The sequence below is a fragment of the Sorghum bicolor genome, chromosome 10 (assembly GCF_000003195.3).
Source record: "Sorghum bicolor cultivar BTx623 chromosome 10, Sorghum_bicolor_NCBIv3, whole genome shotgun sequence".
NCBI lineage: Eukaryota > Viridiplantae > Streptophyta > Magnoliopsida > Poales > Poaceae > Sorghum > Sorghum bicolor.
In genome coordinates, this window is record NC_012879.2 from 59274977 (window position 1) to 59412597 (window position 137621).

At 42.9% G+C, this 137621-nt stretch overlaps 15 protein-coding genes, 1 long non-coding RNA gene, 1 other non-coding gene and 1 pseudogene across 31 annotated transcripts; 10 read left to right on the forward strand and 8 right to left on the reverse strand.

Annotated features, from left to right (window-relative positions):
- LOC8065580 (protein APEM9) lies at positions 205–2877 on the forward strand. Its single transcript, XM_002437502.2, has 7 exons — positions 205–362; positions 435–513; positions 925–1089; positions 1331–1408; positions 1502–1781; positions 2129–2499; positions 2603–2877. Exons 2-7 carry the CDS (start codon positions 458–460, stop codon positions 2733–2735), a joined length of 1083 nt encoding a protein of 360 aa, XP_002437547.1. The 5' UTR covers positions 205–362; positions 435–457; the 3' UTR covers positions 2736–2877.
- On the forward strand, positions 4258–4329 carry TRNAH-GUG. The gene has a single exon. It is a non-coding gene; the product is annotated as a tRNA-His (tRNA).
- LOC110431036 lies at positions 4439–5270 on the forward strand. The gene is made up of 2 exons (XR_002448532.1): positions 4439–4787; positions 4898–5270. It is a non-coding gene; the product is annotated as an uncharacterized LOC110431036 (long non-coding RNA).
- On the reverse strand, positions 5687–15812 carry LOC8063842 (achilleol B synthase). Its single transcript, XM_021449558.1, is given in 19 exon segments — positions 5687–6326; positions 6625–6708; positions 6820–6894; positions 7875–8052; positions 8151–8294; positions 8386–8432; positions 8515–8571; positions 8727–8825; positions 8926–9045; positions 9121–9243; positions 9899–9982; positions 9984–10013; positions 10257–10445; positions 11099–11265; positions 12322–12406; positions 12805–12999; positions 13109–13198; positions 13298–13483; positions 15615–15812. Coding segments are annotated over 19 exon segments (2283 nt in total). The 3' UTR covers positions 5687–6194.
- Positions 17396–19502, reverse strand: LOC8065581 (probable serine/threonine-protein kinase PBL17). Its single transcript, XM_021449734.1, has 5 exons — positions 19083–19502; positions 18648–18964; positions 18270–18539; positions 18023–18146; positions 17396–17907 (listed from the first exon to the last, which is right to left on the reverse strand). The coding sequence occupies exons 1-5, from the start codon at positions 19186–19188 to the stop codon at positions 17576–17578; spliced, it is 1149 nt and encodes a 382-aa protein (XP_021305409.1). The 5' UTR covers positions 19189–19502; the 3' UTR covers positions 17396–17575.
- On the reverse strand, positions 19750–24721 carry LOC8065582 (squamosa promoter-binding-like protein 12). Of its 10 annotated transcripts, none has more exons than XM_021449730.1 (5): positions 24177–24721; positions 22264–22903; positions 21672–21808; positions 20709–20978; positions 19750–20308 (listed from the first exon to the last, which is right to left on the reverse strand). In XM_021449730.1, exons 2-5 carry the CDS (start codon positions 22878–22880, stop codon positions 20010–20012), a joined length of 1323 nt encoding a protein of 440 aa, XP_021305405.1. In that variant the 5' UTR covers positions 22881–22903; positions 24177–24721; the 3' UTR covers positions 19750–20009. The 10 variants fall into 10 exon arrangements, with proteins under 10 accessions (XP_021305405.1, XP_021305400.1, XP_021305407.1 ...); XM_021449725.1 differs by having other exon boundaries at positions 22264–22970; positions 24177–24719; XM_021449732.1 differs by lacking the exon at positions 24177–24721 and adding an exon at positions 23892–24140.
- LOC8065583 lies at positions 24204–27662 on the forward strand (annotated as a pseudogene).
- Positions 33449–37516, forward strand: LOC8064297 (protein PHOSPHATE STARVATION RESPONSE 3). The gene is made up of 8 exons (XM_002437504.2): positions 33449–33653; positions 34785–35469; positions 35602–35815; positions 35913–35989; positions 36082–36121; positions 36209–36278; positions 36369–36438; positions 36987–37516. Exons 2-8 carry the CDS (start codon positions 34795–34797, stop codon positions 37332–37334), a joined length of 1494 nt encoding a protein of 497 aa, XP_002437549.2. The 5' UTR covers positions 33449–33653; positions 34785–34794; the 3' UTR covers positions 37335–37516.
- Positions 39211–48373, forward strand: LOC8064948. 2 transcript variants are annotated; one of them, XM_021450133.1, is made up of 3 exons: positions 39211–39530; positions 44865–46611; positions 47855–48373. In XM_021450133.1, exons 2-3 carry the CDS (start codon positions 45132–45134, stop codon positions 48130–48132), a joined length of 1758 nt encoding a protein of 585 aa, XP_021305808.1. In that variant the 5' UTR covers positions 39211–39530; positions 44865–45131; the 3' UTR covers positions 48133–48373. The 2 variants fall into 2 exon arrangements, with proteins under 2 accessions (XP_021305808.1, XP_021305807.1); XM_021450132.1 differs by having other exon boundaries at positions 44883–46611.
- LOC110431314 lies at positions 49034–51412 on the reverse strand. Its single transcript, XM_021450310.1, has 3 exons — positions 51216–51412; positions 50985–51135; positions 49034–49376 (listed from the first exon to the last, which is right to left on the reverse strand). The coding sequence occupies exons 1-3, from the start codon at positions 51313–51315 to the stop codon at positions 49349–49351; spliced, it is 279 nt and encodes a 92-aa protein (XP_021305985.1). The 5' UTR covers positions 51316–51412; the 3' UTR covers positions 49034–49348.
- LOC8065584 lies at positions 55089–61705 on the forward strand. The gene is made up of 3 exons (XM_002437506.2): positions 55089–55261; positions 57679–59417; positions 61145–61705. The coding sequence occupies exons 2-3, from the start codon at positions 57938–57940 to the stop codon at positions 61429–61431; spliced, it is 1767 nt and encodes a 588-aa protein (XP_002437551.1). The 5' UTR covers positions 55089–55261; positions 57679–57937; the 3' UTR covers positions 61432–61705.
- Positions 64005–67608, forward strand: LOC8064950. Of its 2 annotated transcripts, XM_002437507.2 has the most exons (10): positions 64029–64318; positions 64418–64531; positions 64628–64816; positions 65167–65660; positions 65946–66045; positions 66142–66201; positions 66377–66469; positions 66566–66685; positions 66835–67201; positions 67307–67608. In XM_002437507.2, exons 1-9 carry the CDS (start codon positions 64223–64225, stop codon positions 67153–67155), a joined length of 1587 nt encoding a protein of 528 aa, XP_002437552.1. In that variant the 5' UTR covers positions 64029–64222; the 3' UTR covers positions 67156–67201; positions 67307–67608. The 2 variants fall into 2 exon arrangements, 1 of the variants encoding a protein (XP_002437552.1); XR_002448658.1 differs by lacking the exons at positions 66835–67201; positions 67307–67608 and having other exon boundaries at positions 64005–64318; positions 66142–66287; positions 66566–66587.
- Positions 67708–68742, reverse strand: LOC8064951. The gene is made up of 4 exons (XM_002438928.2): positions 68451–68742; positions 68248–68380; positions 68079–68123; positions 67708–67987 (listed from the first exon to the last, which is right to left on the reverse strand). Exons 1-4 carry the CDS (start codon positions 68557–68559, stop codon positions 67930–67932), a joined length of 345 nt encoding a protein of 114 aa, XP_002438973.2. The 5' UTR covers positions 68560–68742; the 3' UTR covers positions 67708–67929.
- On the forward strand, positions 68915–73401 carry LOC8065585 (zinc finger CCCH domain-containing protein 46). 2 transcript variants are annotated; one of them, XM_021450122.1, is made up of 12 exons: positions 68915–69199; positions 69387–69443; positions 69525–69648; positions 69772–69854; positions 69947–70045; positions 70136–70229; positions 70663–70886; positions 71018–71130; positions 71610–71817; positions 72188–72251; positions 72834–72978; positions 73066–73401. In XM_021450122.1, exons 1-11 carry the CDS (start codon positions 69156–69158, stop codon positions 72879–72881), a joined length of 1158 nt encoding a protein of 385 aa, XP_021305797.1. In that variant the 5' UTR covers positions 68915–69155; the 3' UTR covers positions 72882–72978; positions 73066–73401. The 2 variants fall into 2 exon arrangements, with proteins under 2 accessions (XP_021305797.1, XP_002437553.1); XM_002437508.2 differs by having other exon boundaries at positions 69387–69648.
- LOC8064952 (leucine-rich repeat extensin-like protein 4) lies at positions 77481–80065 on the forward strand. The gene has a single exon (XM_002437509.2). It carries the CDS (start codon positions 77567–77569, stop codon positions 79727–79729), a length of 2163 nt encoding a protein of 720 aa, XP_002437554.1. The 5' UTR covers positions 77481–77566; the 3' UTR covers positions 79730–80065.
- On the reverse strand, positions 81288–85412 carry LOC110431267 (delta-aminolevulinic acid dehydratase, chloroplastic). Its single transcript, XM_021450187.1, has 13 exons — positions 85254–85412; positions 84737–85034; positions 84542–84653; positions 84387–84460; positions 84170–84238; positions 84010–84093; positions 83859–83928; positions 83234–83289; positions 83031–83152; positions 82852–82923; positions 82681–82762; positions 82521–82598; positions 81288–81691 (listed from the first exon to the last, which is right to left on the reverse strand). The coding sequence occupies exons 2-13, from the start codon at positions 85025–85027 to the stop codon at positions 81521–81523; spliced, it is 1281 nt and encodes a 426-aa protein (XP_021305862.1). The 5' UTR covers positions 85028–85034; positions 85254–85412; the 3' UTR covers positions 81288–81520.
- Positions 93101–97371, reverse strand: LOC8064953. The gene is made up of 13 exons (XM_021450419.1): positions 96587–97371; positions 95629–95841; positions 95311–95515; positions 95063–95138; positions 94810–94945; positions 94613–94717; positions 94433–94510; positions 94261–94350; positions 94121–94186; positions 93794–93850; positions 93622–93699; positions 93471–93518; positions 93101–93358 (listed from the first exon to the last, which is right to left on the reverse strand). The coding sequence occupies exons 1-13, from the start codon at positions 97274–97276 to the stop codon at positions 93287–93289; spliced, it is 1914 nt and encodes a 637-aa protein (XP_021306094.1). The 5' UTR covers positions 97277–97371; the 3' UTR covers positions 93101–93286.
- Positions 98143–107966, reverse strand: LOC8065586 (probable histone acetyltransferase HAC-like 1). Of its 3 annotated transcripts, none has more exons than XM_002438930.2 (17): positions 107664–107966; positions 107046–107275; positions 106778–106877; positions 106509–106656; positions 105881–106369; positions 103422–104782; positions 102380–102679; positions 102017–102298; positions 101580–101708; positions 101247–101447; positions 101014–101156; positions 100589–100898; positions 100352–100491; positions 99889–99967; positions 99418–99795; positions 98838–99052; positions 98143–98727 (listed from the first exon to the last, which is right to left on the reverse strand). In XM_002438930.2, exons 2-17 carry the CDS (start codon positions 107225–107227, stop codon positions 98616–98618), a joined length of 4569 nt encoding a protein of 1522 aa, XP_002438975.2. In that variant the 5' UTR covers positions 107228–107275; positions 107664–107966; the 3' UTR covers positions 98143–98615. The 3 variants fall into 3 exon arrangements, with proteins under 3 accessions (XP_002438975.2, XP_021304206.1, XP_021304205.1); XM_021448531.1 differs by having other exon boundaries at positions 100352–100437; positions 103422–104842; XM_021448530.1 differs by having other exon boundaries at positions 103422–104842; positions 107664–107965.

The following is a 137621-nucleotide window of genomic DNA, read 5'->3' on the forward strand; positions in this document are numbered from 1 at the left end:
ACGAACCAAACAGGGCCGTATTCGGCTGTTTTTTTTTTTCTCAGCTGCTGCTAAATTGCACTGTAGATACAGTATATATATATATATATTTGGTCTCAGAATGACAGTAGCAGCAGTCTGTTGACTGTTTTTTTTAAGTGCAAAAAACTGGCCCAGTAGGCCAGTATCACTGACGTGGACAAAGGCCCGGTGCGCGTGCGAAGCGAGGTACCTTCACCTCTGCTACAGCCTTTCTTCTCCCAACAATCCGTTCACCCAACTACCGCTGACTCGCGCGTGGCTTTTCCGACGACGGCGCCAGCGACGCCGCCGCCTCCCTACGCCAGGTGCCCAAGTCTTCGCCGGCGACGAGCGCCTGCCAGGTATGCGCGCGCCTTCGAGACCGAGCATCCCCAAACCCTAACTTAATCGATTTGGCCACTCTGGAACCATAGGTTCGCCCCTGATCTCTGGAACCATGGGGACCTCTGCCCAGGAATCGCCTCTCTGGAAGCACATCGACAACGCCGAGTAGTAAGATTCTCCTCTTCCCTTCTGCTCCGTGCTTTAATTAAGGTCGCTAGTTTTCTGCCCTTGCTTATTACTAGTTGAGTTGATGGGTACTGGTTGTGTAATCGAATTGTTTGTCCTGGGTAGAAATCTGTTATGAGCTTCTTGCTTCATTCAGTTTTGAACTGCAAGAGGAGGGGAAGCAGGGAAGCATATTCTCATTCTCATTGTTTGATATGGCTGTTATGATTGCCGAATTTGTAGAACCTCTTCTTTCCTGCCTGCTGAATTGCTGATGATGGATGGAGCTACAGAGTGCTTGCCATTATTTACAGTGCCTTTCATTGCATTCCCTTAATATGTTCATGTTTAATCTGAAAAGTAAGAAGTGTGGTCAGCTCTTTTCCTTACCCTGTTATCATCCTCATGTCTCAGCTATCTAGTCAGTGGATCATTTGAGCAGGCGATGTTGGCTGCTTTATCCGTCGCTGATCAAATACGCATGGCTTCTTTGGAGAGCACATGTGACGAGGACGAGCTCCTGGAGTTGTTTGAATCAGCTGGGATGGTACTTGTGCAGGCACTAAAAGAACTCAGGAGGTAAATTCTTCTCAATCCTTATTTATCTTTTTGTACCTATATACATCCTGCCAGAACCAAATTTGGTATATTGTTATGTGCTGTAATGAGACAAACTGCTGATAATGAAATTAGTGCCTAGATTTGCCAAATGGAAAGCATCACGTTCCTACATACTGATGATGTAGAGATTCCCTGTGCTGAACATTCGCAGAACTCATGCCTATGTTTTTATCCTAACACACTATGCTAAATATGCCAGAACCCCTGAGATGTTTGTTCAGCTTAAGAGGATGTTTGGTTCAGTGGCATCAGTACCTGCTAGGGTTTTCCTTACAGGGTAATTGCTACTCAGAATTCTTATATACTTAGTATTACGTGTAATTTGTCTATCATTTTTCTGTATCAATGACTGTTATATTTCTCCTCATAGAGCTACAATTCAAATGGCAGCAGGATCGGTATCTGACCTCAAACCAAACTTTGAGGAGTACCTTGCTAATTGGAGATATACAAATGATGAGGTTTTTGTTTTGGATGGAGGGCATGGCAGTGCTTCAAATGGTTTTGTTGTTACATCTGTTATGTCAACTGGGCAGTATTTTCAGGTGGCAGAATTGTATACAGTAACATTCCTCTGTATTGTCTCTCAAGATAGTGAAACTGCTATCTCATGGGCTGAAAAAGCTGATCTGACTGAGCAAAGCCGACAGGTAAATTTCTTGTAAACATTGTTTAATAATTCTACTACAGCACACCAAATCCAAATGTTCCATTATGCCAACTTAGGTCCATACCACCTTGGGATCTTATAGGTTTTCAAATAATTTTCATCATGCTAAACTAGACTCCTTTTATTTGTAAAATTAATTCTTTCTGAAAGAATTCCCACTACAATATGCTTGTTTTTCTCATTCCCAAATAATTTTCATGCTAAACAAGGACTTCTTATATTTCCAAAACCATTTGTTATTTGAATTTTCATTATTCTTTCTTTTCTCAGTAAGTTTTACTGTTGCATTCTATTTTTCATCAAGCTGTTTCTTTTTTTTTTCTGCAGGATCTACTTAAAAAGCTTCATGCAGTACGATTAGCTGCAAATAAAAAGCTGTCGGCTGTTGAAGGGGTAAAACAAACAGCAGAGAGGAACCTTTCTACTTCTACAAATGGCTCAACACCATTGCCACATGAGGATCCTCCAAAGAAGATAGCTCCTGTGTGCGACGGGCTCAAAAAGGTCCTAGTGAAGTCCGCTCAACCATCCCAGCACGTTGCAAATCAATTTGATCCGTTGTTCTGGTGGTTTCATTCGATTCGCCTGAAGTTTGGAAAAATACATATTGTTCTACCAAGCGGTAAGCTAATGTTTCTGTTCTCACTGCTGTTCTCAACCATGTACGTGCTCCGAAGGAAAACTGCTGGATTGAAGAGGTAAGAACTTCTCATCTGACTTTAATATGATCCAAGGCACCTTGTCTAGTTTCGTGCTTCAACAGTCGAAAGTGAACTTTTTGTGTATTTATCTGCTGAACAGGACTGTGTTCCAGCAAGCTTCTTCTCTGCGACGAGCATTCCTTGATGCACTTCAGCTTGCGTTCTCTGTCCAGATGAACCCTCTAGCTGCTGTCCAACAAGTGCCACAAGCCCCTCGAGGAAGCTGGTTATGATGTAATTCTTTATGCCACGATCTATGTAACAATATAACTCAACTGAAATTCGACAGATGACCAGATTCTGTGTCACAGAAAATGTAAATACACCTGTGCTTAATGCAGCATGATCATATGATCTGGGTTTTTTTTGTGTCCATACCCTCGTTTGAGGCTCAGGCCTAGATTATTGGCTGATTTCTTGGGGCTTCTTCAGTTCTGGCTGCATCGAGCGGTCTCAACCCTAAGGCCCTAACAGCTCACTTGAGGATTTTATCGACTGGATAATTTCACTTTCACCAAGAAACCTTTCAGAAATCATTTATAGAGTGATATATTAGTGCTACTACCGTAGCATAGGATGAGTTAATCCAATTGTATCTTCAGCAATGGCTCCTAGAGTTTGGAATAACATGTGAATTCACAAATGCTATCACGAGGGATTTAGTGAATCCAGGAACACTATAATTCTTTTTGCTGTGAAGTTGAACACTGATATCTCTTCTTTTTATTATTATAATTTTTTTTGGTTACTCGAAAGTGTTAAGCTGTGACATCGGGACACTTCTGTTGATTGTCCTTTGTAGGCTGAGGTTCCAATTACCAACGCATGGATAATTACTAATTATCGTAGACATTTTGCACCGAGTATTATTATTTACAGGAGTTGTGGTTTTGATTGGATAGGTCTGAAGCATCCACTTGTTCGCTTGTCTGAAAAGACATGGCTGAAAGTATTGTTCGCTGATTTCATGAAAGAAAAATACTGTTGAATAGCTACTAGATAGGCATAAGCGAACAGGATGGTGCCTGGCATTCGGCAGCATAAACTCATCACCTGGTAACGTCATTGCCTGTTATCTAGGGATAAAAATGGTACGGATATTTTCCGACCGTATTCGAGACCAAATTCGTTTAGAGGGGTTCAGATCTGTCCGTATCCGAGTCCGAATATCCAACATCCGATACCGTACCCGTATCCAAATACTTAAATCGTATATTTATGATGTCGACATCCAATCGTATCTTATTCGACATGATTGACATTATCCGTATTCGAACCCGAATCCGACCAGAAATATGAAAAAAAAATATGATATTGATGATATCCGTCCGTATCTGATCCGTTTTCATCTCTGTGTTATCTCAACAACATATTTCAGTGATCCTGAGCCTGGTATTCTGGCAGCATACTGCGGCCTTGTTTACTTCCTAGAAAATTTTGCAAAATTTTTCACATTCTCTATCACATCAAATCTTTAGACGCATGCATGGAGTATTAAATATAGACGAAAATAAAAACTAATTGCACAGTTTGGTCGAAATTGACGAGACGAATCTTTTGAACCTAGTTAGTCCATGATTGGATAATATTTATCAAATACAAACAAAAATGGTACAGTGTCTATTTCCTAAAATTTTTCGGAACTAAACAAGGCCTGCATGGATACTACTGTAGCAAGTAATAATACAAAAGGGGGCAGATAACTGTGCAAATAATATTATATTTTAGACAAGTATCTGATCACTTCACAACAAAGTGGCTGTAGTTTAGTGGTGAGAATTCTACGTTGTGGCCGTAGAGACCTGGGCTCGAATCCCAGCAGCCACACATATATTTTTTTTTTCATTTTCTTTATTTTTTGTCTTTTTCCTCTTCACAGTTATTTTTTCCTTTTTGTTTTCTTTTTCCTCTTCACAGTCTTTTTGTATTCCTTTTTCTTTTCCGCTCCCAGTCTTTCCTCAGCCGCCGCCGATGATGTCTCCGGCGCCGCAACGGAACCTGCAACGCGGCCGTGCTTCCGTCCTCTTAGACGGCGGCGGTGCCCGTGGCTGCAGCTCAATATCCGGTGTGCCCCGCCCGGCCATTTTCGTCGAGCTTCTGATTGGAATTAGGGGCCCCGATTCGGCGCGCTTGCTTTCACTAGATCCTGCTTGTTCTCCCTGTTGTTAACATCCGCTTGAAGCTCTTCGCTTTGTCTCCCGCTAGTCTCGATCTAGCCGCGTGTTAGCTCAGCTCGGCTTAGGCGATGTGTAATCGTGTTCCGAATGGAGATGATGATTGTTCAGGTATGTACTGCCACCAATGCCACCTTTGCATTATTTTCGTCAATTGGCAGGGTCTTATGGACGCCAATGCTTACTGTATGGTGACAAGTTGGAACTTGAATTAATGTCAGGTAACTATCAAACTTGTCTACAAAATCAGTCTCAAGTTCAGTTGCGAGCTTTGGCGTTTGAGGTTCTGTTAGGTTCAGGTGTACCTTCTTTCCTCTACCCTTCATGATGGATTCAAGGATGCACAATGCACATTCATTTTAATATGCTGTATCGATTACAAAACTTGCTATCACTGAACCTGAGGATCGTTATGCTTTAGTGTTTTTCGCTTGGATAATTTAGCTAGAATCCAATCCTGGCAACTTTAGTTTGGTGACTTTTTCTTCGATGCCACTGAATAGTTTGGTGAGCTGTGCTGTTTTGACCCTCGTCATGTAATGCAATAAGTCAGCGAACAGTACTTTCAGCCATTCAATAGTGTTTCTCTCACAATAAATCAGCGAACAGTACTTTCAGCCATGGTTTTTCAGCCAAGCGAACAGACATTACAGGGCCGTCCCTAGGAATTTGGGGCCCCGGTGCGAAATAAAAAATGAGGCTCTAAAACTCCAATTTTTTTAGAACTGTAACATACTTTTGCTTAATTATAGAACTATCATTGACGTTTGGCTGATATAGCAAAACACTTTGCTAGTGATAAGCACATTGGCTATTATTGAAAGAAACCATTCTATGTTAGATTTTTGGAACTCGATGGACAGGTTTCATCACTGCAAGAATCCTAAGAAACAAACCTTTAAGTTGTCTATTTTAAAAAAATATATTTTACGTAATACTATATTAGCTAACGATGAAAATCTACTCGCACTTACAGGTATATAATGCTACATAGTCTTCATATGAGAAGCTATGAGACAGCTATTCACGGTGCAAGTGAGATGAATAGCCAAGTTAATATCATGTACCTAATTAACTTCATATGACATAGATCAACTTATTAAAATAAGCTTAATAGATACAAAGATGGGGCCCCTTGCAGGGTGAGGCCCTGATCGTCGTCCACGTCGCACATGCCGACATGTGCATCAATGGCCCTGCCACATTGGTAATATTACAACTAATTATCCCTCCTAAAGTAACTCCTGCTGCATGTCACCTGGTCCTCAGCAGCAGTCATAATTTAATTTCTATTTTTTAATTATATTTCGCTGAGCAAATAGTTCTGCCTCTACTTGATGGCTAAGTTTGTGCAAACTATGGACCTTGCCAAGTTTGCATCTAAGTGATCGATTCATCAAACACATCAGTTTCCATGTCAGCATAGAGCAATTTGATTTTGTATTTTCAGGGAAAAGTTGGGAACAAGAACAATGCTTTCTTATTTCCACCTTGGGCATGCGTATTACAGTACGGTAATCATATGCACTGAGATAAGCTCTTGTTTGCGAGAAGCCGTCGGCGAAATTCTCCAAGGGCCCAAATGGGGAATAAGTTGCGATAGTTGGCATAGTTGTAGTAGAGGGAGGAGTTAAAGCACCCAACGTGTTCCTAGCATAAAAAAAAAGGTTAAAGCATGAGGCTTGGTTGCTGAAATTGCTAATTGCCATCTGTCAGTAAATATATTATATCACTTTAGATGACACTTCAAGCATCTTACTTGCTGCAAACCAATGATAGTTTGAATTTAGACTTCTCTATTAACAATGTATCAATTTTCATTATTTGTTAGAATGTTAGCAGATACTTTCTGTTTAAAGCTATTTCCTATTGTCATTTGTTAGCACCTCAATTTTGACTACAACTCTGCCAAAACATTACTATTCTGTCAGGATAACTAAAAACTCACCTGTTGGGGGAACTCGCCTGTCTCTAGCTGCATGTTGATCAATTCTCTTGCAGCATGACATAATGGTACTGGATCGCGCTCAACCTGGCCAGGACACCAAATATCAGATAATGTGATTGTCCCAAAATAAAAACACGCACACATGAAAATTGTCTCATATAAATGAGCATGCCTTCCAAGGAAAAATGAACAGACCTGGCCGGCATAAATCAAAGCTAACATTGCCCAAGCAGTGTTTACTGCATGAGGAGTACCTCCATCAACATAATCCTGTTCAAATTTTTCATGAAATGAAGTTGAACATTTATGTCAGTTGCTAGAGCATTATTGGCAGGTAGATAATTTGCTATGGAACACATCCGAGTTCCGAAACTGATTGCATGCATTCTGAAAAAACTTTCCGAATCTGAAGTGGTTTGCAACATGTACTCATTTTTTGAAGAAACAGGAAGGACTTCCCCCTACTGGTAATATATACTCCCTCCGTTCCAAATTATAAGACATTTTGGCTTTTTTTGATACATAACTTTTGCTGTGTACTTAGATATACATTGTGTACATAGTAAAAACAATATATCTAGAAAAGTTTAAAACGTCTTATAATTTGGAATGGAGGGAGTACTTATCATTGTGGTATGGTTGTAGGTGAACATTCAGCATGGACCACTAATATGAAAAAGGAATTACATGAAAGGATCTAAATCAACACAATAAGGATACTGGTAGGTTCTCCATCAAAATCATTTTAAAATTTCTATATTGCTGTAGTCTGTAGTACGCTATAATATAACTGTCAAATATTTGAAAGAAACCGGTATTTGTGAACAGTGGGAGTACTATGCTATATAATAGAGAAGCATTACTCTAGTTGGGCTAAATGTATAGGTTTGGTATGGCATGTGTCAGCAACTTCCAACAAATATGCAAGTTCATGTTGGCAAGGCAGCTAATGAAGTCTTCATTTAAGAAATCAACAACTAGATCGTAGGAAAAATCAATATTTAATAGTAGTACTAGAACTGAGCGTGGGAGGCATGGGTGCACACCCCCACCACTCAGGTTCGAATCCTCTTTGACTCCAATTTGGGAGCCATCTTCTTATTACAATGCCACCTAGTTTCTCCTATAGGTTGGTGGAGTTCTTTCAATAGCACTATATCACAAGAAATTTATAAACGAACAAGATGAACCTGATTACCTTTTTCAAAACCAAAACAAAGACATCTTGGTAGATATAATAAGAAATTTACCTCTGTTTCGCTAGATAGATAGCTTTCCCCCCATCCACCTGTAATTTGTTGCTTTGACAACAGAAATTTGCATGCTTTCCTGATGCAAGAACTAGTATCATATGTGCTTCCAGCAGCAACCAATCCTTTTATTGCAAACATGGTTCCATAAGTGAAACATATGCTCCAAGTTCCATACCTGCCAGATAAAGTAACATTATTGGTAATAGCATAATTTGAAGAGAGAGAGAAAAAAGTTTTTTCATATGTATTATAAAATGACAAAATTTCACTTACCATGAACCATCCTTTCGTTGTTTGTTCTCAATAAACATAGCACAATCCTTAATACATTTTTTGATCTCTTTGGCACGGTATGGTGGATATAGCTCTTTGAACAATGTCAAAGCTTCGAGAACTGATGATGTGCATTCAACAGATCTAACAATTGTTTACACACCATTATTAGTTCTCTATTTCATTGGGAGGTTGAGTCAGTTATAGTTTTCATGTGGGCATTGGGATCACTTACGGATAATCCACGACGATGTTTATAAAGCTCTCAGAAGGATTGAGAATCTAGGTTTCCACACAAAATTTAAAATATTTATATACTCTGGTTCAGTTGAACTGGTAAAAGTATGACTGAGGGATACTTTACCTCTATCCAAGAGACTGTTCTTTTACATTCATATGTTGAAAAGGTTCCGTCTTTGTTCTTCAATAGTCATAAAAGAAAAGGAAACATTCATTCAGCTGATAAACCTTGCATTACAGTTTCATAGTGCACCATAGATGTATAATTTTCATGAGCATGGACAAATGTTGATCAAAGTATTGTCATGTTAAATGATTTAGTTTGGAGGGCCATACCATAAAAGAAAGGATGCTGTCAATGGCATCATATAACCTTTCCTGTTTTATTGGTTGGGCAACAAGTTTGGGTGAAATCTTTGACAACAACAGTAATGCCTGAAGGAAATGACTATATGCAATTTAGAATCCACAAAAATAAAGCTTTTCATCATACATTCTATGAATACCAATCCAACTTTTATAAACTGAAGTTAACCTTGAGAGCTTCTGCTGTACAATCTGATACAGACCATCCGTTGTCTGCTGTTGAAAGTGTCCATGAACCCTTTGATTTATGACGATAATAGCTTTCGTAATTTATATGATTTTCAAGAACCTTGAAGCAAAGGAAAAGAAATGGCATTTCAATTTGTTCTGAAGAAGTTCCACTTTAACTTAATAGGAGAATTACCTGTGATTTTTTGATAAAATCGTATGCTCTTTCTAGAGTTTGACTAAATTCATTGGCAAGATCTGTTGAGCAAAAGGCTTGAACTATGAATGCTGTCTCCCAGCTCTGACAGCCATCATAAACCTATTTTTCACAGAATAACATTAGATTCTTATCCAGTTTTATGTCTGGGAAAAAATCAGTCTCCTTTAGAAGGAATCTTCTCCTTCAAAAACAACAACTTTTTTCTAGGTTAAAAAGAGAACTTTTTTCTGTATGTAAGAGGAAAAGTGGCATGCCATCACAGAAATCTAAAGCACACTAAAAGGACTGCCTATGCATTATCTCTATTTCTTGCTGCAAGGAAAATGTCTGGCTCTTTGACCATTCCTTTTTGCACATTCAGGGAAGGGTTGGATGAAAATTTTAGGAGGGAACTTCTCTAACATAGTGATATCTACCAAACATCCTAAGGCAAAACAAGTTCAATCTTCCAATGGTACCAGTCTATCAGAGGCATGTAAGCGCCTAACATGTGGAAATAATAGCTCTTTTTATTTATACTTATTATAGTCCATGAATAATAAGCTAAGCCTAAAAAAATTTAGTTTTCTTCAAATTCTATTGCAGTAAGACGTGTTTCCCTAGCCTATTCCAGTTGTGCTTCAACGGTATTATAAATATTTCATCTGGAAAGGTCCTTTGCATATAAGTTTAATGGCTAGGTACAACCATTACTGATTGGTTGGTAAAAACAAATTCAGTTCTGATAGTTCCATGGGACATAAGAAACCACTACCTGTGCCTTCATGCCATCTTCTGCAAGCCACAAGTAATCATAAATCCTTGGAAGATGCTTCTTGAATGCATCTGAATTTGGATTTTTCTACCCAGCAGCAAATCATGTCTAGTGCCTAATCACAGAAAAAAAGTTGCCAATTATTGGCAGAAAACATGGCTGAAATGCAAAGATCATAGCTGGCATTTTAACAAGAAAAAGAACATGTTTTATCATGCCATGGATTTTAGTTGCCAACAATTAGTGCCAAGATACAAAGTTTGTAAACAACGAACTGTTCCCAAAGGAAGTGAGTTAAACATTATTGCAGGATAGTTATAAATTGAAAAGGTAGAGTTGCAGCTTCCATATGCATTACCTTATCAATAGGACAAATACAAATGTATTTGGTAGTTTTCTCTTGATAGTGGATGTGCTCCATGAGGTTGTCCAAAGCTTTCTCTCGCAGCTTGTTAACTGGCCAGCAATTTAACATTGGCTCCACAAACTTGTTGAGACAACTGAAAATAATATTTTGCAACTCTGAGCGAGGATAGCGAAGGTCGTCCTGTAACAAAGCAAGAGCATATTAAACATTTAAAATCTGGATGCCTAGTAGAGGATAAGAGGAAGTATTGCCCTCTCTAAAGCTTTATGGCAAGTATTACAAAAGCTTTTCTTATTTTAGCCGGATCTTTTGATTTTACTGCAAAAGCAGCATGAAATTAGTAGTTCCGACAGTACTAAACCAATAATGTTTATGGAACTTGTGCTAATGCATTTTTTAGGTTGCAAACTCGATCTTCCATGGGGCTCACAAAAAGTCCTTCAGTTTTACATGTTATTTTGTGTGTCCAAGAATTAGATTCAACCAAAATTTGTTGTCCTACAATAGTGATTATTTTTAGGGGCAATTGCAAATGTACTAACCAATACCAAGTGCACGTGTACCTACTGCCTTCTAGAATTGTAGTTTTCAGTTGTACTATAGCCTGTACTGTTTAAAAAATCTAGCACTGCTAACAAATGGCTTATTCTCACAATCAGAGCAACTGTAATATGAATGCATACATAACTATAACTAGCAGCAGTTACCACTTACTAGTTCCAGTTAAGGGTTAAGGGAACAATCGCCCAACAGTAATCTGAGGCCCCATGCATATCTTAGCTAAGGTTATAGAGTTGAATACCTAAAATTTTAGAATTTGGACAGTAACAAACCTTGGCACAAGAATGACGAGCCTTGTTCCAGTCAATAGTGTCATATGGTATGCTATAGAGCTCCTCTCTTAATTCCAGTATAGTTTCAGTGATGGGCCCAACAAATTTCTTCCCATAAAGGTAAGCCATGGGCATATACACCAAACGGCAAAAACACCAAAATCGTCCTATGAAGGATAAAGTATGTTTGAATCAGAAAGTGTAAAAAAAGGTACAATTATCTTGCAGGGAGTTTAGATGATCATGCTAATGCATAGAAAACTAAAAAGCTTGTGAATTGATAAAAGGGTGAAAGAGGATGATTGGATGAAGTAGCTGGGACCTTATTTACTCATATTTTGAATAGCAAGTACTAGGTTTGTAATATTCCTTATGAGTGTTTTTGTCACGTGCCCAATAAAGGCTGCGACCAGCAATGGCGAGAACGGGCCGGCCAGGGTCTGTGGAGGGGGTGCCGCCGTCCCGGCTGCCACCCTAGGTGGGCCTCACGGCCTGCCCTAAGGGGGGTGCGCGCCCAACCGCCGTTTCCTTCCACGCCGTCTATGATTACCATGTCTAGTCTAATCGTTTTAGAAAGAGTTTGTTAAGTTTTAGAAAGTTGAGAGTTAATAAGATAGAAAAGAGAATCCGTGTTCGAGAAGGATCTCCTAGTTTGCTTGCTAGTCAAGTCCCATAGGGGCTATAAATACTAGGGGATATGTAATCATATGAATCAAGTAATAAACGGACGAAAGCTCTTTTCCCCTCTCTCTCTCTCTCTCTCTCTCTCTCTCTCTCTCTCTCTCTCTCTCTCCTCTCTCTCTCTCTCTCTCCTATCCCTGCGTTGTCGCCCCCTCCCTCTCCCTGCGCTGCCTCCCCTGCCCTGTGCCACCGCCGCCACCACGCCGTCGATCACCCCCCGGCCAAGCCCCTGACAGTTTTATTGTTCTTTGTAAGCCAGTGACCTCAAACATTATTGCTTCTCACATTGTTTTACTTGCTGTATTTTTATAATAACGCTGGGTTGAACTTGCACATTTAAAACTGTTTATAAAACTGTTTTTAGATTCCTTTTAGCCTATTTACAAATGAATCACAAGCTACGAAAATGGTAATGGAATTGTTACAAAAATCGCGCAAATGAATATTCAAGGTCAGAGTGAAAACCATTTTGTATTCTGAGATCCAATTTAAAATTTTTAAGCTGTTTGTCTAAAGTCCTCTTGTCTAAATGGTACAGTTACCTGGATGGATTGGAAGAAAATATGGAACCATCCACAATTCAGGAATTATTGGATTATTTCCTGACCATTCATAAGCACCAATTATCTGTGATTGAAAAGATACTATACATTAGTCTCAACATAGACGACAATTTTAACTGAATTTTAATAAAAGTACAAGCTTAGGATTATTTTCTGTGTCAATTGTCATAGTTGATTTCAAAGTTATCACAAAATTTCTCTGTTAGATATTAAAGAAGGGAAAATATCAGGAACACCACAGTATTGGTGAATAAGCACAATTACATAGGGGAGGCCTCTTGGGCTGACTTAGGCCCAATTAGAACTAGCTCCATCAAAAGGTAGACAAGTTAATGTGATTCCCACCTCTTACATGGGCCATTTAGATTAGGGCAAGAGAGGAGATTAAGTTTGTGCATATGTTCACTAATAATATTTTATATTTCTTCATTGAAGTAACATTTTCTGTCTACTTTTCCTTACAGAGAGCCATATCTTTCCCCATTGTGGTATCGCAGTTGCACTTCCGTGGGTTAAAATCCAAGCACGCCCTTTGGCCAACGCATCATTCTCGCCATTTGGCGCCTCGCCAAGAAGCCTCAATGTAGCATAGTTCAAGCATGATCCAAACATGCTACTTGGCCCCAACACTTGTGTGCCCCAACCTCCATCTTCATTCTGCAAGTATTACATTGTTCCATATAGAATCTTCTTATTATTTTTACATCGACAACCAAAATCGAAATTTTCTTGCTTTTGAATAAGAATGTATGAAAGTATTTCATGCCTGATGGTTGTAAATGTAGCGTAGTATCTCTCGTCGATGCTCTAACGATAACACGACATTAATGGACCCAGTAACATGCAGAGCAAATATCTGAAAGAGGAACAGATGTTATTAAAAGTTGGGAAAGTAGTAACTTCTAGCAACAGATGTTCCGGTGGCATGATGATCTGCGAAGTTGGAAACGCTTACAAATATTGGCATAATGAACAGAATTCCACTGTAATCACCAGGCCAATGCCCATCATGTGCTTGTAGAGCAGAATACTGATTCATAGCTCGCTTCAATGAAGTTAATAGAATCTCCTCTGTAACCTCTGCACCCTTTTCAAGCTTCACGGCAGGAATATTTTCTACAAGGTGGTTTTGTTTTGCATACTGCATGCAAAATATGATACTCTGATAAGGATTTACAATGGATGATGAAAAACGGGGAAATCGACTTATCAGCAAACAACTGTCAAACAGACCTGTAAGCTGGGCCTGGATCAAGTCTGACCTGTATGTGCAGGCCCAAGCATGGACTAGTCCTAGACCCGAGCCCAAAATAATGGTAATTAATATAATGTATATTCAGGGTTTCCTAAAAAAAAGTATATTTATTCAGGGAACTAGGAATGTATAAGTGGGTGAGGTATTGGGTGGGAATTGTACGGGTAATAATATCATGTAAATATTTATCTAGGGAACTTTTTTCTAGGGATAAAAAAACTGCAAGTTGGTTGCTTTGACATTTTCTTTTTCTACTTGATGACGTTGGGAACACATTCTGTCCAACTTAAAACTTGATCGCTGATATGTACTCTCTCCAGCCAGGAATCATAAACGTATTTAACTAGAGAAAAATTAACTCGTATATAATTTATATTTTAACACTTAATTTCCCTTATAATATATAATTGATTGCTAAAAAAACAAATAATCTAAGAGGCACTTTGAATATAAATATGTTCATTTAAATTTTATATATTAAAAAAACATACTTTTTCTCTGGACAAATACTACACTTACAATTTCTGGATGGAGGCCTTGGCAAACCTGAACACACTTTTAGTACTAGTTATCTTGTTAAGAATATTGTTCACATTATAGTGTCAAGAACCAAAAAATAGCTGCGGATAAATCGTGTTTACCATGAAATTCAAATACTTCTCTGGTACCTATAGTATAATCAATATCTTGAGTAAGCTTTGAGGCCAACTCTGTTCGCTTCTCTTATCAACCGTACTTTTTCTGTCAGCCAGCAGTGTTTTTCTCCGTAATTTCAGCCATGACTTTTCAAACCAGCGAACAGGCTGGCCCGTGGTAGATTCCTTATATGATGCTGATGGATGTACGAGTCATTTAGCGTTAGGATCTCTTTATGCCAAGTTTCTTAGTATAGACTTGATTCTCCTCTTCCCCAACAATGACTAGGGGATAGGGTGGATTTTGTTTCTCTATGTCAAGTTTGATGAAGATGAGCGCGTACGACAACTACTGCGTCAGTAATATTCTCGGCATGACGACACAGAGACTTAGGTTTCCAAATGGTGATTCTGAGATGGAGATCATGTTGTCGTCATGGAATAATTTTCTGCTATTTCTTCTTCGCTTTATAATGGTTAGATTGACCACGATAAAGGACTATTGAGAAGAAGACTAGCCCTCAAGCCAATTACTGGTATTGATTTGTGAAGATTCAAATCATTTTTTCTTATTCTTTGGTGGCAAAAGGAAGAAGGAAGACATATGAAAGAAGTTTATTTAACTCCGTCTGCAGAAGTGTTGGTTGTTGTTCATTGAACATCTATTCTCAGACCTTTTACCTAGTATTTGTCTGTGCGGTTAATTACCATGTAGGTTTGGCATTTAGATTTAGAGCTATAAAAGCGTAGATACAATGTAGGTGGAGAACAGTTCTAGGTATACATATTGTATTTTAGAGTGCTTGTAACATGATGATGTACTCAACTATAATTTAATATACTTCTTATTTCATAAAAAAATGTTATTAAAAAATAAAAACGTTATGTTCGTGGGGGCATTCAGTAAATAAATTTACACAAAGAAAAAACCAATAAATTCCGCACGTATATCCGTATATATCTCACGTCGAAAACATGCATGTCATCTCGGAAAACAATAATGTTTGTAATTTGACTATCAACATTTATGTCTTCTAATAAGTTTCCTATAAAAATATATTTTACCATTGGTTAATGATAATTATTTGATATATAAAGATGTTTGTAATTTTTTGTAAACAGATTATTATTATTTTTAGAAAAAACACAGCAAAAGCTTTGTTGTAATTTTTATTATACGACAAAAATAGGCAAATGTTCACGCAGTTTTTTTGAATGAAAACTAGTTCTAAAATCATACAATTGAGGAGAGTGGAAAGTGAGGATTATTTTCAAGATTATTAAAGTTGAAATTGTTTGACAGACTGGAAAGTGAGGATTACATTCTTTGTTTAGGATGGATGTAGTACATCTGAAACGATGAAGTGACGAGTTCTTAATACCTGCATGCGCAGGAGGAGGTCCTGGGACTCTTTCTTCTGGAAGCGGTGGCGGGTGAAGTCCTGACGCAGCCTCTCGACCTCGGCGCGCTCCTCCGGCGTGCCAGCGTCGGCGTCGAACTCCCACACCTGCCTGCCGAGGAAGCCGTTCTCCGATCACAGCCACGGCCCGCCACCTTCACTCACCTTCAGCCTCCACATGATCTCTTTTGCTGTCAGCAAACAAGAAGACACAGAAGAAGAAGAAGCAGCAGCAGCTCAAGTGCTAGCTTGCCGGCCTGCAGGTAGTAGCAGACGACCTTGCTATATGTAGGAGTAAGTGAGGGGGCCTTCTGACCTGCCGACCCTCCCCAGCGTAGTATAGTATAATATAATATAGTATGTCTGAAACAATTTAGGACACACGTACTATGGTCTTGTTTAGATGTAAAAAAATTTTGGATTTCGATACTGTAGCACTTTCGTTTGTTTATATCAAATATTGTTCCATCATAGATTAACTAGGATCAAAAGATTCGTCTCGCGATTTACAGACAAACTATATAATTAGTTTTTGTTTTTATCTATATTTAATACTTAGCGTAAGATTCGATGTGACGGCTTGAAAACTTTTTTATTTTTAGGTGAACTAAACAAGGCCATATGTAAACTCACTGGAACTGGCACAGCCAAAGTGAGTGCAGCCGAACGCTGCCGGCATGTTTAAGTCAAAGTTCTTCATCAACCTATATATCGAATTAGGAGAACAGAGTTCCAGCTTTTCCATATTTTATTCGCAAGGCCGGAGCGGCCGGCCGGCATCGGCATCGGTTCCTGCAGTGTACATGCATGCTCAGGATGGCTCCACATGTTTGGATATCAAACCTGCTAAAAATTAGCAGGCCAAACAGGAACTAATTTTAAAAAAAGTCTCGATTAATGTCTCGAATTAACTGAGATGATCAATTTTTATTAACCAAGACGGTTAATCTAAAATATATTAATTGAGTAATATGGCTAAGTCTACTCGGCCCGGTAACTAGTCACACTATGTAAACAAAACCCTAATCTCCCTTCCTCCCTCACCAGCAGTCATTCTCCCAGCACCTCAGATGCACCCCTTCGACTCTCCTTCTGGTGCCCTAACTTCGACCCCTCCCTTCTCGGTGACCTCAACGTCCTAGCAGTCCTCTCTCTCACACACACTCCCTCTCCCTCTCAGGCGGCAAACTAACCAATCAAAATTTGGTTCCTGGGCTCAGTTAACTAAAATAACCGAAGAACCGAGTAAACATAAGAAGTCCCAAGCGAGAGACATTACGGCTCAGCCCAATACCAATTGAAATTATACATGTCCCTCCTCATTGACAACCCTAGACAAGCCCCCCCCCCCCCCCCCCCCCTCCTATCTCCTCTCCCCAGCCGCCGCTCCAACTCTTCCCCTCCTCCAGCCACCTTCTCTCCCCTTCCGACCTTCCCCGCAACAGCGCCACAGCACAAGGTCAGAGCAGCACGAATGGACGAGGCGTAGATGCTTTTTTTTATTTTATGAACATGTGTTGAGATAGACTCAGTTAATTTGGTTACAATCAGAACCGAACCAAAACCAAATTTCCCGAGTTCTCACTTTTAAAAAAAAAACGACCAATCGCTGTTTTCTGGGAACCAACTTGTGTCGCAACCGTAGAACCAAGCCGAATATGCCCAGGCCTTGTCAGGAAGCTGTTTATTCTCCCCAAATGCATCATGAGGAAAGTGAGGGTATCGTCGATCAGTGGTGCTGTACAATAGCGTCCGAGAAAAGCTGCTCAATTGTTTTTTATTCTTTTCAAATTTATTAATAATTTTATACTCCATGAATATATCGATACAATCAAATGATTACACCAAAACATGTCACGCATATATACCCGTACACCTAATTAAGTCGTATGCCGTCCCTACTACCTATGGCACGATCTCGCCGGCCGGCCGACCTGCCGGTCTCACCGCGGCGGGGCGTCGTCGGCGGCGGCGAGGACGGCCTCGAGCGTGGTGACGACCCTGGCCATGGACGGCCGGACCTTGGGGTTCTGGCTGAGGCAGTCGTAGGCGAGGCGGGCCACGCGCTCCAGGCCCATCTCCGAGCCCACCTCGCCCATCCGCCGGTCCAGGATCCGCTCCAGCTTCTTGGGCCGGATCAGTATTGGCCGGGCCCAGTCCACCAGGCTGCCTTCGCGGGCCCCCGCCCTGCTCGGCTCCAGCGCGCGCCGCCCCACCAGCATCTCCAGCAGCACCACGCCGAAGCCGTACACGTCGCTCATCACCGTCAGGTGCCCTGCAAGCATTATCGCATTGCATTGTCCTGTCACTGCAGCAGCCAGCAGCGGCGGCCGCCGGCGGGCAGGCAGCGATCGACGTCGTCAGGGAAGAAGAGAAGGTACGGTACCTACCGGTGGCTATGTACTCCGGCGCCGCGTAGCCGTAGGTGCCCATGACCCTGGTGGACACGTGCGTCTCGCCGCCCATTGGTCCCTCCTTGGCGAGCCCGAAGTCCGACAGCTTGGCGTTGAATTCCTGGCAGATCGAGAGAGAGAGAGAGGTACGGCCGGTGGTGAGTCTCTGATCGATGCTTTTAATTGGTGGCCGCCGCCGGCGCCGGCCGCCGGAATTGCAGTGCAACGACGATTAACAACGAACCGCGTCGAGCAAGATGTTGGAGGTCTTGAAGTCCCGGTAGATGATGGGGCGGTCGGGCCCGTGGAGGAAGGCGAGGCCCCTGGCGACGTGCAGCGCGATGGCCAGCCGCGTCGTCCACGACAGGCTGCAGGCGCGGCGGAACAGGTGGTGCTCCAGGCTGCCCTTGGCCATGAACTCGTACACCAGCAGCCGGTGGTCGTCCTCGCAGCAGTAGCCGATGAGCTCCACCAGGTTCGGGTGGCTGTACTGCCCGAGGTAGCTCACCTCCGTCTGCAAGCATGTCGTCGTCCACGGACAGGACGTGGGTAGTAATCAAGATCATCGACATTAATTCATGGAGATGCATGGAGACATGGTCGATGGATGCCTGAGCCTGACCAGCCACTCCCTGTCGCCCTGGAGCCCCTCTGGGTTGAGCACCTTGACGGCGACCTCCGTGGGCGGGTACCCCTTGCGCACGGCGCCGTCGATGACCCCTCTGTAGACGACGCCGAAGCCGCCCTCGCCGACGATCTGCCCCGGGTTGAAGTCGCCGGTGGCCTTCCTGAGCTCGTCGTACGTGAAGAGCTTGAGGCGGCCGTACGCCGACATGGTCCGGAACTCCTCCACGTCCTTGGGTACGGCCAGCACCAGCATCCCCTCCGACCCCACCTTCCTGAGCTTCGAAGGGGCCGCCGCCGGCCTCGGGGCCTCATCTGCGTGGCGCGATCGGGAACGCAGATCATATATATATCGAGCATGGATGCAAAGCGGCGGACGGAATCGAGGCCGACTCCCTTGAGGTCAGGGACTCAGGTGCGTCTGCGTACGTACCTCGACGGCGGGACGACGACGACGACTGGCGCGGCTGGCGGATGTCGCCGCAGCTAGGGAGGATCCAGCGATGCATTTTCCGGAGGAAGGATATGTTGCTGATCATTCAGCTTGGGTTGGGTCGCTCGGTTGTTCCTCCCTGCTGGCCGGCCGGCGGCTGTGTCGATCGGGGCCGGGGGCGGCCGACGCAAGCGACGGCAGCCTCCGACCACGCGCGCGCGCACGCCCGGGAGAGAGACGGCAAGGTGTGCTCTCTCGGCCGGCCAGGTCGATGCCGATGGAGGAGGCACGGTGAGCTGCTGGGAGAGACAAATGAATAGGCAGGGACCGGAGACGAGCGGCGGAGGCAATGGTCGGAGCAGGGGGCGGCCCGAGCTTTTGGGTGGTGGCCAGCCCGCCTCGCCCCCTGCCTGCTTTGCCTTAATTTGGCGGGCAACAGCGAGCGATCCGGCACGCGCTCACGCGCCTGCTCCGTGCATGTTGGTCAGCCCCGGAACTAGTACTGATACTACTGAGCAAAAGACCATATTGATGGGCATCTGAGCAAGCTCGATGTCATCAAACATGTCCAACATTACCAACCATGAATTTCACTTCAATAAACCTGCTTCAGCAGCAGCAGAAGCAGAAGCACACAAGTGGTCCTAGTAATTAATAATTCAAATACTGGTGGGAAAACGAGCAAAAAAATTAAGATTTTGTCTCCTATTGTTCCTGCATCTTCACCTCACTCATCCCCAATGATAGAGGAACTCACATTGTGCAAACATGTCTGTGCCCGTTCTGATCAAAACAGCTAAATTAAACATTGTCCAAAGACTGTCACCGGCAAATTCAAACCAGAGCCACAGATTGCCATCAAAATGCCTAGCCAGAAGTTCCCAACCAGGTCCTCGAGATGGCATCAGATACATTTATCTTTCACTTTCACCATGTTCGGAGGTGCGCCAGTTCCTGAATCTGAGGTGCAGGTCCGTCGAGTGGGGGATGATCGTCTTGCCAGAACCTTCCCAGGGACGGGTCAAGAGGATGCCTGGCGGCGGTGTTGGAGACAGCAACGGTGGCGAGGGGCGGCAATGCACCAGCATCTGCGTGAGAAGGAGGCTGCTGGATGACGGCTGAATTTGAGCCCCAAGAACCGTCTGACAGAAGAGAGAGAGCACGCCCAGGTTCTGGGGCTCCGTTATTAGAGTTGGAAGCGGTCGCCGAAGCTTCCACACCTGAAACTATCACAGATGTAAAATGCGCATCAGTAGCACCGAATTGTATGGAATACTAAAATGTACACCACCTAGTGAAATCATCACTGGTAGAAAGTGTAACGTTAATAGTATTATGCGAATTGGAACCACAAAGAACAAGATGCTGGTCAGTGTCGTGAAAGTTGAAACTGCTAGGAATTAGAATGGTAGTGTACAGAACATATTGTGATGTCACCTAAAAAGCAGTGCTTACTGGAGAATAATAATTCAAATAATGCGAGAGATCATCTGCACAGTTTCTTAGGAATTGTAAGAGCTGATCACACTCAGATACTTCATCAACATGGTTAACTTTTTAGTGCTGTCAGGGTTCACTGTTTAACCTTCTCAAGTTCAGTAACAGATCCGTAGATTAGCAAAGTACCTTGGTTAAGAACCTTTGTGTTAGTTCCCTTGAATGGCATGAACCTATCGAAGTTATGATGATGTCCAGTGTGCGCCACAACACTAGTTGATATCTGGGGGGTTGAGAAATGCAGCTCATCCAGGCCTACTGTTTTTGTTGGCTGCACTGACAGATGTTTTGTTTCCATAAATTTGAAGCCTCCCGAGTTATCCCACGGAGATACTGCATTGCTTCTCACTTGGCCATAGAGAGGTTGACTAAAGAAAAGATTTGTCCGGTGGCTTGTATCTGCAAATGCAAATAATACCATCATTAAGACTAAAATGTTTCTATAAGAACAACAACAACAACAAAGATTCAGTTCCAAGGAAATTGGTACTTGGCTAACTAAAATGTTTCTGCACAAGGGGGGAAAAAAGACATCAAGAGAGAAACAGGAACATGCTAAGGATAATCCCACTAAGGTGCTGTTCAGTTACCATGTTCCCGGCCTGGTTTGGCCAGGAATGGTTCCCGCGCTATTCAAAATACTGAAGAAATGACGGGCCAGGAATGGTTAACCGAACGAGGCCTAAAAGTGAAGTTATACAGTCATGGTATGTGGTGACTAAAAGTGTCATGAAGTTGGATAAGTCCTTGACTAACACGGTGAATATGAATTTGTAAAGATCTGAAGTCTGAACTGATGTTTATTGGTACTGCTTGAAACAGGTATCATCAATATTTTGAGAAGCGTAAATTGACTAAAGATTTTGCATTCAATCGTCAATCTGAAAATATGGGCAGAACCGCTCAACAAGTTATAATAGCAGATTAGCCATTTGATACCTATATAAAGTGCTCTCTTTTTTTGCGGGAAGTATAAAGTGCTCTTTTAACATATAAGATTCAGAAGCAGGCTGCGTAGAAAAGTAAAGAGGTACTGAATGAGTAGCATGTAGCTCATTAGCTTAGAAGGTGTTTTTGAGAGTTCAGTACTACCATAAAACATTGACGAGAGCCGTGATGAATTGAATGAAATTGCATCTGCCTGTGGCTTCCTCCTTCGTGCATTATGATGAGTAAGACGCCTACGACAGCTTCGTTTGTTCTGATCAAACTCCGCCAAACCATGAAACCTACAAGCAGTGAAGGATTAAAGAAAAGAGGGAAATGAAGCTTCATTATGTCAATAACAGATCAAAATGTAAATTTTAGTTATAAGCTTGTCTGCAATTTCCCCTTCTCAAGATGCTGGCACTCATACACCATTGCAACTAGCGCCAGAAACAAAAGGAAATGCCAATTTTCCTTCACTATTCATTTCATGCTAGCGTTCCTGTACATCTTAATCAGCAAAGGATAAATAACCATAAATATCATGAGTCTGAGCCAGCAGAATAATTGAGCATCATATAGACTAGCACTCACTGTCCATTTCGGTCTACAACTAAAGTGGGGTGGTATTGCTTTCAGCTGGTCACATTATCAAAGCTTCCTCCCTTTAAAGATGCCAAAAATTGTAACTTGGAAAATACAAATAGAAATACTTTAGAATGAAACAGAACTCAGTGCAAATGTAAGGAAATCTCACCGGCTACACTGTTGGCAAAACCGGCGCTCTAGACCAGCAACAACCACCTTGGGAGCTTTAGAATGAGCTACACAGACTTTGTGCTTGCGGTTGTAATCTTTAGCAGAAGACAGGTCAACTTTGCAACCTTCAACCTGACAGTACCAGTTCTTTGCATTCTGCTGAGACACCTTAGTCTTCTTGACCACGGTGACTGCAGAAGTAACATCTGAAGGTGCAGAAACCTTGGCCTCCTGTCCTCCACAGACATTTTCGAAGTAAGCCCTTTTTCCAAGCTTGAGGCTGATCAGTGGCTCTCCTTGGCTGAAGGCTATCATTGACGATGGAGAATTCCCTGAGTCATCGACTCTGCCATTGGTGCCCGTGTTCTTAACATGCCTTTGAACAGCGGCAAAATTGAACTCTAAGCTGTTCCCTACTCCAGATGGTGAATCAATGGATGCTGAAATAGAGCTCTTGGATGAACCATGCCCTAGCTCTGAGCTAGAAGTAAGAGTACCACCAGATGAATTAGCAGATCCATGCCTTGTAACTGCATTCGAGACAGATGGCACTAGATGTTCCCAATCCCACACCATGGAGTTCTTCTGATTCCAGTTCATCCCGAAAGAACCCATTACCAGAACTGAAGATCTCAATCCTGCCAAGAAGAAGAATTAGAAAATCTCAACTGCTCCCCCAACCTGTGTATGTGAAAGCTGGCAGAACTGCATGGAAGAATAGAAAGAATAAATGTCAAAGACAAAGTGCGGAACTGAAACAGATACAGATGGAGTAAACTCAACTGCTTATAAACTTATAATTCGCAAAAGATAAACAAGTACAAAAAGACTCTGCCAATGAATCATGTGCAGCTCATTTAGTGAGAGAATCACGGCAAGAACAGAATGACTAGACAATAGGATAGGGGGAAAAAAAAGATCAGAGACCTCAAATCCCTTTCCCTGACGAAACAGAAAGAACACAACCAAATCCTCCGCCTATTCCTGAACCTCTTGTTGCCAATCAGCAACACCGCACAAGCCTTGAAGTCAAACTAACTCAGCGAGATGAAACCAGGAATCGTGGCATGCCAATCGTCTGGCAACTAAAGGAGCTGCGACAGCATTACCGTCGACTGAGCTCTCACCTGGCCTTTGAGGTCTCTATCATGCATGCCTCCCCTATCCTCAGCGGCTCAGCCCCATCTAGGTTGGCCCTATCCTATATCCCTATCCACCATCACAACCACCCACGTCTTAACCCTCTCTAACCTTTCGCAGCAATTACCTCAGCACTGCATTATTTGCACTGCCTTACTGTTCCCACCAACACAAGAACCAATAGGCACCGAATCCAGTTGCTTTTGGGGAGGCAACCAAGAGGATGCAAACCATAAGAAAAGGAATTTTTTATATATATACAGAAAAAAGGGGAGGGAAATGCTGGATGTGGAATCAAGCATTTAACCCCCTTTACTCGGAAGAATCTTTTATTCGATTAAAATTATACCTGGCACTGGCAGGCACAAGAAAAACCAAGAACCATGAGAGTTTTCAGCTAAAAAAGAGAAGGGACCCAAGAAAGCGAAAGCAAGAAGACAAAGATCCATCCAACACACACGCACGAGATGGCAACCTTTCTCCTACCTCTGTGTCCATGAACCCCACCTGATGCAGGAAGTCTGCCTCACCATACAGTTACAGGCTACATCAGCCAGCATGCACATCAGCACATGCCTCAACCACCCCACTGCTCCAAAAAAAAAAAGGAAGAAAGGGAAGAACTGGACAGTGAACAACCCCAAGATGGCCGATTCCCTTTTCCCAATCGGAGCAAGCATCTCACTGAGTGAGTAAGTATGGGGAAAGATCTATAAAAAGAAGGAACAATATATTCTAATTTACTACAAAGAAAGCATATTAGTTCCTAACCTGGTTGCAGGGGGGGGTGCTGGTGCTATGAATATGAAGCCATGGGGTTGCTTGCTTTTCTACCTACGCTCTCCAGATTCCACAGTGCCACTGCCAAGTGCCAACAGCTGCTCGCTCCAGCTCCACCAAATGATGTTTGGTCTAGGCTTTTTCTTTTCGTGCTCCAGGAATCCAGGGTGATCTTTGCTTTGCAGCTGGTGTTTGGTCTGATCATTGGCGTCATGGGCAGTGTATAAAGGGTAGGGCAGGATTCAGACTGGTGGTGGGTAGAGGACAAAGCCACTACAGTTCTCATCAATCAGTGTGCACAACAGCAGGATCATGTGCAGGTTGGGTGGGCTATGAAGGGGAATGGGGAAATCTGAAATCTCATGGCCTCACATCCCCCTCCCTGGTCAGATCCTCTACAGCGTCTCCACTGTTACATGTCGCCGCCTCCGATTGGGCAAAGCGAATCGAAATCAGCAGTGAGAAATCTTCTCGCGCTGGCAGGGCAGCTGGTTGGTAATGGTTGGCCTAAAAACAGGGATTTTCTTTTGGGAAAACGGGAATAGCAAGTACCGATGCTAGTTTGCCTTTTCCCTGCAGAAATCTGGCCCCCTGTATTTTTCTACTGCAAGAGGAGCGAGCAAGGACAGATCAGTGCCCCAACTGTTGCTCTCAAACATGAGTTGGCACATGGAAAAGGATAAACAATACCCTGTTGAATACTCCCTATCAAAGTCGTCTAAGACAACGGTCTGCGAAACTTAACTTTGACTTTTTATTTTTATAAAAATATTTATCAAAAAATAATATATTTTTATTTTTATAAAAATATTTTTTAAACAAAATTTATTCATATGGTTTTAATATTTTTAAATTCAACAACCTAAAAATTATTTATGATTTATATTTCTAATGATTGATTTAAACTTTATCCAAAACGACTTCTTTTATGAGTATATAGGAAGTAGCTAAAATCACGGCTTTAGCGAAAAAAATGCAGGGCATTGTGTCATAGGGCTCGTGAGCAAGCACTCTTCTCCTCTACCAAAAGACTTCAGTCTTGTTTAGATGTAAAAACTTTTAGAATTTTAACACAATAGCATTTTTGTTTGTGTTTGTGAAACAGTGTCTAATAATAAACTAACTAGACTCAAAAGATTCATCTCACGATTTTACAGGCAAACTGTATAATTAGTTATTTTTTTAATTTATATTTAATACTCCATGCATGTGCCGCAAAATTCGATGTGACAAGAAATCTTGTAAATTTTTTGAATTTTGAAGTGATCTAAACAGGCCCTTCATTGTCTATGATAAATTTTTTGGTGTAAACGACTCTTTCAACATATATTTAAAGTTTTTGAAATAATTTAAAGTGATGCACATTCACCATCATCGTCGGCTAGTTGGGCAACGATTCGGCTTGTTCGTCCCCTCCTCCTCCCCTCTCTTCACTCTTCTCCCCCAGCCCCAAAACCATTCGACTTTCTACATAGTCGATATAGGCCATATCATTGGTCGTTAGAGACTAGATCCAGCCACACCTCTACTTGATCTTCTTCTCTTTCCGCAGAATTTGCTTCTTTCTTGGGCACTTGGGCATGCTCTTCAGTTGTTTGTGCCATCCCTTAGCCCACCCTTTGTGTTGCTTGTTTCGGTCACTGAAGCCACAGACCTCTCCATGTTGCAACCACCAACTGCCCATCCCTTGCCAGTGGTGGGTGGGTGTAAGTGCTCTTCGTCTGCCGTTGCAAGCCAAATCTGACCATGCATTTACCTAATCTGTCATCCTCCCGGAGGTATTGCTCCTTAGTTGCTAGGGCATGCTCTTCTCGCCCCTTAAGCGGTTTTAGGTGGTTGTTTTGCTATAGCGACGGTAGTTTTGTCCTTTTTTATTTTCGCTGAATCTTTAGAAAATCATAGTAAATCGCTGAAAAATCATAAAATAAAAATTCCAATGTAGTTGAACTCCACATGAGTAGATCTATACAGTGAATATATAATATGGTATGCTTTAGTACAATTTTTTTGTTGTAGCTTTAGATCTATGCTTTTCTGTAATTAATTGGAATAATTCATTGATCTAAAGCTACAACGAGAAAATTATACTAAAGGTTATCATATTATATATTCACCGTGTATATCTACTCATATGAAGTCCAACAAAATTAGATTTTCTATTTTATGATTTTTTTTGTGATTTACTATGATGTTTCAAAGATTCAGCGGAAATAAAAAAACACAAAACTACCGTCCCTATAGAAAAAATAACCACCTAAAACTGCTTGTGGGGGTTAGTTGACCGGTTTTAGAAAGTTCAAGTGGTAGAAAATCCGGTTTTATAGTTTTGAGGATAAAATAGTCTACCCTATATAGTCAAGAGGGTTATATAGACTTCTCCAAGAAAAAATAGAAAGTGTACGGAGTAGGAGTAGGGAGAGTATTTTGTGATTCTGCTAAGCTATATAATAGTTTGTCTTCTATTTTGTTTACAAAATTTCTTTATTATGATATGTTTTCATTCTCTTTCATAATGACTATGTTTTGATTTGGCAAGGTTTGTTAAAAAGAAAGTCTCAGTTTGAGAAGAAACTCTATGATTAGAATAATCTATGTGTACATGCGTCATTTGAGTTCTCTTAAGTTTTCTTAAAATTTGTAGAACACATTAAATAGCTCATATGCTACAATGACTATAGTTGTTGAAGCAATATCTTTGTTGTTCTGACAGGCGTTCCCAGTCACAGTCCGCAACAAGAAGAGAGTAGACTATACTTCCTCCATCTCAAATTATAAGTCAGTCTAAGAATCTTAAAAAAATCATTCTAAGAATATTGAAGAGTTAAAGCATTTTAACTTTGACCAAAATTATATGATAAGGTAATAACATTTATAATACTAACTAAATATTATTAGGTTCTTTATTAATTGTATTTTTATTGTATATCTATTTGATGACATAAATCTTTGTAATTATTTCTCTAATTTTGGTCAAATTTGAGATGCTTTGACTCTCCAAGATTTTTGGAATGGCTTATAATCTGAGATGGAGGGAGTACTTATGAACTGAGCTTAAAAATTTCAAGGTAGTTTTGTTTTGTTAAATTTCCAAGGACAACACCCTTCATGGAGATTACCTTCCTGTATTAAGATACCACTTGCGGTGGTGTTCTTCAAGTGAATGATTAATTAAGGAAGAAAACAAGAAGGTCAAAGGTCATCTAGAGATTCCTGAATTTTCATTTGGCGAGCTTGAAGACTTGGAGGTGACAATATCATCTTGCATGACCCTACTCTAGGCGTCAATTGAATCTATCGATCGCACATTATAACAGATGGTTCTCTTGGTATTTTCTTACATGTTTTTTTTTTGTTTTGTTTCAGGTAAACGTAACATTAAGCGATGGCAAGGATCTCTCCTCGGACGACAAAGCTCAGATCTGCAAGGATATGAAGTCCTTCCTTTCGCCCATCCAGGAGAAGGTGCGCGAGTTCTAAAAAAAACAGTGATGTTATTGGTTATTGCACATTGCCATTAATTGTAGAAGGAGTTCATGTTATTGGTTAGCTGCATTCTGACGTTATTACTGATACCAAAGATCAGCAACGAGTGTTTTTCGCGTTGTGGGATGTGAACTAAACGTGGCGGACGCATGTGAAGAGACCCTGTAATTCTGTGTGTGGTTTTGTTTGTGCACAGAACAGAAGTGTATGTGTGGAAAACTGGAAATGCTATATTCGGTTCGTGTTCAGTTAATTACTACTGGATTGAGCAGAGCCCATGGACCCAGTAAGGTTTTTGGGCCTGGCCCATTATACTGATAGAAGTACTACTATAGCTCATGATTAGGACTATCTATGCCTGTGAACTGGGTCATGAATTTATGATAGATCCATATGCCCATTCACTAGTCGACAGAGAAGATGGCCTTTCATTACCATGATGATGATTAGCAGATGCACATACTGACAGAAAGGAGGTTTATATATAGATAAAACAATACAAATAATAATAATAACAGTAGAAACATGCTTTGGGACAGGGTGCGTGGTGTGGTTACACTGACAGTGAGCCATGCCACCGAGCATCACCATCCGTGGCTGGCCACTGTTGGAGATCCAAGGACAGTGGGAGCGGCAAAATGCAGCATCATCTGATGAGATTAGGGCCTTGTTTAGTTTCCAATTTTTTTAAAAAATTTTCCGTCACATTGAATCTTTGGACACATGCATATAGCATTAAATATAGATAAAAATAATAAATTACACAATTTATCTGTAATCTACGAGACGAATCTTTTAAATCTAGGTAATCTATAGTTAGACAACAATTACCAAATACAAACGAAATTGTTACAGTATTTAAACCAAAAAAAAATTGCGAACTAAACAAGACCTAATACAAAGTGTTACATTGTATACAAAACAGGGAAAGCAACCTAATCCATTCCAATTCCAATCAGTACTAGGCGTAGGCGTAGGAAAAAGGAATAGGCAAGCGCCATCGTCGTCAGCAGCAACTCCGACAGGCTGGCTACTGTATTGTATCGTATCGTATGCATCGCTGTCCCGTGTCACGGTCAGCCGGGGGGCGCGCGGAGTTGAGTGGCGGAACGGATGGCTCGCGGCGGCCGGCGCGTCGCCGTCACGCCTCTCGTGGCCGATACTGATGCCCCGTCTGCTGCTGCAAGTTGCCGGCTCGCCCCGAAATTGATTCTGTTGCACTTGTACAATTAAGGTCCTGAAATCTATATTGTATAATACCACAAGTGTATATTTGTGGATTTGTGCTGCCTGGTGCTCGACGTTTGCAGGTGAACAACGATTATATTGCATCTGCGCATCATAACGGTCCTGCTCGCTGCAGCTATTTTAGGCTGCAAGAAAGCAACTAAAGGCTAACATAGATGACAAACACATAGAGTTTGAAGGATAAATACTCAAAACTCAGGCGTGGATATATATATATATATTAATATATCTTGGGCCATCCTCTGTCGACCGAAGATGCATCAGACGTACGGTAATATGCCCATGAATGGTTTTTTTTTGCAAAACTTATGAAGTTATGATCATGCTCATCTCTAAGCGAAATGAAGACCGCGAGGGTGGCGCGAGCGAGCACACCCCCCAGGGGGGCAAGGGCAAGGCAACACTTCGCGGATGCCAAGAGCTTGGCAGGCTCTGTGGCCTGTGCTCGGCGCCGGGCGGGAGGGACCCCGCGCGTGTGCGTGCGGCTGCAAGGCATCGCGTCTGGTTGGCCGTTGGTGTCCGCAGCCCGACCCGCCGCGCGCGCCATGCATGGTTGTCTGGCTGCTGGTGCTCGTGCCAGCGGCATTGCCTTTCGGGGGAAAGCGACCCGTCCCGAGGGCGAGCAGCGTGTGGCCAAGGCCTCCAGAGTCAGGAGGCACACACGACCGTGTCGCGCTACTCCATGATTGATTAGGTTGTTGGGATGCCACTGGATATACCAAGAGATACTCTAGCTACCATAGCCATAGGAGGAGACCTGATCTGATGCAACAACAACTCAGCACACTTGCCACTAGGAGTATACAGTATAATACTCGTACACTGTGTCTTAGGCTTCTGAATTTTTTTTTGTTTTTGACACTGTAGCATTTTCGTTTCTATTTAACAAATATTGTCCAATCATAGATTACTAGATTCAAAAGATTCATCTCGTGATTTTGGTTTTTGGGGTGAACTGAACAAGGCCTTACTGTCTGATCTCAGGATCAGGGTGTGCTAGCTAGTGTTCACTCGCCTGTCACGTGATCCTGCGCGCTGTCCAGTGTCCACGCACACGACTTCACGCAATGTTATTTGCCACGACGTACGCTCCGATTCCAAGCCAGCGGAACGGAGGAGGGCCTCCCGCTTTGCAGGGCCAGATTTGGACGGTCTCCCGGCCGGTATGTACACGACGGTCGACGGCGATGGAGATGGAGGTGGCGGCGGCGGCGGCGGGGACTCGCCCTGCCTCAGCGGCCGCCCGTAGTCATCACAGAGACGAGTGACCTCGACGTGCTCCCGCGATATGCCGCCGCATATTCCATTCTCCTGCTAGCTCCCGCCGTCCCGTCCTTGTCCTTGTGACGGTGAGGCCGATTCCGACGGTGACGGCGCGGTAATTAAAAAAAAAACCCTGACGTCGAAAGGAGATGGCGGCCGGCGATAAGGACGCGGCTCTGCATACTACATACCATACGAGATACGATGCATTTGCATTGCGATCTCAGGCGGTCTGGCCTGGCTTAATTGGCATCCAGGTAACGAACGGACGAGCAAGTTTCGCCAAATCTAGCCTCGTTATCATTTACCACGGGGGATCCGATCCACTCACTCACCATTTATTTCTTGACCAGTAAACAAAGGGCAACAATGTCATTTGTGTTCCACTGAACTGGGTTTGTCCTTTCTTGGATCTGCGTCAGCCAATCCTAGGCCGAGTTAGGGAATCCACCACTGGAATCAAGGAAGGACGGGCAGGCCCCTGCGCGTCGTTTTCTTTCTTTCTGTTGACCTGCAATGAGCAAGTGGATCGGTCGATGGTGATGAGGCCGGGATATAATCCAATAGTAGTTTAGCTCCTACTGCTACTTCGCTAAAGTTTATTCGTTAAATCTGTCAGTTATTCAGCAATTTTTTTTCTCACAATAAATTAACGAATAGTACTTTTAGTCATGACTTTTCAAAGACTCAAGGTAAAAGTTTGATTTCGACACTTTTGCAATAAAATTTAGACTTCATATATAATTCTTAGGTCGAATCTCCAAGCTTTTCTAAACCAATTTCATGAAAGCCCACCTAAGACTAAGAGGGGTGTCCAAACACATAAAGTTTCTTTTCCACCGGGCACCAGATGAACAATTTCGACAATCAGACTATTCGTTGCAAACATACAAAAGAGGCAATGAGCAACCGGACATGAGTTGAGCAAAGAGAAACCACTGGCACACGCGAGAGACTATATCGGGGTGTTGATATAGTTTAAAAAAATCCAAACTTTACTAATTAAACTTTGTTTTATATATATATCTAACTTATCTAACTTTAACTAAGAGGGTGTTTGGTTTGAGTGGTGAAGCTTAACAGATACTGTAGCAGTTTCGTCTTATTTGACAATTAGTATCCAATTATGAACTAATTAAGTTTAAAAGATTCGTCTCTCAAATTCTCTCCAGCTGTGTTTTTAGTTTCGTAAATAGTCTATATTTAGTACTCCATGCATGTGTTCAAACATTTGATGTGACGGGCGGTAAAGTTTAACATGGCAAACCGAACACCCTAAGGTTGTAGAAAAATACACTAACTGACACTCAATTTCATTTAATTACCCAATAATTTCGTCTTGTTACCGCATTTTTATTATTTGAACTTGTATAAAGTTAACAGATTTTTTATCACAAAACTTTATCAAAATTAGAGAAATTTGATTTGAGACAAAGCTACATGGACCCACATATAACTTGAAATAAATCAAGCGCATTGTGCGATTTAGAAATATAACAATAATTTGTGATATGTTCCAAAGAGTTTGACTGTTTCTTTACTACAGCATCCTAAAAATATTGGCCTTGATGGATTCATAGTTTATGTATGCATTTCCTTTGGCTTCTTCTTCTTGCACTCACATCACATTTGGGATTTGTGTGTCATCCTAGACCTACACAAACACAAACCAGTACCCCTAGCCAGTAGTATTAGTCAATAGTCATGAACCCACTAACCCCTCTTATCCATTCTTGCGTCCAATGGTTGCACTAATCGCCAATTATTGAATCGTCCACCATGCAGTATTCCACAAGGCACTTTTCGTCTGATCGGCTCATGGCAGTTTCTGAGTGCGTGCGCCTGTCAACGTGAGCTTTTGCTAATGACGATTCTTCCAAGGTATTATCGCTCGTATGAATTAAAAAAAACTGATGATTCTTTGGTGCCCATGCTTGTCCTCTCGGTTGCATCAGAGGCTGCGTAGATTCCATATATCTCCCTTTTGTTTACTATCTTCCAATGCTTATGTCAGGCACACTACTACCAGGATTAGTTCAATAATGTCATGTCTTTTGAAAAGGGCAATGCATTGGCATTACCTAATCTCTGAAGATGTTTGCATCCACTGGGACTGAGGGACGACGATGTATGTTTATTATTGCCAGTTATGCTGTTCAAATATACCTCAAAAAGAAACTAAATCATTTCAATTTTTGCACCGACTGCAACAAATTTATTTGTCATACCGCCAGTTTCAATACTAATATGTTTACCTAATTCTCGTTCAGGTTTAACTACTTAGGCTATTTGAATCCACGAACCTGAGTATTAGCTAAATTTAGTTGGCTAGGGATCCAAACGGTATAAGTAAAAGACCAGCTAAAGTTTAGCAGATATTTTAACCCAGCTAAAGCTAGCTAGAGTTTAGCCGAGTCTATTAGCTAGAGCATCCACACACCCTAGCTAAAGTTTAGTTAGGAGAAATCTTAGCTAGCTTTTTGTAAATTTAACTAACTAAACTTTAGTTGGGTGGATCTAAACATGCCTTATATTAAAAGTTAAGGCCTAATAGCTCCGACTCTTAACTCCGCGCTCCGATAAGTCATGACAAAAAGTACCGTTGACTAATTTGTTGTAAGAGAAAAACTTAACACTGCTGAATGACTGATATATTCGGTTGATAAGCTCAAGCGAACATGCTCAGAATCGATGAAACATGGTTTCACCATCTCCACGTTGATTTAGAAGAGTTGAAAGAAAAACAGCTTTTCTGAAATGTAGCGTTACCGTACTCGGATCAGAAGCTTTGAGTTCATGGCAAATACACCCAACTTTGTGGTTGCCACTCCTGTATTGTCGCACATGGTTTGCGATAGAACAAATATTATTAGCAGCAAGTTGGCACACATCGTTTCAAGATGGCAACATAATCATTACAGAAAAACACAGAGCATGCATGACTGGTGACAGCATTGACACTAAACCGAAAATGGGCTGGTTACAACCCCAGAAAATTTACTGCAAATGGTTGGTCGGATCTGACGTCTCTTGTGCACCTTCAATCTCAGGGTTTATATATAAGGAAAAAGAAATTCGGCTGATGGAGAGATGAGAACAGATGTGGACAAATCTTGAGAGGTAACCAAATCAGAAAAACAAACCAAAAAAAGGGAGGCTGCTCATTATTAACCCCCTTGAACTCGAAGAAGACCAAAAGCAAAGCAGCCAGCCAACCAACCATACCAGGATGGCACACACCAAGAAGGAGAGCACCGAACCAATGATTTGCAAGAAGAGAGATAGAAACCTATAGCCCTCCCAGAGAGAGAGAGAGAGAGAGAGAGAGAGAGAGAGAGAGAGAGAGAGGGAGGGAGATTTGGTCTTGGATAGGAGTGGAGAGAGTGGAGGCGACGGGTGGAGTGAGAGAGGATTGGCACTTGCAGCCTCCAGATTCTGAATCTCCTGCGATCCGTCTCGTCGTTGGAGTTTCAGGTGAGTCGTCGAGGTTACAAAGATCCTCCTCCTATCTGCAGTCACGCCGTTGTCTCCCCTATGCGTCCTTGGCTTCGGTTAACCACGATTTCTCGCCAGATTTTGCGATTCTTTGTGTTCGGGACTTCTGGTCTCACCAATCTCGAGAGGCAAAGGAGCCTCATTCTTGATTTGCCATTATTTTCTCCCATTTATTCTGGTTGGTAGCACTAGCGCTATGCATAGCAAGCATGCGTTGCGGCGAAGTTTATGCCCTTGCATTCCGTCCACCGATTGGAATTAGCAATTGCAGTGAAGTTTGAACCTTTGAACTCGTACGATTGTCTTCCTTTTGTTTTCGAGCTGTTTCCGAGATTTGACCTTGAGTCCTGTTCTGTTCAACAACTGCATGCCAAGTTTTCTCCCACAGTCCCACTTGACTTCTGAAGTTGTGAGTGCAGCACCTGAGCAGAGTATGGGCGTGTACAACATGCCTCACTGACGGGCAGCACAGCATGTACTCACCTGATAAAATGGATAGTTTTCTGGAATGCTTGTGGAATTTCGAATCCTAGCCTTTTGAAGACCACCTTACTTTATTTCCCCTTTTTTCGTTTTTTTTTGCGAAAAAAAATAAACACATTCGGTTACTTGGTTAGTAGTAAGTGAGAATTTGATTGCTGCGAAAACATCAGGAAACTCATGTATAGTACTAGGAGGTTTCTTCCTCCAGAGAGTAGTTTTCTGGGTTTTTAGAGCTGTTCTCTTTTTTTTCTCTCTCATTGAGCTACCGTGTGGAAACTTTACTGTATTTTTCCTGGCCATGTGACTGTTTGCTCAATTATGCCAAAATAAATCACCTGTTTGGTTTCCTAGGTGTTTTCATCTAAATACTGTACGAATGATCATCTGTTAGTCAAACAGAGGTCAGAACTACTGCTTATCTGAACAATAAGTTACTAAAACATGGAATTAGATCTATATGGGCTAAGCAAGCTTCTTCTTGTATGTATATTTATGTGGCATTTGTATTCACATTCCAAACAATAGGATTTCGTGTGTACTTTTCTAGTTTTATGTAACAAGCAGGCCTAATGAACTTTGCAGCATTACAGTGTTCTAATAACCATCAACATCGATTGTCATGTGCAGGCTGGTGATTATGGAGTCAGTAAACCATTTGCAAGCGATGAACTCTCAGAGTCTTCTTGCGATGGAGCAAATCGCTGCTTCCGACAAAACAGCACATGTCTCTGCACTTTCAGTTCATAAGCTGTTCGATGCTAAATTGGATCACCACAGCTTGATGGATGGCACCTCGGCATCCACGAGTCAGTCATCAAACATCAAGACCGAGTTGATCCGATCATCAAGCTTGTCAAGGAGCCTATCAGTTAACCTTCAGAAAAGAAGCCCTGAATCTGATCCTGAAAGCCCACAGTCTCACGTCTCACATCCTAAATTTTCAGAACCCATGTTCTCAAATTCTTCGACATTCTGCACAAGCTTGTTTTCGTCATCTTCGACAAAAACAGAACCATGCCATCAAATGGGCACTTTGCCTTTCCTGCCTCACCCCCCTAAGTGTGAGCAACAAGTTTCAGCTGGGCAGTCATCAAGCTCCTCTCTGCTGTTAAGTGGTGATACTGGCAATGGTTTAGATGAAGCTGAACAGTCAGATGATCTGAAAGACTTCCTCGATCTTTCTGGAGATGCTTCTGATGGCAGCTTCCAAGAAAACAATGCCTTGGCTTATGATGAACAGATGGAATTTCAGTTCCTGTCTGAGCAGCTAGGAATTGCCATCACTGACAATGAAAAGAGTCCTCATTTAGATGTAAGTTAACCGAGCCCCTACAGAAACACTGCTCCACTATAATTTGACGGTTTGGTCTTTGCAGCCCACCAGATCCTCTGTTCCATTTAATAGATTTTTTATGGTGATATTCCTCTGACACAATGTTTTTAGGACATATATGGCACACCACCACAGCTGTCATCACTTCCAATATCATCTTGCTCCACTCAGAGTATACAGGATCTAGGATCACCAGTTAAAGTCCAGCTTAGCTCATCTCAGTCATCTTCTAGCTCTGCAACAACTAACAAGTCAAGGTTGAGGTGGACACTTGAGCTTCATGAGCGTTTTCTGGAGGCTGTAAAAAAGCTTGAAGGACCTGAAAGTAAGTTGACCATTTTGCTTTATCTCTCACATGTTTTCAGGTTGTCTATATTTGACAGACCATTCTTAATAAATAGTTTGCTTTCATATCTTTACAGAAGCAACTCCTAAGGGTGTGCTGAAACTAATGAAGGTAGAAGGTCTAACCATTTATCATGTGAAGAGCCATCTGCAGGTTCAAGTGTACAATTGTTTCCAGTGAAAATTAATTCTCCCTTCTATGTTATCATTATAACTTACATTTTCTCTCCTATACTCTTCATATAGAAGTATCGGCTTGCGAAATATCTTCCTGGGCCTAAAGAAGGTAAGCTTAAATTACCTACTTACTGTCCTTTATAATAGCAGCTTTTTTTCTGAAAAGAACGAAAATCCAAATGCTTACTCTGTGTAGATAAGAAGGCTTCTTCGGAGGATAAAAAGGCACAAACAGGAAAGAGCGGCAGTGATTCAAGCAAAAACAAGTGAGTCCTCTGATCACTTAAGTAGGGAAACATGCACATAAGCATCACGATCTTAGAGTTTTACATCCCTTTCCTTAACATGTTTCTTAGGAATTTACAAGTGGCAGAAGCTCTAAGGATGCAAATCGAGGTTCAGAAACAGCTTCATGAACAATTAGAGGTGGGTATCAGAACATCCAGAGTGCGGCTATGTCATCACATCTCACAAGTTCTCACATGCTTGATAAATAAATTTATCCAAAATCATTCAAGGAATTAGTATGGAGTTTGATTTCAGTTCTATATGTCCACTTAATTGGGTTCTGTTCATCAGTCATCGCTATCCTTTCACTGGCCAACTTATATACAATCAATGAATACCTAAAAGAATTAATTGTATACTACTATAAATTTTGACCATAATAATTAAAATGTAATAATCAAAACCGAATATATTGCAGGCACCATGTACTAGCATGCCAATTTTTAGCACTGTGTAGCAACCTTTAGCTTTCAAATTCTTGCTAGAATTTAGCACATCCTTTAGGCCTTTGACATAGGCTTGTTTAGATCCACTGTTGCTAATTCTTAGTTGCTAACTATTAGCAATGTGGATCTAAACAGGGCCACCCCTTATCATGTCATATCTGAAATAGTCAGGGAACATGTAGTAACAGACACTCGATGATCAGATATTTTCAGTACTGATGATTTGAATTTCACCACCAGGTGCAAAGGCAGTTGCAGCTACGGATAGAGGAACATGCAAGATACTTGCAGAAAATACTGGAAGAGCAGAAGGCCGGCAGTTTGTCACTAAAAGCTCCAACCAAGGCACAAGCGACAGAGTCACCTGAATCGACATTAGATGAGGTAAGCACCACTCCGCAGCCATCCAGGAACAGAAATCCAGTTGTAGACACAGAATGCAAGTCGCCTGTAGACACAGAATGCAAGTCGCCGGCAAGGCCATCCAAGAACAGAATCCCAGTTGTAGACACAGAATGCAAATCGCCGGCAAGGATCAAGAGAACAAAAGTTCAGGTTGATCTCGAGAACGAGACCCTGTGTTCATAGCTGTGCGGAACGTTTGCACTCGCGTTTTACTTCAGGGGCTATTTGCTACCTGTTTGTAACTTGAACAACCATAGCATGTCTAGTTTTCTGTTGATACCTTGCATGAACTGGACTTCAGATCTTAGCCATTGTATTATATTGTTCGACTTTGGAATGGAATGGAAATTAGGGATTATGTTTGATTTTTTTTCCCCAATAGGACACTTAGGTTTGGATTGCTATGGATTTTTTTTTCTTAAATACATAGCTTTCTCGGTGCTACTTTACCTCAGTCTTAGAGTATTCACGAACATGGCTAACATTTTGTACCCCGTTGTTGAAGTTGAAGAATGTATGGTTACCCTCTTGCCAGGAACATGGCTTGCTCAACCATCGAACCTTTCTTCTCCATCTCTAGGGCTTTAGCCGTACCACTCGCACATGTTATCCTACGCTGAGGTGAATGCCATGATCTACAGATCCACAAACAGGGTACACTGAGCCACAGAAGTTGGTAAGGCATTGGCGGAGGTGGGGTTTGCGAAGAGAAAAGAGGTTGCATTAGAGTGGGGAATAACATGGAGACAAGAAAGCTTCTAAAGGGGCTTTGTTCGTTTGATCCCAAATAAACGGAATTTGATGTAGGGGATTAAATTTTCTAGAAGTCAAAATCATCCTCAACCCCTTTCTCCCCCGTCTAATTTCTATGATTTGGATCGAACGAATAATACCTAATAAGGAAAATAGGTTGGTGGAGCTCAGTCATATGGAATTACTATGGGGTGGATGAGGCTAGGATGTGCCATGTGTCCCGATGTTGGCTAGGTAGAGCTATGTCCAGATGTTATGGAGTAGATGGTGTTGTACAACACCGTATACTTGATTGTGCATCCGCTTGACCAGAACAATGAGCCAAAATGTTTGGTTAGCCTCTCCTAAAGTCTTGTCAGCTAAATCTAGTTCAATTTAGTCGCTTTTCATCCAAACACTATGGTTAAATAGACTTTATCCAACCAATTACCAAATTATCCCTAGAAGGGACTAAAAGGAACTAAATTAAAAAGGACTAAAAGGCATCTTTTAGTTTTTTTAGTCACCCAAACTAAACACTCAGTAATTAAAGTTCACTCCACCACCTAGTGACTATTTAGATGAATAAATAGTTCCCATCCAATAACTTTTCGCTTCATCATATTAAATATCTAGACACATGCTAGTGGTCCTAGACAGCTATGGAGGCACCTTGACTAGAATACCAGTAACAAATCAACATAAACATCGGTATAAGCTAAAATTCAGCCCCGCTTTAGCTTGAGAATTTTTGATATTTATCCCGTTATTCGTGTATCTCTCAACATTTGTACCTTAATTCACATGTCATTTGAAATATAATTATGTTGCTGCGAATTGCTGAGATTTAGTCTCTGTTTGATTGTCCTATATAGCCGTATTTTTCCCTAGCCAACGTTATTTTTCTCTCACGATAAATCAACGAATAATACTTTTAGCCACGACTTTTCAGTCAGCAGAATAGACACTTAGGCTTTTTTTTAGGATTTCTCCCTTTTATTAAATCTAGCAACCTCTTATTAGGCTTGTTTAGTTTCAAAAATTTCTTAGTTTTGGGTACTGTAACATTTTCGTTTTTATTTGACAAATATTGTCCAATCATGGACTAACTAGGCTCAAAAGCATCTCGCGATTTATAGGCAAATTATACAATTAGTTTTTATTTTCGTCTATATTTAATGCTTCATGCATATGCCGCAAGATTCGATGTGACAGAGAATTTTGAAAAGTTTTTTGATTTTTTTTTAACAAGGCCTTACTGTTTAGGACATGCAAAAAGACTGGACTGCCCCTCTCTAATTTCACAAGTCTCGGACTCCCGCCGCCTCGCGACGCGACTTCACGCAGTCGGACGCCCGCGACCGCGGCTCCCCTTCCCCGCCGCCGACCCGAGCATCGCCGTGGGCCTCAGCCGCCCACAGCCGGCAAGGTCCCCCGCCGGCCGGCCTGCTGCTCCTCCTCCACCCTCCCCAAGCCCTCGGCTCCTCCAGACTCACCCCCAGCTGGGCCGACCAACCCAGCACGCAGAGGCGCTAGGGTTTGGGGCCCTGTGTCGACCACCAGAGGGTCGCCCCCTTCGCCTTCCACAGGCCAGCGGGTGAAGGGGCCGCGATCGCTTTGCTCCAGCGGCTCCATGGCTTCTCCAGGGTAAGAGCCCCAATCCTAAACCTTTCTACTGCATGTTTAGGTTCCTAGTGATTTGGGGCACAATCTGTGTAAAAATTTTCTCTTGAGGAGTATGGGAAGTTATGGGAAGGAGAATGGACCATTTTTTTTATGCAAACTCGCTGAGACTCTTATTCAGACACACTCGGTTCAGCACAATCGCGAACCACAATTTTAGATACAAAACTAGGGAGGGGATCAAACCAAACATGGGATTGATCCGGGTCCCAACCAAGACTCAGGGCGAGCTCGCTCGTGCGCACTCCTATTACATGATCTAGAGATATGAGAAACTTGTACAGAATCAAAACACAAAGAAATCAGCTCCCTAGCTTCTTTATAGAGGACAGATGCTGGACTACGATCACGTTCATTGGACTGTAAAGCCTTTACTGTATTCATTGAGTCTGACTCAAGGACGATGCTGCCAATACCATGGCTCGGCGCTGCTTGCAGAGCCGCAAGACATGCCTGAACTTCAGAACAGTCAGCGTCATGAACAGCTCCCAGTGAACCAGACCCTGCCAATACTGCATGGCTGTTGTGATCTCTAATTACAAAGCCCCAGCTCCCTGTCTTAGTTTCAGCAAAAAAGGCACCATCACAATTGATTTTGAGTATACCCATTGGCGGCCGAATCCGTCTGTCTGGTGGTCGCAGTGCTATGTTCACCTCCTTTCTTGCAGGGTTGGATTCGATCGCTAGCATGGTAGCTCGGTGGGCAACTTGGCCTAGGGAGCGCACACCTTCTCCTGCATTTGTTTTGTTCCTAGCCTCCCACCACGAGTATAAGAGCATGATCACCCACATGCTTACATCGTCCCAGAGGGCCAGGATGGCCAAAATCATTTCTGCAGCCGAACGCTTATGTATCAATTCAGTCCGTATATCTTCTAGCATTACTTCCCTCCAACATCTAACAACAAACTTACATTTTAGGAAGCAGTGACCCCCATCTTCATTGAGCCTCCAACACACTGGACATCTGGTGTCTGTGTCCATTCCTCTTCTCTTAATATTCATTAGAAAAGGGAGACTATTGTGTGCCAGTTGCCAGACAAACTGTTTGATTTTGGTGCACAATTCAAATGCCAAACATGCTTCCTTTCTAGCCGCTTGCACGCCTGCCCATTAGATGATTCACCTTTCTGTTTCCTTGCTTTCTGTATCGATAAGTCGTGAAGAGTATGGTAGGTTGATTTGACAGAGAAAACCCCTTTCTTATCAAAGTGCCATGCCAGGACATCCTCCCTACCCATCTGTACCGGTATGGCAATTATATGTTGCACATCTTCCTCCCCAAAAAATATCTCTGACCAGCACCTGGTCCCAATCACCTGTATTTTGGTCTATCAGATCAGAAATATGAGTAATCAAGGTATGCCCCCTCGGAGTAATAGGCATTCTTGTAACACCACGGGGTATCCATGGGTTGAGCCAAATCTTGATCGAATTTCCATCACCGACACACCATATTAATCCATCCTTTAAAGCTTTGATTCCCCGTAATATACTTCTCCACGTATATGAAATCCCAGGGGCCTCCTTTGCATCCAGCAGGCCACAGTTCCGATAATACTTGGCTTTGAGCACCTGGCCGCAAAGAGAGTCTGGAGTCATGAGCAGCCTCCATGCTTGCCTAGCCAGCATGGCCAAGTTGAATAGGTGTAAATCACGGAAGCCCAAACCTCCTTCCTCCTTTCTTCTGCACATAGTATCCCATGAAATCCAGTGCATTTTATTCTTGTTGTCTTGTTGTGACCACCAATAGTGTCGGTGTTTTATCCCAGGGGGCTAGCACCAACGAGTGAATTTATGTGCGTGCTCCCTCTTCTGGATGGTGATGCAACAAGAAACAACAAGAGTTTATCCTGGTTCGGGCAAAGAAGGCCCTACGTCCACACAGGGGGGAGATTGTATTATCTTGCACCGAAGCACTTGTACAGGGGTGAACACAAGTGAATGTGAGTGGGGCAGCAGTGGGGAGGATAGAACATAAGGTTCTATCTCCTCAAGGTCTAGCAGTGAGTAACTAGGGTTTTTTGTGTTGTTGCGTATGCGAGCGTTGTTTTTTCAACCAGAGGACCTTGCCCTGTTCTAAGTCCTGGCGTCCCCTTTTATAGGCCAACGGGAGGCACAGGGTTACATGGTGCTAGGGCTATCGTGGGCTTTGGCAGGGATGAGGATGCTGGTCAAACCGAGGCCTCCGTACCGGCGTGGCTCGACGGGTCTTGTAGTAGCGTACTTGGCGATGATGGCACATGTATTCTCTTGCGTGAGACCGTGTTTGACGCCTGACAGCATGCGCGTGTAGCTCTTCAGGCGTTGCGTCGAGAGTTGTTAGAGCGCTGACTGGTCCTGAGAGGTCTTTCCTAGTAGAGCATCCGATGGCCTTGAGGGCTGGGTGGATTGGGCACATTCCGTACAAGGAAGTGTTGACAATGATACCTCGAGGGGCCGTTTGACGAAACGTTACGCCGGGCAGGGCAGTACCGCCCTGTACCTTTCTCCAACTCCCAGATAGAGTCGGTAAAAAGTAAGACATGACGGGGGTACGACCCATCATCATGGTTGCGGCTGCCATGGCATTAGGTGGGAGCCCATCAGACGCATTAAATGCCCTAGATCCCGTACCGAGGGCAGGCAGACGAGACGCGTTCTGCACTCGAGGCCGTGTGATTTGCTCGACCCTGATCCCGTAATCGAGAGGTACACAGACTCGAGGCCCGGGTGTTCGCTCGAGCGTCTTCCATCGTCGAGACATAGGTCGAGCGGCGCGTCGTCGGCGTCTAGCGTGTCTCGAGTAGAGGGTGACAAGCGTATGTTTGTCTGAGCTGACATGGCCCGCCACTGGGCCGGCCCAGTGTGCTTCGCATGTTGGGCTTTCTTCTACTGGTCGGAGTAGATGGGGTAACATTTATTTACCAGGGTTTTATTCCTTTAGTACATAAATATGGGTACCCCCTTATTGATATCCTTGACAAATAGCAACAAATCATCGTGCTAATCTCATCACATAATGTTTTTGTCAGGTCAAAACATGACATTGCGTATGTGGGAATAGCCTGAGCAACGGCCTTAATTAGAATTTCTTTGCCTGCTTTAGAGAGAAGTTTTTCTTTCCACCCTTGTATTCTCTTCCACACCCTATCCTTCAGATAAGCAAAAGTTCTTGATCTCGATCGGCCCATATATACAGGGAGACCCAAGTACTTTTCATTCCTCGCTTCTGTGGATATATTCAGGATGGACAGCATATCATTTTTTTGTCTCTGTTTTTGTATTCTTGCTGAACATAATAGAAGATTTATCTTTGTTGATAGTCTGCCCCGAGCACTCTTCAATCTTCATACACCGCTAAAACATTTTGCAGGTGACATGTTCATTAGCTTTCAGAAGTAGCAATGAGTTGTCTGCAAACATAGATGATTAATACTCGGTGCTCCAGCACATACACGCACCCCTTCTGATTCCCCTCTTTCTTCGGCATTATCCAACAGAGATGAAAATCCTTCCGCACAGGTCAAGAACAAATAGGGAGAGATTGGGTCCCCTTGTCTTAATCCACGTTCAGATACAGTTTCCTCTGTAAGATCGCCGTTAATCTTGACTTTATATGAGACCGATTTCACACACCTCATCACTGTGTTGACCCAAGTCTCATGAAAGCCCATTCTCAACATCATTCTCCTCAGAAAAGACCACTCAACACGATAGTAGGCCTTACTCATATCATAGTACCAGTTGGGAAAGAGATTGGAGCAACAGGGAATATAACCGAGGGGCTGGACAGGCGTCCAAACCATCTGAAATGAGAGAGGGGCACTACTGTCTCTTCCCCTTACCCAAACTGTGAAAAGAGCCCCTGGAATTAATAAAAGGAAGGAATCCTCAAAAAGCCTAAATCTCAAAGCAATTCGCAGTCACAGGGTTATATTTCAAAAGACCTGCGAATTGGGGTACAAATGTTGAGAGGCGCGCGAATAATGTGTTAAATATCAAAATTTATCCTTCAGCTTCACTCTAACTTCCCCGTTCACCCCGCTGCGCTCGGCACTCGCTCCCTCTACGACTGGGCTGCGGCGACGGACACGAAGTGCCCAGGTCTTCATCGGGCCTTCTTCGCCAGGTCTTGGAGTGGTGCTTAGCCCACGGCGAGCACCGAAGGTATGCCCCACCCGGGCACTTCTGTTCCCTTGATGCCGTGCGGAACCGACAACCGATTACCCAAACCCTAGCTTTGGCAGCTTGGCTATGTGTATTTTGATGATCTGTTCTAGTTTCAAGCGCATACATGTAATGCCTGAGAACTTCGGTTCTTATGCGAGAACTATTGGGTGTAGATGCGTACAAACCATGGCCATTACTGGATCCACTTTCTGTGATGTGCGATTTTGAACATCCATCCGCCCAAGGTCTGGGTAGGTCCTTCTGATCCATTGTGTGAGAGATCCATCCATGGATCGTAGTGCTGCTTGCATGGATGATGGACCACAAGGGGTGGGGTGGTGTTGTATTAGCTCTCTGTATGATTGTAAGGAGTGAAAATGGTATATTCTCCAACATGGGGATGGAGACTCACAAAAGCTTTGGGATGGGGAGCCTTGGACGCAAGAACTCTTTTGTCTCGTTTGATTGTGTTTTAATTTTCTATTCCCACCTCCACGTGGCGGGTATTAAAACTAAGATGTCGTGTGCCCATGCCCCTCACGTGGTGGGTATAAAAGAGGTCTGTTTATTTAGCTATTCAACATATTTATTTAATGTGCATGTGATGCAAGCAGTTTTGCGTTTTTCACCCATCAACTCTGCTGCATCGATCAGCATCTGGAAAAGAATGGCATCTCTATTGTCATTATTATGCTTTGCCCTCTAAATATGCGTCATCGATCATTATTGCTGAAATAAAGAAATGCTGCACAAGTAGCTTTTATCCCAAGGCATAAGGAAATGCATTAATATGTAAGGTTCATTGCAATTTGCAAATCATTGGACCTTCAAATTTGTAGGACTGATGTATAGACAATTGTATCCATGTTTATAATCCAATTGTACGCTTCTCATGGCAGCATGTTGAAAATGGCCAATTATTGAGCTTGCTTCTCACAGTTACTGTTAATTCATTGTATTGATTCTCAAATATCTGTAGCTCAGGCAAAGATAAGCTTGTTATTTTTAAATAAACAAAATCCTGCAGCAAATAATTAGTGTTTTTTAAAACCATTTATTCTTGACAAGGAAGCACCTTAAGTCCTTAGCTCCTCTAGTTTATGCTGCTTTTGGGAATAAAACACTATTAAACTAATTTCCTAACAGCCTATGTTTTCTTTTCAGGATTGTGCATCAAGAATACTTTTTGTCAAGGAATTCAATTGAGGAATGCAAGAATTAGGATAGGCCAATTAGAATTATTTTTTTGTTGGCGTATCCTGAGTTTCCTCTGATAAGGATCGTATCTACCTGGGTCAATTTTACCAATCATTTTTGCAGCCAGCTGCCTTAGCTACATACTACAAAGGTCAAGGGGATTTTCTTTGGTGGACTGCTTCTACCTTCAGTTCACACTTTTGCAGCCAGCTGCCGATGGCAACCACAAAAGCAAATGCTAATGCTGTTTATTCGAATGCAAATTCTTCGAGGCAGGGAGGCCAAACTTCAAGAGCTAGTGGTCCTCAAAATGTCTGCGTAAGTAATATGCAAGCAGAGCTATCATCATCGTCATCAGGCCATGAAACCAAATCATGCATCCGCTCTGTGGACCACTCTTTGTCACATAAGCCTGAATCAGAACGCTCGATGGAAGCAACTGATAACCTGGATTCTCTTGTAGCAAATTCAATAGGCAGGCTTGTCTTTGAGGCTGGTCTTGAGCCTGATTTTGTTCACTTGCCGTCTTTTAAGCGCGTGATTGATTTACTCACCCGTGGGGCTCAGATTGCAATGCCTTCTTATGAATATATTCTGCAAGTGCAACTGAATGAAGTTCAAAAGCGTGAAAAGGCTATGAGGCAACACTGGGAGAGAAGAGGCTGCAGTTTGATATTGGATAGCTGGAAAAGCCGGTGTGGGAGAAGCCTCATTAGTGCTTTTGTGCATTGCAGAGAAGGGATGTTTTTTCTCAGATCCATAGACATCTCCACAATATTTGATGATGTTGATGAGCTTGCAGCAATGGTTTGTTGTTTGATTGATGATATCGGTGTCCACAACATTGTTCAGGTCATCACCAATAATGTTTCACCACATATGCAAGCTACAGAGCATGCTGTGCTAAAGAAACATGACCAGTCATTCATATTCGCAGTATGTGCTGATCATTGCATCAATCTTCTGCTTGAGAATATAGCTGAACTGGGTCACGTGAAAGATGTCCTAACGAAGGCAAGGGAAATCATGATGTTTTTGTATGGTCATGCACTTCCCATGGAACTGATGAAAAAGTTCTTTCATTTTGACTCTGAGATCATAAGCAATTCTAACTTGAAATCGGTGGCTAAGTTTCTCACGCTTGAGACCCTAGTGTCTCAGAGGGAAAATCTGATGGAGATGTTTAGCTCGCCGAACTGGGTTTCCTCTGATCTGGCTTGTACAAGTCTGTCCATGCATATATGTGAGGTAGTACAAACAGATAGTGCATTTTGGAGTGCTGCTGATAATGTTTTGAAGGTTACTGGCCCACTTATCAGTGTTTTGTATAAATTGGAAAAGGATAATTGTCCAGTGAGTGTCCTGTATGATGCCATGGATAGTGCAAAAGAAAGTATAAAAAAAAATCTTGGTCATGAGCATGGTAAGTACTGGCAGATGATTGATCACATATGGGACAATTATTTGCATTCCCCAATCCATGCTGCTGGTTATATTCTCAATCCAGGACTCTTTTACGCTGACCGGTACCGCCATGATTCTGAAATCAGCAGTGGCATCACGACCTGCATTATCCGAGTGGCTAGAAGTCATTATCATGCATTGCATGTAGCTGAACAAATAGATCTATATCAAAGAAGATCAGGTTTGTTTGATTCAGATTTAGCAATTCAGGAAGCTACTGGGACACCTCAAGGTAAATGCCAGTCCTGATTCACTGTGTGAACCCCTTTGATTTAAATATTTCAGGACATTTTAATCTGTACCTTTCTTCTGGTTTCCCACCTTCATAGTCTGTCTGTTATTTGATGTGATGTGATGCTCTTTTGTGTTGCTACTAAGTGCCGTTATTTCTGGTTTATCCAAACTTTAATTAAACATATTAGATCTGGTTAGGATGCTTGAACTCCATACCAACTTAAATAGAGCAGGAGTACCATTCTCCAGAGTACAAATTGTTATGTACATGCAATATTGCCTAAGGCAGAAGTCATGGTTCTTTCCCGCTAATGAATAATGTCATGTTCACACAACAATCTGTGCAGCCACAGCTGCACTCACCTCGCTGCCTGCCACAATTGCTCCTCTGTTCCTTTTGGCAAGTTAATGCCTTGTCATGATATATCTCCTAAGTTGCTTTCATTGAACATACCATGCATGCTTGTCTACTAATCCCAAGGTAGACGCTAATGTTAATTAGTTAATGAAGGTTTGGGTTAAAGAAAGGCCCATGCTAAGTTAAGTAAACAATAACTCAGGTTTAAATAATGCCACGTCCAGTCATTAAAGTATGATGTTCAGACGAGAAACAGCCGGAAAAATTGTTTTGCTTGTCTGAAATCTCGTGTTTTATGACTGGAGGCAGTAGACTAGTAGTTTTGCAATACCCCCATATAGTTGGAGGCTACTCCCTCCGTTTTAAATTATAGACGTTTTGGCTTTTCTATATTCATAGCTTTTTCTATGCACCTAGATATATGTTATTTCTAGATACATAGTAAAAACTATGAATCTAAAAATGCCAAGACGTCTTATAATTTGGGAGAGAGGAAGTACATTTGATATATGCTTCTATATGCTATGGTGTGAGGCCTTTGCTCCCATGATAATTTGTCTCCAGATGAAATGCCATATCTGTTTTTTTTGTTTCAAGTTCATGATTTGCATTTTGATACCCACTGTAGATATGCTTCATATTTGTTACCTTGTGTCTGTCCTTGAAAATGACTAATGCATGTTCCAACTAAGTTATCTTTCAACTTGCTTAAGTTACCACATTCAACAGAAGTTAGTCTGTGTCCTCGGTGGATTAAATGGTGTAGAACCAGGAATTTGCTTTGAACTGTTACAAAGAAAAAAAAAGAATAGAAACCTACCAGTATGGTAATTCCGTTGAAGCAGTTGTGTCCTTACCTGTGTTTACCTGAAACAAATCGCAGATGTCTGGTGGGAGAAACATGGGAGTGGCACGAAGGAGCTACAATCTTTTGCTGCTCGGATCCTAGGCCAGACATGCTTTGGCGCTACTAGGTACAACCTCGACAAGAGCTTAACCGAGAGGCTGCACACCGAGAAGCGTTCCTTGGCCGATCAAGAGAGGTTCCGCAACATGGAGTACATCCATTACAACCTTCGCCTCGTGAATGCAGTGCCTCGCCTGAACGGTCCTAAGCATGGTAAGGTCACTGCTCAGCTCAGCGACTGGGTGTCAGCATAGCACACCGCCTGCTCGCCCGTCGCCCCTGGTGGCGCGGCGAACCGGCTTTTGAGCCGGGGGAGGACATACCGTGGCGTGGGCATTTCCAACAAATTGGAGGCCTGGGAAACCTTTGTTGTTAAACCAGACTTTTCCTTTTTGGCTGGATGGGTAATTTCCATCTTCAGAGGTTGGATAATTAATTTAGTGCATGAAGGAAATGGTTTCGCTGACTAACGACGGTTTGTGTGTTTGTTTCTTCTTTAAATTTTTTTTAAAAAAGGGTCATCGCTGGTTTTTGCACTCCTAACGACTGGTTTGTTGTGCGTATCGAGTCGTGGAATTGCATATACTACTGCTACTGTAGTTCAGTGAGCCGCATTACTAGCAGTTATGGCCGCCGTAGCAGCCAGCAGCGGCATGGAGCAGTAGCAGCTTGAGTGCTTTTGGGCAGCGTGGCCACGGGCAGTGGGAGAGCGCGGTGTATAGGTTGACGGAGCCGGTGGAGGCGACGAGAGCAGTCGTGGCGGCAAGCGCGACGGCTCTGGGCAGCACCCAGCCCGCAGTCCGGTGGGCAGCCCAAGGCAGCCGGCTCCAGCTCCAAGGGCGCCCCGTGGCCCTCCTACAATCCGTGGGCCAGGTCCATCTAGATGTGTGGCCTCCCCTCGCGCCCCTGCCGGTGCGCGTACCGTACCCCAGCAGGCCCTTCTGGCGCAGCCTCAGCAGCCGGCCTCTGCCGTGGACTCTGCAGGACAGTGGGCTGCTCCTCCTCCTGGGTTTTACAGCCCACTTGCTGGGCTGTCCCTGGCGTCGACATTCAGCATCATGACACTGAATCAGCCCCAGAACAGCACCTTCAGTTTCCATCTTTATAAATGCCATCATAAGCCAATGACTAGAGCTGAACTTAACAAACAAAAACTTCGCACAAGAGAAGGCAGTACATTGATATTCCAAAGGATAAGTGGTTCGCTGGTTCTCTTCATTCCTGTGCAGGTATATGTACAATCTATACAATTATAAGGTCCTTACTTTATAAGGTCATGCAATATACAGTTGATGCGCTAGTATCATAAGCCTGACGCATCCTCATGCAGGAAGCTCCCATTAAATGCTGATATATATTCTCTTCTAGAAAACCGCCGTCATCAGCAGCATTGCATTCTAACTAGAACTAGGGAATTCGCATACGACAGTGTGCAACTGGCACTTATTACAAAGTGCTGACTCTTTTCTCTTAAGATGTCCCTTCTGATTTGCTGTTCCTGTTAGTAGGGAACAAAAATCAGGTTAGTGATTTGTGAAAATGTGTGCATGTGAAAGAGTACAGTCATTTTCTGCTGCTTCATGATCTATCTGCCTGAAACTAAAACAGTTTGCAGTTGCAAACATAGTGTAACTTTTGCAGTAAGCACACTATGATTTAAACATTGGGGTAATATCTTGGTTTGAGAAAAACATTGGGGTAATATCTGAAAACAGAAGCAACACTCTAAAAGTCTAAATAGCAGAGGGTTTTTAAGCACCCAAAATACATTACTGTTACTGCTAGCTATCTTGACAGAACGCATGATACAATTTGCTAGTATTAGTAAGCGTGGTATATTGTAAAGTTATAGAATGGATTTAAAAACAAACACATCCCTGTGAGTAATCAAAAGGTTCTAGTCTTCTAGAAAGCATCAAACCATTCCTGGCCAAAGTTGGAAACACTCTCAACCACTTGTGTATGATGTAGGTAGCAAATGGAGCCACAGCAAACTCAAACAATGTTCTTTCGCCCTGAGGTTTTATGTACTTGCTGATCACTTAAAGGAAGGAATGACACTAAGGAGCAATGGAAATGTATGATGAACTAAAGGGTGGCACCTACTTCCTTGCAGTAATATTAGTAGTGCCATTGCAGGTCAAGATAAAATATGAAAACTTCAAGGTTTAAGGAGACAGCAAGATAAATCACATTATATGAGTTTATAGATAGTCATGTTTCCAGAATACATGCTCATGATGTACAGTATACAAAGTGCAATTACTAGTGGTTTAAATGAGAAAGGATAGCTATTTCAACAACAACTCATTTTTTACTAGATAAACCACCTTGAATCCTGCTAAAGATATTGGCTTTATTTTTCTTCCATCCCTATCCAAAGTATCCAGTTCCCAACTATGCCTAAGTAATTCAATAGCAAAATACAATTTCTGAGAGAATAGGATTGCAGGTATTCGCAATACAAGGTGAAAAAAAAAACCTGTTGTAAGGAACAAACATGGACATAGTTATAGCTTTCAAGTACCAATATATCAATTTGTATGGACTAAAGTTTGAAATGTCTAGTCTTTTCTTTGGATTGCAGCAAACAGCTTTACTTTAGCACCAATAGTAGGCACGACAAGAAATGTAGGAATTTGAGATAGGCATCCAGAGGGTAAACACGAAGAACACAAAAATGTAGGTAATGATAGCTTCAGGTCCTTTAGGCATTGTACCAAACTGCAAATGAAGTTTAATCATGTTTGAAATACTGAAATAGATAGCTTAAGCAACTTTCCCTGCTTCAATTTAACTATAATTGCGACCACACGTCCACACGAAGAGCTGCAGCGTCAACATAGGCCTAACCAGATCAGATAGTGGGTGCGCATGCGGTATGCGGACACAGTCCTAAACTCCTAATCTACAACCTACTGCAATCGAATTGAACAAAAGTTTCATTCCATGTTTGGTTCAGCAAAATACCCTAAGCATTCAGTCTGGAACGAATTGAAAAAAAGCTGGCCAGTCAGTTTCCACATAAATCATCAGCACCTAAACATCCAGATGAACAAAAGGAGGGAAGAGGCTTGTGTGGTCGTGCGGGAGGTAAAGCTTTCACCTCTGGGCGGCCTCGGCCTGGTTCTGATAGAACTTGGCGACGCGGCCGCGGTTGGCTGGCTTGGGTCTAGAGGGCTTCTTCGGGCGCAGGCCGGCGATCTCCTGCACCAGCGGCACGTGCACCAGCACCGTCCTCCACGCCACGTACCAACCTGGGGAGACGAACGAAGCGGATCAGGGAACCCGCGCACGCAACTGGGTAATCGATAGAGCGAGGGGAGGGGTGGCGTACCGAGGAGGATGAGAGTGAAGACGAAGGCAATGGCGACGACGGGGCGGGTGAGGAAGACGACGGCGACCTCCGATGCAGCCGCCAGGCCGCCGCTCGCCATGGGGCCGGCGGCAGCTCAGTTCCGGTTCCGGCCTTGCAAGTTCCAATGAGGGGGATCCGCTCGCAAGGCTACTGAGTATTGGGCCTATGGCATGCGGGGCCCGCGGAACTCGTTGGAGCAAAGTAGCCTGTTGCAACGCGCCGTTCCATTTTGACTTTGACATGCAAGAAAAGTGAATTGGCGCAGAGGAACAAGCTCCCGCCAAAACTTAACCTCGCCATCTACCAACGGCAGGCAAAACCTAGACGTAGGTAACCTAGTACCTAATCTATACACAGCCGCGCGGCGATTCAGCAGCTCATCTTCCTCTACGACGGCGAACCAGCCGCTGGACAGGAAGGGAATCTGCTGAACCGCCACCGGCGATGCGAATCGCCCTTTTTTCGCCTAAGGCAACTGTAGCGAGGGGAAAGAGCGATCCTGAGCGATGGCGACGAGGCGAAGACGGCGTTGTCGCTGCGGAATAAATCTTCTACACCCCTTCTTCGTCACGGCGGTGCTATGCTCAAGCGCCGCTGGTGGGGCCTGGGAGTTCTTGGCGTGAGCCCAGGACCGGCGATTCAACTTCGTCTTATCCAGGTGATTTTGTAGCTGGCTTTTTTTTTGCTTTGATACAGGTGTGTTCGTGGATGCTGTGGTTTGTGGCTGGCCGGATCTGGCTCCGTTCCCCCTTGACGACGACGGCGAGCTCAGATCCGGGAGCGGAAGGAGTTGGGGCGCGGCCCCGGTCGATGGGCGACCGTCGTTGGCTACTTCCCATCTCCTCGATGGGAGACTATTTCGACTCCTTTTCAAAGCCGGTGTGCGATGGGACTCCTTCTGCTCATGGTGGTGACCGACTCTTTCTTCGGTGGCGGTGGCTGGCGACGAGGTGGATGGTCATGGAGGCTTCATGAAGGATCTAGGGGCTTTGTTGTAATCTTTTTATTTTCTAGGGTCCTTTGTGTAGATTGGCTGGAACAGATGTACCTGTATCGTACATGTACGTGTCTGTATTTGTACTCTTGTTCTCCTTAACTTGAAATACAGATACGTTTTATCAAAAAAAAAGTGAATTGCCAAAGTTTTATGTGCAACCGGTTTGTCGAAGTACTCCCTCCTCCCGTCACGGAACAATGCAATTATAGAACCATGCTAATCAAATATATTTAAGTTCAACCAAATTTATAATAAATAATATTTATATTTATTATTTTAAAATAAATTTATTATAAAAATATATTCTACAACTAATCTAATGAGACTTATTTTATTTCATAAATAATAGCACTTTTTATATAATTTTAGTTAAAATTGAATATGTTTGATTTTTCGATATGTGAGAATTATTATTTTTGGATAGAAAGAGTAGAAATATAACCACTCACAATATTTATGTAAAATCACCTGTTGACTGAGGCTACTGATATCTTATATATGTTTTTTTTAAAAAAAAACATAAAATTTGCACGTGAACCCAAGACACAATTGTTCATCAGCAGATACGAGACTAATATTCCTGTACTAAAAACAGAATTAAGATTGTAACGAGACTAATATTCCTGTACTAAAAGCTAACCGACAATCTAACGAAGCAGCACAATTGTCAAAAGCTAACAGACGAAAGGGGTGTTTGGTTGGAATGATGGAATGTAAAATATTAAAATTTCTAAAGTTATATTTGATTCTATTCAAAACTTAGAATTTATTGTCCTCGTGAGAGCCTCTTAAGGCTTTTTTTGGCCTCTTGAGACCAAAATTCAAAATAGAGAATAACCAATTTTTTTTTGCCAGAAAATTTACATAGTATTTAGTACTACTATGCAAAATGATGAATCAAAACCCAAAATTTTATAGAATAGAAGGAGAACTAAACATCCTCTAATTAGCTCGTCGACTAGGCAAGGCTCCTAGGCATACGATTCCATATGCCTAGGGCCAGGATGCCAGCCAGGGCGCCATCCAAACGAGCTCAAAAGTTAGCCTTGCCAGATTTTAATGTCTTCATCGTGAGAAAACCATATGCCAACTTAGCAGTTAGCCACAGTTACCAAACACCTCTTTGTCTAACAATGATTGATAGGCTTTTTCCATTACAGCATGTATGTCATCTCGCGTTCAGACCACCATTGGCTAGGTTCATGCTATGCAAGGCATGATGAAGAAAGGAGTAGTTTTTTGTTGCAAGCGCGCCAATAATCCTAGGGGGTCCGCGAGTGGACGAAGACAAGTTCGTTATGGCCCGCGTGAACTAGGCCACGAGGAAACAAGATTTTGTTATGTTTTCTAATAGCTAGACCTCTACGGGCGATTTGCATAAGTGGGACCTGCCCTAAGTCACGGTGCAGACATTCAAACAGTTCGTAATTGTATCTCTGTAGCGCCCAAACATATGTAAAACATGCAATCACGCCTTTATTAAATAGGAACATCATAAAAAGAATGACAAACCCACTATCACTAGTATCCATGCTCTCTCATGTTCTGGTTGCTCCCATACTTTCTTTTGGTAGATTTTGTGGTACCATTCGTCAGCCAATAAAGAGAAATTTTTGTGACCAATCAGCATAGTTTCCAAATCTAGTAACAAAAGCATCGACAACAACAACATTAGGTTTCGTGGTCAAGCTTTTGACAGCTAGCTCTGGTAATAAATACTGTGTAGCAACCTGCATGAAAATCCATATATAGGGTTTATCATTCACACAAAATAGACTTTGGGTTTGAATCCTTGAAATACAATTGTTGTAGCTCCTTGTTACCCTTGTTATCACTTGCTCAACCATCAAACCCTTCTTCTCCGTCTCTAGGGCTTCGGCCATACCACTCGTACATGTTATCTTACGATGAGGTGAAGGCCATGATCTCTAAATTCACAGACGGGGGTACACAGAGCCACAAAGGTTAATGTGCATGTGGCATTAGCGGAGGTGGAGTTTGAGAAGAGAAAGGAGGTTGCATTAGAGTAGGGAAGAACACAGATGTAAGAAAGCTCCTTAAGGGCTTTTTGGTTTGATCCCAAATCAAAGTGGATTCGATGGGAATACAGGAGATTAAATTTTCTACAAGACAAGAACATCCGCAACCCCCCTCAATCCCCTCTATTTTTTTTATTTGGATCAAACAAACAATACTAATGAGGAGAATAGGTTGGTGGAGCTCAGTTATATAGAACTGTGGATGCGATGGATGAAGCTATGAATGTATCATGTGTGACATGTTTTCGATGCTAGATAGATAGAGCTATGGCTAGATATTAGAGAGTAGGTGGTGGAGTTGTACAACACCCTATAGACTGTGCATCCGGTTAACCAGGGCCTTGTTTAGTTCCGTGAAAACTTTTCGGAACTGTAGCACTTTCGTTTGTTTGTGACAAATATTATTCAATCATGGACTAACTAGGATCAAAAGATTTGTCTCGTGATTTCCAGCTAAACTGTGTAATTAGTTTTCGTTTTCGTCTATATTCAATGTTTTATGCATGTGCCACAAGATTCGATGTGATGGGGAATTTTGAAAATTTTTTGGTTTTCAGGGTGAACTAAACAAGGCAAAGAGGACCAAACTAAGGCTAAGGAGACCGAAGACCAAACCTGAAAAGAATTTTCTTTTAGCAAAATAGAAAATAAAACAAAGGTCAAGACTCAAGAACGTGTTTTCCTGGGCCAGTGGGCCTATACACAGCCACGGAGCCACCTGGACCAGAATGCAGCAGCATCCAGGTCTGGTCCACGCCCATTGCAAATCTATAAGTACAGTAGTTCAGTCAGGAATCAGGACCCGCTTCAGCTTTATTCGTTTTTTTTTGTTCCCCCGTTCACACCTGCTGCGCTCGGCACTCTCTCTCTAGACTGCGCGGCCGCCGCCGCCGCCGCCGTCTGACGCGAAGTGCCCAGGTCTTCGTCGGGCCTTCTTCGCCAGGCCTTGAACTGGCGGCCTGGCGCTTCGCCCGCGGCGAGCACCGAGGGTATGCCCCGCACTTCTGTTCCCTTGATGCCGTGCGGAACCGATCACCCAAACCCTAGCTTTAGCGGCTTTGGCTATGTGTGTTGATGATCTGTTCTAGTTTCAAGCGTATACATGTAATGCCTGCGGACTTCGGTTCTTATGCGAGAATTATTGGGTGTAGATGCGTACAACCATGGCTTTTACTGGATCCGCGCCCTGTGATGTGCGATTTTGTCCAGCCATCCGCACAAGGTCTGCGTAGGTCCGCCTACTCCATTGCGTGAGAGATCCATCCATGGATCGTAGTCTGCTTGCATGGATGATGGACCAGTCAACCACATTCCATGGGTGGGGTGTTGTTCTGGCTCCCTGTATGATTGTAAGGAGTGGAAACAGTATGTTCTCCAACATGGAAATGTAGACTAAACAAAAGCTTTGGGATGGGGGAACCTTGGACACGGGAACACTTTCCCGCTTCGCGACAAGGTTTGATTAAGTTTTAACTGTTTGTTCCCACCTCCTCGTGGCGGGTATTAAAACTAAGATGTCATGCGCCCGTGCCCCTCACGCTTCACCACTGTGAACGCATAGGGGGTCCGTGCTGTGTACGGAAGAACGTTGTTTTTGTCCTATGTAGTCATGGTGGATTTTAAAAAACTGTTGAGCTAATCAGGACATGGTCAGTCACATGGCTAGGTTTCTTAATTGAAAAAAAAAGCAGACCAGGAAGTGCTTTCTTTGGATCTATGTATGTTGAGCATGGGCATGGACATGCTATACATATGATTAACTACACCGAATACTGTTCCTGTTTTATTCCCTTAATTTGCATCCCTCAAGATCTGAATGTGGTAAATGCTGATAGTAGCCTAATTGCATTGATTTGCAGTAAGCAGACTTAGCAGCTTTTGAGTTGGGATGAATATTTTTTAAAGCTGCTAGGCCTTGTCATAATGATGTGTTTTTATTTTTTTCCTCTCCTGGTTAATTCCGTGTCGTTATTATTGATGCCTTGTATTTAATTTATTTTCTCTTTTTTTTCCTCTTTTTTCTTGGTGGCTCATCTTGGGCTTCAACTCTAGCCCACCCCAACTTGATAGAGACTAAAGGGCTTTGGTGTTACTGTTCCTTTTTTTTTTCCTTGTGCTGGATGACCAATAGTAGAAGTCAACCTTCGTACTAAATTTGGCTTCTTGAATTTTAAGAGCATCTCTAAGAGACTAGGTAAAATTATATTATAAACTATAAGATTTAGCCATTTTGTAAAATAAAAACCTACCCAAAGCGTAGAGTTTCACAACAGCCTTTGTATAGGATAGCCAGTGAGGGCGGCGTGCTATCTATGGCAAGCGAAAGTTTAGGGATAACAAACTTGCTATTTTAGCAAACCAGATAGCACACGTGCCGGACTTTATTTTTTGCTTTAAAAATCTAAAAATAGCCTAGATAAGATGGATACCATATCTGTTGGAGTTGCTCTAAGGTTCCCACTGACATTTGGTTTGTTTGTGCAACACATCAGATATGGTTTGAAATGTTTTTTTTTAATCAGAAGACTGCATGTACTGTAGTATTTAGTTTCCTACTTGTAAGGTTTCATTTACTTTCCTTGGTTGATCCTGAGCCTTTTCAAAACTTTTCTACACCAGTCTATATCTTGTACTCAATCCATAATTTTGTCCTTAGGAAGGGTAGCAAGCTATGAGGTTCCATGCAATGGTATCCTTATAATTAGATATCGTAGCAATCGTGTTGTCCTAACTAAACTTATTTGTGAATCCAACAAGAATTGGAATCAAATCTAGAAGATAAAAGAGGTCTGTTTACTTAGATATTTATAACATATTTATTTAATGTGCATGTGATGCAAGCACTTTTGCGTTTTTTTCACTCATCAACTCTGCTGCATCAATCAGCATCTGGAAAAGCATGGCATCTCTTTAATCGTTATTATGCTTTGCCCTCTAAATATACGTCATCAATCATTATTGCTGAAATAAAGAATTGCTGCACTAGTAGCTTTTATCCAAGGCACAAGGAAATGCATTAATGTGTAAGGTTCATTGCAAATCCAAGTTCTTAGGACTGATGTATAGACAATTGTATCCATGTTTATAATCCAATTGTACACTTCCCCTCATTGCAGCATGTTGAAAATGGGCAATTATTGAGCTTGCTTGTCACTGTTAGTTAATTCATTGTATTGATTCTCATATATCTGAGCTCAGGCAAAGATAGGCTTGCTATTTTTTAAATAAACAAAAATCTGCAGCAAATAATTATTGCTTTTGCAAACCATTTATTCTTGACAAGGAAGCACCTTAAGTACGGCTTCGCTAGTTTATGGAATGTTCCATTTTTTATACGTGCCTTTTGGGAATAAGACACTGTTAAACCAATTGTCCTAACTCCTAACAGCCTATGTTTTCTTTTCAGGTTTGTGCATCAAGAATACTTTCTGTCAAGGAGTTCACTTGAGGAATGCAAGAATTAGGATAGGACAATTAGAATTGTGTTTTTTTGGTTGGCATATCCTGAGTTTCCTCTGATAAGGATCCTGTCTCAACACCTGGATCAATTTTACCAAACATTTTTTGCCGCCAGCTGCCTTAACTACATACTACAAAGGTCAAGGAGATTTGTCTTCGGTGGACTGCTTCTACCTTGAGTTCACACTTTTTGCAGCCAGCTGCCCATGGCAACCACAAAAGCAAATGCTAATGCTGATTATTGGAATGCAAGTTCTTCTAGGCAGGGAGGCCAAACTTCAAGAGGTAGTGGTCCTCAAAATGTCTGCGTAACTAATATGCAAGCAGCGCTATCATCATCCTCATCAGGCCATGGAACCAAATCATACAGCCACTCTGTGGACAACTCTTCGTCACATAAGTCTGAATCAGAACGCTCGATGGGAGCAACTGATAACCTGGATTCTCTTGTAGCAGATTCAATAGGCAGGCTTGCCTTCGAGGCTGGTGTTGAGCCTGATTTTGTTCACTTGCCGTCTTTTAATGGCGTGATTGATTTGCTCACCCGTGGGGTTCGGATTGCAATGCCTTCTTATGAATATATTCTGCAAGTGCAACTGAATGAAGTTCAAAAGCGTGAAAAGGCTATGAGGCAACACTGGGAGAGAAGAGGCTGCAGTTTGATATTGGATAGCTGGAAAAGCCGGTGTGGGAGAAGCTTCATTAGTGCTTTTGTGCATTGCGGAGAAGGGATGTTTTTTCTCAGATCCATAGACATCTCCACAATATTTGATGATGTTGATGAGCTTGCAGCAATGGTTTGTTGTTTGATTGATGATATCGGTGTCCACAACATTGTTCAGGTCATCACCAATAATGTTTCACCACATATGCAAGCTACAGAGCATGCTGTGCTAAAGAAACATGACCAGCCATTCGTATTCACAGTATGTGCTGATCATTGCATCAATCTTCTGCTTGAGAATATAGCTAAACTGGATCACGTGAAAGATGTCCTAACGAAGGCAAGGGAAATCACGATGTTTTTGTATGGCCATGCATTACCCATGGAACTGATGAAAAAGTTCTTTTATTTTGACTCTGAGATCATAAGCAACTCTAACTTGAGATCGGTGGCTAAGTTTCTCACGCTTGAGACCCTAGTGTCTCAGAGGGAAAATCTGATGGAGATGTTTAGCTCGCCGAACTGGGCTTCCTCTGATCTGGCTTGTACAAGTCTGTCCATGCATATATGTGAGGTGGTAAAAACAGATAGTGCATTTTGGAGGGCTGCCGATAATGTTTTGAAGGTTACAGGCCCACTTATCAGTGTTTTGTATAAATTGGAAAATGATAATTGTCCAGTTAGTGTCCTGTATGATGCCATGAATAGTGCAAAAGAATGTATAAAGAAAAATCTTGGTCATGAGCATGGTAATTACTGGCGGATGATTGATCGCATATGGGAAAATTATTTGCATTCCCCAATCCATGCTGCTGGTTATATTCTCAACCCAGGACTATTTTACGCTGACCGGTACCGAGAAGATTCTGAAATCGTCAGTGGCATCAAGACCTGCATTATCCAAGCGGCTAGAAGTCACTATGATGCATTTCGTGTAGGTGAACAAATGGATCTATATAAAAGAAGATCAGGTTTGTTTGATTCAGATTCAGCAATTCAGGAAGCTACTGAAACACCTCAAGGTAAAGGCCAGTCCTGATTCACTGTCTCAACCCCTTTGATTTAAATATTTCAGGACATTTTAGTTTGTAGCTTTCTCCTTGTTTCCCACTTTCATTGTCTGTCTTTTATTTGATGTGATGCTATTTTGTGTTGCTACTAAGTGACGTTATTTCTGGTTTATCCAAACCTTAATTAAACATATTAGATTTGGTTAGGATGCTTTCCATTCTCCAGTGTACAAATTGTTATGTACATGCAATATTGCCGAAGGCAGAAGTCCTGGTTCTTTCCCGCTAATGGATAATGTCATGTTCACACAACAATCTGTGCAGCCACAGCTGCGTTCACCTCGCTGCCTGCTACAATTGCTCCTCTGTTCCTTTTGGCAAGTTAATGCCTTGTCATGATATATGTCCTAAGTTGCTTTCATTGTCTCCAACTAATCCCAAGGTAGACGCTAATGTTAATTAGTTAATGATGGTTTGGTTTAAAGAAAGGCCCATACTAATTTAAGTAAACAATAACTCAGGTTTAAATAATGCTGCATCCCGTCTTTAAAGCATGATGTTCAGACAAGAAGAAACAGCAGGAAAAAAAAACTATTTTGCTTGTCTGAAATGTGTTCTTTGACTGGAGGCAGTAGACTAGTAGTTCTCCAATACCCCCAATACAGTTGGATGCTACTCCCTCCGTTCCTAATTATAAGATGTTTTGACTTTTCTATATTGATAGCCTTTACTATATATGCACCTAGATGTCTAGATACATAGTAAAAGTAATTATAAGATGTTTTGACTTTTCTATATTGATAGCCTTTACTATATATGCACCTAGATGTCTAGATACATAGTAAAAGCTATGAATCAAAAAGTGCCAAAACATCTTATAATTTGGGACAGGGAAGTAAATTTGATATATGCTTCTATATGCTATGATGTGAGGCCTTTGCTCCCATGATAACGTCTCCAGATGAAATACCATATCTGATTTTTTTTTCAAGTTCATGATTTGCATTTTTTGATACCCACTGTTGCTATGCTTCACATTTGTTAATGCATGTTGCCAACAAAGTTATCTAATGATTTCAGGTCGACTGGTCGAAGCTGGTCGCTCTAGGACCGACCAGGCGATTAATCGAGATTAATCGTCGACCAGGGCAATTAATCGCCCAATCGCCCTGGTCGACCCTGGTCGTCTAGCTACTTCAGGGCATATATGCCTATATATATACCTCTATATATACTATATAATATACACAATCAAGCTAGCATCAAGACTACATTAGTGTTTAGATAGTGAATTACTTGTGGGAGTTGGTTTCTTCTCTTTTCTGCACTGTCCAGAGGTCCATATTGCTGTCCCAAACCCCCCCTGCAGCCCCTCTATTCTATCTAAACCCTAACAGGCCAAAAACTTAAAGCCCATTAGCCCAGTCCCAGTTAGAAGGCCCAAAAAAACAGAAGCCTGGTCGATTAATCGACGATTAATCGGACAACCAGCTTTCTGGTCGAACTAATCGAGTCGGACCTCCTAATCGAATCCTAGGAGCGACCTGGACGATTAATCGCGATTAATCGGACGACCTGAGAAGTAGTGTCCTCTGGGTTTACATGGTGTAGACTGTAGAATCAGGAATTTGTTTTGAACTGTTACAAAGAAAAAAAAAAGAATAGAAACCTACTGTTATGATGATAGTCCCGTTGAAGGACTTGTGTCCTTACCTGTGTTTCCCTGAAACAAATCGCAGATGTCTGGTGGGAGAGACATGGGAGTGGCACGAAGGAACTACAGTCTTTTGCTGCTCGGATCCTAGGCCAGACATGCTTTGGCGCTACTAGGTACAACCTCAACAAGAGCTTATCGGAGAGGCTGCACACTGAGAAGCGCACCGTCACTGATCAAGAGAGGTTCCGCAACATGGAGTACATCTACTACAACCTTCGCCTCAAGAATGCAGTGCCTCGCCTGCAGGGTCCTCCTGCAGCCCAGCATGGTACGGTCACTGCCCAGCTGATCGACTGGGTGGTGGCATAGCACACCCCCTGCCCCTGGTGGCGCAAACCGGTTTGCACCGGGACGCTGCTGTCTCTACATACCGTGGTGGGCATTTCCAACAGATTGGAGGCCCTGGGAAACCTGTGTTGTTAAACCCGATATTTTTTTTTTTGGCTGGATGAGTTATTTCCATCTTCTGAGGTTGGATAATTTTAAGTACATGAAGGAAATGGTTTCGTTGACTAATGACGGCGGTTTGTGTGTTGTTTTTTTTAAAAAAAAAAACTAAAAGCGGTGATTGATCGTTTTTTTTGGTACTACTGTAGTATACTGGTATACTACTTCAGTGATGAGGCGCGGTATTGGCAGTTATGGCCGCAGCAGCAGCATGGAGCAGTAGCTTGTGTGCTTTTGGACGGCGTGGCCACGCCTGTTTTCTAGCGTTTCAATGCGCTCTGCTCTGCCTTTGTCCCCTGCTCGTAACGAATTGAATTGCTACTGCGCCGGCCGTCGACAATGGCATGCAGCATGCTGCGTCAATGCCAGGACCTGCTCCCGTGCACAGTAGTGGGCGAGTGGTTGCTTGCATTTGCTGGTGCCCCCAACTACTTCCACTGCCAGCAATATCTGCCGAAGCGTCCATGGGATGAGACGCCCAAGTGCCATGCTAGTAGTATCTTCTTTAAATAATCTGCCCAAAGAATGAGGAGAGAGCATGATCGCGATTAGTCCTACCAGGTTTTCAAGTTTTGAACTCGGCTGTGGATCTGTGATCCGATCCTTGGGGCTCCGTAAACCGTAATGCCAGTGCCGTGCCAGGACGCAGACATGAGCGGCGTGCAGCGCGGAAGGCTGCCTGGTCCTGGTGGGCACTAGCGACGGGAGCAGTAAACAATGGCGGTCGTCGTGGCCTTCCCAAAGGGAAAAAAAAAAAAACGGAAGAAAGCGTAGGAAGCGGACAGGCGGGCGCGACAAGGCACGCGTCTCGGGCTCGGCCCTCGGTGGCGCCGTATCGTGGCTGGACGGGACGGGACCGAGCCAGGCAGCCTTCCCCTGCTGCCTGCTCCTACGTCTACGGGGCCGCTACGGCTACGACCTCTGGCGCTAGCGCTAGCGTCGGCGGCCGGACCAAGCGCGGCGCGGTCACCGGCACGCGCATAGGACCGCCGATCGCGCCGCCGTGCCTCTCGCACCGACCGCGTAAACAATGCAGCAGCCGTTTGTTTCTTGCTGGTTAGTTGCACCTAAAATTTAATAACTTTTTAAAATTATATGTTACATCAAATCTTTCGTCATATACCTAGAACATTAAATATAGATAAAAAATTAATTATATAATTTGTCTGTAATTTATGAGATGGATTTTTTAAATTTAGTTAGTTCATAATAATTATTAAATACAAATAAAAATGTGGCCATGTCCAAATTCAAACAAAAATTTAGATCTGAACAAGGCCTAGGTGAGGTGATTCTAAAAATTTACAAGATTCTCCGTCATATGAAATCTTGTGGTATATATGAAGTATTAAATATAGATAAGTACAGTTACCTGTAAATTACGAAACTCTTTTAAATTTAGTTAGTTTACGATTGAATACTATTAGTTAAATACAAATAAAAATACTATAATATTAAATTTTTTTAAAAAATTGAATCTAAACACGCCCCGTCCGTCCTCTGCAGCGGCAGCTGGCCGGCAAGTGCGTGTGGTGTGACCCATCCTAGTTCGCACAACCTGACAAGCAGCTCTTGTAAAAAAATAAAAAAAAATAAAAAACTGAGAAGCAGCTGTTAGTAGCATGTGAAATAAAATGAAATTTAAATGAAACATTCATTTTTAATGGAGAATTTCATTTCATAATTTTATAGTTATTTAATTCCAAGGCTTATAAAAGTTGGTAACCGTGCCAAAAGAATTTTATTTAGACGAAACCTATTTCTTCTTTCTCTTTTTAAATATATACCATCATCATTAAAAGATTATGTGACAACCTATTTAATACAAATAAAACTCATATGAAATTTTAATTGAAACTATCCAGTATATTTGTTTAAACTTATCTATCGATTTTATTAATTATTTAATAATATTTTTTTATAATAAATTAGTAAATAATACTTTTTACTCATAAACTTATGAGACAAACTAACCGGACAGCATGCGGGGGACAGCGACGGTGCTACTGCTATCAATTCATCGTGACGATCAATCAATAGACCAAGTCTTGTTTAGTTTTTAAATTTTTTTGGTTGGAAGCACTGTAGCACTTTCGTTTATTTATGATAAATATTACTAGATTTAAAAGATTTATTTCGTGATTTACAAGCAAACTGTATAATTACTTTTTATTTTTAACTATATTTAATACTATATGTACCATAAAATTTGATGTGACAGATAAATTTGAAAAGTTTTTGGTTTTTGATAAACGCCCAAAATGCGCCGGCCGAGCCCAGGTGTGGAAGTGGAAGTGTGGGCCCAGTAGACTAGCTTCGGATGGGTTGGGTGGGTCTACACTACTACCTGCGCGCGACCACCTCGAGTGGCGAGTTCGACCACCCACTCCACGCCACCGTGGTCCGCGGACACGGCCACGTACCCCCGCTCCCCGCCCCGCCGGCCGGGCCAATAAGCGACCGTGCGTTTCAAAATTTGAAGAACTGACGAGTGACGAGGCAGTCAAACCAAGCGGAACATCTCCCGTCCCGTCGCCTCGCCTCGCCTCGCCTGCTGCCGCCGCCGGCTGGTTTGGTGTCGCCTCTCCTCACTCTCTGACCTCACCGTCCCGGCCACGAGACGGAGGGTGAGCCCGGCACGACACCACCCACCATGCCGTTGCCGCTGGCTAAGGCGATGAAGGGGTTCTCGCCGCAGCCGGAGCCGTCGCCCGCCCGGTCGATCTGCAGGTCGCAGCTGGAGCAGGACGTGAGTCACCGACCCCCTCTCTTCCCCCTCCGCCCGCCCGCCTATGCCTTTGCCTGCTCTCCTCACTCCCTGACCTGGAATGCACGCACCCGCGCGCAGGTGAAGAGGCTGCGCAAGGTGCTGCAGGAGGAGACGGCGCTGCACGCCGTCCTCGAGGGCGCCCTGGGCCGCGCCGCCGTCACGCTCGCCGACATGGCCTACCTCCCCACCAACGTACGCCCGCACGCCTCGCCGCGGTTGGTTTGGCCTGGCCTGGCTTCTCCGGCGGCGGTCGCTGACATTGGACGGTCTCTCCTCTCTCCTCTGCAGGCGCAGGAGCTGCTCTCCAACATCTGCATCCTCGAGACCGCGGTCAAAAAGATGGAGGAGGAGATGGTCTCCCTGCATTTCCAGCTCATCCAGGAGAGGAACGAGAGGAGGCTCGTCGAGTACCGCCTCAAGCACCTCCCGCCGCAGCCGTCCGCTTGCTCTTGCCACTCCGGGAAACTCGGACCAGATGTACGAATTCCTCTGCTCATCGACATTTCTGTTCCTGCTTATAACAGTTGCAAGATTCATTTAGACTGCAAATAACATACGGATTTCATCTTGCTGAATCAGTTTGTACCATTCTAGCGTTAGCCACTGCATTCAGTTCTGTCTGTAAAGGGATGGAAATTCTGTGTTGCTTTCCAAAAACTTGCCATATCCTTCTCAAATGGTCATACCAAACAGCTCCACCTACCATTCTGATCTCAACTCATCATTTCCTGACTAAATTAAGAAACTCTACACGTTTCAGATTCAGCTCAGTGATTATCTTCTTAGCCCGTCTTTTCACTGAGTACATACGTTCATGTTGCTACCAGGATACCAAGGGCGAGAAATGCAGTAGCCAAGGGGAGGAGGTTTATCCTCGTGCCATCTTGCATGAACAAGCTGTGAAACTACAGAGACAAATCTCTGTTAAAGGCTTCGCGGATCCTAACCAGCTTTCCGAGGACATCGTCCGCTGCATGAGGAACATTTTTATTTCGCTATCAGATTCCTGCAGGGACTCCTCAAAGAATTCCTCCATGGAGAATCAGCAGTCTATTCCATCTCCCACTGGGAATTATTCAATTTCTGCCTTCTGGTCTCTGTCGGAACCGTCGTCCATATCTTCTTGGGTACAGAGCCCTCAAGTAGATTTGAACTACAACAATAATCTATTAGCTTCGGAGACTGTTTTTGACCCTTACAAAGCTCGTGAGAAGCTTAGCTGGGCTGACATAGGCAGCTACAGTGCGGCTGCTGAGGTTTCGTGGATGTCAGTTGGGAAAAAACAACTTGAATATGCTGCCGAGTCACTTCGCAAATTCAGGTAATGTGTCAAGCACTATTTGTAATACCTGCACATTACTGTTTGTTAAATTGTTACCTTTTTTTTTGAAAATTTGAAAATTCTGTTTGTTACTAACTGAAACCATGACAATTGGTGTACCAAATCAGACTATAATCCACTGGCTCTAGCTCCACGATTCAGTACATTGCCTCTTTAGTACCACTTTACCTTTTATTTCAATGCCATTAAAGATGAGCACTTGTTTTGTCCTTAGTGATATTTGGGTTAATCCAACAGTACTAATGATCGCCTATTAGAGTGCAGATTATTCATTGAGCAGCTGGCAGAAATAAACCCTATTCACCTCAATGATGATGCAAGGTTGGCATTTTGGATCAACTTATACAACGCGTTGATGATGCACGTACGTGATTTTGAATACTTTAATTCTTATTAGGGTGGCTGAATGTGTGGGCTAGCACATGTTGAACATTTGTGACATTTTTTCATCCATTTACAGGCTTATCTGGCTTATGGTGTTCCACGAAGCGACATGAAACTGTTTTCACTGATGCAAAAGGTTTGGTAAAGGAACCAATTATTGTACATTAGATTTGTTCCTATGCTAGTTGGGAGTGGGAGCCCGGGACTCCAAGTAAATAGCATGTCAGCAAATCAAGATTTCCATTTTTTTTGCTTGTGTAACATACTTTTATTTCTGGAGAATCATATCATTATACTTGTTTTCTCTCCAGGCCGCATATACAATTGGGGGGCACTCATTCAGCGCTGCATTTATTGAATATGTAATTCTGAAGATGAAGCCACCAAGTCATAGGCCACAGATGGTATACTACTTACTGAAAACCTTGACAGTGCTTATTTCGATATCCTTCAGCTAATCAACACAAACCATTAAAAGTTATTTCTGTCTTTGGTTCAAGGCTCTGCTTCTTGCCCTTCAGAAGATTAAGGTACCTGAGGAGCAGAAAAAATTCTGCATTGCGACGCCTGAACCACTTTTGATGTTTGCCCTAAGCTGTGGAATGTATTCTTCTCCCGGGGTAAGCTCAGAGCATTTCTTTGGCTTCCTTCATCTGACACCTTGATTAGCACTATTTTTTTACAAACTAGTTGATTAGCTGTAAAGTCTTTCATGATTGTCCCTAGCACAAAGATTTAATGGTTGACAAAGGACTAATTATCACTGTAGGTGAAGATATACACAGCAAACAATGTGAGGGAAGAACTTCAAGATGCACAGCGTGATTTCATTAGAGCATCGGTAGGAGTAAGTCGAAAAGGGAAGCTTCTGGTCCCTAAGATACTACACTGTTTTGCCCGTGGTTTTGTTGACGACAACAGCTTCCCTATTTGGATCTCGCATTTTCTACCTCAGCAGCAAGCTACATTTGTTGATCACTGTGTGTCTCAAAGGCGGCAAAGTCTCCTGGGCACCCGTACTTTTGGCATCATTCCATTTGATTCTCGGTTTCGCTACCTCTTCCTGCCAGATATGGCATCTTTAAATTAACTTCCATCCGAGATTCAGATGCTTCCTTGCCCAGATAACCTGAATGGTAAACTGCACTAGCCTTTAGTGTTTTTCCCTATTATATATGAATTCAGTCGCAACAAAAGGAGTATGTGATTTGCTTTCTGCTGATATATTTACATGTTTTCAGACAGCCTAACCGCCAACAGGAGAACATAAACTACACAAGTGACAAAGTCCAAGCTCTGATGGACAGTTGAAACAGTGTAATAGCTGTCTCTCGAGTTACCAGTATGTCTGGAAAAGTAAAGTTTATATCCACTGATCATGGGAGTCTTTGGCCCGTGTCATTGAAAGTCACAGATGTATATCGTTGGAATGTCTTAATCGGTTCGTCTGCCTTGACATCTTGCCGAGTTTTATGAAAAATCTGTACATAACTCCTACCTCCAGATAAAAACTCAAGTTCATGATGGTGCTGTTTATGCATTATATCTGTTTACCATGGTTCTGACAACATGTATATCGACACGCATAGGGCTGGGCACACAGACCCTAGTATCATGTATGAGTAGAATGTAAAATTAGACAAGTCCAATCCGTGAGAATCTATCTATACCCTCCATTGCGTTAATGATATATCAAGATTACTACACTGCATTCCTAGCAGATTTTCTCAGTTTGTTGCAACAAAAAAAAAAAAGAACAGCTAGCAAATGTGTTACTGACTAACACACCGTACCTCGTTACGCCTGCACTGCAGCCATGGCAGTTGCTTCAGGAACTTTGGAATCGGCATGCTACTGTCCCGTCTCAGGGTCCATCCTGCCCATCCTTGATGCGGTTGCAGATATCCGAGCACTCTATCAAGCTATTTGAACAACAATCCGATCAGAGCTGAGCTCACTTAGCATCATCTATTTGTGAAACTGAAACAAGAGAAAAGCTGCAGGTACACCCACCAGTACTGCCGGCTGCGGAACCCGTCCTTGAACACCACGAGGGGCCTGCGCGGCACAACACACACACAAAAAAACCAACGTGAACGACGAGACGCCATGGATCAGCTCAAAGTGAAACGTACGCACCGGCAGTAACCGTCCGCCGGTGCAGTTCCGGCGGCTGGTTTACCTCCTGACGTTGAGGGGCCCCTCGCCGGGCGCGCCGCCTCCGCCGCGGATGCAGGTGCCGACGCACTTGGTCGTGCACTGCAGCGCCTTTGCTGACCTCGGGTGCTTGATCCGCTCCTGCTTCCCGTCGCCCCCTGCTCACCAAAATTCCTCGTCAGCTACGCATGCACACGAAAAGGGTTTGCGAAGCATATCTGCACGCACCGGACAGCGTGGGCGGGACGTTGGAGAAGGTGTCCGCCTGGGGCGCCGGCGTCGACAGGATGGCCGCGAGAGCCAGCGCCACCACGGCCTGCGCCGCCGGCGCCGACATCCCCCTTGGGCCGGGTGTCTGCCTCTGCCTGCGTGGCCTCGGGCCTCGGCTCTCGCTCCGGCGACGGCGAGACGGTGGTGGCAGTGGCACAAGACAAGAGCGCGCGCACCGTGGCCTCGCGGACTCCAGGTACAGAGCTGTGGCCTGTGGCCACCGGTCAGCCACCCGGATCAGCCTCGCTGGCTGCCGACTCACCCAGCAGGACACCAGTGGGCCTCGGCGACTGGGGAGGAAGATACGATGGGCCCACATGCTCCCGGGCTAGGCTGGGTCTTTATCGGGCCTGCGGCACCCAGCCCAGCGCTTGCGTCTCACTCAGGCCGAGGCCCAAGGAGAACCCCGACCGGCGCGGCCCACGTCGCGCAGGACTCCCCCCGCCGACGGCGTCGCGTGCGTGCCACGCCACGCCGGCCGCCGCGGGGAAGGAAAAGTGGGAGGGCTCCCCTTCCCTTCTGCTCCGGTTTTACCAGTTCCGAGCGCCGCGTGAAGGAGCAGGCTGTTGCAGTTGGAAGGCGGTGACGGGACGGCGAGCGGGGACGAAACCCTAGAGCTTGAGCTCCAGCGCACGGGTCGGGTCCGCCTCCCCGTTCCCGGCGATGAGCCGGCGGCAGGAGCTCTGCAGGAACTTCCAGCGCGGCAGGTACGGGGTCTTCTCCTCACCTCTCCGTTGCCGCGGCATGCCATTGCTTCCGCTTTTATTTATTTAAGTTCAGTCGCTGTGATCTTTCGAAAAAAAGTTCAGTCGCTGTGCTCGCTCTGGAGTATGGATGCGCGTACCTCGAATTTGGGTAGTTCTGTGGTTCTCATTCACGTTCTGGATGTTGCAGCTGCAAGTACGGAGCGCAGTGTAGGTTCGTGCACGCGTCCTCTCAGCAGCAGCAGCAGTCGAAGCCCAACCCGTTTGGGTTCGGCTCTCAGCAGCAGCAGGCGAATACCAACCCGTTTGGGTTCGGCTCTGGGAGCAGGCAGCAGCAGCAGTCTTCGTTCGGTGCGCAGTTCCAGCAGCAGCAGCAGAAGCCCAATCCGTTTGGATTTGGAGTGCAAGGGGGTGCGGCCGCGCAGTCCAGAAACGCCTCTGGCACGGCAAAGGTTTGTCTTGTCTGATGGATATAAGTAATCTGTTTTATTCATTCGTTCTAACTTGGGGAACTCAGCTTGTGTAATGGTGTAATGGGTGTTCTTGTGTGTGACTGATGGATTTTGTTGGATCAGCCATTTCAAAATAAGTGGGTAAGGGACCCCTCAGCCCCGACGAAGCAACAGGAAGCGGCACAGCCTGCACCAGCAGCCCACACGTGAGTTTGCGATTCTAGAGCGCTGTACTTTTGATCCTACTTGATTATTCCTTGCTATATGTGAGTCACCAACTTTGTGAGTTTTTTGCCAGCTCCTGTACAGATCCTGAGTCCTGCAGGCACCAGATTGCTGAGGATTTTAAGAATGAAACTCCACTCTGGAAGCTTACATGTTATGCTCACCTCAGGAGGTAAATAAGTAACTCATCGTGCTTCAACCAGTGGCCTCTGCCTCCCTCAATGCATTTGGGCTCATCTTTTTGTATTATGTTTTGCATTAGTGGTCCTTGTGACATCACTGGGGATATTAGCTTTGAAGAGCTGAGAGCTAAAGCGTATGAGGAAGGCAGGCAGGGGCATCCTCTGCCGTCAATAGTAAGCTTTGGCACTCCCAACTTTCTTCCCATTATCAAGTTTTGATTTGATTGGAACTTTCCAGTTTGAAGTATGTGATCTTGCACATTGAAATATGTGATAAACATTCCTACAAGGGCCATGGAAAGTGATATATCATAAATTTTATGAAAACCACATGTGCTATTAGCAAATGTTTGTGATATCGTACCTGTGTGTCTCTTGTCCCTGTTAGGTTTATTAACGGTAGAGGCATGCAAACTGTACCTGCTTGAGCAACATGACCTGTATTTATCAGAGAACAATTGGAGTTGCGCCTTTTTTAGCAACACAACACTACTTACTTTAGTTTCTATTATATACTGACATACTGTATAGTTTAGTCATCATAAATATGATCTTTGATGGATTTTTATCAAGAATGAACTCTAATTCATTGGTTTCCTTTCCTCAGGTCGAGGGTGAAAGAAATTTGCAAAATGCAAAGCTGACAGAGTTTAATAATTTTCTGAACAATCCACATCTATCGGTATCACAAACTCCAAGCTTTCCAACTGTGGCTTCCTTCCCTGAAGTGAAAAATAACTCGCCATTTGGGGTTTCTCAAAATAACGGACCACCAGTGTTTAGTAGTTTCAGTCAAATTGGAGCAGCCAATAATATTGGACCTGGGTCCAGGTAATATATGCACTTGATCTTGGAGGATGGGCAGTAGTCTTCAAAATAATCTACAGACGTTATTATGTATTTTAATCAGTCTGTTTCTGTGTGCATGTATCATATTAAATTGAATGAGCTATCTCATGCAGAACTACACCAGGATTCCCAACCAATAGTATTTTTGGTCAGTCTAACCAGCCGAGCCATCCAGGATTTCCTACACCTACTTTTGGCCGTTCTGATATGAAATTTGGAGTTTCAGGTATCAATTATTGATTAATCCATGCAATTACACTGCTATCCTTTATTCAACGAATTTAGTACATGGTCAATCCAATTGTGAGTAATATAGTTTGTGTGATTGTGTCTATCCATGTCTAGACGGTCTTTGATCATTCTGATTTGTGACTCTTTATTACTTTTTTGGCATCTGTTTATAAAGAACTAACCATTTGATAAGTTGCTAATGTATGCCTAAAAATTTGGGGATAATCCTGTATATCCCTTAGGAAGCACATACATTTAACTTTATAAAACTTTTTTAGGTTGTAGTTGGATTCAACAGTAACTCTCTTGGACTCTTTATGGACACTATTATGAGCTCAGAATTAAATAAACGTACTAGACACTGACAGTTCTGCATATCCTTTTCTTTGTTCTCTTTTGTTTTCTTAATTTAGGAAATATGTGATTCTGCATATTGCTTTTGGTTGCCATTTCAACTTATATAGGATTTTACAGGTTCATTTGGAAGCCAGATATCACAACAATCATCTGGGAGTTTGCAAGGCTCAAACATGTCCAGTGTTGGCAATTTCCCAAAGCCTCATGCTAGCTACCAGCAGTCTCCTTCCTCCTCTAGCCATCATAGAGACATTGATAGGCAGTCACAAGATTTACTTAGTGGAATCGTGGCTCCTACAAGTGCCACAAACCAAGCTCCTGTTGAGTAAGTCCTTCAATAAGATGTACTGGGTATGCTGAACTTGAGTATGTAATATGCGGAACTTGAGTACATGCCTTTTTTCTTTTGTGTGTGTTGTGGGGGCAGGGGGGGGGGGGGGGGAGAAAAAAATGACCAACGCTATAATGAATGGATATTATTTTTTGATTCCGTGAATATGCAGTACTTGTGTAGATGTCATGGCGAAAGCACTGTGCTTCCTCACAAAGGACTTTCTAAAATTAACCAATCAGACTTGAATGTTCATGTATATATGCTTGCTTTTGTCGATTTGATTTGTGAACTTTGAATTGTATGCAACATTGTGAATTGTCTTGTTGCTTATATCCATTTTCTCGCTATGTTTATTCAACAGGGACAATAAAAATGAAAATCAGGATGATAGTATCTGGTTGAAGGAAAAATGGTCAATTGGAGAGGTATGGAATACTTCCTCATGGTCCATGTTGATGGTTTTATTTTTAAACTTGTTTGCCTATAGACATTACTATCCTGATATGGCACATGCCTGTACCTGTTTTTGACCAGCCATTCAGTTGTCAATCACGGATCACCCACATGTTGTTACTTGTGGTGTACAATTGTGTATGATATGCAATTACCTCTAGTTTCTGAATCAGCGCCGTTTGCCAGATTTTCTTATATGGTGTTTTTCTGTGTCCAAAATCTTTTTCATGTACCTTCCTCTCTAGCTGTATTTAGTTTCTTTTTCCTTGGTGAGCACCAGTTTGATGCGCATTTCTCATGTTTGATTTCTTTTATTTTTTCTTTCTAAAATTTGAACTACTGTGAGACCTATGTACTATGTTAGGACATAAATTCACGTCGGTAAGAATTAACCTATGTTGCTGTTTTACTCAACAGAAATCCATAATTAGTTATATTTGTATCTTGACTATCGGTGGGAACCTGCTTATCTATCTTGCTACATTTTTATTGCATATGCAATCATATTTAGCGGCAATAGATATTGCTTTTGATTCACATGAAGCCTTTTTCAGATTCCGCTAGGTGAACCGCCACAGAGGCACATCAGTCACGTGTTTTAGGAACATTCTGTGTCGTGGAGGCACTATCAAGTTAGCTTCGTTGTCTCCTTCCATTTTTGTCGAGATAGCATCTTACAATTTCTCCTCCAGTACAATGGTACATGTTTTCTCTGGTTTGCTTTATTTCATATATATATAAACATGAATCTTGACATTTCTGATTCCATTATTCAAAATGTTGCAGGTTCATGACCTACATAACAAATTGGAGGACATAAAATGCAAGGCTGATTAGGAAGCGTAGCAACTTGCTGTATGCCTGTACCTGGCACCACATAGTTCGTAGTATAGTCTTCCCTTTCCTTTTCTTTTCTTTTTTAATTCTATGTACTTCGTCACATTTAGCCTTTTTTTTATCGTCTGTTGGGTTCAGCTATGGGCTTGAAAAAGTTGCTGTAGCTGTGGAGAGGCTGTTGTGAGTTCTGCTGTGAAAAAGCTATAGGTTTGGTTAAAACAATTATGAAACCTACCCCTGTCTCTTTATCTTTATCTTTATCTTTATTGAAACAACTATAAAATATGTATCTATTTCTACCTATTTGAAAAAGTTGAAGCTGAAGCCAAAGCGGGGTAAGAAGTGTTGTGAAAATTGTACTACGTGAAAGCAGCTTGTAGTTCTAAAAGTAGAAGGATTTTCTAAAAGTTGAATCAAACACAACTTTAATAGGTTCGGATCTGATGAAAGGAGCAATCAGAACTATCGTATTTATGATAGAGTCGTGCCCATCAAATGAATGTTTCAATGCATACGTTTGTAGCCCTATCGATGTACAAAACGATTGACTCGTGCCAATCAACTGAATGTTTCAATGCATATGTTTGTAGCCCTATGGCTGAACAAACTTAGGGCTCGTTCGTTTTGAACCGTTTCAAGGCAGGATTCATTCCGGTTGATAGAATCTTATACAAATATAAACTAACTATCCAGCCGGAATTATTCCTGGACGTCGATACCCAGAAAACGAACGGGGCCTTAATTGTGCCAGACTGCCAGATAATAACAATGTTAGCACACCCCTCCATTCATGGCATAGAAATACTTAGTACCGGTACAAACTGGATGGATTTACACAATTACACGACCTTAGGAGAGAGCATAAAGATGTCAAGCTTAGAAACGGACGAATTGGAATGGGAAAGGAAGATGGTTCTAGATCCAAAGAGACTTAAATATCCTGTTCTATTCAACTACGGTTGTTGATTGCTTCTTGCTACCAATACCATCTCCACCATGGTCCTAGACAAATTCAAGCCCATATTAAATACATTTAAATGCATTTCTATCCATGTCAATCCACGTTTGTTATAGTGGATTATGATAGAAATTAGTTACTTTTCATCATAATTCACCCAAATAGATGTGGATTGAGATAATTTATGAATGTGTTGTCTGAAACTGGAATAAAACAAAGATGGAAGAAGAGGAAGTTGTTTAGGAATTGAGACAATTCCGCTTAGAGTGGTTTATGACTCTACTCATGAAATTGGGACAAAGCAAAGATGAAACATGACAAATTATGATCATGAAACTCATAAGCACATCGTGGGACAAAGCAGAGATGAAATAAGATGAATTATGATCATGAAACACATAAACACATCCTTGACGCCGAAGGTATAGGACATCAAGCTCTGTACATTGAAAAAGAGTAAAAGTCATACCCACTTCCTCATGCTTGGGTAGCTATGGCATCTCGGCCCCCCAACTTCTGAAATGCCTACTTCTGGTCCTAAATTTGGCTGGCTATATCGAGTGTGTTTGGTTCCCTGGCTTAGGGGCTAGCCAGGCTTGCATAATGTAACTTGGGCCTGTTTGGTTGCTTGTATGGCCTGCTAGCCAGGCTTGGACAAACCTATTTCGTACGGATTACTTGGCTTGCTGGAAACACCCAGATCGGCTGTTCTAGCAGAGCTAGGTTCCGTCGCGCGCTGCCCTCCACTCCTGTCGCCTCCCGTGCGGTGCCCTTGCGTGTGCGGTCGCGGGCTCGTGCCCGGTGCAGTAGCCGCCCCCGGCTCCGACCACCGGACCTAGATCTCGATGCCCTCACCGCCCCCGGCCCAGCCCCAGCGGCCTTGCCCGCATCTCCGCTCGCCCCCTCGCGATGGCCTGCTAGGGAGAGGAAGGTAGGTCGACTGAGCTTCTATGTCACGCGGCGGAGCTTTCTTGGCGAGTGGAGGTCGTGTGTGGTGGAGGTCTTGTCTGTCCTCTCCGGCCGACGAGAGAAACAAGAGATCCTGACGACATTCTCTCCACCTCCACCCATGGCGGTCTCCACCTTCAGTAGCGACGAGACGACCCCCTTCTTTGGCTTCCTCGGTGCCACCGCTGTGCTCGTCTTCTCCTCTGAGCACTCATTAGATCACCCTCCCTCCCCCGCCGGGTTCCATCCATCCATTCCTCACTCTCCTCACCCTCTCGCTCTCATGATGCCTAGGCATGGGCACCGCCTATGGGACAACCAAGAGTGGCATCGGCGCACATCCATGGGCGTCATGCGCCCCAAGCTCGTCATGAAGTCCATCATCCCCGTCGGCCGTCGTCATGGCTGGAGTCCTTGGCATCTACGGCCTTATCATTGCCATCGTCGAGGTGTCGAAGTGCTACCATGCCCATCACCTGTTCGACAGAAGTCTTCAAAGAGGTAAAGTCACCAGATGAAGAAATACATGATTCTATGCAAACTAAACCAGGCAATCAAACACACCGATTCTTAGCCAGGCTTAACTAGTACTAATACACGAACCAAACACACCCATCATCTCAGTCCTCCAGGTTCCAAAATGCCTAATTTTGGTCAGTGAACTTAGCTTTAGGTCTTATCTGGCTCCAAAGGTGTTCTTTCCTATTGTGTTTGTTTGCTCCTTGTTGCCCTGCTGCAGACCCAACTTTACTACAGCTTCTCTCTGTTCAACACTCTTGTGCTGCCTCAGTTTGTGACACGAAAGAATTTCATTGTTTTTTTTCATTGTGCCATTTGCATTATGCCGCAACGATGATGTTCTTTCCTGTTGTTTTTTTTTTCCTCGTTGCTTGCTACAGTCATAAATTTAGTATTGTTTTTTGTTTGTACATGTTTCCTATACTGTTTCGATTTGTGACAGGGAGAATCCCGTTGTCAAGTTGGTCAATCCCTATAGTGCGTCCTGGCTATGTGTTAGTTTCATACGCTATTAGGGGTTTCCTTACTAACCATGAAAGCCTATTATCTGCTCGCTTAAGCTCATCAGCCAATTCTAACAGCACGTTCAGGCTGTAAACTGAAACTGGAAGCGCGGCTGCTCATGTGGTGGAAGCCAAGCGGTGCAGCAATGGGCCTTTTGCTGATAGATAGGTCCGTCCATCACTGGTATTACTCGATCGAGCATGGGCTGACCTGCGGCGGCTCGGCCCATCAACGTTTCCTCTTCCTTTGTTTTTTTTTTAAAAAAAGGTGATCTGCTTTTCAAATGCCTGAATTTTATATTTTTTACTAAAATTTATGTAGACGCAATCTGAATTGTTTTTTTTTACCGTAGAAATCTCGTTAGATAAAACCACAAACCCGAAAAAAATCTTACTTGTATTGGCACAAAGAAAATTTGTAATTTATACAATTATTTCTATAGAAAGACAAGGGAAAAAAATTATGGTAAGAGTGTTGTCTGAAATTTATTTTGAAATTTAAGCAAGAAATGAAGTGGAAAACGAAAAGAAAAGGTAAAACACTGCCTGTGACCGACAGACACATGGGCCCGTGCCTCGCAGTCTGAATACGGGCACACACTGACTGACAGCGGAGGACACGCCAAAGTGGGAATTGGCCGTCAGAGCATGGGCGGGGGGCAACGGTAGCCAGACCCATAGGTTAATTGATTGCCGTTTCCGGCCACCTATTGCTACGGAATTGAATGCCCCGAAATTGCAGAAACTGTGAAAAGAACCAGAAACGGACGGGAACTTCTACTAGCCAAACTCTACAGTCTGCCCCTCTCGCAGCTCGCAAGGAAAACGAAATCATTATTCAGACGTGCAGCGGATAGAGGTTAGCGGTGGCTGGCCACCGGCGTTTGTACGTCACCTTGTCGGCGGCAAGACGCCCTGAACTGTTGACCAGGCTTTAGCTGCCTGCGTGCATGGTAGGAGTAGTGGTGTGTTGAGTGATGAGCACACAGAAGCTTCGGCTCGGCGGAACCGGAGAGTTTGAACTCGAGTAGTCCAGCTCCAGCACTAGTACTACTACTACTGGCCTTGAGATTCACGAGTGCACGCGGGCGCGGTGCACATTACAAAGCCCCGCCATTAATTACTGCTCACTAATCACTAGTACGCGGGCGTGACAAGTTCAGAGAGACTAGTACTATTTTAGTGGAAGCTCGAAGACGAATTCGATGACGAGCTGGAACCAACTTGTCAACACTTTCGAATTTGCGCTTCGGACTACCGTCCGGTCCTGCACCTCCACGGGCACGGGCACCGCGTCGCGAGGGCGAGGCCGGCCATCCCGTGCACACCCTCCCGCCTCCGCTCCGCGTTTACCCTTGCCATGTGACCTGACCCCGCCCCCCCTGTCCCGCCCCTGACAAGGGACACCACTGCCACTCGCCTGCCTCCTTCACTCCACTCCCTCCACCTCCACCTCCCCCTCCCCCTCACCCCCCACCAAAAACCTCACGCCACCCCCGCGCGCGCCGCCAGTCCGCACGCCATGATCCCCGCTCCTCGCGCCTCCACTGCCGGAGGCAGCGGCAGCGGGTGGCGCCGCGTCGCCCTCGCCCTCCTCCTCCTTCTCGCCCTGCTCACCCTCGCGCCACCCGCATCAGCGCAGCCGGCGCCGACGACCCCAGCGCTGCAGGCGGCGTACACAGCGCTCCAGTCCTGGAAGCGGACGGCCATCTTCTCCGACCCATCCAACTTCACATCCAACTGGGTCGGCTCGAACGTGTGCGCCTACAACGGCATCTACTGCGCGCCGCGTCCCTCCGACGGAGCGCTCGCCGTGGCCGGGATCGACCTCAACCACGCCGACATCGCGGGCCACATCCCCGCCGACCTCCCCCTCGGCCTCCCCGACCTCGCGCTGCTCCACCTCAACTCCAACCGCTTCTGCGGGGTGCTCCCGGACACCTTCCTCCGTCTCCGCCTCCTCCACGAGCTCGACCTCAGCAACAACCGCTTCGTCGGCGCCTTCCCCGCCGTCGTCCTGGGTCTCCCGGCCCTCAGGTACCTCGACCTCAGGTTCAATGACTTCGAGGGACCTATCCCGCCGGCGGTCTTCGACCGTCCGCTCGATGCCATCATCCTCAACTCCAACCGTCTCCGTGGCCCCATCCCGGGGAACCTTGGGAACTCGCCGGCGTCCGTGGTGGTGCTCGCGCACAACCGGCTTGGTGGATGTATCCCGCCGTCGATTGGGAGGATGGCGGATACGCTCAATGAGATCGTGCTCATTGACGACGACCTCACTGGCTGCGTCCCGCCGCAGGTCGGGTTGCTTAGGAAGGTGACGGTGTTTGATGTCAGTGGGAACCACCTCCAGGGCCCGCTCCCGCCGACCGTCGCTGGGATGGCTGCCGTTCAGCAGCTCAATGTGGCTGGGAACCTGCTCAGGGGCCCCGTGCCGCCGGCGGTGTGCGCGCTGCAGGGGACGCTCAGGAACTTCACCTACGAGGACAACTTCTTCACCTCGCGCCCTGGGTGCCCCGTCGCCACGGCCGACGGGAGGTGGAACTGTATCCCTGGCGCTCCCGCGCAGCGCCCGCCGCCGCAGTGCGCTGCTGCGGCCGCGCCGTTCGACTGCAGGACGGCGCAATGCCAGGCGCCGCCCACGTCTGGCACGCCTGGGTCGGGCCCCGGCGGTCCTTCACAGCCGCTGCCCCCGCCAGGCTCCACGACTCCGTCGTACCCGTCCCCGCCAGGGAGCTCCACCACGCCGTCGCACCCGTCGCCGCCAGGAAGCTCCACCACGCCGTCGCACCCGTCGCCGCCAGGGGGCGCCACGACTCCGTCGTACCCGTCTCCGCCCACAGACGGCAGCAGCCCCAAGCCATCAATGCCGCCTTCATCTGGGCCTTCATCCCATGGCGGCTCGCCTCCGTCGTCCGGCTACCAGCCGCCGCCGCCGTCGTCAGGGTGGGCACCGTCGGGTCAACCCGTGGGCGTGCCACCACCCGCAGAGCACCCCGGTGGCGTCTGGCCGCCGCACACGCCAACGGCTCCCGGCACGCCAGGATCAGCGTATCCGCCGGGCACACCAGGAACGCCATCCACACCGACGACCCCGGGCACGCCAGGTTCGGCATTCCCGCCGACGACCCCTGGAGCGCCAGGTTCGACATACCCGCCGACGACTCCGGGCGCACCAGGGTCGTCGCCATCCACCCCGACGACTCCAGGCACGCCAGGTTCAACATACCCACCGACGACTCCGGGCGCACCAGGGTCGTCACCATCCACACCGACGACTCCAGGCACGCCAGGATCAACGTTCCCGCCGACGACGCCCGGCGCGCCATCCACGCCGACGACACCCGGCTACCACCCTCCGTCCCCAGGTGGTGGTTCTCCAGGCGGCGGCCACGGCGGCAACCAGCACGGCACTCCACCTTCAACACCAGGCAGCGGCGGCGGCGTCCTGCCATTCCCGCCGGCCCACGGCATGCCCTACTCCTCGCCGCCTCCACCGCCGTCCGACCCAGCGGGGAACCAGCCGTTCCCACCCGTCCACGGCGTGTCCTACTCGTCGCCCCCACCGCCGCTCCCGCCCGTGTACCCCGTGTCCTACGCGTCGCCCCCGCCGCCGCTCCCGCCCGTCTACGGCGTGTCCTACTCGTCGCCCCCGCCGCCCGCGACGCCGTACAAGAGCAACTAGCCGCGTGCTGTTCCACGGTCCGCCCGCCGCCGCCGCGGTGGCGCACCCGCCAGTGACAGACAGAGTCGAGTCGCCATGACGCATCAGTACATCTTGCACTGTAGCTGTTGGTTCTTCTTCCTCCTCGCGCCCGCCGCTATTTTCTCACTTGTAGTAATTTTAAATTTGCTCCCTTTTCGAGGTTGGTTGGTTCTTTCGATCGATCGATTGAATCGATCGGGCTGGATTCAAAGGCTCCGCGGATTCTTTCTTCCCCTTTCTCTACTAGTAATAGCAGCAGTACCCTTGTTGTTTAGCTCGATCTTGCTCGATCATCGTATCATGCTCGTTCGTGTCTCTGATCTGCAAGCGAATTTGTTTATTGGTAGCAGTAACAGACTAACAGTTTTGATCCGTACGAGCTTTGCCGGCTGGCAGACGACGCGTCGCCGTGCCGGCGCTCCGTGCTCGGAGTAATGAGAGGCGGAAAGCGAAGCCGGAAAGGTCCGGTGTCCATGGGCCACGCGTGCAATACACCAAGCAGTGCAGAGGACGACGAAGGGGAGGAGGAAGTACACGTAGACTGGAGTCCACTGCCACTGGAGTGCCATCGGCAAACTGGCAGCTGGACCAGGGCTGCGGCATTCCGTTCCGGTGGCGCCAGGCCGCCACCGCCCCCGACAAGGGCACATGCAAGGCCGGCGAGGCTTGAGGAACGGATCATCGTCATATTCATATCGAACGAACGGGCGATGATCATCGTATCGTATCGTACGAGTATTAACTACTAGGCCTTGTTTAGCTCCGAAAACTGAAAAATTTTCGGTACTGTTGCACTTTCGTTTGTTTGTGATAAATATTATCCAATCATAGATTAACTAGAATCAAAAGATTCATCTCGTGATTTACAGCTAAACTGTGTAATTAGTTTTTATTTTCGTCTATATTTAATGTTTCATGCATGTGCCACAAGATTCGATGTGATGGAGAATCTTAAAAACTTTTTGGTTTTCAGGGTGAACTAAACAAGGCCGCCATGACTCGAGGAGTGACCGTAAAGAAAAAACTTTTATATATCCTTCGGTGTCCGTGCACGTTTCACGTGACGCTACGAGTCTGTCCCTTGCATTGCATCTCTTTCCTTTCCTCCATGCATATCCCTTCTGGCCATGGCATGGCAGGCCAGCTCACAGCGCAGGCTCATCCGCTCATGGCTGCTGGTCTCGCCGCGGCAGCTGCGCCTGCCTCGTTGCCGGTGCAGGCGACTCGAGATCCGATCAGCTGCGTGCCGCTGGCACATCCATTTGGGAGTGAGTTCGGCCGTCGGGGCCTGCGCTGGACAGATCACCGTTGCTTCCTACGGCAACCGAGGAAGGAAGAATGGGTCCATCCTCGTGGGATCATGTGGGGGACTTCAACATGCTGTGCACGCTGCCCCAGTCCGCCCCCCCTGCAATTCTTGTTCGTTCATTCAGGTAGAGGAGGGTAGCCAGATGGGGAGCGGCGCTGACCTGGCCAGCCGTCCAAAATCGCTTCAAAATTCAAAACTTCAGATTTTCTACTAGCAGCACGCACAAGATTAGTATTAGTACCGGGAAATGAAACCACCATGAGAACTCAAAAAACAGTTTTGCACAGCTAATCTCCCGGCGCAAATTATTCGAATCCCAGGCCTCCTACAATCCAATTCCAAGGCCCGGGCCCAAACACACCCTCGCACGATAAAAAAGCTATACTTGCTTGCTAGTCAACTCAGCTACACAATGGCATGCAGTGCAGCGCAGGGATGGCGGGCCTCTGCCCTCTACTTGACTACTTGGGCCCTATGCCGCACAGCACCGCGGCGGCGTGACGCGCGAAGTAGGTCAGGATGACGTCGGCGCCGGCTCGCCGGAGGCACATGAGCGACTCCATCATCACCTTCTGCTCGTCGACCATGCCCAGCGCACCGGCAGCTTTGATCATCGAGTACTCGCCGGAGACCTGCACGAGCAAGAGGAGGAGGACGGCAGGATTAGTACTAGGCGAGTGGCGAGCAAAGCATTTCAGAGAAGGTAATTTAATCTGACACATGCAACGTTTATGAAAAGCTCCTGTCTTGGAAGCATATCAGCGTGTCCAGTAACTGAAAACTTTGGTGGCGGTTAGCAGAGATCAGCATTAACTGCTGATCAGCATTAACTGCTCTGTCTGTAGTAGTAATTGGAAGCCCCCACCAAGAACTACGCTTTTGTTGGTGCCAAGTTAAAAAAAATGTTGATAACACATGCATTTCCAGACAGCGATTAGATATGCAAACACAGGACACAGGACAGGAAAAATGAAATCCATGGGATATAGACAAGAAGGACAAGTTTCATATGACTTGCTGGTTCTGCTTGTAGTTGTAGCAGCAGAAAGAACCTTGTTCATGTTTGCTGGACAACTAAGTTAACTTCAAAACCATTTGCATGTGCACAGATGTATAGTAGCAAACTACAGTTAACTTTGTTCAAGTGATCATTCTCAAAATGATTTAACTGATGCTGCTTGAAGTAAGCATCAGATAATTTATGTGCAATCTGATCTGGACAAGATAACAAGAGAGGTTCTAAGGCAGTGAATACAGGATTGAAAAGCCAGGTGTCCAGCAATTAGAAAGACAGAATTTTGATATGCAGCACAGTGCCAATATATATAGATGACAGTCGATTGGATAGAGCAATAGCATTGGCAGTTAGCACCATACTTCCACTTCAAACAAGGAACATGAACATTTTAATCAAAAGAAGGGGAAAACTTCAGAATTGCGTGGGTGAGCCAATGGAATGACCTGGTAAGCAGCAATCGGTAGGGCTGAATTATCCCGAAGAAGTCGGATGATATCCAAGTAAGGTAATCCTGGTTTCACCTGTCAAATGAGGCCCATCGTTATAGATGTACACATAGAAACTCTATCTTCATAACAAGCCACTATACAGAAGGAACATTACAAGCAGAATGTCAGCTCCTTCTGCCTCATCCGCTGCGGTTTCTATGAGGGCTTCTCTGTAGTTGGCTGGGTTCATCTGATAGCTTCAGATTAAAAAGAAAGCCAACATTTAATACGAAGCAACTAAATTGTTTACTAGATGGAAATAGCATCTTTGGTGCAAGTTCCATACGTCTTTTTATCTCCAAATCTTGGATTTGAATCTAAAGCTTCTCGGAATGGGCCATAAAAGGAACTGGCATACCTGCAAAAACATACATTACAGATGTATCATTTGGGTTCAAACTTAATAGGATGGCAACTGTGGGGGTACGGAAATGGCATGGTGACAGGAAGAGCATAGAAAGATACTTTGCAGTGTAGGACATAATGGAGACATCATGGAAACCCTCAGCATCCAGAGCAGAGCGAAGTGCTCCAATACGGCCATCCATCATGTCACTAGGGCTGACAACATCAGCACCAGCACGAGCCTATTTATATGGAGAATTTTAATGTGAAAAAAAACTAGCATGTTTATGTGACCAAACACAAAATCAAGAGATGAGATGAACCTGTGAAACAGCCTGCTTGCACAACTGATAAACTGTTTCATCATTCATAATTACTCCTGATGCAGGACACAAACAAGGCAATGATTAGCTGGAGAAATAAAGTTCATTTTTGGAGATTTCTTATGACTTGTCTAATGTTCTCATCCAGGAGAAAAATCATAAGTAACAAAAATTCAAACTCAGGCATCATTATGCAACATATAATACAGAAAATGAAACTGGCGTATTGACTAGTGGTTCTTAACAGCTACTCCATGAGAGAAATACTGAAGTCAACGACTGAAAAATAAGAGCAGTAAGAAGTGGTTTCAGCTAGGCAAACAAAAAGCACAAAACATGTTACAAAGTACAAACTAAATTCTAGTGACTAATATCAGGCATTAAGGTACAAGGACTCCTGGAAAAAAGGAATTCTGACAAAGCTACTGTAGACAATGTATGGAGACTTGAAAATATATTTGTGTACAGCAACTTCAGGGAAAAGGTGAACAGTTTTAAGAGTTTTCAGTATAAGCCTGTGAAATTTCTTTGGCCCTTAAGGATTTTTTGGAGTAGCAAGATCAATATGCAGCCAATGGTCACAAACCATATGTGGAAGATGAGAATAAAGGGCCATCATTCTTACCATCTTCCCTCACAATACCATCATGACCATCAGATGAATAAGGGTCTAACGCAACATCCGTGTAGATAACCTAGCAGTCATAAGAGTTTAAGGAAAGATATTAGGGACTATGATGAAAGCCAGATATTGAATGAGGGGCACATAAGCTTACAATATCAGGGAACTTGTCTTTGAGCAAGCGGATTGTACGTGGAACCAGACCATTGTCGTTGTAAGCTTCATCTCCTGTTGGAGACTGGAGGAAACAAGAGTGTAAGCTACTCTATCTAAGACACAAACAAGCAACAAATTTGTTATATTTGTTAATAGACCTTCAATGCATCAGGAACTTTAGGAAAGAGCACAAAACTGTTAACACCAACATCACGGGCCTTGTAAACCTGCATATACCATCAGTTTGAAGAGTTACTTAATACAATTGATCCAAGCAGCAAAACACATATATATTTCTGTCTCCAGTAAATTCATCGAAAAGAACATTACAAACAAACATTCATGATATGAGATAACCCCTATCGCTTTCAGTACCTCGTCAAGCAGCCCATGCCTCCACCCAAGCCTATAGCACCCTGGCATAGCTCCAATAGGAGCATCTTCTTCTCCTACAGATCATCACCGAGCAAATCTGATATATCAGATGTGAGTTGTGTTCAACTCTCATGTCAGTTAATTCCGCTACCAACCTTCATGGATAAACAATGGGAGCACGAAATTGGCAGGCGAGATGCTCGTCTCCTGGAATGCAGCCCTAAGAGCTGGTGATTTCCTGTTGCGACGGGGGCGCTTTGCCATGTCCTAAATGACACATGGGGAGTCAGGATTTTGCAGTTACAGTAAGAGCACACAGAATTCAGTGAGGAAACCCAACGAATGCATACAAGGGGCCTGATCTCCGGTGTTCCTTCAGGGGCCTTTGGCCTAACCAACGGCGGGGGGGCAGGGAATTTCCCAGCGACGGCGTCGGCCTCGCACTCCTCGATGGTCCTCCCGGACGGCGCCCTGACGGCCGCCGCCGCCTCCTGCTCGCTGCTGACCCTGACGGCCGTGGAGCGCAGCCTTGGCCCAGCTCTTGGTACGGCAGAGCAGCTCCCAAAGGCAGCATGGCCTCGGCCACTCCTAGCCGGGAGCATCTGAACGTTGGCGGGGGAGAAGGAAACGGTGGACGCCATGGCCTAGCTGCAACGTCAACGCCAGTACGTTGGATTCCACAGACATGGTCAGCAATTGGGAACTATATCTTATCTTCTTATCTTCTAATGCCGAATAATTCGACCAAAATCGGAAGTGGTATTCTCAGATGGAACGAAATCGGGGGATTGGAGATTGCTTTGGTGCAGTCAGGAACTTCCAAATCTTGGAGAAGAATATGAGGAGCAGATGGCGGCAGGGGGTTACCTGGACACTGGAGAGGACGAGGAGGAGGAGACGCAGCAGCACGAGAGGGGGAGTTCGGAGAAGCTGCTAATCCTGTGGCCTCGGTTTGCCGATGGCGATCTAGATTGCGTTTCTTTGTTGCCATCTTCCCCATCCCCATGTTTGTCAGTTTTCAGTTGTCACCTACTCATACAGCTCTCTGAGTTCAGACTTGGGCCTCTCTCAACTACTCTCTGTTCCGTCCCAAAGAAGAAGAAAAACCATTCGTGCCAGTTAAATAAGCTTAAGTTTAATTAAATTTATAGTTAAAATATTATCATTTATATCTCCAAAAAGTTTTATTGTAAAAGTATATTCCGGTAATTGATTTAATAGTACTTATTTTGTACTGTAAATGTTAATATTTTTTATAACAGACTCCTCCGAAAAATAAGAATTGTATTTTTTTTTATTTGAATAGAGAGTAAAAAAAAGGAGAGAAAAGAAAAGAAAAATAATCCAGTTTGCTCGAAATATAAATAAAGCGAATTTCAAATTAGAGTGATCTTTCAACTAGGCTCATTCGTTTGCTTAATAATGACATTGCTCCTATATCTAGAGAAGACAAAAATCAAAGTAAGTAAAACTCAGGCAAAACTCATTTAAACACAGCTTAAATAAAATGGCAAACCAAGATGGTCAACAGTCCATCTGTTTCTTATAGAGCCAAACAGTTCATTGCCATGCAGGTTTGCAAATGCTATTCTCTGGACTACTATATCACAGGTGACAGCTATTAAAGTTCAGTATTCTTATTTCAACTTCCTAGCAACACGTTTATTCAAAATCTTGTGATTCTTGTATGTTTTTTGGGTTTAGTATTATTGTCATGTTAAGCATGTAAACATGTTGATTTTGTCGAATAATGCGTGAGAGCTGCAGGTCTTTTTTTTTTACCGAAACTACGTGCCATTTCATTAAGGTTGGAAAAAACAGAGGTACAAAGAGTTGAGCAGAGAGCCTAGCCGGACATGAACACACGCCCACAATGCAACTCACCATAAAAGAAGGCGACCCAGCGAGGAGGGCCTGGAGCTTGGAAGCACCAGCCCAGCACTGTATGGTGCACTCAACGGCCACTGTCTGAAGGAGAACCTGAAGGTTTGGCTGCATTCATTTAAACACACATGCTGATTAGCTCCTTGGATAATTAAGATGTCATTTATGCCATTTGGAAAGTACTATTAGTCTGTAGAAGTGATACTCTCGTGTTCCTTTGGTTTCAGCTGTATGCTTTTTTTTTCTTGGAAGAATTGATCAATGGCAGAAAAGTGCAAGGTAAGTTTTTTTTAAAAAAAAAAATGCGTGCAAGGTAAGTGACAGGGAAACTGAAGTTTGTCAGAATCCGAATTGCTGCCTCTTGCCAATTTCTCTACACTGTCATCCAATCCAGCAATAGGTGAGAAGAAAATTACTCCTTCAAACATATTGCAGTTTCATAATGCATCGAGTCTAGATCATATTAAGTTTGATTTATTGTTTTCTTGCACAATGCACATACTATTTGATTTTGGTTTGGACTGCTAGCCTGCTGATCTGCTGATGAGCAAGATTGTTGTACTGACCCAACATTTGTTGACAGCTTACTGTTTGAAATCTATTGAAAATGAAACTTATTACAGGTTAGCTGAAAGGCAATGTTATTCTTATGTTTTTATTAATTAAGTTAAAAATATGCTAAGGATTTGTTTCTGTTCATTTCCCTAACCAAGCATCCTCTCGTTTTCCCTTTGTACAATATTTTGACTAAGGGAACTTAGCAATGTGGGACAATAATCTTATCAAGTGTGTATTCACTTGGCACCTACATGATCTGTATTGGGGATGATTTTCAGAATTCAGTTAGGTGCAAAATGAGATGGAATGGCATCATGATTCAGAGGAGCACATAGAGTTTTTTTTTTTCTGGTAGCAAGCATGGCTTATGTCTGGTGCTTTATAATTTTGTTTCTAGCAAGCATGGCCTGTTTGTCTTTACTAGGGTTGGTGATTCATAGCTACATCTTCTTGTCTAAAACATTGAATGCCTGATTTCTTATGATCTGTTTCCATTCTGTTTTAGTGGATGCCTTTGTTAGACAAGCAAAATAATTCCCTTTCTGTGGACATCTAACAAGGAGAAGAACGTGTTTAATACTATAACTCTATTATGTTAAGAGCACTGAATACTCTATTTATATCTTATTGGCTTTTATTTTGTGTGATGTGTGGGTTCTGTTTACAGTGAATCGGCCCATCTGTAACCCATCTTGTATGAATTATGGACTAATTTTGTATCTCTCTAAACTTGAGCACTGATGTCACTTGATTGAGTATCTATATTATGGTTCGCAGGATTTGTTTTCATAGAATTGGAAGGACTACGTGTTAGCTGCACTGAATCATCAAAAAATGGTTTTCGAGGTTGAAGTTCTGGTTCTGTTTTGCGTGGTGTTTGCACCTCTATAATGAAATAATGATGTATATAGGGTAAGGTGTCTGTGTGTGTGCTTTATTTTCCTTGTCAGAACTTGTATTTCTAATGATATGCTATGCTTCAATGTCATTTTCTGCACATTGGTTATAAACAGGTCCTTTGTTATTTCTCTGACCAGGACCAGTAAGAAGCTACTGCCAGATCAAGAGCAAGCCATACCCAAGTCCAGGTACTGCCGTGGTGTCGCTGACCCCAAGATCCAGGATCTATGATGGGATGAAGAATGGAGTGGATGAGTTCCCCTTCTATATATGTCCACCTGGTGGTGAGTTGGGAGGAGAATGTTTCTAGTGAGACTCTTGAGGCTGCCCCCACATTATTGCTTGCAACAAGTACATGACCAAGAGTGCTGGAAAGGATGCCAGGGTCATCCGTTCCATGTCCTTCGTATCAACATGATGCTTCCATGTGCCGGAGCTGATACTGATACTGATAAACATACTGATACTGATATAAACATACTGGACACCACCGACGACCACACAGAACTAAGATAATAATTAGACACGGGGCGATGAACTTAAGTATTTAGATGGACACCACCGACGACCACACAGAACTAAGATAATAATTAGACACGGGGCGATGAACTTAAGTATTTAGACAGGACAACTAGTAGCCTAATAATAACAATTAATTCCCTTGCTCCACTGATACGAGATCACTTTCTCACTTTTTCCTTACGACGATGTCCTAATTAATGCTTTCGGGAAGGATGAAGATCTTCTTGACGCCGCCGGTGAAGTCGACGCCCACCTCGGCAAAACCCTTCTCCGCGTGCTGCCTCAGGACATCATAGTGCAGATCGACGCAGCAATTCCTTCTCGCCGTATCCATTAGGCAGCGATCGCGCAGCTTGGGGTCGTACTTGGAGAGGAGGTTGTAATACTCATCCGTCATAGGAGGAAACTTCTTGAAGGGACGTCTCTTCGTGAGAATGTCGATAAAAGAGTCGGGCACCGTCTCCTTGGTGATCATAGCCGCCTCCGTCGGTTCGGGCTGCTTGCACCCCTGCTTTAGAGCCAGGCGCAACGGGTCCCCCTGGTACAAGATGACGTAGTCGATCAGGATGCCTCCGTCACCATGCCTGTCCCGGCCGCCGCCTCCTTGTTCCCCGGCTCAGACTTGATGACGCCGATCTCGCCGGTGAAGCTGCCGGCCGCCTCCTTATTCCCCAGCTCAGCGTTGGACCGTTGGTGACGCCGATCTCGCCGGGGAAGCTGCCGACGGCCTTACTCGCAACCTCCATCTCGTACGACGCACGCACCACCCCTCCCTCATCAGTGTCGAGCTGCATCTTCCCCGACACCCTCTTCACCTCCGCCATGGCCTCTCTCACGCGCTCGATGCCTCGAACCCTAACCTCTCCCTCGAATCCTATGTGTTGGTACAGGGACGGGGACGGGGACCGGGAGTCGTAATATATATAGCCCCCGCAACCCTAGACGCTATCGGGTCCTTTCCTTCTCGAAACCGGACTGTGCCTTCGAAATTAGGAATTAATTTTTTTTCAAGATTTCTTCTCATATCGAATTTTGCAATACATGCATATCTATCCCTTGAAAATTCCAGTCTGCCAAAAAATTTCTGCCCGTCGTCCCCGAGTCGCGCGTAATGTCTTCTTTCTCCAGCCTAATCCGATCCTAATCAAATTCAGAACGGATCTCTCTATTCGGACTCTTGATTCTGTCAAATACGCACGGTGGTCTACCTTAGCTAGGCTTGCGGCCCAACAAGCGTCCACTGCACGGGCATGCGCGAGCAGCGACCACCTGGCTACGGACTTCGCAAGTACCACGGCGGGACCTGCCGAGCCAACTACGGAACCACAGTCAACGTACGACATTTTTTCTTTTTTTTTTGTGGGAGTCAACGTGTGACGTTGGCTAGGCATGTTCAAGGCGTCGATCGACCGGCCAAGTGGATAAAGCAGGGATCAACATTGGTGTTTTTTCGATCCTACTTTATTTTAATAATAAAAAGTAGTAGTAGTAATAATAATAATAATAATAATAATAATAATAATAATAATATTATTATTATTATTATTATACTAAAGAGGTAAAATTTTAGTTAAAATTTTTTGTCTGAACTAATTTTCATCTGGCCTCTCCCCTGGACCGGTTTGGACTCGCTCATGTCTCGTATCCCCGATAGAATAGAAATCCAAATCCAAATCCGATTACCTCTCCTTAATCCGGGTGCAGAGGAGGAGGGCCACGGGCAGCAAGAAAAGATCCGCATGCGCTGTGATCCGAAGAAGGACGTCGACAACAGAGTCATCGCTGTAAGTGTATAGATATTTTATCATTCGCATGCAAGGGCTGAAATCTAAATAGACTAATAGTTAATTTTAACTACAACTAACAATTTAAATCTAATTGATCCAAAGATAAGTATACTCCTATTAAAAAATCATCAAAGCTCAATGTTCCTGATAAAAAACATGCAGCAATAATTTTTGAGTCTTGGTCAAGGCTTCGATGCTTTAGCCCAATAAAAATTTTCATTAAGAATAATTTGATTTAGAGTTATTTTTTCTAAAGTGATGCATTATTTGAATAGGCGTATTATGATCAAGCTTCAATTTAAGTTAGTGCTCAGTGGTGGAACTATAAACATATGCTACGATATCTTTCTTATTTTGTACATTTAGCATCTCATTGTAAGCTTTAGTGACTATAAGTTTGTAGCCAGAACGGGAGTCTCCATACATTTAGTAGCGCTGGCGTAGGTTTCATGTCCTGGTTGACCCAATGCTGGATCTGTTGTAGTTAGTGCTTGTCTCTTACTAAAAGTCTATCTTATGGACCCATGACAAGTTTATTCAAGATTATAGCCTTTACATTGTTAATAAAAACTTTTTTGATAATTTATAATTTTATTATGGTTGTTAGAATTATTTTTTTTTCCCGTTGCAACGTACGGACACTTTTGCTAGTAGAGCATTAAATATAGATGAAAACAAAAACTAATTGCACAGTTTACTTGTAAATCAAGAGACAAATCTTTTAAACATGATTTCTCCATAATTGAATAATATTTATCAAACAAAAACGAAAAATGATACAGTGTCAAAATTTAAAAAAAATGGAACGCCTCCGATGCGCTCCTTCCATTCCGTTGCGGGTGCGGATCCCTCATCCAGCATCGGTACGCACTCTCAACCGTCAACCGTATTGGAAGTGAACGCCTTTTTTTGGGGCCAACCGGGCCGGACCAACGCCGCCACCTCTCCTGACTTGTGGGGCCCGTAACATCCTTGTTACCTTTTTTTATTAGGAAATCATTGTTGCTATCCAGCTATTCGGCATTCACAAATTATCCTCAAATATAATATATTTTAGAGAACAAACACCAATTTTACATTAAATATTTTCTATTTACCGACCAATCACTATTAATCACGTTGACAATAGTATCTGATTAGAAAATAAAATTAAGATACATACATCTTTTATATTCTCTCTTGATTTGTCTTAAAAATTTAAAATGCATTATGTTATAGGAGAGAGAGAGTATCTCTCTGCAATAGGCAGAACATCAGCCCACCACGATTCCTGTTCCGTCTCCAGTGCCCACGGCCCCCCACGCCTCCCAAAGCGTTGAAGCGGGAAAGCCATGGCAACGGTTCTCAACCTAAATGATTAGCATGCGCAAAGGTTATTCTTAGACCTTGGTTGGATAAACTAGGACTAGTAAGGAGTTAGAACTAGTGCCACTCGTGTTTGGATTCTCACCTAGGCTTTGTTTAGGGCCTGTTTGGTACAGCTCACAACAGTTTCATGAGCTGTTATGAGTTGTTTTTTTTGTCAAACACTTATTTCCAAACACAGCTTCATGGGTGAAGCTGTTTTTCCCCTCCTCTCACAAAGATATAAGTTGGATAAAGCTGGAAAAAAGTAGCTTATTGCAGCTTCTCCCTCATTTCTCTCTCTCAACTATGCATGAAGTAGTTGGTGAAGCTATTTTGCCAAACACTTTCTCCAAAACAGCTCAGCTTCATCTAGAAAGTCACTTATGAAGCTATTTTCTAAAAAAACAGTTTTACTAGTGAAGTTGAGCTGTGCCAAACAAGCCCTTAGTTTACTCTGAAAACCATAATTTTTTCAAGATTTCCCGTCATATCGAATCTTAGAGCACATGCATGAAGCATTAGATATAGACGAAAATAAAAACTAATTGCACAGTTTGTCTGTAAATCATGAGATGAACCTTTTAAGCCTAGTTAGTCCATAATTAGATAATATTTTTTAAATAAAAACGAAAATGCTACAGTGCCGAAATCTGAATTTTTTCGGAACTAAACAAGCCCTAGCACTTTTTATTTTTCATTCCACGTCTGCCTTCCTCCTGCACCATTCCTTCTCCTCCACACTTTGCGGTCGGCACCTTCCTTCATCGCGATCAACGCCATGGCGTGACAGATCGACATCGGCTTCCCTGTAGGAATATGCCAAATATTTTCTATCAGCAAAAATTTAGTTACGTTATATACGTACCTATCTCACTACCTAAACGTACATCTATGAGCCTATATAGGAACTTAAAATCTATGTGGGATATCAATCTCCATCGATTTTCACAAATACCTCGAGCCTCTTACGAGGGACTTGTCAAAAGTTCTTGTTTAGTTTTGGTAATTGAATGATAACCTTAGGTGGACTAATTATGTTTATGTAAGATACAAATTAGTCAATAAGTGAATATGTGATGATGAAGGAGCTCATTGCATATGAGACATGACATGAAGTCATGTGACCAAGGTGGAGAAGATCAAGATAAGACTTGGCTCGACGAACCGGTTGCAAGTGTGAAGGACAAGTCGAAGGTTTTAAAGTGAGGGATCACATGTGACGGTGAAGCTTAAGCAAGACTTGACGCTGATGGACCAAGACAATTGTAAAGAGTAGGTGAGGTAAAGATCGATGAACCAACAACACAATCACATGATGATATGAAGTGGATCATATCATTTGGTGATTTATTGGTGCATGTGTTGCATCAACATCGGAGGAAATAGAATGGAATGTGCAAGACAAAAGTATGTGTTTCTAAATAATTCTGTTCAAATACTTCACTCTAAAATCTGAATTTATAATTCTGTTCAAATGGGAGAGGTATGAAACTTATCTCTCTTTTACACTGTAGCTGTACTGTAGCACACAGAAACAGGAGCCAAAGAAACTCGATTTTTTTAGCTCCGGGTGCTCCTCTCTTATCAGTGAGAGAGAAAGATAGGAGAGAGAAAAATGACGTGTAGCTACAGCTGTCAGAGGAGCCGGAGCCGGCCGAAGCCGTGCCAAACAGGCTCTCACCAAGGGCGGCTTGCCGTGACTCGGCTTCCACAACCTTTAATGTCTGAAGTATGTGCAACGATTTTTTTAACATAGTCTGCAATCGTCTTTACAAAAAGGCCAAATGACATACCATGTGAATCACAAGGCTTGTATAAGAAAAACGTATGGCTTTACAAGAGGAGGAAATATACACATTATATGACCCGTATATTGCATGTCTGAGTCTGGTAGCACATCAATCAGGTATTCTTCTCTAAAACAGAGAGTGCTGGTGTAAGGTAGTTGTTAGCCTTGTCTGGGAGATGAGCCACCTGAAAATATTCATGGCATATTATCAAACACGAAAACGAACGAAACAACAATTTATGGTCTTGATAAGAACGTGAGGGATCTATCAATTTTGGATTTCAACAATTAACTTACAAGCTCATACAGCTCGTTCCCTTGGTCAGCGACGTACTCGTAGCATACCTAATTGAGTGCGCAGCAACAAGTTTAGTTATTCACAACTGCATACTATTGTCAGTTGGAAAAGCGTTGTCATACATGAAAGAGAGTAGGAGAATAATCTTACATCAAAACTTTTGTTTCTTGCAGTGGAATCATGCAATGCTTTGACACAAATATCTGCCACATCAGCACAGCTGATACCCTACATAGGAAAGTTATAGATATAGTGTTCTATATAGCATACAATCTGCAAAATTTATCATCACACAAGCAACTAGCTGTTCATGATGTTTCACCTGAGAGATTCTGTTCCCTTGATCAAAGATCAATGCACGCTGGCCACCAGGTTCTTCCTGAAACAATTTAAAAATGACTGTCATGGTAATCGTGCAACCAGGTTCAATGGAACACAGATAACAATATGGAAATAACTGCCTCATTCGACCACAATGCTGCTTCAGAAGGTATGATTTAGTACAATGTTTATGTTTTGGTTTTTTAACATAAGAAGGAAATAGACTGCTTCAAGGTTAACCATATGTTTAGCACACTGCTTATATGAAGAGCCTAAAATGAATTCCTATAAACTTCACTCAATGTCAATAAGTGTATTAGTATGATACCTGCAAAGGACCCGGGCGCACGATTGTATATCCAAGGCCTGACCTCCGCAGTGCATCTTCTCCAGCCTAGAAGAGCAAGATCCTTAAAACATCTGAAGTAGATAAACATATAGGTGTCAAGTGGTTACACAAAGTAGAACCTTCTTGGCTTTGAGAACTTGTTCTCTTCTGTTAGATTCAATTCCAGAACCTGAACATGACACCAATATGAAGTCTGTTTCTTGACCAGTCTGCAGAAAAAAAAGGAGCTATACTTATAAATACATGAGACAGAAAGGTAATATTTACAGGCACAATGTAGGGACAACTTACAGGTAAAGCTTTGATGTATTCCAATTTTAGCTCAAAGTTTCGAGGATCGCTAGCATTTTGAGATCCATCACCAGGTCTCTGCAGAAAGAGTCAATTGATAAGTCGCCATTTTTATGTCACAGTCAAAGCTGCACTTGCTGTCTTGTGATGATGGAAATTAATACAACATTGTGCACTGACCTGCCTTTTTGGTTCAAACCTAATGGTTAGTGTATGCACAAGAAAAGGGTCGAGGGGAGGATCTTGTGGGTTTACTGGCCGAAAAGATGAAAATGGCACTCTTACCTGCAGAAAAGAAACACAAAAGGATTAAATTCTACATGTGCATTAAGCAGCTGTATAGCTAAGACATCGAACACTACTTACTTAGTACTTACCCTACAAAAGCCTACTTTTGTAGTCATCCGAGCAAAATACTTCTTGCTCTGGGTCGTGTCTGCTAATGGACCAGTTTCAAGAATAACAACATATGATCTTCCATTTCCTCCCACTGAAAAAAGTAAACCATCATACCTATGCACAGAGAAATACAAGTGAAATGTCACGCTCACATAATACATTCTGATACATAATTTCATGCAGATTCGTCAACATCAGAGAATATAAGCAAAACATAAGAGCCCCTAATACCTGTCTAGGGTGGAACCTAGAGGAAGAGAAAGCCTTTTTGATATCTCAACATATCCACCTCTTGTAAATACAAATCCTGAAAATAAGGAAGTTCCATAACAAAACTACGACATTCGAATAAAAGCAATTTTTTTTTAAAAAAAGAAAGAAAGCAAAACAGAGGTACAAGAAATATATAGTTTTTTTAAATTTTTATTTTATTTAAAAACAGGAATCATGTCATAAAAGCTACAAAACTGAAGGGCTACCTGAGAAAACAGCCTGCTGATCTTCTGAAAATTCCAGTGATGCATCGATACCTTCATCAAATCTAGAAACAAAAGTATTTGGGAAGTAAGATCCCTGCCGCACCTCCCAACTCTTCAAGGACTTTGCAGACTTGAATTTTGCTATCAGGAGTTTGCTCTTGCTGCTTTTACCAGCCCTGAGCTGGGCCAATTCGTTGTAGTAATCCTGCAGTACAAAGCCAAGCTCGGTGACATATACTCTTCATTGAGAAGTGGTGGTTCTTAAAACCACAAATACAGATAGACGTTGACATAAGAAAATTAACTCAAAGGAAATACCTGGAAAGCCTTGCTAGCATTCCTTACTCCTTGGTTATCAACCCTATTTAGGTCTCCTGTAATAGTTGAGCGTGCAGTTGCACAATAGATTATCTTGCTGCAGCCTGATACTGCTGCTTTGACAGTTGCAGGATCACCAACATCACCAACAACAATATCCACGGACCTTGGGAGCATATCTATCACTTCAGGGTCGTTTCTTCTTACTAAAGCCTGTTATGATAGGAGAAAGTTAGGCCCGATTTCTGCTAGTTTATCCAAAACAACAAAGAGAAGAACGCTTTAAATACAGACTGCCTTGGCATTTCATCATAAGAAATATGCATTGTTCATTTCCAGTACTGTAGATTGTTTCCAGTGTGTCCATATGACATGATAGATAGATAGATCACTCCATTCATTTTAGATCCAAACTCTAGAATTTTAGTATGTAACATGGAAGGTATGACAGAATGAGCATGTGGGCTAAGCAAGCCAGCTAAATTAGACCGGCAGTGACTATCACACTTACTTTTTTTTTCTCGAACCACGCATGAGAGCTGCGCATCATTTCATAAGGTATGAGAGCTGCGCGTCATTTCAATAAGGTAGAAAAAATGTACAAGAGAAAAGAAGGACCCAAACTCGAGTACACCAACACCACTCACTATCACACTTACAGTTTGAATACATCAGCAGATCAGAGTTCAGAATTGTAGACGCCGAGGAGAATCTAGATACACACTAATAGAATAAAGCATAAAAAAAATGTATCTCAAATGGCAGGCTATGAAAATTGAAGTGCTAAATCGGAACCATCATGTTTGCCTCCATACTCCCTAGGCAAGAGATTATTATGCAATAAAGTAAGGCTGTGTGTTAAGTTCTCCGCTCCAGCGTTGTCAATTCTAACTCAAAAAATCGAAAGCAGCTGCCACTTGAGTCAAATCAATGAACATTTGAATTAGGACATGCTGACCTTGACATTGTATCCGCGGAGCATGAGTTTGCGCACAACGATGCGGCCGATGCGGCTGGTGGCACCGATGACGAGGACGGTGGTGTCCTGCGCCCCCGGCACGGTGAACTCACACATGGGCCCTCCGCGGATAAGCACAGCCTGCTCCTCCTCCGCCAGCGCGGTGGAGGAGGCGCTCGAAATCTGGCCCAGCCGCGAGAACTTGCGCCACACCTCGTCGAACACCTGCCGCGACCGCCGGCCCAGGCCGACGGGGTTGACGATCACGTCGTCGAGGCCGGCCACCAATGCCCGGGCGCTCTCCTCGGCGCTGGGCGCGTCCTTCTTCTTCCTTTTCGCCTCGTCCTCCGCCGCCGCCGCCGCCGCCACCGGCTCGTCGTCCGTGCCGTCCTCCTCCTTGGCGGCGGTGGCAGACTTCTTCGCCTTCCGAGACCGGCGTTTCCGGCGCGGCTTGGCGGCCTCCTGCGTGGCCGTGGCGGGGTCCTGGTCGACGAGCTCGGCGGCGGTCGGCGCGGTGGGCTTGGTGGCGAAGCAGCACGCGGAGGCGTGGTGGTACCGCCTGGCGCCGCCGATGGAGGAGGAAGCGAGCGTGAGCGCGCGGGAAGGGGACGCGTGGCTGTGGAACGCGGCGATAGTGCTCACGGCAGCGCCGCCGGGGGCGGACGCCCGCGCCGCCACGATGGCCGCCATGCTCTCGCGGTGGATGGGCTGATTTTGTGGCGGAATCCGGCGCGGTGGCCGCAAATATTTCCCCCTCCCGGTGAAATGTCGCTGCCGCGGCTGATAAAGCCGGCCGTCTGAGTGGCTGCCGTGCGGGGGCACCAGTTGTGGCTGCGGTTGCTGCGCGGGCTGGCAGCTGGAGCTCGGCGGGGCCCCCGGCGCAGGGAGACGAGACGGGCAGACGGGTGGGCGGGGGCGTCGCCGTCAGGAACTCGTGGCGACTTCCGAAGTGGATAAAGGGGGGCGCGGGAACAGGCAGGAGAGGAGGAGGGGAGGGCGGAGGCGTGGCCGCGCGGTGGCGGGCGGCGCGGCGACGTGGTCGTGCCGGGTCCACGTGTCCAGTTCGGCGACGATCATCCCACGTGGACGAGGCGCTGTGGAGTCACCACATCGCAGCCGTCCGCTGCAATCCAACGGGCAACGGCAACTCCACCAAAGTCACCTTTTTTTTTTTAGGATCTCCACCAAAGTCACCTGGCTGGTAGGCCAATTTGAGCGGCAAAAAGGTTCTATGCAGCTCTTTTTTTAGATCGCTACTGTTTAACAAATTGTCAATGATCCTTTTTGCTGTCAGATCTTCATTCTTTCCGGTCGACCTCCTTTGGCGCTAGACATAGCGCATTATTTATAAGTTCAAACTCTTTTTCTTAATACAATGATATGTAAATTTTTTTTGTGTATTCGAGAAAATAAAAATTTTCGGGAAAAAAAAATATTTTCCGCCCCATTTGCAGGCTTATTTTTTCCACTCCTTTAGAGTGATGCGTTAGTACGTAGGAGTACGTGTGCTTCATCAGTGTCATATGTTCAGAACTAATTTGCAGGTTCAGGTCTGCTTTCTTAGAAGTAAATTCATATCCAGTTCTCAAGTTGCAGTTAGTTCAGAATATCTTTTTTCATTCAGTGTCAGGAAACACCTTTTAGAACCTCTCAGTATAAAAAACAACAAACATAACACTACAAAATTTCCTCATCAATATACAGTTAAAAACTGCCCAGAAACCTATCATACTCATACATGATAAACATTAGAGTATGGTGAAATCTATCACACTCTAAGGTATGGAGCACTATCAAGTATATTGGTCCAATCGGCATGGTGAAACACTACTTAATCAGAGACAAACCACCAGCTGCATGCAGTGGCACTTTCGGGCAGGTGAACTGAGCAAGCAGCAAGCCAATAACGGCTGGAAAAAGGCAATAAACTTTATGCTGTCGTTGTTTCTATGCAGACCCTCTTGATCTGCATGCCTTGGTATCTTTTCTCATAGAGATATATTTTATATGTGTCATTGCTTTTATTCATTCATACCGACTTGTGAGCTCGTTGCTTCATCATCTCATCAACGGCAGCGCGCCTCCGGGACTCAGACTGCTGTTGCAGCCGTTGCATCTTTCTCAAATGCTCCTTTATGTACCTGTTTCCAGTCACAATTCAGCTTTCATATGAAGAAATCATGCACAGGTGTTGTCAGTGCATTGTGATTGTGTTGGGAGGTGCGTGTGTGTGCGTGGGGAAGGGGGGCACCTGCATCTGGGAACATTACATTGTGCTTCTTTGCAAGCCCTTGCATGTAACTGAATAATGCTCCACATTTTCTTACACACACGACAGCCATTTGATGCACGTGTCTGGCAATTCTTCCCATGATGGAAGATTGACTTAAGTTTTTGGCAGTTGAGGTACTGACAAGGACCACGGCATGCTGCCGCGTGCACCACAAGTCGAAGCATTGTCTGTGCCTGCAGCATCACAAAAAGAAAATCATCGTAACAGAGTCAAAGATCAATTCCTTCAGGGATTAATCAACAAGTGGATAGCAAAAAGGCTCAGGCTTTCCACAATAAGTTGATTACATTGGTAAGTTTATTGGTAACACAAAAGGGGCCTCAGCATATCAAACAGACAAAGCTATAAGTTACATTATGCACAAAGGATCCCCATGGTGTGTAGCTTAATAGCATGATTAACTGGCAACTATCAAAAAGACCTTATAAATGTGAATGAAGGTATGGAGCAACTGAGCTTCTATACAGTGACCACCAATGCTAAAACGGTCACACAGCAAAAACCAGACGAATTACAACAAATGTAAGAAATATAATACCATGTCAGCACTCTTCTTTCGATGAGCATCCCTGTTTGCTCCCACTGGATGCTTCGTTAACTTGTGGAAATGATTGGTCCCGGAATTGTGTTTGTAACAAGCAGCACACTCGTCATAATCGCATTCTTTGCACCGCCACTCTTCACCAGTTTTGATATCATTCTTGCAGACATTACATGTGCTAACGAAAGCTGGTTCAGTTGGATTGTGAAGATGATATAGCAACATCATCGAGGAATGTTTTGCAGCACGAAGGGTATCATATTGATAATTGTTTCCTTGACATAGACTCAGGAATGCCTGTCTGGTGTAAAAAAATTCACTTTCTAAGATGCCATCTCTGTCCTTGGTATCTTTAGGCACCCCATCAATTTCGACCTGAATGATGACATCGAGTAAAATATTTGGCATTTCTGACATTGTTTCTTTATTTTTGCCTGGTTAGTTAAAAAAAGCTTTCGAATAACTTACTGGATGTAGTGTATGCAAATCAGCACTATTAATTGGGTGCCTCTCCTTCTCGTCACACAGTTGTTCTGCATTATAACAACTGCAACAGAAGCCTCGTCACTCGTCAGTCTCAAAGGTAATAGCAATCATACTAAGGCCCTGTTTGGTTCCCCTTGCTAAATTTTAGCTAGCTAAACTTTAGTCACTTTAGTAGCTAAAGTTCCAAACACATTGACTAAAAGGAGCTAAAGTAGTTTAGTTCCATTAGTCACCAAAGAGTAGCTAAAATAATTTTAGCTAGCTAAAATTTAGCAAGGGGAACCAAACAGGCCCTAACTGTAACAAGATCAATTGAAGAAATGCTCTGTAATATTTTATTTGATGTTTTCAAGTTGCACCATGTACAGAACCATGATCATGCACATATATTATACAAAAATGTTTTCATATTATTGTACCCCATTATAAAAACAAATCAACTTACTTGTCACAAATAGAAAAGCTTTTGCATTGATTGCAGACCCAACGCCTTCCAGACACCATAAGGATACAGCAGTGACGACAAGAATACTGCAAATGAACCATAATGAGATCTTCTTTCATTGGGTAAATGGCTTCTCCAAGCTGCACAGCATCATTGATGGTTAATAAGATACAAGAATGCTCAAGTAAATTTTGGTTTAAAGAACATATCTTGCATATTTTTAAGAGAAAAATATACCTTTTGCATCAGCATAGCATCCTTTGAAGCATTCCCACTTAAATCGGTAAGGCCAGCAGCTTTCAAAGCTCTTTTTGTGATAGTCTTCTTTACCTTTCCCTTCCTCAAGTTTTTGCCATCTTCTGGTAGGAAAATTTGGTTTATTATGTCTTCTGCAGCTCCAGGCCAATAATCACCATCAAAATATGGCAAGCGAGCAGCGGTCACTTTAGCCTTGCAGTCTTTCTTAGAGTTAAAAAAGTGCTCATATAGATTTGTCAGCTCAACAACTATACCCGCATCAGTAGCTTTTTGAATCATAGATAAGTACCTGCATGCAGAATAATAAATCATGCCTACAAATGCCAGGTATGATATTCATTAATCGTTATTCTAAAGAATCCTTTTGACATGCAAAATGACATAACGGCAATAAATGGTATTACCATTCTCGCAGTTTTTCAGACTTTGGTGTCTTCTGAATCTCCGGATGGCAATACATAATGTAATCATCACCTTTCAAAGGTGGGCATGCCCATATGTAACAACTAGTGAAACCCCGCTGCTTACAATGCTGGAGATAACCTATCTGTAACATATACACACAGAAAACTATGGTTAGACTAAAAATGGAATGTGATACTAGTAATCACACTGATACTGATTATAGTAATATTACCAGAATTTCATGGTACACAAACGTTCGTAGGGCTTCACCAGAAACTGTTTGAATCTCAGGTCTAAAATATTTGACAGAATCAAGGTACGACAAATAAACACGACGTTGGTTTGGCAATGCACATTCTGCTCCATATTCTTGCACATATATGCCAAATAGGCACACTTCCACACCATCTATTCTTTGAAATAAAAGAATAGCCTGAAGGAAAAATGGAAAAGGAAAAACAGATATGGAGCTTTTGTTAGCAAAAGTTGTCTTCCCGAAAAGGTGATCAAATAAATAGTAGTCACATGTGATTTTTTGCTTCACATGACCATATAACTCTTTTACCTTGGACTTGTAAGGAAACTCTATTGGGTAATTCTCTTCTTGAAAAAGCTCCAAAAATTTTGGTTTAACTACCAAATTCTTGTCCACTGATGAAACAACTCTGACCACAAGCCCCTCTGCTCCAGGAACCTAATGAGGGAAAAATCAGGACAAACAAAATGACTAGTTCTGGATTTTATGGAGACTGAGAATCACATGAATGCGCATTCCTGGAAGTTTTTTTAGCAGCAATCTTAACTGTGTACTTGCATATAAAAGAAACAAATGTTCACCTGAAGTAGATAAGGGGCAAGAAGAACAAACAATACTCAGAAAGCACAGATGCAACTAAAAGAAAAAGACCTCACAAAACCTTGCACTTTCACAAGAGGAGTTTCCAAGATGTGACTATATTGTGAAAGCTTAAAGAAAAGATAAGTTTAGCTTCTATTACCAACCTCATTGAAACTTTTCCCGTATTTGTTGGCCCTATTCTGTCTCTCCTCTTTGAGGCGTTGACAAAGGTGCTCTTCTATATGATCGCTAAGCACAGTCCTTGGCAGATCTTTCGCCCCAGGAACAGTATTATGCAGTAAAGGTGCACGCGAACCATCTTTTATCTCTTCAATACAGCAACTGTGGCAGATATATTCTGCGTCTTTTTCTTCAGCATTCCTTTTGGCATTAAAAAGAGCACAAATCTGGTGCTGCCAGCGTTCACATCTGTCACATTGAGCCCACTATGGAACCAATTGATTAGGTTAAATTAGTGTGCAGAAAAAAGATGCATAACAAGGAAAGAGAGAAACTGAAATGCTTACTGCTTCTTCAAACTCGTCATTGTTTCTTTTCTTCTCAAGTTTTGACTTGAGAAATTGAATACTGTCCACCAAAACTGAGTCACTGCGAGACTCATTGTAACATGGTACACAAAAGTAGTAGGGACCACTTTCAGTGATAGTACCACTATAATATGGTGCATTCTTTTTTATCCGAGCACCACAGGGAGAACAAAATTTAGGTGGAGGCTCAAAAAAGAGCTTTTCTACTTTGCAAAGCTGGCATGAGTTCACATTTTCCCATTGTCCTAGTAATTGGTTCTTTTCAGCTTTAGCCTTACTCTGTCATATGAAGAAATAATTATTGCAATAGTTCATACTTCATAGTGACATAAACATATACTCTTGCACAAGCTTAAATTATACCCACATGAAAACAGTAAAACATGAGTCCAATCCAACCAAAGATTTGTTAAAAAACAAATATGTGTATAGGTTTTAGAAATTTCAATGGCAACTGCCCATGGTGGATCAAGGTAAAAACTTTTGGCAGTGGCTAGGGTACTAAGGTAATAAACATGCTAATTAGGAAAAAAACAGGGGGGAGAACATAAGACCAACCTAAGCTTTCTGGATTCAAATCCAAGCTTTCAAGATATTGCACATGGGCATTTCTTAGCAACATCTAGAGCCAATTGCAAGAAATACAAGTTTCTTATCTTCTATCATTCAACATGCTAAGGTTTTCATTTTGCTAATGCTATTGCAAGTTCAGCTCCATCCCAAAATAACTGACCCATGATGTCAAAATAGCTAAAGTGCTTCTTATTTTGCTAGTCAGCAGGAAATCCCAGTATATAGTATATCTGACTGCTTATTGTTTCCATATTTGAATATGACAACTCCAACGATCTGATTAAAAGAAACTATTTATGGCTCAGGAGAGGAAATTTTCTGGAAAAGTTTTTTTAAAATGCTAGACATCACATGGTCTGATGGTCATGCAAGCAATAGAGAACTCTGTTCATTAACTAAAAATAATACAGTATGCAAGATATCTTTTTTTCCTAGTCAAGAGTCATACCTGACCAACCCATTGTATTGTACTATGGGCATGTTCATATATTTGCTCTAGAGTGAGTGACTCCAAGAGTGAAATACCTTTTCTCTTTTTTTTTCCTGTCTTGGACAGCAAGACATCTGTAGATCCACTTGCATTCATCTTAATATCAATAACACCTTCATTTGTATCATTGTTTGGCAAACAATTTTGTTGCTCAACATGTGAATCCAAATGATTTGAAACACCAGGAATTGCATAACTTTCCACTGCACCAATTTTCCGAACAGTACCAGATCTAGTTATCTCAAGCTTTGGGGGTGGTTGCATATCAGTCTCAATCTTTACCTTTTGTTTTGGATATATCCTTTTATCCTGTCCAAGATGCTTAGGTTGAGCTTGCTGTGACACAAAATCTGGGCATGCTCGAGGAAAAGAGATATAAGCACTATCAGATACATTGGGAAGCATGGGTTGCAACTTTAAACGCTTTGATACAGGTGGTTGATCATCAAAGGTTTCAGTTTTCACCAGTTTGATGTCTATTGTGTCACCATGTACCCCACTGAAACTTCTTTCAATTGCATCCCTCTTGTTTGTTTGATCACAATAGCGGCTCAGACTTTCATTTGCTTTGCTACAAACAGGACAATGCTTATTAACACAATTATTATAGTGATACATAGCCTCCTTTGATTGCCTGCAGTATCTATACTGGCAATCTATTCTTTGGCAGTCATTAGAATGCTTTAATATCTCCTGTGCACGAACACAACCTTGTAATTTACAAGTACCTATAGGACTGCGACAATTTTTTGCATGAATGAAAAAGCAGTATACTTTTGTTGAAAGCTTTGACTGTTTATGATCAGGAGTCATAGCATAACCAGGAAGGTGCCAATTAGATGAAACATGTTGTTCTGCTGCATCTTCTGACATTTCTCTCTGCACCATGTTAGTATTTTGTACATGTGGAGAGAATAATTGCCGAGAATATGACTTAACCCGAATGGGAATATTATGATGGACAAATTGTTGACTGGTATGGTCTATTTTGTCACTACCTTCATTTGCTTTTGAATACGTTGGCTCATTATATGGTAAAACTCCTTGACTTGATATTTGCTCATCACGACCAGAACCAAGCTTCCATTCCCTCACAAACAGGGAGCAAGGGCGATTTGGCTCAAAATAATGTTGCTCTTGAAATATTTGTTTGCAAGGCAACTGTAATTCCCTAAAGTTCACCTTATCTGTTTGATCCAATACCTCGGATTTTATAAGAGGTTTTGGTTGAAGAGTTTGATTGGTTGTCTGGCTTGTCAGCAATGCAAATTTCGTTCTTGAAGTGGACAACATATTTGTAGCATCCATGTTCTGATTACCTGTAGGTGTTAAGGTTGCAGAAATGGCGCTGTAACAATTTCTAGAAACGCCCAATGATGCTGGAAAATAAAAAAGTACATTTAATTGTTTTGCAACGCCAAATGTCTACAATGGGCACAAATTTGCTAACTGATAATAAGACATAACAGGGTAACCCATGTTGAAGGCATAAAATTGTATCAAAATGTGCAGCAGTATCTACAAAACTTTTCATAAAACAAGGCGAGTCTAGTGCAGTGTGCAGACCAGATAGAAACTAAAAGTCGCTTATAAGTTCCACATTTCTAAAAGCCACTTACAGTAGGGCGCCTCCCCTATTGTATTTCTCCTCAAAAAAGACAGGAATACATGTCAAAAGACCTGCAAATCAAGTATCATTATGCATACTATCTCACATCCAGACCATACTAGTTGTTAGATTCCTGTGCCAATGTCCCCTGGGTTATTGTGCTAGTTACTCCTAATTATCTCCTAGACTGTAGTGCTAGTTACTCTCCTAATTACTCTGCTATGCGCCACCCTATGTGGGCATGCTCTTGGCCTTCCCAGGCCCCTATATATCTGTAATCCCTTTGTAATCTCTGTCAATCAATTGAATACAACAGGCAATTCTGCCTTTCACTAGTGACTAGGACCTCTATTGATATTTATTGGCAATTTCACAAAATTAGCATAACGTTTTACTACACTACACGTATTTTTGTACTGAATTTGTCAAAACATGTGGGTTTTTGCTGCAGAAGATTATCAATGGTTAATATACTGAAGTATATCAAGTTTCCACAGAAAAAATCATGGCAACATCATCACCCTCAAACACTGCTCCGAACGGGTAGTATGATTTGCATAAGTTGGAAAGATTTTTATTTTTCTCCCTAAATAAATAAAACACTCAAAAGAAATATTGAATTCGACATGTATTCCTTTTCGGTGACATGGATAAAATTCAGATCAAGAACAAAACCCAAAGCATGTGCATCTGCAGGATTTGCTGCCAAAAAGTAGTACTGCCACTACCAATCTATCTAGATTATAATGGCACAAATGAATAGCATAAGTGAGATATTGCACATGGAAAAAATATATAGCACACATACTTTGTGTTCCCTGTGGAGGATGACGATTGAATTCTCTTTGCAATGATTTCTCAGGCAAACTGCCATAAGATGACAAATTCATAAATTCTTTCTGCGCTGATAGCTGCATATTGGAGCCCATAGCACCATTAATTTGTGCATCCGATGAACCATATGAGGAGAAATTCTCCAGGATTCTTGAATCCACTCCAGAGCCAACATGGGTACCTAGATGCTGCAGCGGATAGGTACTTTGGTTCATAGAAAATGGCCTCGGCTGCTGCTCCTGCACTAGAGGCATGGCACTCCACTGCCCATTGAGGCATCCAGCTCCATTGGCGCCAATAGGATTGGCAGGTGAAATCTGATGATGGCTAAATCCTGGAGCCTGAACCATATGATCTACCTGCTGTTGCATAATCACTGGACACATCGCTGATGAGTCACTATTAGCGGTGGAATTTTGTGATACCTTGATGAATGGATCCTGGTAGCTGTTGGATATGGATCCTGCAACATAAATATAGTGAGTAGCTGCATATGAAAGAACCAACGAGAGGAGTCTGGAAACATAAGCCAACTGCAGGTAGTTATAACAGTCATTGAGCTACGTCCTGTGTTCCCCATTCGCACTCACTCTAAGCCATACCAGGTGTTGGAAACATTGTGATGTAGGTGGAGGAACTTGGTGTCTGACGTGACATTTGTTGACGCTGATGACCTTGGCTGGAGAGGGACCTAATAGCAACTTGCAAGCGTGGCTCAATTTGTTCTTTCAGCATTACATGGTAGTCAGCCTGCTCATAGGAAATATATATTTGTTTTGTAAAAAACGAGGAAAGAAGCACATAGCAGCAAAAGCATGGATACAATATACTTAGAGCTGCTAAGAATGAAAATGAAATACAGAAGTTTTACCTTTGAGTAAAGTCTGTACAATTCTTCCTCTAACTTCTCTGCAAGTTTCTCAAGGCTCTGGCTATCAGCAGCTTTCATCTCCTTTCTAAGCCAATCAAATCTGCCAATGATAATATGGCATTAACAAGCATCATAATTTAATCTAAACATAAAACCTTTCGATTAGCATCAGTTCTTCAGTTAGTGCAATACATCTTTCAACAACGCAGCATAAATTACAACCCAGAGCAAGCTGGGAGCTTGGGATTTGGTAAGAGGTAAAGCTTACATCTTGTGGCGCATCTCATTGCGCATTCTTGAGAACAGAGGATCCATGCCAGTGTGGCGTGAAGCAGCTTGCAGCGGCTGGTGCTGCTGCAGCAGCCTGCTGCCACCAAAGTTCATCTGAACTGGCTGCCCCGACATCTGCTTGGACAGATGTGCTGCCTGTCCAACATTTATCCTGCCCATCAAATTAGCGCCAATGTATCGCCTTCATCATCAAATGATCAAATGCAGCTGAGCGCATCAACCAAAAAACAAGAATAAACCATGATCAGATTTTTATTGATAGACCAGTACAAGGGACCATTTAATAAATAAATGAAATCAGCAATATGTAACAAAAATTCAAACCATACACACGAGACTGATCAACACACCCACCCTGCCAACAACAGGACTGCAGACTTGCATGTAGCATCCAGGGTTTCAGTTGAACCCCAAAATTTTTAGAAAAATAAAATAAAACAAGCAGTATCCCAAAATTCTCAGTTGAACCAAGAAGTGCTGAACAATGCTGAAGTGGATTAATAATACACCCCTAGAACAAAATTCCACGACAAGCTGAATGCAGCGAAAACACATTTAAAAAAAAAAGTTAAAGGGGAAGACAGGGATGAATCACCAGCGGATTCAGCAGCAGCAGAGGGAGAGGACGGCTGGTTCTGCGGCGGCGGTAGGACTGCTGCAAGCCTGCAATGCCGCACACCCAGTCCTCCACGCGAGACGCGCGTCCGGCGTCCGCCCCGACCCTTGCCCTCCGTTGTCTGCGCCGGAATCGAGGTCAGCCGTAAGGCCTGATGCCTCAGGCGACTGTGAGTCACGCACTCACGCCTTCCCCGCGCGATCACCGATTAGCAGTCGCCGCCTGCAGTCCCGGCCGATATCAGGACCAGGCCAGAGATGTTCTAGAAGGAAACGTCCGAGAAAAAAAGGTAAACTTTTCTAGGCTGCCCAATAAACATTACACTGAGACTAAGTTTTTTTTTTGGCTAAAAGTAAATTTCACTAGGCTGCCCATTAAGCAATACTCCTGCATAACGGATTTAGATTAAGGCCCATTTTAGTGGTGGTTTTTTATCTTCTTTTTTTTAAAAAATAGAGTAAACCCAGTTTTTTTTGTCTTATTACACTACTACAAAATAACTTTATGGAGGCGGGCACATTGGATTTTTTAAGGCGGGCAAAGCAACCGCCTTCATTCAAAGGTCACCGTTAATACGGTGACTATGGAGGCAGGTGTTTTTGCCCGCCTCGGTTAATCAGAATGATAAAACAAAAAAAATAAAAAAGCCTGTAGCCCAAATGTAGCTGGGCCTAGATCTGGGCCTTGCACTAGTGCCCCTACGTGCCGCCACCGCTAGGGTTGCAGGCACTGCCTCACATGTGCACCGGGGGTGCTCGATCCGCCGCCATGTCTTCGCCTCGAACCATCGATGGAGGAGCCCGTTGTGCCTTGGATCTGGCCGGAGGAGACCATTGCTGCTTGAATTCAACCGGAGGAGATCACTGCGCCTTGGATCCGGCCAGAGGGAAGCAGGTGACCGCCCGCCAGTACAGGGCCACCGAGGCCACATCGTGCGCCCCGTTGTGGCCTGACCAGCGCCAGAAGGCGTCCACGCGCCGCCCCGCTCGGTGGTCGGGGAAGGGCTCCGCCACTGTCGCTACTACGGGTAGGAAGGGGCGCCCCTGCTAGCTACAAAGAGGAGAGAGGTCGCTGGGGAGGGGAACAGTGGGATGGGGAGGGGAGGGGCGGATGGGGAGGGAAGGGGAAGGGCATTGGGCTCTGGGCGTCTCAGTGGATGGAGAGGGAAGAGGGAGAGGAGGGGCTAGGACTGGTGGGAGTGGTGTGGGAGTGGGGTGGGAGTTAGGGTTTCTGATGAATTCGTATATATATTGAAGATGGTAATGGGCCGGTATGGGCTAGTGGGTTGGGCTTGATTTACCAAGGCGGTTGAATTATAATGCTCGACTCGTTTAATGATTTACCGAGGCGGTTGCGGTAGAATGTCCGTCTTGGTTAATATATATTAATTGAGGCGGGCCGGTTAGGTTGCCCGCCTAAATCAATTTTGCGAGGCGTTTTTTTAACCACCTCGATTAATAAAAAATAACCGCCTCGGTTAATCTAAAGTATTAACCGAGGCAGTTCAAAAGGTTGCCCGCCTCCAATGCTATTTTGAAAAGGCCTCGCAAAAGATCTTTTTTATAATAGTGTTAGTTCCAGCTCTTCCATATACTTTAGCAAGAAGGTAAAGGTAAAGCCGAATAATGCCAAGCAGACCTTAACATAGGTTATATGAGCTCACATGGTGTGGGGGTATAAACCCCTATACCCTCATGGGCCTATATGGGCCGCACCATCAGAGGTGGCTCGACCCACAGGATGAAGACGTGCGGCGCACGACTGATCGGCGTGCACCGCAAGGCTACAAGATATTGTACCAAATAGGATACTTCGCATGTAACTCTGTCCCTTCAGGATATATAAGGAGGGGCAGGGGTCCCCTAGAGGACAGATCATACAAGTTATTCTCTCAACACAAATCAATACAACCAGACGCAGGACGTAGGTATTACGCCAACTCGGCGGCCGAACCTGGATAAAAAGCTTGTCCGTGTCTTGTGTCACCATCGAGTTCGTAGTTTGCGCACCGTCTACCGATAAACTACTACCGTGGGTATACCCCAAGGTAGACCGCCGACCAGCTTTCGTCGACAGTGGCGCGCCAGGTAGGGGGTGTGCGTACAGCTCTCCCGACGAACAAGATGGCCATCATCCCCGACTTCGCGGTCATGGCGGGCGGCTTCATGTTCACCGTCAGCTTCAACAGCTTCACCACCACGACCGCGAAGGAGGCGTAGATCCAATCTGTGCCGATCACTTCTTCACCGACGTCGGCTGCAGCTCCAACCACGCTGGCTACGACTTCGACCACACCAGCAACGTTTCCGACCACGCCGACAACGCGTCGCACGCTTCCCTGCTACAAAGGGAGGCAGATCGACAACACCGACCTGCTCGGGCCATCGACCAAATTGTTTGGCCTACTTGCTCTGACCACCAGTCGCAATAATAATCGCCGCGAAGAACGACCCTATGACAACAGCGACCACCGTCATGACAAGTCGAAAAGCTCGAGGGCCGGACAATTTTGTCGTCACCGACTAGACTTTCTTTCAAAGATAAGTACACTTCTAATATTTTATTTATTTTTGGTATAATATTTTCAATATTATTATTATTCAAAACAACTTTTTTAGCCGACTAGTTTTTTCTCCTACACGAGCTTTCCAGAGCCGGTACTGTCTCCGACTCCTCCCTACACGTGCACGAGATCCGCCCTCTGCGTTCCGGGTGGTCGGCAGTACCTCTCTGACGTGGCTGACAATCCTACGCGTGCCTAGGTTCCGCACCTCATGCTGATTGTTGGCTAGACCAGAGCTGGTACAAGCTCTAGGATGAATTAACAACTCGTGCTAATTTTATAACAAAAAATCTAAAACTTATCTCAGTACTGATTTTTTATCTAAAGTTTATTTATACATCATGTACTACCTATTTTTTATATTTATTTTTCAGGAGTTTGGCCCAGTCGACAAGCTACGCTCGGGGACTCGTCGACTATTCCTTACGCTGTGCCCGGGGACTGCTCCGACCACCGAGCACGTTTACGTTCCCAACCACGCTCGGGGACTTGTCGACTAGTCTCTATGCTGTGCTCGAAGACTGTGCCGACCACCGAGCACGTTTACGTTCCCAACCACGCTCGGGGACTTGTCCACCGGTCCCTACGCCGTGCTCGGGGACTGTGCCGACCACCGAGCACTATACGCTCGGGGACTAGTCGACCAGCTCACCAATTTGAGAGTTTGGGGATTGCACCGACCACCGAGCACTATACGCTCGGGGACTGGTCGACCAGCCCACCAATTTGAGAATTCGGGGACTGGTCGATTAGTCTATTCAATTGCAGACGAGCATAATATGCTCGGGGACTGGTAAATTCAATTTTTTAGACCTTGCTACAAGGCTCATACTTCGCCTTCCAGCAAGCTCGGAGACTACATCGGTACGATGCATCTGTCGATGCATCTCAGTTTTAGAATTTCTATGATTTTCTTTTTAGACCCTGGCACCACGTGCCTACGTCACCTACTACCAGGCTCGGAGACTAAGTGGGCACACTTCACCTTGCGGTGAATATGCTTGCTTTTTTAAGGTCTATACTTTTCAGAAAAGTAAAGTGGGCACACTTCACCAGGAAAGAAATCTTTTTTAATTAAGAGCACCATGCATTTTTCGAACAACCTGCTTCTTCGATGTCAATGTTGATCAACTGTCTTTTGAGTTGGTCAAAATACCGTTGCAACTGTTTGGGCGACTTTCCTACTTATTGAAGACGTCAAGCCTCACTGATCGAAGAAGCTCAAGACGGCGTGTTACATCGCAATACATGGTGCTCGGGGACTAGCTGTGGGGGTATAAACCCCTATACCCTCATGGGCCTATATGGGCCGCACCATCAGAGGTGGCTCGACCCACAGGATGAAGACGTGCGGCGCACGACTGATCGGCGTGCACCGCAAGGCTACAAGATATTGTACCAAATAGGATACTTCGCATGTAACTCTGTCCCTTCAGGATATATAAGGAGGGGCAGGGGTCCCCTAGAGGACAGATCATACAAGTTATTCTCTCAACACAAATCAATACAACCAAACGCAGGACGTAGGTATTACGCCAACTCGGCGGCCGAACCTGGATAAAAAGCTTGTCCGTGTCTTGCGTCACCATCGAGTTCGTAGTTTGCGCACCGTCTACCGATAAACTACTACCATGAGTATACCCCAAGGTAGACTGCCGACCAGCTTTCGTCGACACATGGTCTACATTAACCCAAAGGACTCGATTCTACGGAGTGTCGACACTAACTCTTCATGATATGCTGGCACCTTTGGTTCTTGTCGCATCTCTGGCATGTTAAAGAAAGTGTGTGTTTAATGTTAATCCTTGACAAAAGTTCTGTGACACGAGACATGCCATGTTATATATAACGGACACCAAACAAACTGTGACAACCGGATAATGAGAAAATTAGATAATATTGCCATGTAGAAGCGGGTCAATTTTCTATAAACCATGTGGTTCAAGTCATAAATGACAACTTCTTTCCTCTATAATTTCTACAAACAAATTAAAATTGCACATAGCATAACGAATTCTTACCTTGGCGTGATCGAGTTTGGGCTATATTTAAAAGGGGGCCAAATGTAGGCGATGACTCTCAGTTTCCGACGACGACGTTCATTACTACTACAATTTTTAAGTGTTGAAGTAATGTGAAATATATCTATATCTATAGAAAACGATTTTTAGAGATTGGAGACCTTTTTAGAGGTGGGTCAATATACATCCCTACAATGGCGAGCAGTCTCTATAAATGTATGCATTTGTAGAGGCAGCTGATGCCTCTAATTTCATAGGCGGCTTTATTTCCAGCCGCTTCTAGAAATTGTTTTTCAGAGGCGACTCTATTTTCGGACTCCTTTGTTAATCGATTTCAATCGTCTCTAAAATATAAGGTATATAATAAAATTCAAAATTCTCAAACAATCTTGGATGGAGAAACGACCAAAATAAAAAATGTAGATCTCAACAAGTTATGCAACTTTGTAGTTGACAGCTTTTCAGTTGAATTCATCTATGCAGGGAAAATTACAATTGAGTTTCTTACATTTGAAATTTGATTTTTTTTTCAAAAGACCTCGGATGACGACCAAAACAAAAATTATTGATTTCAAAAGGTTATAGAACTTTACAGCTTACCACTTTTTCATTTGAAATCATCTAGGCAAGAAAAATTGCATTTGAATTTGCCACATTTGAAATTCAATTTTTTTCAAAGGACCTCAGATAGAGAAATAACTAAAACAAAAGTCATAGATCTTGAAAAGTTAAGAAAATCTATAGATGACAACCTTTTTATTTGAATTTGTTTAGAATTTTAAATAATCATTTTTAAAAGTTGGATGGATAAAATAAAGGGGACCTATGGGTGAAGTGGGTAGAAGAGGAACGTGCGAAGGCTGAGCTCATGGGTCCAACTCTAGCGGTTGCGAAGCGTGTGTTTTTACACGAAAAAATGCTAGAGTAGCGGCTAGCGACGACTACAAATATATTTCTATAGATGGTTGGTGCTTTTTTGTCGTAGTATATCTATATTTATATCTATATCTATATCTATATCTATATCTATATCTATATCTATATCTATATCTATATCTATATCTATATCTATATCTATATCTATATCTATATCTATATCTATATCTAATATTAAAGAGCAAAAATTCCATCTCTAGTTTTTTGTCCACCTCTCACTACCTAGACAATGGAATATTTCTCCCCTCTCACTCTTTTTACATCTCAAACTACACCCACACTTTGCGTGTCTCGTATCAAATCTAGACTCATGACTTGTGATCATATATATACGATTCTTAGAACAACTCACGTGTCTAGCAGTGATTAATCATATTCCTATTACAACACGTATTTGGCTTGTATCCTATGTATCTTGGATGTGAGTCAAATTTATGACCCGTGCTCATATTAGAATAACTCGTGACTAAAATGATACGAAACTTAGTTCTTATATGTATTGGGTCTCGTTGCAATATATGTATACATTTGCTAGTAACAACATAGTTTTCTAGTTAGAGAAATCAAATATAACCAATTTAAACAATCCAAACATACTAATGAACAATTGGCTGTCACTAAATTTCCAGTGCCGGAACATTCCGAACTATACCACGGAATAATGGATTTTCACATCTAGAACAAGTATATATAATATGGAACAAAAAATCATAAAAATACAAAACATATCATTGAATAATGAAATCTCATTATTAGAATAATAGAAAATATATCATGGGAGAATAAATTTTCACTGTCAAAATAACCAAAAGAAAAAAAATTAAATGTATAGGCAAAAAATAGAACAAAAGAAAAAAAACTATGAAACAATTATACAACACACAAACCACCCAATTAACCTTGAGCGATAAAAAAGAGCCTAGTATATAATAAAGGCTCAATAAGTTTTTTTGGTGCCATCGTCCTCTCCTCATTTGTGGCCTCACACCGCCCCTTCCTTCATCGCCGCCTCCATTTCCAAACTAACGGTCACCCCTCTGCTACAACACCTTCACTACTAAGATCCTTTGTGTATTTAAGAGCATCTTTCAAGTCTTTCTAAAATTCATCATTTTAGTAAAAATTGTTTTCTATATCTTTGTACCATCCAATAACTTTTACATATCTTGTGAGCACTCTAGAATGTCATCCTCACTCTTCATCTTTGGTTAGTGAGAAATCTAGGATAGAAAATGTCTATATTTGGATATCCAGTTAAAGAGGTTATTTGATGGTGTTTTTCATCAAATCTCTATTCCTATAAATTAGGAATGATATAATAAGAGCAGTTTTAGGTGTTTCCAATAATTAATGACTTGCTAAATCAATAAGTTTAGCAAGTTAATAGAATAAATAAGAACCTCAGCTGAAAAGACCTTGATGTCACGAAGAGTAGGGGTGAATAGGCGTCTATGAAATTTAATACAAGATAAAACTTTGCAATATATTAAATGGTCAGAAGTTACGTTTGACGTCAAAACTTTCGATGCACATCAGAACAACATGTCACTATGAAACAAAATGAAAGTATGCCTAATGAGTTCTAGCTCAAACCAAACTTGAAGATATGAGTTTGGGGATGTCCAATAACAAGTCCACAAAAAGCACATGCACTCACAAATATGCACAACCAAGTCGATTATGATAAACATGTACAAATCTTACAATTCAAAGCACAAAAGAGACAAGATTTGTTTTAGAAAAGTTTGAGCCTCCACATGAGTCATATGTCTCCATTGAGGAAGCCATGAGTGACCCACCAAGGTTTACTTTAGTCGGGTCCTTTTCAACCACTTTCCTTGATGCACTAAGCTCAATCTCTTCCCTTTTAGAGGCGAGATCGACCTCTCACAAACTTGTCGCGGCACACCACAACCTTGGTTGCTCGCCGACAACTCCTAGTCATCTAGGAGCCAAGCTCCAAGAGTAACAAATGCCTCATGAACGATTGATGAAATCAACAAGTGCTCAATGATTTGGATTGATCCCTATGCTCACAAACTCCCAACATCTCAATCTAACTCAAATGATTCACACAAATCTCACAAAGAGGGTGGGCCGGTGGGGAGAGCTTACAAGGCTTTTGCTTTAGTTAGGGGTGTTGGGAGGCTACCAACTCCCCAAATGAAGGGGAGTGGTTATAAATACCCTATTTTCATGAACTAGCCGTTATGTCTGTCATGGTCGGAACTTCCAATGAAAATGTTGAAACTCTTGACCTTTAGGTTGGTTTTTCTATTAAAGTCGGAACTTTCGACATTGTTTAATCAGAAACTTCTGACTAGGGGTCAGAACCTCTCATCCAAAAGATAGCATATGACACTCTATTTAAAACACCATAACTTTTAGCTTTGAACTCCAATTTTCATTATCTTGAAATTGTTAGAAAGCTTATTCCAAGGGTTATCCAACATAACCAAAAACAGGCCCCAAGATCAACAAATTCAAGTGTTGTGCTATGTGTTATTCTCATGTTAGCACTCGAGCATTTGTTAGTTTGAGCACTTAAGACTTATCAAACTATTCATGTTGCATCCCTCTTAATAACACAATATACCTATACTCAAAATATAAAGGATATGTATATTTCCACTGCTTGAGTCTTCAAATCTTCACATATGTCATTTCTTCTCATTTCATTTTTCATAAGAGTTGCAACAAGTTTGTCTTCATCATTTGAGCAATACAACCTTGAGCATGTGAGTTCACCGTTTCCATACATATGATTTTACTTAATGGCATCAAATCACTTCTTCCACATGATTCAACAAAGATTTGATTGTCCTCAAGTATGAGTTCCAATGCTCTACTCGTGGAATACTCAATGCAAGTACTCTCTTCTTCACCCTCGTTAGGTCCTTCGGCACTAAAATCGTCGCTTGCCCTTCGCCCTCGCTTAGTACCTCGAAGCCCTTTCCTTGCTATCTTCACATTCGAGCCATCTCAAGCCACATAGTGGTTTGAACCAACAATAAGCATACTTTGAAAACCATTTTTTTCAATATCGTGGTTCTTGCTTGAATATCTTTTTTTTCATATAAATATTGAAATCCTTTCTTGAAATTGTGGCTTTTCTAAATTCATTGATTTATATATATATATCTAAAAAAAATCCAAACATCTTGTAATTTATTAGAATGGAAAGGAGTAAGTATCAACGTTCTCATGACTGATTATATATAGCACTGAGCATCAGCGTAGTTGCAGTGACATACACCAGTCACACCAGCAGCAGCAGCAGCAGCAGCAGCAGTAGAGAGTCTATTTCATCCGGAGTCACATCATAAGATGAGCTCTAAGTTTGTGATGCTTTCTCAGAGACGATCACGAGGTGATCGGATCGGCCAACGGCATCACAGCTAAACAAGTCCTTCGCTGATGAATGGCACGTAGTCACGTACGGTGTAGTATTCTGGAGAAACAAAACACTGCACGTACGGCAGCTAGCTACCAACGAGTGATAGCGGTTGATCGGCAATGTCACCGTTGAGTGACGAGGAGATGGCAGCAGCTAGCTAGTTCTGGAGAACAATGCATGCTAGACGTATGGGATTTGCATTTCCCTCCGCCTTCGTGGCTTCGTCCTCCCATCGGACCAACAATTATGGAACAATCACTACCACATATGTATAGGTGACTTTTCTAGAGACAGTTCAAATCAATTTTTGGTAACGTTTTTTGAAACCACTACTACGCCATTGACCGTAGAAATAAGACACGAGCTTCCCCTGAAATGATTTTCGGTCAACCGCCCTTAAAAGTCTACAATGTTTTTTCCGCCATGGACAATGATTGTCGTGGAAAAAAAAAGAAAGGCAATGAGTCCTCAATCCATCGAGTCCAGTGCCGTTCTTCAGCGTTAGATACTTCTGCAGCTAGTGAACAGCATGCTAAAAACATGTGTTTCTGGATTTGAGGAAACACACAAGTGCCACTGTGGTACTTCGTAAACTAACTTATGTATCTCCTATTTACTACTCCCTTCGTTGCAAATTATATAGATATTTTATTTTAACACTATGTATCTAAATATAATGTATATATAAGTGCATATAAAAAACTACGTCTTATGTAATTTAGAATAGAGGAGTACTAGATTTGCATCCGGTCCAAACTTGTTCTCTGAAGAAACCCAGCGCCCATGAGTGTGGGAAGTTCTCACCAGTCCAAGATCCCGTTCAGAGTACGGGAGTAGTCGTTTCCGTAATTCCGTATACGTCAGGGATTCAACATGTTGGCATAAGATCACCTCATTACCGACGACAATACCTGCCAAAACATTCATAAGAAACCTGTACGTGACAAAGCCTTTCTTCACCGGTCCTCAATCCTGATGATGGAACGAACACTCCTGAAATTTGTGTTCTGCTTACGAGTTTCGACAGTGATTGTTGTTGTGTGGGCGAAAAATTTAAGGCCTCATTTTAAAAAGTTAAGTTAAAAAAAAATTAAGGCCTTATTTGGATGGAAGGAAGCGCATAGGAAACGTACAGAAACTCATTCCAGAGGAATAGTCTTCTCTCTCATTGTTTGGAACAAAGGAAGCAGCAGGAAACATTTCAAAGCAATGGCAGCTGCGGGCTGTACTTTTGGAGGAACCAGAAAATGAGGCCTTGTTTAGTTTCAAAAAAAAAAATTCAAATTTTTTCAGATTTCTCGTCACATCAAATCTTGCAGCACATACATGGAGCAATAAATATATATTAAAAAATAACTAATTACACAGTTTATCTGTAATTTACGAGATAAATTTTTTAAACCTGATTAATCCATGATTGGACAATATTTATTAAATACAAACAAAAATACTACAATATACATTTTGCAAAAAAATTTGCAAATAAACAAGACCTGAGGTCTGAGCTCATTGGAAACTTTTCTACGGCCGTTGGGTGCCTCTCTCGCTTGTTAGAGCATCTCCAAGGGTTTTGCATTTGAGGTTTGTGTTTGAGTAATTTGCCAAAAAACTCCAAAAGAGGTATCCAACGGTTTTGTATTTGGAGTTTGCAATTTGGGCAACTTGGCAAATGAGGGAGCAAACTTGGCAAAAATGCCAAGTTGTGGATGACTTTGCAAACCCAATCGCGCGAGCAAAGCGCGCGCGCGCCTGGAGACCTTCTATTTTTATCATTTGCCAAGTCCAAATGTCAATTCCCTTGGAGATGACCTATTTTTATCCTTTGCATTTTGTTATGAAAGTTTGCAAATAACAACAAATGCCAAGTCAATTTGCCAAAGCCTTTGGAGATGCTCTTAAGCAGCCACTTTTCTTGTGTCATGGATTTCTGGGTTCCAAAATGTTCCAAACACCACTTTTATTCTTTTCCTATGTTTTCCATTCTTCTGTTTTACAGCCTCGTTCCTATTCCTTTACTCTGTTTTAATATATTCCTTTGTTTTTATTCCTCGATTCTAAATAGGGCCTCAATGCTTTTTCTGCCGGTAAAATTTTGCACAACCCCGTATTTGACACCGTCGGTGATACATTTGGACCCCAAGTGTCACTGTGATATCAACAGTATATAAGGGAATACAAAATTTTTGCAATGTAAATTGAGCCACAAATCCATAAAGAGGGAGGGAGAGAGAAATATGTGAAGTGTGTGCTCAGAAACTAATGCCTTGTTTAGTTCACCCCGAAATCCAAAAAGTTTTCAAGATTACTTGTCACATCGAATCTTGCGATACATGCATGAAGCATTAAATATAGACGAAAATAAAAACTAATCACACAGTTTGACTGTAAATCACGAGACGAATCTTTTAACTTTAGTTAATTTATGATTAGACAATATTTACCACAAACAAACGAAAGTGCTACAGTTCCGAAAACTTTTCAGAACTAAACAAGGCCTAATTTGATTTCTCTCATGCAGTCGACTGTAGCATCGGCTTTTATTGTGGGTACAGCAAAGTTTGGCCTCCATGACGTGTTGCTTGTGTGAGCAGGTGGCAGCGTGTTATGAGGCCTTGTTTAGATGCGAAATGTTTTTGTATTTCGCTACTGTAGCATTTTTGTTTGTTTGTGGTAAATATTATTCAAATATGGACTAACTAGGATCAAAAGATTCGTCTCGTGATTTACAGACAAACTGTGTAATTAGTTTTTATTTTCGTCTATATTTAATGCTTCATACATGTGCCGTAAGATTCGATGTGACGGGAAATCTTGAAAACTTTTTGGTTTTTGGTGGGAACTAAACAAGGCCTGTGTTAGAGGTTTTGACTGATGTTCGTCGTGAAAAGTTGGAACTGCTTACAGTCTGTGCGGTGAGCTTCAACGGTTGTGTATAACTGGTTGCCTAGGATTAGTCGTTTTGACTTGTGTGTTTGGTTTGGGTTTTTGGCCGGTTTTCCTTCGGTAAAAACTATGTGATTGTAATGTTTTCCAACCAGATTTTTCTTATAAACTGAGTCAATTATATTTTCTTTTTAGTTGAAAGTAGAGCTAAAAAACAAATTGTACCATCTAGACGAAACGACATATTAACCTGTCGTGCAAGTCTAATGGACATAGAGCCCACAAAGAAGAAGGAACTTAGGTACTAAGGTGTACTCCTTTCACTCCAAAAATAGTGTAATTCAATCTCAGGTATTAATATATACAAAAATATTAATATTTATGATTTCAAATAAATATTGTATTTTTCTAACTTTAATTAACTATGTGTATTTATAGTAAACGTTTCTGAGGACATAAATATTAATATTGTTTTCTATAAAATTTAGTTAGATTTTAAAAAATATGGCTTCGTCTAAAGTTAAAATTATATTTTATTTTTAGGGTGGCAAAGTATTAATAGGTCTATTTTTGGAAAAGGTAAAGATTTCATTTCTCAAAGATGAAATACAGAGATGGGGCAAAGCAAGCCCCATTGAAAGTTGGCAGAATAGTCATTTTGGTCCCTCAACTATTACTCTAGGCTCAGTTTCATCCCTCAACTTTTAAAACAACTGTTTTAGTCCTTGAAGTATATTTTTAGGTTCACATTCATCCTAGAACTATGCAGATGGTCATTTTAGTCCTCAAACTTTCTATTATGAGCTCAATTTCATTTTAACACTATTAAAGTGCGTTTTGTTCTTTAAACTTTTATTTTTTAACTCAACTTCGTCTTCGTTGTATTAGGAATGCTGCACTATTGCACATCATTAGCTCTAACACCACCAGTAATTGAAGATAGAAAAATAATATTTATCCAAAAAATCTTTCATGGCCATTGATAATTCTAAGTTGTTATTTTTAGTGTTACCTTATAATTGTACCATTTATATATATCCAACTAAATTGATATTTGTGGGAGCAATTATAGTTACATCGAACACTATTTATTCTTCAAGAATACATGGATATATTGAACAGTAGTAGATCTATAATTTTGATAATTTATGGATGAAATTATGCTTAAAATATAATCTGCAAGAAGTACAATATATGTGAAAAATCTGCAAGTGGACGAAGCATCCAGTGTCCAGGATCGTGGATCATTGTTCTCATATTCACCGTTGTAGCTAAGATTTTGTTATCTATGTGGAAGACTGGCCTTTGTAAATTCAAAGCAATAGCAAGCTTGGCTGCCACGAGCAATGCCCAAGCATGTCGAACCGCCACATAAAAAAAGATTCCACTCATAGTTGGAGATTCTTGTTTGGGTGGCATTTGAATTTTGTTGCACACAAATTAACTGAAGCATCAGAAAAAAAATGGGCCATCAGAAACCTGCAAATTTTGACTTGTAATTTGCATGCCTTGAAATTGGGTGAGAGGTATCTCTTCTTCCATTGCCAAGTTTTATGCCATATCTATGGCTTTTGGCTTCATGGAGCACTCGGCCTTCTACAGGACCCTGGAGTATTTAGGTTGACCGTGTGGCCTCTTTCCTGGGGCCGTACGTGCCCAGAAGCAGAAGATCTGCCTGCCATGCCCATGACAAGGACCAGGCATACTTTGATGAGTAAAAATACCATTATATTGTAAACATATATATAGTAGTATTATTGGAGTCATATTATATACATAAAAGTCTAATAAAATTAAATTCATATTGTCAATGTGTACGAACTTTGAGATAGCCATAGTCAAAGTAAAAAAAAATAAGTATCTTGTTCGCTTAAGATTATCTACCGAATCTGTCAGTTATTTAGCAGTATTTTTCTCACACAATAAATCAACGAATAATATTTTCAGCCATGACTTATCAATCAAGCGATGTCAAACCTATATTCGAAGGTCGAAGCAACGCACTACTTTGTGGAAAACAAGACTGACATCAATAGGAGGAATAAAAATATTAATAATATTTATATCTCCAAATAAGTTTACTATAAAAATATATTCAATGATTCATTTAATGATATTAGTTATATACTATAAGCATTAATATTTTTAATATATATTTGATCAAAATATAAAATATTTGACTTTTTGGAAAGTGGGAACTACACTTATTTTAGAAAGGAGACAGTAGACCTTGAAATTCTTTTTCAATTGCATATTATTAAATTGCACAGATGCTATTGATTGGTTTTACTGGGAAAAAATCAGTCTCTTATACATCTGCATTCAAGATAGTACTGCGCCTCATTGTTTCAAATCAACATACTATACATAATGGCAGCAGTTGTGGAGAAAGCTAGACACGTGCGAGATTGCATTGTGCTCTCCTTCGTCCTTCCATCAATGATGGAATTGTCACCGCCACATAGACAAAAAATTTAAGACGGTCAAAATCAATTTGCCGCGATGGTTTTCGAAACTACTAGTACTACACCACCGATTGTACAGAAAAGACACTTTTAGAGGTGAGCACAACACTCTCTAGAAAAGAAAAAAAAGAACAGAAAAAGAAAATCGTGTGTAAGTGCATTCGCCCCCGATGTGGGTTTTGATAATTAATGACAACCAAATTAGAGACTAACATGTTTATCGAGCATAATCTACAGGTGTTAGTCCATTGATGGAATTGAACGAAAACATTCGGTGAATTATAGCACCCCTAAATTTCTAATGGATGAACGGTGTTTCGACTCAAGTGGCTACAAAGTTTTTATTCTTTGTTTGAGTTATAGGAAACGCCGCACTATCAAGAGGGATGCAAATCAAGTTGGTAAGATGAGGATAAGGGTGCTCAGGTCAATTTACTTCTTGCGCTTGAGAGACACACTTGCACGCACGAAGCACTAGGAAATTTCTTCTCAGCCAGGGTGTCCCGGTAGTACCAACCCTCAGGGCCGGTGGTACCGGCAGTGCCAGCCTTACTCCTGAGTTTTGCGAGAAAATGAACTACCGGTAGTACCGGGCTCGGGCCGGTGGTACCGGCCAACACCAGTAGTACCGGTGTGAAACGCCGGTAGTACCGGCAGGCCAAATCTGCACTGACTTTGGTTGCGGAGATTTGAACTGCCGGTGGTACCGGCCTTCCATCGGTGGTACCGGCAATGGTCGGTAGTACCGACAAAAGCCCGGTGGTACCGGTAGGCTTATTTCTCGCAAATCATAGAGACTTCTTACCGTTAGATCTGAGGTAGCCGGTGGTACCGGTGGTTGCCCCGGTAGTACCGGCAGTTGTTCAGGACCTGTGTATAAATAGCTCTTCCCTCATTTCTAACCGTTAGCTCTCCCATTCCTTCAACTCTACATCTGAGAAATCAGTCTCCAAGCTTTGTCTCACCCACTCTCTCTCCCTCTTTGCTCCTAGACTTCACTCCTTGAGAGATTCGAGCTAGAGAAGTGAGATTAGAGAGTTGGGAGCTTCGATTTGTGACTTGAGCACTTGGATTCTTCGTCTTGCCGGTTTGGTTTGCATTTGTTACTCTTGGGTTCTTGGAACCCTAGCCGGCTAGGCGTTCTTCGTGGTTGCCCGTGTTGATTCATTTGTGAGGGCACCCCGAAGTGTTTGTATAACCCTTTGATTCTTAGTGGAAATCTTGAGCTAACCTGTGTGGTTGCTTGAGGGAGGAGACCTAAGTGGTCGGACCTTCGTGGTCACCTCAACAACGGGGACGTAGGAACTCCTTTGTGGGGATTGCCGAACCTCGGGAAAAATATCTTGTCTTGCTGTGGAGGTAGCATCGACTACCCTTGTTCTTGTGTTCTTCGTGTTCTTCCTCTCTACTCCCTTTCATAGGTGAACAAGGGCCGATCTACGTTTTGGAGAAGAACCGAGCCAAGGGGAACCTCAACATCACCCTCTACTACATCTAGGAGAGTGGGGTAACTCTCAGATCTGAAATCAAAACTCAATATACTCTGATTTCGTAGCTCTCTTAGGGCGTCGGTAGTACCAACAGCTGCGTCGGTAGTACTGGCAGTCTTACACCAGTAGTACCGGCCCAAACTGTCGGTAGTACCGGCAGGCATTTAACTTCCGCATCTTGAGTTTTTGAGTTTCAGGTTTTTAAGATACGCCTATTCACCCCCCCTCTAGGCCAATTAGATCCTTTCAATTGGTATCAGAGCTAGGTTCCTCGTACAAACGCTTCACCGCGTGAGGAGCAACATTGGCCAAGATGGATCCAATAGCACAAAAGCAAATTGTTGATCAAATCACAGCACAGATCACTGCATCCTTGCAGCTACAGCAACAAGAGCAAATGCAGAAGATGCAAGCAGAGCTTGACAAGATGAGAGAGCTCCTAGGCAAAAAGAATCATGAATCGGGTAGCAAAGATGAAAATGAAGATAGTAGCAAAACATCAAAGAACTACAACAAAGCTAGCTTTGACTTTGGTGGTTCAAGCAAGAATCTAACCTTGCCAATGATCAATCCTGGAAAACCACCTCCATTTGATGGTGTAAGGTACACCGATTGGGCTCATAGGATGAAGCTACATCTCATAGCCACAACATGTTGGGAAGTGGTGGACATTGGAGTAAATCCGCCGCAAGATCCAAATGAGTGGACACTTGAAGATGAGAGAGACTTTCACCTAAATGCAATGGCAGCAACCTTGATCTTGCAATGCCTCACTCCGGAGGACAACAACAAAGTAAATGGTATGGTGAATGCAAAGCAAATCTGGGACACTTTGAAGGTGTCATTTGAAGGAGATAAAAGTGTAAGAGTTGGAAACATTGAACTCTTACAAAGTAAGATTGAGAATTTTTGCATGATTGAGGGAGAAACAACAAAGGCCATGTTTGATAGATTCATGTCCTTGATCAACCAAATTAGAGCACTTGGAGCAACAACATGGGATGACAACTCTGCAGCAAGAAAGATATGTAGGGTGTATAGACAAAAGAACAATATGCTTGCCTCCGTCATTATGGAGAAAGACAATTACCACATGATCACACCTCAAGAGATGCTTGCAAAGTTGATGCATCATGAAGTCTTGGATGATGAAGCTAAGGAAGCAATGAATCAAAGAAACAACATTGCACTCACAGCATCACATGGAAGTGATTCAAGTCATTGTAACAAAGGGTGTTGTGAGCATAAGCATAATGATGATGATGACCTTGATAAAGAGCAAGCTATGCTAGTGGGAAACTACAAAAATTACTTGAGAATGAAGAAAGATAATATGAGGAGATATGGAGGAAACAAGCCATACAAGAAGAGGTTTTGCTATGAGTGTGGTGACACCGGCCATCTTGTAGCTGAGTGTCCTAACAAAGAGGAGAAGTCAAGATACACCAAGCAAGGTGACAAGAAGTATAAGGACAAGAATAGAGGTGAAGCACATCTAGGCCAAGAATGGCAATCCGACAGTGATAGTGATGATGACAATGACAATAAGAAGAAGAGTATGGCTACTCTCGCCATACAAGAGGCATTTTCCTCAACAAACATCTTCACCAACAATGCTTCATCGACCTCTCTCTTTATTCGCACTTCTTCATCACCTAGACTCTTCGCCAACCTCTCCGACGACGACCATGACACTCCTACATGCCTTATGGTAAGAGGAGATAAGGTACAATTTGACTCTCCTACTCACACCACTAGTGAATATGATAGTGATAATGAAGATGATGAAAACTATGCATCAAATCTCATTAAGAAATATGGTAAAGCTGCTGCAACTAAAATCCTAAAGCTAATATATGCCAAAGATAAGCTTGAGTCATGCATTGAGTCGCAAGGGGAATTGCTCCTAGAGGAAAGGGAGAAGAACCAAGGACTTGAAGCATGTCTCTCCAAGGTAAAGGAGAGGGCTGATAAGTTGAGTGTTGAATTGTCTTTAGCCAAAGATGCTAATGAGCGTTTGTCTAAGGGACATTCTTTACTTAATGACTCTTTGGCTAGACTAAAGAATGATCATAGTTTGGCTCAAGAAAGCCTTACAAGCTTGACAACTAAATATCATGAGCTTGAACTAAACTATGACAAGCTTTGGACTAGCACCTCTACCATTTCCAAGGATTCCAAAGCTTCAACAAGTAAAACCTGTGAAAGATGCTTAAATGTTGATATAAATGCATGTGTTACTAACCTTGTTGAGCTAGCAAAGAAGGACAAGGAGATTCAAAGATTAAACACAATTGTCAAGATTGGTTGCAAGTGCAAGGACAAGCAACCGGCAAATGTGTTCAAGGCATCAAGGCACCCCATAATCAAGGATGGCCTCAGTTACAATAGGTATAATGGTAAGGCCAATGGAAGAAACATGATAAATGGGGTGGCTTGTGTGAAGTTCAACAAGAGTGTGCCTCTTGTTGACCTTATTGACAAGGTGAACAATGTTGCTACTCCTACAAGTCCACTTGCAAACAACAAGAACATCAAGAAGAAACAAGTGGAGGTGCCCAAGCAACAAGTGCCTATTTCACGCAATCACATTTGTGATTACATGTGTTGTTGGGACAAGGATGGCAAGATTGTTGTGAAGTATGTGGGTGCTCTTAAGAAGAGACAAATCTTAAGGAGTGTTTGGGTGCCCAAGTCTTATATTTCTAACCCCCTGGGTCCCATCTCGGGACCTAAAACAAAAGCTTAATGTTGTGTTGTAGGAATACTCCTCCGGTGGACCAAAATGGGTGCTTGATAATGGATGCACCAATCATATGACCGGAGAGAAGAAATTGTTCACCTCCTTTCAACCAAATCAAGTTGCATGTGAAAGGATTGTCTTTGGTGACAATAGTAAAGGAGATATCCTTGGTTTGGGTAAAATTGCTATCTCAAATGATAATTCAATTTCAAATGTATTACTTGTGAATTTGTTGGGATACAATTTGTTGTCCATCTCACAACTTTGTGAGAAGGGTTACAATTGTCTCTTTACGGATAAGAGTGTGGAAGTCTCTAGAAGGTCGGATTCCCCTATTGCTTTTACGGGTCAACTTAAGGGCAAGCTCTATCTAGTTGATTTCTCATCTAGTAGAGTGGGGTCCAAGACTTGTTTAGTGGCAAAATCTAGCATGGGTTGGTTATGGCATCGCTGTCTAGCTCATGTTGGGATGAGGAACTTGGTCGATCTTCAAAGAGGTGGATACATCCTAGGACTAACAAATGTTTCTTTTGAGAAAGATAGAATTTGCAGTGCATGTCAAGCGGGAAAGCAAGTTGGAGACAAGCATCCCACTAAGAACATCATGACTACATCAAAGACCACTTGAGTTACTTCACATGGACTTATTCGGACCCAATGCTTATATAAGTATTGGAGGTAACAAATATGATCTTGTAATTGTTGATGATTTTTCTCGCTTCACTTGGGTGTTCCTTTTGAGAGATAAAGGTGAAACCCAAGGGATCTTCAAGAAGAGCTCAAAGTAAGTTTGAAGTGAAGATCAAGAAAGTGAGAAGTGACAACAGGAGAGAGTTTAGAAACACCAACATTGAAGCTTTCCTTGATAAAGAAGGCATCAAGCATGAGTTCTCGGTTCCATACACTTCACAACAAAATGGTGTTGTGGAGAGGAAGAACCTGACACTTATTGAAGCCATAATAGCAATGTTGGATGAATACTAGATTTCACAAGAAGACTATTGGGCGGAAGCCGTCAACACGGCATGTCATACTATCAACCGCTTGTACCTCCACAAGTTGAGGAAGAAAACCGCCTACAAGCTTCTAACCAGTAAAAAGCCTAAGGTGGACTACTTTAGAGTTTTTGGATGCAAGTGTTTCATACTTAATAATAAATCCAAAAGCTCTAAGTTTGCACCAAAGGTTGATGAAGGTTTCTTACTTGGTTATGGTACTAACGAACATGGCTACCGTGTCTTCAATGAGACCACCGGTCAAATTGAAAGAGTGGTAGACATGACTTTTGATGAAAGCGACGGCTCTCAAAAGGAGCAAGTCAATGCTGAAATGTTAGGTGAAGAAGAACCATCTCATCAAGTGATCAAAAAGCTTGCTACCGGTGAAGTGAAACTCATTGAAGAAGAAAAAGATGATGCACATATGCAAATTCCTCATGATCCAAACTTGCATCATGGGTCAACCAATGCCCATGATGATGCTTCCACCTCAAGAAGGGGTCATGACTCAAGGGAACAAGCTAGTCAAGATCCACCACAAGCTCAAGACCCAACCAAGGTGGTGATCGAGACAATCAAGATCTTGATTCTCCAATCAACCAAGATAATGAAGATGAAGATGACTGTCCATTTCAGACAAGAACAACAGTACCTCACCCAAGAGTTCATCAATCCATTCAATGAGATCATCCCATTTATAGCATTTTGGGAGACACACAACGAGGGGTAACAACACACTCTCATTTAGTTGGTTTTTGTGAATATTACTCTTTTGCCTCCTTGATGTTGCCAAACAGGGTGAAGAATGCTTTGAAGGACCCGGATGGGGTGATTGCCATGCAAGAGGAGCTAAGCAATTTCACCAAGAATAAAGTCTAGTCCTTGGTGGAAAGATCCAAGCAAAATGTGTTAGGTACCAAATGGGTCTTCCGCAACAAAGAAGATGAGTATGGCATGGTCACAAGGAACAAGGCATGGTTGGTAGCCAAAGGTTTCACCCAAATCAAAGTTGTTTCAAATGGACGTGAAAAGTGCATTCCTCAATGGCCCCCTCTCCGAAACCGTGTATGTGGAGCAACCGCCGGGTTTTGAAGATCCACATCATCCCGATCAAGTCTACAAGCTTTACAAGGCACTTTATGGGCTCAAACAAGCCCCTAGAGCTTGGTATCGTTGTATCAAAGATTTCCTACTCAAACAAGGGTTGAGATTGGAAAGGCCGATCTCACTTTATTTACTCACAAAGTCAATAATGATATTTTTATATGCCAAATATATGTCGATGACATTATATTTGGTAGTACTAATGGACTTTAGTGAGCAATTTAGTAGGATCATAACCAAGAGGTTTGAGATGTCCATGATGGGGGAGTTGACATACTTTCTTGGATTTCAAATCAAGCAACTCAAAGACGGCACGTTCATAAGTCAAACCAAGTACACCATCGACATGCTAAAGAAGTTTGACATTGACAAAGCCAAACCCATAAAGACACCAATGCCAACAACTGGACATCTTAACCTTGATGGAGATGACAAGGCCATTGATCAAAAGGTATATCATTCCATGATTGAATCTTTGCTTTACCTTTGTGCATCTAGGCCTGTTATTATGCTTATTGTGTGCATGTGTGTATTCGAATAGGCAAAAACTCTTGTGAAAAATTGTGTGAATTTTTCAAAAACTATTTTTCACAGCTCAAAATGTGTCCATAGTTATGTAATGGCTTCATGAAATCTGGACAAATTTGAGTTGGTTTGAGTATGCTATGTGGTTCACCTCCTTTAGAATTTCTGCTCACTGTTTTTTGACCTCCTACAACTTATGACATTCAAGCATAACTGGAACACAGAGGTTATTTGTCAGTTTTGGGACACAGTTTACATTGATGTAGAGCACAAGATACTTCACTAGATGACTGGAGGCCTTCACTGTCAGTATGATTACCGCCAGTTCTCCCACCTTTTTGGGTTTGATCACCATGTCTGTGATGCTCCTAGCTTATATGGTCATTGTCCAAATGGTGTGGGCAGTGCTGATTTCATTGAAGCAGCCTAATGTTGATCCGACTAAGGCAAATGGTAAGACAGAAGGTCTAAAGCCCTATTTCTATGTGCTCAACAATTTGCTCCGTGCTACTATTGACACAAAGGTTGGTGATGCTACTTCAGTTCAGAATCATACTCCAACCATCCATGTTTGCTTTGGGCTTAAGAAGAGGTTCAGTGTGACAGATCTCTTGTGGCATCACTTTGAGGAGGGTTCCTAGACCTCCAGCCAGTCCTTCCCTTATGCTCCGTATCTCATGTATATCATTGAGCAAGTCACTGGCTTTGCATTCTAGCAAGACAGCAAGCACCTGGATTGGAATGTCAGACGTATATATGCTAAGTCCAATCAAAGGGAAAGGACTAGCAACAGATGCTAGTGGCAACAGTGCAGCACAGGATGATGAGGGGTACCGTGACACTGAGTTTGAGCAGCAGCAGGGTTTTTAGTGAACCGGTGCCTTTGATGATGATGATGATGATGATGATGATGATGATATTGTTGAGTAGTTCACCTACTGCCTTTGCCCCTTGGAGCTTTATGAAGCCTACCCTTTTTGGCATTTGATGCCAAAGGGGGAGTGTTAGGCTTATCTCATATGGTAGGCTTATCTCATATGGTATTAGGCTTGGTATCAGGATTATCTCGTATGGTGAACCATGTGGTAAACTTAAACTTTGTGTGTGATGGTTGATTGTAAGCTAAACACCTTTGCTTCATTATTATATCCTGCTTGTGTTAGCTGTTTTGGGATTGTGCTGATGCAATGTTGTTTATGAATGGTTATGATAAGCTTTAAGTCCTTCTCTTTCTTGCATAACCATTCAAGTTCTTTCTTTTTATTCTTTGTGATATATCTTGTCATATGCATCACACTTTATTATCTCACACACACTTAGGCACCCCACGGATTGCAAAATTTAGGGGGAGCTTGTTCTTAATGTATGCCATCTTGATTCTAATCAAGATTTGAAATTCTGAATCCAATGCATACATTAAGGGGGAGCTCAACTTAAATTTTAGGAATTCAAAAGCTTCAATTCTTTCAATTTCTTATAAGCCTAAGTTGGTTGTCATCAATTACCAAAAAGGGGGAGTTTGTAAGTGCATTCGCCCCCGATGTGGGTTTTGATAATTAATGACAACCAAATTAGGGACTAACATGTTTATCGAGCATAATCTACAGGTGTTAGTCCATTGATGGAATTGAACGAAAACATTTGGTGAATTATAGCACCCCTAAATTTCTAATGGATGAACGGTGTTTCGACTCAAGTGGCTACAAAGTTTTTATTCTTTGTTTGAGTTATAGGAAACGCCGCACTATCAAGAGGGATGCAAATCAAGTTGGTAAGATGAGGATAAGGGTGCTCAGGTCAATTTACTTCTTGCGCTTGAGAGACACACTTGCACGCACGAAGCACTAGGAAATTTCTTCTCTGCCAGGGTGTTCCGGTAGTACCAACCCTCAGGGCCGGTGGTACCGGCAGTGCCAGCCTTACTCCTGAGTTTTGCGAGAAAATGAACTACCGGTAGTACCGGGCTCGGGCCGGTGGTACCGGCCAGCACCAGTAGTACCGGTGTGAAACGCCGGTAGTACCGGTAGGCCAAATCTGCGCTGACTTTGGTTGCGGAGATTTGAACTGCCGGTGGTACCGGCCTTCCACCGGTGGTACCGGCAATGGTCGGTAGTACCGACAAAAGCCCGGTGGTACCGGTAGGCTTATTTCTCGCAAATCATAGAGACTTCTTACCGTTAGATCTGAGGTAGCCGGTGGTACCGGTGGTTGCCCCGGTAGTACCGGCAGTTGTTCAGGACCTGTGTATAAATAGCTCTTCCCTCATTTCTAACCGTTAGCTCTCCCATTCCTTCAACTCTACATCTGAGAAATCAGTCTCCAAGCTTTGTCTCACCCACTCTCTCTCCCTCTTTGCTCCTAGACTTCACTCCTTGAGAGATTCGAGCTAGAGAAGTGAGATTAGAGAGTTGGGAGTTTCGATTTGTGACTTGAGCACTTGGATTCTTCGTCTTGCCGGTTTGGTTTGCATTTGTTACTCTTGGGTTCTTGGAACCCTAGCCGGCTAGGCGTTCTTCGTGGTTGCCCGTGTTGATTCATTTGTGAGGGCACCCCGAAGTGTTTGTATAACCCTTTGATTCTTAGTGGAAATCTTGAGCTAACCTGTGTGGTTGCTTGAGGGAGGAGACCTAAGTGGTCGGACCTTCGTGGTCACCTCAACAACGGGGACGTAGGAACTCCTTTGTGGGGATTGCCGAACCTCGGGAAAAATATCTTGTCTTGCTGTGGAGGTAGCATCGACTACCCTTGTTCTTGTGTTCTTCGTGTTCTTCCTCTCTACTCCCTTTCATAGGTGAACAAGGGCCGATCTACGTTTTGGAGAAGAACCGAGCCAAGGGGAACCTCAACATCACCCTCTACTACATCTAGGAGAGTGGGGTAACTCTCAGATCTGAAATCAAAACTCAATATACTCTAATTTCGTAGCTCTCTTAGGGCGTCGGTAGTACCAACAGCTGCGTCGGTAGTACTGGCAGTCTTACACCAGTAGTACCGGCCCAAACTGTCGGTAGTACCGGCAGGCATTTAACTTCCGCATCTTGAGTTTTTGAGTTTCAGGTTTTTAAGATACGCCTATTCACCCCCTCTAGGCCAATTAGATCCTTTCATCGTGGCCAATGAGTACACAATCTCTGTACGACAAAAAAAAGAAAAAAACACACAAATCAAGAGTTTGTACGGCAAAAAAGAAAAAAATGGATTTTTTTGGTGGCCAATGAGTACATGATCTCTATGGCAAAAAGAAAAACAAGTTGGCGTTTATATGGAAAAAAAAAGAAAAAAGGGAAAAATTGTGGCCAATGAGTACATGATCTCCACTGCAAAAAGAAAAACAAGTTGAGGTTTACAGAAAGACATGATCTCTATGGTAAAAAAAGAAAGTCAGTGTTTATGGAAGAAATGAAAAAGATGTAAACTAAAGAAACTTATCGTGGTTTAGTATTTAGTATTATTAAGAATAGATCTCTACTCTTATTTTATTTTCTATATGGATTTAGATTATGATCCTTATCTAACTTATTGGGAGGTATTTAGCTCCTGTTTGGTACGACTTCTCCATCGGCTTCAGTAGCTGTTTGAAGTCGTTTTGTGCCAAACAGAGTAAAACAAAACGGCTTCTTCTAGGAAGGCTCTTAAATCGTGCTCTCACAGAAGTTTGAGATGAGATAGAGCCAAAAATAGTGGCTTCACCTCATCCTGCATGTTGTGAGAGTTTATTTTGAGGAGCTCTATATGTGGAGCTGTTTTGCCAAAAAATTACCAAAATGGCTCTAGCTCCATCAATGAAGTTGTTCATAGAATTGAAGCTCCAATAAAAACTTTACTAGTGAAATAGAGTTGTGTCAACAGAGGCCTTATTTGGATTAGAATAAACTTCCTAACTATACTTGTGTCAAAAGAACAAAAAAAAAGATACCCAAACCAAAAGTCTGTACGGAAAAAAGAAAAAAAATATTACCAATGAGGATACGATCTCTATGGCAAAAAGGAAAAAAATGACAGCATTTATGGAAAAAACAGAAGAAAAAGATATAAATTAAAGAAACTTATCGTGGTTTAGTATTATTAAGAATAGAACTCTACTCTTATTTTTTCTATATGAATTTAGATTGCGTACCTTGTCCAACTTACTCGAAGGTAGACAAAAAAAAAGGGCTGGTAGATTTAGATATATAGATAAAATTGGTAAAACATAAAAAGATATATACCATTTTTGTTATTTTCATGAACATTTGGTATTTTTTCCTCCTATTCATAATGTACGGGCATATTTATCAATAAGTAACAAATTTTTAGTAAATAGAGTAAAATGTGTGGCAGTGGTATATATATGATGAAAACTTGCTAAATTCTTTTATGGCACGCACGTACTTACACACGTATATGGAAAAGGCTGCGTAATGAACAGGAACGAGATCCTCTACGGTCACTCTAATTGACTTGTCTCCGCAGCATCTACTTCAGATCTAACCGAGGCTTTGTTTAGGGCTGGTTTAGTTCCTAAAAATTTTGGTTTTTTATTATTGTAGTATTTTCGTTTTTATTTGGCAAATATTGTCCAATTACAGAGTAACTAGGCTTAAAAATTCATCTCACAAATTACAGGTAAACTGTGCAATTAGTTTTTATTTTCGTCTATATTTAATTCTCTATGCATACGACCAAAGATTCGATGTGACAGAGAATCTTGAAAAATTTTGCGAACTAAACAAGGTTAGTTCCACCCCAAAACCCAAATTTTCTTAAGATTTCTCGTCACATCGAATCTTCAGACATATGTATGAAGTATTAAATATAGATGGAAATAAAAACTAATTGCATAGTTTGGTCAAAATTTACGAGACGAATCTTTTGAGCCTAGTTAGTCCATGGTTGGACAATAATTACCACAAACAAACGAAAGGGCGCATGTCTCTCTCGTCCCGTGCATGAGAGGGTTTAGAAAAAAAATCTTATAGTTAAATAAAAATTTTAAAAACAATAGTTCAGATTTTTATTTGAGATATTACCTCGTAGTAAATAAAAAGGGATACCATAGTATGTTCAATTAATAATTATCTAGTATAAAAAATAAAGTCATTCCACTAAATTTTTGAGATGGACTAATGATGATGCACCATCTTATCTATGCATGGTTTGATTTCTCATACCAGTCTTGTCTTCTCTTATGCGTCAATGATTACTGGTTCCAAGAAAGAAGGGCTGGACACGTTAGTTTGGCTTTGGCCTAGGTCATTATTTGGAAAGAGAGGAACGCGAGAGGCTTGGGGAAACCCTGTATGCTGTGCAGCTGCCAAGACTTGTTAAAGATCATGGCACAAGGCATTATGTGGATCGCAGCCGTGCCTTGTGTTATATGAACTCTCTCTTCTATACATATAATACAAAGATACACAATTCTTTTGCATATTTAAAAACAGATATAAATGTCATTTTTTGGCTCTAGCATCTCATGAGAAATATATCAATGTGTCTCGTACAAATCTGAAGGACAAGGAACCGACTCGTTTGGAAACAAACTTTCGCAGTATAGTGTACTCTTTTCATAAAAGAAATAATGCAACTCTTTTAGTGTTATGGAACCAATTTTTCCTTCATCAAAATACAATGCAATTCTATATTTTTTTCTAAGTCACTTAACCTCATGTATTATGAAATATATACAAGAGAATATTAACATCTATAGACCGAATAAAGGTCACTAGACAAATTAACAAAAAAAATATTTCTTATAGTAAAGAGACATAAATGTTGAGAGATACTATAGTTATTTTTATTTTTTTAAGAAAAGTAATTTGATCTAAACCTAGAATTGCACAACTTTTAGGATGAACGCACCGTTAAGTCATTCCTATCCTTTTAGACCCGTGTGGCCTCTCCTCAGTCCACACGCCAACACCTAAACCCAAAGTACTTTCTGTCAAAAAAAAAAAACCAAAGTACTGGACTCTTTCCGGGCCTCAAGCCTCGAAAATTTCATCTCCATCTGAAAAGGCAGTAGCTGACTAGTACGCGAGATGACAAGTCAGAAGACCTGTGCAGCTTTGCTTTCTTCCCCGCGGCCAATCATTTGCCTTGTGTTTGGTTGAGGTTGGGTTGGATCCAACTTAGGTCTTGTTTGGTTGTTGTCGAATTCACCTCAATCTATATGTTTTGGAGTGGATTGGGGTGGAATTTAGTTCAAGTTCCACTCTAATCCACCTCAACACATGTGGATTGATGTGTTTGGATGTAGTCGGATTCGCATCAATCCATATGTGTTGGAGTGGATTGAGGTGATGAACCGAACAAGCTCTCAATAATGCATATGCATGGGGTCTGAACTGATTGTGTGGAGCGTAGCCCGAAGGCTCTTTTTGGATGAGTTCGGCCAGGCCTGAAGAAGCAAAGAACCATGTAAACACGGGCTTTTCTAAGGGCACTCACAATACAAATTCTATCATAGAGTTTAAAGTTATTTATTATCTCGAACAATGTGGACTTGGAGTCTTATTTTTTCTACCTCTTTCTTCAATAAATATGCTGCCACATCAGCAAAATACCATAAATAATATGTAATAGTCACAATGCAAGACTCTATCACAGAGTCCAAGACACTTAATTACATATTATTTATAGTATTTTGCTGATGTGGCAGCATATTTATTGAAGAAAGAGGTAGAAAAAATAAGACTCCAAGTCTTATTTAGACTCCAAGTTCACATTGTTCGAAGTAATAAATAACTTTAGACTCCATGATAGAGTCTGCATTGTGAATGCCCTGAGTGCCCTAAAAGATTTTGCATACAGAGAGCCTGGCACAAAAACATCTACAACCAACAAATCATGCCCTTTATTTTGCTATTGCAGCCACCGATGAATTAGAAAATATTGGCATCAAGAAAAGCAGCTGCCCTGGTCGATGCTTTGTGCAAAAGAGGCGAAGGAGAAGTGAGAACAACTAGTGTGAAAGCTGGCTATATTATTGTGAGACGGGCTTTTGAGACAAGAGCATCGGCGGTATGTGGCAGGAGATGACTTTCTGTTGCTCAAAAAAAACAGAGAGAGAGAGATGACGACAGAATATACCATTGCATAAATAAACATAAATACTTTTGCATTACGGGAGTATATATATACTTTATGAAAACTCGAGCAGTGTTAAATAGTGTTGCCAATATGTTGTCAAAGTTAAGAAATGATGATAAATCTACTGACTGTAGCAGTACTCGAAAAGGCAGCGGTGCCATGGTCAGTGCCCATCCGTACCGAGGTCGTTTCCAAAAAATTTTGCAAAAAGATTTCAGTCCTCATATCAAATTTTTAGACGCATGCATGAAGTATTAAATATAGACAAAAATAAAAACTAATTGAACAGTTTGATCGGAATTGACGAGACGAATTTTTTGAGTCTAGTTAGTATATGATTGGATAATATTTGTCAAATACAAACGAAAGTGGTACTATTTTTATTTTGCACCGAGAAGCTTTTGGCGTTACCTCTCCTTTTCTATTCTTTTGGAAAACAAGACTGCCGTCACGTCAAGACGGTTTTCATTCCTGTCCCGACAGTGACCATCGTAGGAAAGTTGAGATGCAAGGTCATGTTTAATTTGCGGTGTCCTAGCTTATTACCCACAAAACTCATTCTTTTATTTTTCTCAAATATGTAAAAAATTTATAAATTATTATATTAAATAAAAACATTTAAATAAACATACAATACTCTTCTAGAAGAAGGTTGACCTAACAAAGTCGAAACTAGACCATCCTAGCAAAAAAACCTTATGTTTTGATATTACATAAAGGAAACAACCAATATCGTCACAACTTTGGGATCTAGGAGATGATCTTGCATCTTCACGGCTGCCATGGTGCCTTTCCAACAGCTAGAAAGAGCTCTTCCAATGCTTCAGCTTCGGACGCAGTCATGTTGCCGTTGAAGAGCCTATCAAAAGTCTCCAACTCCAAAGTGGATGGTGCAAATGGACCCTTGGTGTAGGCCATACACTGCATGATCAACACTTCACCTCGCTTGGAAGATGGCATACGAGATAGGCTCTGAGCCGCCAATCGCCTGCTCCGCCACGATAGCGTCGGCTTAGCAAGAGGCTGTTTGGGAGGCCGTGAATTAGCAACGAGTCCCTTTTACTCGTGACATTGCTAATGAAGCTGTTGAGGCATCGTTTGGCGGATGAGTTGCGGTTGTCTACAGCCTGGTGGGTAACCCTCGATGCTGAACTGGGAGGGCATCCACAGTGAGGTCGACCGTGTGTGTCTTCACCGAGTCCACTGTCCACTGAATGGAGTGTGGGTATGATGTCCATAACTCATAAGAGATCATCGTCGGGTCCATAACCTCCGGCCGGTGACCACCACCGCCGGGGCCTGATCCGAAAGTTGAGGGTTACCAAAGTTGACGGGATTCGCTCAAGGGAAGGCCATGTGATGATGTAACTACCAGTGAGCGAGGCTAGCTACGAACTCTTCAACCATCGGGTCCTCCGAGATATCGTGATCATGCATGGTGCCCGGGTACAAGGTGAGCGTCAATGGGTCAGGTTAGTGATGCCCGTCGCGTTGGTCGGCCATCGTTGCATGCTTGAGCTCTAGCATTGACCAAGGTAAAGTCCGGTGTCGCTTGGGCGGCTCTATCGATCGCTCATGACTGTTGGTCACGACACTCGTTGCCGCAGCGATGGTGAGTGAGTGGTTATAAAAGTAGACTTATCCTTTTCCATTTGTAAAATAGTATCTCCCTCCTTTCTAAATTATAGATTACTTCGGTTTTTTCATAACTTCTACTGTGTAATATCTAGATAATTATGTATCT

Bases quoted from the DNA above. Each gene is read 5' to 3' on its own strand.
- LOC8065582 (XM_021449730.1), bottom strand. From the start codon at position 22,880: ATGGGTTCTTTCGGGATGAACTGGAATCAGAAGAACTCCATGGTGTGG. The intron at 21,809-22,263 runs GTGAGATTTCCT...CACTGCTTGTAG, and splicing joins TTTTGCCAACAGTGTAGCCG to GTTTCATGGTTTGGCGGAGT. The intron at 20,309-20,708 runs GTACTTTGCTAA...CATCTGTGATAG, and splicing joins CACAAAGGTTCTTAACCAAG to TTTCAGGTGTGGAAGCTTCG.
- LOC110431314 (XM_021450310.1), bottom strand. From the start codon at position 51,315: ATGGCGAGCGGCGGCCTGGCGGCTGCATCGGAGGTCGCCGTCGTCTTC. The intron at 51,136-51,215 runs GTACGCCACCCC...TCGTCTCCCCAG, and splicing joins CTTCACTCTCATCCTCCTCG to GTTGGTACGTGGCGTGGAGG. The intron at 49,377-50,984 runs GTGAAAGCTTTA...CCCTACTAACAG, and splicing joins CAGGCCGAGGCCGCCCAGAG to GAACAGCAAATCAGAAGGGA.
- LOC8064952 (XM_002437509.2), top strand. From the start codon at position 77,567: ATGATCCCCGCTCCTCGCGCCTCCACTGCCGGAGGCAGCGGCAGCGGG.
- LOC8064297 (XM_002437504.2), top strand. From the start codon at position 34,795: ATGGAGTCAGTAAACCATTTGCAAGCGATGAACTCTCAGAGTCTTCTT. The intron at 35,990-36,081 runs GTTCAAGTGTAC...CTCTTCATATAG, and splicing joins ATGTGAAGAGCCATCTGCAG to AAGTATCGGCTTGCGAAATA. The intron at 36,279-36,368 runs GTGAGTCCTCTG...CATGTTTCTTAG, and splicing joins AGTGATTCAAGCAAAAACAA to GAATTTACAAGTGGCAGAAG.
- LOC110431267 (XM_021450187.1), bottom strand. From the start codon at position 85,027: ATGGCGTCCACCGTTTCCTTCTCCCCCGCCAACGTTCAGATGCTCCCG. The intron at 83,290-83,858 runs GTAAGAATGATG...GTCCTGCATCAG, and splicing joins TGGTATTGTGAGGGAAGATG to GAGTAATTATGAATGATGAA. The intron at 82,599-82,680 runs GTAATGTTCCTT...CTCATTTGACAG, and splicing joins AAGGAGCTGACATTCTGCTT to GTGAAACCAGGATTACCTTA.
- LOC8065585 (XM_002437508.2), top strand. From the start codon at position 69,156: ATGAGCCGGCGGCAGGAGCTCTGCAGGAACTTCCAGCGCGGCAG. The intron at 69,649-69,771 runs GTTTGTCTTGTC...TTGTTGGATCAG, and splicing joins ACGCCTCTGGCACGGCAAAG to CCATTTCAAAATAAGTGGGT. The intron at 70,046-70,135 runs GTAAATAAGTAA...GTTTTGCATTAG, and splicing joins TGTTATGCTCACCTCAGGAG to TGGTCCTTGTGACATCACTG.
- LOC8064953 (XM_021450419.1), bottom strand. From the start codon at position 97,276: ATGGCGGCCATCGTGGCGGCGCGGGCGTCCGCCCCCGGCGGCGCTGCC. The intron at 93,519-93,621 runs GTAAGATTATTC...GCACTCAATTAG, and splicing joins CAAGAAACAAAAGTTTTGAT to GTATGCTACGAGTACGTCGC. The intron at 93,359-93,470 runs GTAAGTTAATTG...GAATATTTTCAG, and splicing joins GGAACGAGCTGTATGAGCTT to GTGGCTCATCTCCCAGACAA.
- LOC8064951 (XM_002438928.2), bottom strand. From the start codon at position 68,559: ATGTCGGCGCCGGCGGCGCAGGCCGTGGTGGCGCTGGCTCTCGCGGCC. The intron at 68,124-68,247 runs GTAAACCAGCCG...TGTGCCGCGCAG, and splicing joins GGGCCCCTCAACGTCAGGAG to GCCCCTCGTGGTGTTCAAGG. The intron at 67,988-68,078 runs GTGGGTGTACCT...TTGTTCAAATAG, and splicing joins TTCCGCAGCCGGCAGTACTG to CTTGATAGAGTGCTCGGATA.
- LOC8065584 (XM_002437506.2), top strand. From the start codon at position 57,938: ATGGCAACCACAAAAGCAAATGCTAATGCTGATTATTGGAATGCAAGT. The intron at 59,418-61,144 runs GTAAAGGCCAGT...AACAAATCGCAG, and splicing joins AGCTACTGAAACACCTCAAG to ATGTCTGGTGGGAGAGACAT.
- LOC8065580 (XM_002437502.2), top strand. From the start codon at position 458: ATGGGGACCTCTGCCCAGGAATCGCCTCTCTGGAAGCACATCGACAAC. The intron at 1,090-1,330 runs GTAAATTCTTCT...TAAATATGCCAG, and splicing joins GCACTAAAAGAACTCAGGAG to AACCCCTGAGATGTTTGTTC. The intron at 2,500-2,602 runs GTAAGAACTTCT...TCTGCTGAACAG, and splicing joins AAAACTGCTGGATTGAAGAG to GACTGTGTTCCAGCAAGCTT.
- LOC8065586 (XM_021448530.1), bottom strand. From the start codon at position 107,227: ATGGGCAGGATAAATGTTGGACAGGCAGCACATCTGTCCAAGCAGATG. The intron at 106,878-107,045 runs GTAAGCTTTACC...TATCATTGGCAG, and splicing joins AATGAGATGCGCCACAAGAT to ATTTGATTGGCTTAGAAAGG. The intron at 100,492-100,588 runs GTATATTTTTCT...GATGCTGTGCAG, and splicing joins ATGCTATGCTGATGCAAAAG to CTTGGAGAAGCCATTTACCC.
- LOC8065581 (XM_021449734.1), bottom strand. From the start codon at position 19,188: ATGATCAGCAACATATCCTTCCTCCGGAAAATGCATCGCTGGATCCTC. The intron at 18,147-18,269 runs GTTCGTTGTTAA...TCGATCTGCCAG, and splicing joins CCAACATCTTGCTCGACGCG to GAATTCAACGCCAAGCTGTC. The intron at 17,908-18,022 runs GTAGGTACCGTA...TAATGCTTGCAG, and splicing joins GCCGGAGTACATAGCCACCG to GGCACCTGACGGTGATGAGC.
- LOC8064948 (XM_021450133.1), top strand. From the start codon at position 45,132: ATGGCAACCACAAAAGCAAATGCTAATGCTGTTTATTCGAATGCAAAT. The intron at 46,612-47,854 runs GTAAATGCCAGT...AACAAATCGCAG, and splicing joins AGCTACTGGGACACCTCAAG to ATGTCTGGTGGGAGAAACAT.
- LOC8064950 (XM_002437507.2), top strand. From the start codon at position 64,223: ATGCCGTTGCCGCTGGCTAAGGCGATGAAGGGGTTCTCGCCGCAGCCG. The intron at 64,532-64,627 runs GTACGCCCGCAC...TCTCCTCTGCAG, and splicing joins TGGCCTACCTCCCCACCAAC to GCGCAGGAGCTGCTCTCCAA. The intron at 66,686-66,834 runs GTAAGCTCAGAG...TTATCACTGTAG, and splicing joins GAATGTATTCTTCTCCCGGG to GTGAAGATATACACAGCAAA.